The sequence below is a fragment of the Saccostrea cucullata genome, unplaced genomic scaffold (genome assembly GCF_032062105.1).
Source record: "Saccostrea cucullata isolate Sc308-1 unplaced genomic scaffold, CSIRO_AGI_Scuc_v1 ctg1592, whole genome shotgun sequence".
Lineage (NCBI taxonomy): Eukaryota > Metazoa > Mollusca > Bivalvia > Ostreida > Ostreidae > Saccostrea > Saccostrea cuccullata.
In genome coordinates this window covers 234,760-357,584 of record NW_026928923.1, presented here as the reverse complement: position 1 = coordinate 357,584, position 122,825 = coordinate 234,760, and the positions used below count along the sequence as shown (strand labels likewise).

The 122,825-nt window shown below is 32.8% G+C and overlaps 4 protein-coding genes and 1 long non-coding RNA gene across 5 annotated transcripts; 1 reads left to right on the top strand and 4 right to left on the bottom strand.

The window, feature by feature from the left end:
* Positions 1 to 6,273: 6,273 nt before the first annotated feature.
* On the bottom strand, positions 6,274 to 10,100 carry LOC134279255 (uncharacterized; the record flags this gene model as incomplete). Its single annotated transcript, XM_062761611.1, has 6 exons — positions 9,926 to 10,100; positions 9,456 to 9,700; positions 8,025 to 8,136; positions 7,421 to 7,559; positions 6,680 to 6,806; positions 6,274 to 6,391 (listed from the first exon to the last, which is right to left on the bottom strand). Coding segments are annotated over exons 1-6 (916 nt in total), but the record flags the coding sequence as incomplete, so codon positions are not given.
* Positions 10,101 to 27,449: 17,349 nt separating this feature from the next.
* On the bottom strand, positions 27,450 to 51,348 carry LOC134279260 (transient receptor potential cation channel subfamily M member 2-like). The gene is made up of 20 exons (XM_062761614.1): positions 51,166 to 51,348; positions 50,703 to 50,941; positions 48,785 to 48,896; positions 47,793 to 47,931; positions 46,914 to 47,040; positions 46,520 to 46,637; positions 45,578 to 45,813; positions 45,063 to 45,167; positions 39,438 to 39,500; positions 39,026 to 39,128; positions 38,287 to 38,448; positions 37,994 to 38,090; positions 37,487 to 37,727; positions 36,918 to 36,971; positions 36,111 to 36,263; positions 35,415 to 35,699; positions 31,743 to 31,956; positions 28,585 to 28,672; positions 28,154 to 28,290; positions 27,450 to 27,957 (listed from the first exon to the last, which is right to left on the bottom strand). Exons 1-20 carry the CDS (start codon positions 51,338 to 51,340, stop codon positions 27,857 to 27,859), a joined length of 2,949 nt encoding a protein of 982 aa, XP_062617598.1. The 5' UTR covers positions 51,341 to 51,348; the 3' UTR covers positions 27,450 to 27,856.
* A 12,123-nt stretch (positions 51,349 to 63,471) lies between these two features.
* LOC134279261 (uncharacterized) lies at positions 63,472 to 73,797 on the top strand. Its single transcript, XM_062761615.1, has 6 exons — positions 63,472 to 63,573; positions 65,996 to 66,152; positions 67,496 to 67,644; positions 68,499 to 68,628; positions 68,762 to 68,948; positions 73,580 to 73,797. Exons 1-6 carry the CDS (start codon positions 63,483 to 63,485, stop codon positions 73,748 to 73,750), a joined length of 885 nt encoding a protein of 294 aa, XP_062617599.1. The 5' UTR covers positions 63,472 to 63,482; the 3' UTR covers positions 73,751 to 73,797.
* A 12,360-nt stretch (positions 73,798 to 86,157) lies between these two features.
* LOC134279262 (beta-1,4-galactosyltransferase 1-like) lies at positions 86,158 to 88,952 on the bottom strand. The gene is made up of 5 exons (XM_062761616.1): positions 88,700 to 88,952; positions 88,346 to 88,411; positions 87,933 to 88,168; positions 86,480 to 86,667; positions 86,158 to 86,290 (listed from the first exon to the last, which is right to left on the bottom strand). Exons 1-5 carry the CDS (start codon positions 88,893 to 88,895, stop codon positions 86,158 to 86,160), a joined length of 819 nt encoding a protein of 272 aa, XP_062617600.1. The 5' UTR covers positions 88,896 to 88,952.
* Positions 88,953 to 106,942: 17,990 nt separating this feature from the next.
* On the bottom strand, positions 106,943 to 108,934 carry LOC134279259 (uncharacterized). Its single transcript, XR_009994600.1, has 2 exons — positions 108,412 to 108,934; positions 106,943 to 107,916 (listed from the first exon to the last, which is right to left on the bottom strand). It is a non-coding gene; the product is annotated as an uncharacterized LOC134279259 (long non-coding RNA).
* Between the last annotated feature and the right edge of the window lie 13,891 nt (positions 108,935 to 122,825).

Here is a 122,825-nt window from a genome sequence, read left to right as displayed (position 1 = left end):
ACATAGGACCTCGGTTTATACGGTCTCATCCGAAGGTCCGGTCTCCATGTCCAACAACGTTTAATTGAAAGTACTATTGTATTTTTTATGTCTTTCTTTAACACTGTATATTATTTCAAATTCGTTTCCAAGCAAAAGACATGTATTAATAAAGGCTCTTGATAGTATTTTGATATTCATCCTGCATAGAAAGGTAAAATGTGAAATTAACAAAGAATGACCAGTCTTAAAAGTCCTCGAAACCTCGAATTCTTACGGAAACTTTTTCTTATTTCGAAAACATTATAGAACTTATGATAACATTAAAATGCATGAAGTGAAAATTGTAGCAAGGAAAACCTTTAAAGCCTTTTTTAAAGATTTTTTGATTTATTCTTTAAATGTCTAACGTTCCTTACATGTAACTAGTTTTCATGCCAAACAACTGATCGGTTTTGGGGGATTTGTTTGAATAAACAAACACTTACAATATCAGTAGAAATGAATAAAAAAATCATATACTTAATTAAAAATGACGAACAGTGGTAAAACACATTAAATTGTATCAAAATGAGGGTCAGAAAAAAGGATTCAGATATAGCTTTTAATTCTTATACATAATATATGCAAAATATAGCATAATCTAACCCCCTGCAACAAAATAACTTTATGATACGATGTACATCAGTAATAAGGGAGGTTCAGCACAACTAGAATAAAAATTCAGACAAGGACAAACTTTGACAAGGTACAGTATACATGTAATTTTTTTCTAGCAAAGGAATAGATATCATAAATACAGGGTGTTTCACAATATATGTCACACATCTAAATGGGCATAATCTGAATATCAAGCTTGATACCAAAAATACCAAAACACTATAGTTAAGCATATTGATCTAAAATTATTATATTGCAAAGTATCTGGAAAATTAAAATAAACCATGAAGTAACTGATGGTATTACCAGTAGTGTCATAATTTCAGCTCTTCTCAAAATTGCGTAAAACTTGCAGCAAAAATTTGTCGTGAACTTTTATTATCAGAACCGTTTACGATATCTTAAATATTTTACAGGGTGTGATGATAAAAAATAACTAGACCAGCAATTACTGTCTATTTTTCTTATATGAATAATAATTAGAGGGTTTAAATTAAATTACAATGTAAAGATTTAAGAAAGTTAAACCCTGCCTCCTCTTCAACCCCCTACCGCCCCCCCCCCCCCCCCCCCAAAAAAAAAAAATCAAGAAGAGATCAGAACAATATCAGAGTGAAGTCAATCATTTAGAAAACCTCATGAAAGTCAGATCTGAGTTTAGGGAGATGGGTTGTAACAATGCCAGTAAGTGTATCAAGAGTATTTCGAAATCTTAAAGAGCTTAATCCACAAACCATAAAATATGGCCTCATCCCCAAAATTAAAATGATTTTTATTATCGATAGTGGAGACTTTAAGCTTTTCATAACCGTTTTTCTTTTTTCGATATCTATTATACTTTTTCAAAACGAGATCTTGCAATATGGTATTGTTTTGATGGGAAAATGCATTAGGAACGTCATTTTTTGTAATATAACGTCACGTAAAATGGCGATAGAGATGACTGTAGGATAATAATGCACCTATTTATTAAAGGTGCTTAGACATATAATTGAAGTAAATATTCTCAAATGTTCTGTTTAATGTCACAACTTATTTTCAAATTGTTTAAAGAAGGAAGAATTTTTAATAGCCAAAGGCATAAGATTTATACATGTACGTCGCCGTTGTTTTATGAAGATCTTATTCTCTATAAACACATCTGGGCATCATTTTGTTTCCAACAAATGCTAGAAAATCACAGTAGAACAATGTCGGCAGTTCTGATAAAAACTGATTTTGATGAAATCGAACACGTATTTTATAAAACCTGGTTAACAATTTAAAAAAATTATTTGAATTATAATCTTATTTAAAAAATCTTTTTAGTCGGTGCGATTAAATTGGGTAGGTTGCGTTAGGGGAAACAAATGTATTTTTTATTTTGACCTCGGCAGTAAAATCATATTATTTCAGATCATGTAAAAAATTCCATGTTCGCAGGTATTTTAGAGCATAATGTTTAAAAGCTAGAAAATGCACTTGTATGAGCCTTGCACATGTCCGATCAACGTATTTGGGGTGGGGGTGTCAATCAAAAGGAAAAAGCATTAAACATATTTTGAAGTGAATTATCATTTATCTTACTACGCAGAGAGAGTTCGTAAAATAAAAAAAAAATACACGAGTGAATTTCAAAAATTATTGAATTCCAATACGAAGAAGATCATATTAACTTGTTTAGCATGAATAAACAGGATTTTGCTCAAAGCAACATTAATGCAATCGCTCTCTTTACAGATTCCATTGTGTCTTAACGAATTTTTAGTAAGTCATTTCAAATAAATCTCGTAAATTTAGTGGAATAACATGTCATATAATTCAATCAAAAATATATGTTTATATTTTGTCGGTCTCTAGCACGAAACAAGAGGAGTTTTATGGGTCAGTTATTCTTATTTTTGTTTTTACTTAAGACGCCCCGCCTTCTCATTCAAATAATACAAATACCTCCATAGCTGTAATGGCTAAGCCGGGATTTTACGGTGAAGTATACTATTTTATTTATTCAATATCATGTATATATTGAAAGCCTCTCCCCCCCCCCCCCCAAAAAAAAAAATCATTTATGAGTATCTATACAGACTATGCTTGAAGACTTTAGCTATAATATGACAATGTTGATTTGAAAAGGTAAAATTCTGCATTTAAAAAGGGGCGAGAAAGCAGAGTTATAAAGATTCAATCTCCCCTCCCCCCCCCCAACACACTTGGTGAGAAACAAACAATCTCCGTAGTGGATCAAGTGGGAGTTCAGATTTCAGAGTAAGTAAAAGTAAAGTAAAAAATACCATACCAGCGCACCCAAAGGATACACAGGTCCTCTGCATTTGGTAAGGATTATCGTGTATATACTAGGGATAGCAATTTGTAACCGGTTAATCGATAAATTGGTCGGAACGATGCTAATCCGTAGAACATCCGTAATCGGTCAGTCGGAAAAAATAAAATATATGTAAATTTGATCGCAGTTTCCTAAAAATCCCTTCTGCTTTTTTTTATTTTTTTTTTTTTAGAAAGGAAAGTGCATGCGGATTAAATTTTTATTTAGGGTTTTTACACATCTTTAAATAATTAAGAATATTTGGTTGTAAATTGTAAATAAATTGAAAGGTCAGACATATCTACTACTTCTGGTTATGGTATTAACGCAGAATTAACTTCTTTAACATCGGCGTTGAAAATTATCCCTTTCTGATTTCTCAAGCAAGATTCATGGTTTTCTTTTTTTTTTCTTGTCTATTGAAATTGAAATGAAATATACTCTTATGTACATAAAATTCCCCAATCAAAATAACAAGAAGCCCAGGGGCCACATCGCTCACCTGAGCAATTGGCTAGACAAAAAGCACATCAGATCAGAACTGAAAATTTACTGAGGGCGGGGAGGGGGGAGGGGGTTTGAATTTTAACCCCCAGGGGGTCATGATTTGAACAAACTAGAATCTACAATACCTTAGGATGATTCCCTATAAATATCACTAAGCATGGCTTTGAAGTACTAGAAAAGAAGATTTTAAGAGTTGTTTTCCCTATATATTCCTATTTAAAACTTTTATCGGCCATTTGGCCCCACCCTATCTGAGGGGGTCATGATTTGAAGAAACTTGAATCTACACTACCTGAGGATGATTCCACATGAGTTTCATCTTTCCTGGCCCAGTGGTTCTTGAGAAGAAATTTTTTTAAAAATGACATTAATTTTTCTCTAATTCATAATTATCTCCCCTTGGAAAAGGGCGTAGCCCTTCATTTGAACAAACTTGAATCCCCTTTACCCAAGGATACTTTGTAGCAAGTTTGGTTGAAATTGGCCCAGTGATTCTTGAGAAGAAGATGAAAATGTGAAAAGTTTACAACGACGACGACGACGACAACAACGACAACGACGACGACAACAACGACAACAACAACGACAGACAACGGACAAATTGTGATCAGAAAAGCTCAATTGAGCCTTTGGCTCAGGTGAGCTAATAAACAGGATGTAACTTCTAACTAATGTCTTTTTAGCCTTTTATGAAAAAAAATTGTCAATATGTATATCTTGATGCAACTAACCGGTTAATCGGACGGAATGTTTTGCAGTTAACCGATTAGCAATTCTGCAATCGATTGAAATCCCTAATATATACACATGTAAAGTTAACAACCCCCCCCCCCCCCCCCCCCCCCCCCCCGATAGGGTTAATCGGTTTAAAGCTTTTTCCTTGTCAATGAGTTTAAGTTTGACTTTTGGAAAGGGTACTTTAGACATTTTATTTTAATTTATAGTACAAGTGGACATGACTCCCCTACACCACAACACTTAGAAAAAAAAATTATGGTTCCATAATTGACTTGAATATTATTAATTTTACTGAAGTGTCTCGACCATCGTGCAAAAATTGAATGGAGAAATAAAGAAAGAAAGGATGAAAGGCACTTCTTAGGAACCCCCCCCCCCCCACACACACACATACATGCTTAAATTTGTGTTCTTTCTTAATTATATAAAGTGTATAACTTTTTTAGCTTATTAATATTTCTTGACTCCAAGCCACTCCTTTAGGGGGAAAGCGATGCCATGACCCGTACCTTAATATTTCTAGTAATTACATGAACTATAGTGACATCTAGAAAAATGTATTAAAATTATGCGTTTTAATTCTGGAAACATATTTAAAGTATGTCGGAAAAACGACAGTGAGTGTATCAAGATTAATACTTTCGACGTAAATAAAAGATATGTCAAATATATTTATACTTTTTTTTAAATAAGAAGCCAGACAAGTATTTTTCGTTTCAAAAGGATTATATAATTATACTTTTCACGATTGCTACAGTAACCACTAACAGCGCGTTTTATACAAATTTATGTTACATGTATACAGTTCGATATGGGGATTTGTTAAAAACATATTGTGTGCTGTACGCATTCTCACATGAGTTCTATTTTGGATCCAGTTTACAGGAAACCCAAATGTTTAATTTTTTTAATGATTTATTTTTCAAGAATTTTACTCACTTCTTTTTTTTTTAAGGTATATTTATTCACGACAGCAAGCTACCCAATAGGTCCATAAAAGCATTAGAAATTTTATTAAAATTCAATTCAATTCAATTCAATTCAATTCTTTATTGGCACTAAAGCACATATTTATATATTTTTTTATTTATATAAAATAAAAAAAGCGAAATCTCACTTTACATCTTTTATGACGTCACAAATGACGTATAATTAATCAGTAACGTCATATGTATGTGTAGATGATCATAGTATAAAGTTTTTTTTCGAATCTGATATCAGAAATTCTTTTCCACTATTAATTATCGTCTGAAACATGCGGAATAGAAATGTGTTGTTCTTTTACTCTTATAAATATAATACCCCACTTGTTCGATGCATTTAATTTGTGTAAAACACATGGAAATGTGTGATGGTTTGTAGTCATAGCTCTTTCAAAGATATTGATTTCTTCTTTTTTCAATAGGGGCGCACACATTACGGGTAAATATTTTCATTGGAAAATATCTCTTGCATAGTGACTGTTATTTTTCTGTTTTAATATTTTTCCGTAACGAATGTGCTCAATGTGTAAATCACGATTAACTGTCCTATTTTCGGCATTTTCCCGGAAAACTTCGAACCATTGTAAGGTTTAGTTTATACTTTGATATCTTGGGAAGCTTACAAAACAGTGATCAGAAATTTATAAGCATTAGTCTCTTAAGTTATTTAGGACAATGTTGGGAAAACACTGTGAGAGAATAACACTTTAGGATCTGTTGCCATAGTAACTGAAGTAGAGAAATTTGGATTCTTCTGACTCAAAAAAATAATTTTGAATATATGCTGATTAAAATGATATATAAAATGTATATGTAACTTTTGTTGTCATTTATCTTTCTGTGTTTAGATGTGTGACATATATTGTGAAACACCCTGTATGTGTACAGGCACTGGGTTCTTTGACAAACGTAACTCCTACATACGTGCTAGCATATGAAAGAGTTTCAACATAAGATTTGAAAAATACTTTTGTCAGAAAATAACATTCAGTATATTTTTTATTTGTAGTAATAACAATTGAAGCAAATTTTATCATATTGTTTTTTACTAAACACAAAAAGTATAAAATCATAAACAAGCTTAATTAAAATTATGTCTGTTACCTAAGGCGTGTTTCTTCGAGGAGTCCTTGTTTTCTAATAACCTGGATTTTTGCACCAATTCACCAACAAGTGCCGCGAACTGTTCTTCATTTTTTTCAACAAGGTCAAAAGTATCAATCTAAATGATGAATAATATATTTTTCAATAATCAAGTGTTTCTTGTACATTTTAAGACACGCAAGGTGGAAATACTTTTAAAGAAGTGAAAAAAACCGTTCTTTAATTAGCAACACAATTGTAACAGCAGCATAAAAAATGGCGCAGCATTACACAAACATATGCCTTTTCTTGTGTTTGCTCGGTAAATAAACATCCGTTTGAACGTCGAAGTTAGACTCTATGTTATGATACTTTTTCATTGCTAAAGATAAGGAACAATAAAACAAACTAAGTTTCATTCCCTTACTAAGTAAGATCTTTCCAAAATAGTTTTCAGACATTCCTCCAGTGTCTCAATTTCATGCTCAGTGTCGTCCAGCTCAATACCAAACAGAACAGGAAGCAGTGTTCTTATTTCCACCTCACTGTCCTCCCTAAATAGATCAACTAATAAACATGTGAGCAGAACATTGAATACAAAAAAGAAAAGAAACAAAAACACCCACAAACCAAATCCTATAAATGCATATCGAAAGATAAGGTCTTTTAAAATTCTAAATTTTTATTTCTAAATATCATTTACAATTCATTAAATATATGGAGATAACAAAGAGCATTAAAGCTCAAACAATACAAAGGAAGACCAGAGCAAACACGGACGTCCAAACATCAGAGCTGGGTTCAGGTGCGATAAAGGAATGAGCATCTTCTGCCAATTATCATACTCTCTCTGGTTCTTTTCACGATAGGGAAAAAACGGAAAATCCGTCAAAAATTCAGTGTGTAAATAATGGTATAATAAATAATCACTTCGTATGAAATAGCAAGTCAGCTTTGTCTGATTGATACATTGTATTTGCTGACAAGTTCATTGTGTAGGCCAAATATTCTCTACATACATGTAGTATGATTCAGAAAAAAAATTAATTACGACGTTTTTCACAATGTAGGATCAATATTATGAAAGACAGTATATTATGTCCAAATTCATGTATTCTTTTTTTTTTATAAATAGCTATAGAAATCAATAATATATCAAGTAAATTACATAGCAATGGACATGAGATCTGCCAGCCCGCCTGTTCCTTTCATAAACACGACAGGAATTCCACTCTCAGTGGCTAGCTTGATGTGGTCCACAGCCGACAAGTCGCCTTCCACCAGAATTAATAGTAAGGCATTCCTTTCTGAAAGCAACAAAGGGCAAATATGACACCAATTATTGGACTATCAATGAAAATTCCTGAGAAGTATATTCAACCATGAATCAAAATGGCAAGGAAGACAGCACAAGCATTTCATAATGTGACCCTCATGCATAAAAGTATATATGGAGATAACAAACAATATTCGAGCTAAAATTCCATTTAACAATACAAAATTGGAGCAGAGCATAGTGGTAATATGTTTCAGGTAAAATTACATACCAGCTACGAATTAAGTTTAAAATTTTTCTTAAATCTGTTTTTTTTTTAATAAAAATTCAAAAGTTTCATTGCTTCTTCCAGAATGTATGAATGGAATTGGTTTTAACTTTCCACTCCACATAAAGTACTAATTAGAATAAAAATCTCCTTAACATCTTTCTTATGAAGCAAGGTTTGGTACACGATTGATTGATTGTATGCTGTTTTACATTCCATTGATACAACCTTCGTCCGTCGGTCTCTCTAAAGTCCTCTCGAGCTCAGCCCTAAAATCAATATAGTCTTCATCCGCGGTACGAGCGGGGAGCTTGCAAAAGAAACTGTCGTCTGCATAGATCTAGGAAAAAACAAAATATCTACAACTTTACAAGTCTATAACGAAAAAGATAATTAATTGCGTTTGTCATCATATTGGATATACAAGGATTTTACTTTTAAAGGAAAGAAAGAAATCTATTTCATATTTATTTAAAATTCAATGTATGGAGATAAAGAACTGAACTCAAGCTCAAAAGTCCAACAAACAATACAAAACAAACATAGATTTCCAAAACGCCAAAGATGGGATCAGCTCCCATGAAGAAGCAAGCATTTCCTACCGACCGGCCACACCTGCCGTGTGCTGTTTGTCATGATCGGGAAATAACGAAAAAAAATTATCTACAATCCATTGCGCAAATTATGGTTTAAGAACAAGCATGAAAAACGTCAGTGAGTATTTGACTCCATGATAAATTGCATTTATCATTTTACCGACCAAAGAACTTACGAAAATAGGAATTTAAACGAGATGGTTAATATTCTTGTTTCATCAACTTGTTTGTCAATAATTTAATTCTTATTAGAAATAGTACATACGGTTTGCTTATGCATTCATTATCACATGTAATCTAATCCCATCGTTTTTTGTTTTTTTCTTTAATTTTCGTGTTCTTGGGAATTGATGGCTTAATGAATCTGATACAAGTTGTGTTTTCAAAATTAGATTAAGTTTTCTTTACGGCAGGAAATATTTGGTAAGTTTAAACTGTTTATCCGAAAAAAAAACTGTTTTAGAATCATTTTAAACTATGAATAACATAACAAAGGTCATATTATAAGTTGCATTTCTTAAAAAAATGTTTAAAATGGCCTCAACAAATACCAAATCAGAAGAATATACATGTAAATATAAGATTTGATTGATAAAGGTTTCGGACAATTTGTCACGACCTTCTCCGGCATGCTAGAGGTTCACGGCGAGATACTTTTGACTTAGCGCTGCGTAAAATTAACACTGTTAACTGAATATCGTTCAAAAGGGAAAAAAATTAATATTCTTCTAGAAAAACCTTCCACCACAAAATATAGTTCCCGACTTAATCCTACTGGAATGGAATTTAATTGAGGTTTTTACAATGGATTTAGTTTAATTTGCATTGTAGAATGTAGATTTTATAATTGTTTGTGACTTTTATACCCTTTTAAAATATGTAGGTACCTTAAAACTTCTTTACTTCTTTACAGTTTATTTAATGCATTATATGTTCCGTCCAAAATCTCAGACGGAACGAGCTTGTTAGAAAATGGCCTTCAGATATAAAATTCCGAAGTATATAAGAAGCGTAAGGAGAGGCGAATCGAGGCTCTTTCTTGTAGGAATGTCTCGGTCCCTACCTCGGCTTCCTCGTCTTTGTCCTTGCCCTTGCCTCGGCTTTCATTATTATTGCTCTGGTTTTCATCAAATTCTAGGACCTCTGGTAGATCAAAGTAGAGACCCGTGTCCTCCACAGGCTTAGAGGGGACGGAGATCAGTCGGAGGTTCGGACGGGCCGGCTTCTCTAGGTAGATGTATTCCTCCATCATCTCACGGACTATTTTAGAGACCTTTAGTGGCTCCCCCTTGCTGAGTATTAGACAATCTATGGATTTCAGCGTGCAGAAAAATTTTAATTTATTCTATTCTTTCTTTTGGCCGTGTTATTTCGGCCTTTATATGCTTGTATTGAACATAAATCATATAAATCAGTATAACTTATTATTTACATAATGACCTAAACAGATGACGGCAAAGTAGTGATATTGACAAATTTTAAATATAGGTTATATGTATTTCTTGAATTCATAACAAGAGTATTTATACATACTCCCTGCGGCCTTTGCAGCATAAGTCAAAGATTGCTGGAATCTTGACTTGGGCCAAGGCTTTGGAATCAGATTGTCGGAGTCCCCTATGACGGAGAATATCATGTTGGGTTGGGACTTGGAGTAGACTTTTGTCACGAAGGACTTTATTCGTTTTCTCCAATTGTTCCTTTCCATTTCCACCACTTTACCATTCCTAAAATTTGCAACATGTTGCAATTTTCGTCATGCATGTTTATGGCTGCTGTGTAACTTATAAAATGTTACATATAACTAACAGTAATTATGCTCTAAAGTCTAATTAAGAAAAGCATGTGCACATTGAATACAGAGGTAAAACAAATATTTAAATCCTAGATGGGATCAGGGGAGTATCTCCTGTCGACCGTTTATTCCAGTCACGTGCCTCTTATAATGGTATAGTAAGCGAAAACAAGGGGTTTTGTTAGTTTTAATCTTTGATTTTCACTAATTGTTCCTTGAACATAGTGTTAAATTTGAATCCCACACCATTTGTCATTCAAAAGTATTCAAAATAATTCAATTGATAAAAAAATAGGTCAAACAGGAAGATCAAGGAAAAGGGGTCAAAATTCATATTAGCATGTTTGAACCCATCTTGTTACTAGTATAATACTTTCAAAATATGAAAACCCTTTCTCTTCTCATTTGAAAGTTATAAGAAAAAAAAAACATTTAAAAATCGGTAAAACTTCAAGGTCAGAGATTCAAAATTCAGAACATAGTTAGAAATGTCTTATCACAGGCTATGTACATATGAAATATCAGAGCCCTATCTTATCTCATTCAAAAGTTATTAGCAATGTTAAAGATTTTTTTGAGACAGACGGACAGACAAATGCAGTTTTATGACCCTACTCTTTCGCGAAATAGTGGTACACAAATGCATAATAGGAACATTATGAAGATGTTGAAATGTTAAGGAAACAGGAATGCTAAAGAATTTTTATTTAAACCACAGTAACTTACCTCGTTTCAGCCTTGTGGATAGGAAGTTTTGGAGTATTCAGGGATTTAAGGACAGCTTATGTCACGTGTTATTTTGCATTAGTCTTCTCACCAATTAAAATATACACAGTTTTGGAAGGAAGTAGCCTCCTGATTCGCATCTTGGTTTTTTGACATGATCGCTAAATAAAGTTATCAGTTATTTGGAATCTCATTTATCTAAAGATAAAAATTAAGTTTATGAAAGGGGACAACACAAAAATTAGATACTTACAACTCACTTTATTTCCCTGTCTCAAACATTACCAGTATTTAATTACTGTTTGATTGTCTGTAAGTTTGTGAATGCAATTTTCATTTATATTTAATTTTTAAAACGTAGATTCTGTTGAGCTAAAAATCCTCGAGAGGGACGTTAAACAACATACAGACAGATATATATATATATATATATATATATATATATATATATATATATATATATATATATATATATATATATATATATCTAGCGCCTTATATTTGTACACAAGAAATGAACAAGATGGTGTGATGTGGTCTGATTTTGACCATATAAGAATAAAAGTTAGGATATTATTGTACCTTTCCCACAATTCGGCTCAAGAACTCTCTATGAAGTTAGGAATTGTGGAAAGAGTATCAGACTATTTGTGAACTTCCAGAGGAGTAGCTTAATCCATTTCATAATTTGTTCATGATTTAAAGCATGTTCCCAAGGTATTTGACTATATTCAATTTTACTTTTCAATAAATTTATATTTGATGATTAAGGGCCCTCAAGAGGAAATGAGAGAGAGAGGGGGGACATACCTTTTATTGGTTAACTTCGTCTATATTCATATACTTGAGATGGCGTCATAAATTTATAAATTATAAATTCTGTTAAGATTACGCCAGGCGATAGCAAAACATAAACAAGAGGCCCAGGGGCCACATCGCTCACCTGAGCAATTGGCTAGTAAACTGGGAGGGGGGCTTGAATTTTACATCCCTTCCACCAAGGGGGTCATGATTTGAACAAACTTGAATCTACACTACCTGAGGATGATTCCCTATAAATATAACGAAGCCATGCTTTGAAGTACTTGAAAAGAAGATTTTGAAAGGTTTCCCTGTATGTTCCTATGTAAAACTTTGATCCGCCATTTTGGCCCCACCCTACCCCTGGGGGTCATGATTTGAACAAACTTGAATCTACACTACCTGAGGATGAATCCACATGAGTTTCATCTTTCCTGGCCCAGTGGTACTTGAGAAGAAGATTTTTAAAGATTTTTCCTATATATTCCTTTGTAAAACTTTAAAGCCATATATGGCGTAACTGATAAAAAAATATATTTTTGAAAAATACAAAATGAAGTAAAGAAATATAGTTAATATATTTAAATTCAAACTTTTCATACAATTCTGAACACGGAGAACACCTCGTTTCATCTAATAATACGATTTTATCTTCTCTGTATTGTGTTATTTAAATCTTTTGTATTTTCTTCCGAGTCGGAGAAAATTCCGAGAATCCAATTTAAATTGTGATATCTTTATAACGCAATTGACTTAGATTTTGTAATTTACGGAAAATCTCTATCTTTATATAAAGTAATGATACAATTAATAAGTTCTCATAATTTTAGTCTGATAATTTTCATTGTACATACGCCATATATGGCTTTATTCGGCCATTTTGGGCCCACCCTACCCCCGGGGGTCATAATTTGAACAAACTTGAATCTACACTACCTGAGGATGATTCCACATGAGTTTAATCTTTCCTGACCCAAAGGTTCTTGAGAAGAAGATTTTTAAAGATTTTCCTTATATATTCCTATATAAAACTTTGATCGGCCATTTTGGCCCCACCCTACCTCTGGGGGTCATGATTTGAACAAACTTGAATCTACATTACCTGAGGATGATTCCACATGAGTTTCATCTTTCCTGGCCCAGTGGTACTTGAGAAGAAGATTTTTAAAGATTTTTCCTATTTATTCCTATGTAAAACTTTGATAAGCCATTATGGCCCAGCCCTACCCCCGGGGGGTCATGAATTGAACAAACTTGAATCTACATTACCTGAGGAAGATTCCACATGAGTTTCATCTTTCCTGACCCAGTGGTACTTGAGAAGAAGATTTTTAAAGATTTTTTCTATATATTCCTATGTAAAACTTTGATCGGGCATTTTGGCCCCACCCTTCCCCCGGGGGTCATGATTTGAACAAACTTAAATCTACACTACCTGAGGATGATTCCACATGAGTTTCATCTTTCCTGGCCCAGTGGTTCTTGACAAGAAGATTTTTTAAAAATGGCTTTAATTTTTCTCTTAATCATAATTATCTCCCCTTGGAACAGGGCCTGGCCCTTCATTTGAACAAAATTGATTCCCCTTCACCCAAGGATACTTTGTACCAAGTTTGATTGAAATTGGCCCAGTGGTTCTTGAGAAGATGAAAATGTGAAAAGTTTACGACGACAACAACGCCAACGACAACGACGACAGACAACGGACAAATTTTGAAAGCTCACTTGAGCCTTCGGCTCAGGTGAGCTAAAAAGAAGAAATTGACACCTTATCAGAATGGATGAAATGTACCAGAGATATGATAATATTAAGCGATTTTGGGGCAAAATAGAAAACCATCTATTCTTCTGTGTTCAGTAATTCTGAAGTGAAAAGGAATTTAATAGATTATACGACCAGTTTGTGGTCACTGCTGACGAAGCAGGTAACAAAATTGTCTTCGTTTATAAGGCTCATTATTATAATTGTATTTTAGAGGAACTGGGATGAAAATTCCATAAAATCATATGCCAGTTTTTGAATGATTTTTTTTTTATTATTCCCGACAAACAGAATGAATCTGAATAACTATATTTATGCTGGATTTTTAAAACTTCACTTCTCCAGAAGTCTTTAAGCAATTAAAGATATACCGTAAATCTGGAAATTTTTACGTCGATTTTATTTTGCGAATTCGGGTCAAAATGTTGATTAATTTTTACGTTTCAAATTTTTGCGAATGACCACTGTTTGTTTACATTTTCTTATTGGTGATTTATTTTTCAGAAAAATATTTTTGCGAATGCAATGAACTCGCAAATTTGCTTAAAATTTATCTACAGCAAAAATTGCCAGATTTACGGTACATAGTGGGTTCAAATAAATGTACTACTACGCCTCTTTCTTTTCTCCTCCCTAAAATATTAACAGTAGTGAAGGAAAAATTAAGGAGTACTGTTCAGCAATATATTCAAGTAGTGGTTTAAATCAGATGTGGAAACTTAAAATATCCAAAGAAATTTGAAGTCACAACATTTTACCAAAATCAACAGAATAAAAGCTAACGACTTTCCTTTTTATATATAACCATTCCCCACGATGAGTTAATCCTTTTTGCGTGGACAATGCAGAAAATATATATTAAGATGCTTAAGATTCTGATTGACAAAATCTAAATGAACACATTCTATATGAAAATCGAACATTTCAGAAAAAAATGTACGCTTCAACAAACACGTTCATTTAAATGTGAAATGGATTTTATTGGTTTATAGCAAAGGAGGCAAACTCTTCAAAAAGGGCCAAGGTCGAAAATTATGACACTTCCGCTCATCCATATAAATCCTAAAACATGAAGATTATGTCTACATACACTGAGTATTCAGCAGATATATATCTTATGCATTCAAATTCATTGAAACTTAGGCTATTATCGATTGGATACCTTAAATTATGAGCGTGTAAATAATATGTGAAAAAATATTGGCGTTAGTCTCATGGTAGTGCCATTGTTTTGGAGTCTTGGATGAAAGGGGTTGATCCTTACGTCACGGATGCGTATCTATCTAACACGAAAACCTGTCCTTTGGATGAGACCTTACAACAAGTCCCTAGTTGCAGCAGGCCCATTGCTGCCAAAAAACAAGTTCCGAGTACATGTACAGGTCCAAATTTGAAGCCCTTCTTCTGGTAAATTGCTTGTCAAATTACCTTCAACTATATCGAATGGACATTTTAAAACAAGCAAATAAATAAACAATATAAACTATTGACAAACAAGTTAATGAAACAAGAATATACGCAGTCTCGCTTATAGTAATCATTTCGTAAGTTCTATGGCCGATACAATGACATTGTCAGCAAATACAATGTATCATTAAATCAAAAGGTGGCTGAATTTTTTCAAACTTATTGTTAGGCCATATTCGACACAGTTGGTTGTCCATGTTATTTCCCGTTATTGACAAGGAAAACATGGCAGGTATGAGAGGTCGGCAGAGGTTGATAACGTGCTCCATGGCACCAGATCCCCGCTCCATATTTCATGTATCGACCGTAGAACTAACAAAATGATAAATTTTAACGAAACTGCTGATATTCATGTCTCATCAACTTGTTTGTCAATAGTTTACCTCGTTTTAGATTTTTTTTATACGTAGAGCATGCTCTTGCGCTTCGAATCAACTGAGATATATAAATTCCGTATGCAGGCGATCAAAATATATTGCTGAAAAAGTAAAGGAATTTGACAATAGAAAAACCATCATGTTTATCATAGAGCATGGGTGTTAGATTACCTTTTACGTCTTTTCAAGTAAAATATCCAAAAATGAGACAGATGTCTCAGACTTTGTGGTAATTTTTAACTCAAGTTTACCAGGATATATTGCATCGACATTAGAACGGCAATTACCATTGTCATTTGACAATATGTCGTTCATATATCTAAATGTCAAGTTGAAGGCCACAGCAAGTGTTTCCGTCTTTTTACACAAAAGATTTTGCACAATATCTGCTTTACATGAAAACAAGAAGAGGTCTGCTTATAAAGGGCAGCACTAGGTATCCATGGGAATTCCTATAAATGTTTGAAGACCTGGATTGGGTTGCTCAAAACTCTGGTTAAGGTTAACCGCTGGTTAAATCTCTTATCCAGTGGTTAAATTTTACCCGTTGGTTAAATTCTGTTGCTCAAAATTTATCCACTGGTTAACTTTGCTATCCAGTGGTTAAATATTGGCTGAAGTTAGCCATTCCACAGAGGTGGGTTAAGTCTCTTAACCAGTGGATAAATATGACTAGCAAATTATTATTTGTTGTAAATTTTGGGGGATAACAAAAGAAACAAAGGCTTATAGATATTGTAACCAAGAATTTAATGTTGATGAATACTTAAAAAGACATAAGCAGTCATTTATAAGTCAAGTTGAAGTGGTTTTGAAGCAATATTAGGCAGGGATAACAACACTGTCAGGGATATGATAGGTTTTCTTTTTTTATGTCTTCATCGTCAGCAGAAATGTTTTAAATGGGTTCTTTCAAGGATTAATCTGTTGGCATTACAAAGGATCTTATCAAGCGGCCTTCCTTTGCTGAAAAATAAATATTTATTTTAGGTATATTCTAAATAAAATTATAAATGAATAAAATTGTTGGTCATTTGCATATAGGTCTAATAATGGATATAGATAAATTGTTCTTTGGTTACCATACATCAATATTTAAAATCAATTGAGAATTGACACCCCCTCTCTCCCCCCGACACACACACATCTCTACCCCCCTTTTTTTTTAAAGATCATGCATTATGTTTTTTGTTGTTTTTTTTTAAATAATATTAGTTATAATTTCCTTGCCAATATTTTTGTCTGCCTATTTTATCATACTACCTTTCTTGTTGACTGCTGCATTAAATTAAATGCGTACCATTTCTTTTGATTTTATTATTATTTTGGCAAGGTCTCGTTGAGATAAAGTGAATAAAAATATTTAATCAAAATTAAATCTAGCATTGAATTCTAAATATCTATCCATAGGCATCAGGATTTTTTTTTTGCAAAGATAATCTTTATATAGGTATTGAAAATTGGGGTTATCTTTTTAAATTTTGTTGGTTTAAAAACAATCCCCCTCCTCCACCCCCACCCACATTCAATTACCACTCTACTTTCACAATGCTTCCGATGCATATATGCTATCAATATCTACATGAAGATTTTTATCTAATTTCTACATATATTGATGCTAATATTAAAAGGTGTTGTATTTATAAAATACACTTGGGATAATGCATTTTAGTTACAATGTAGAATTTAATTGTACGGAGCGAAATGCATTAGTGACGAACTCGCTATATCTACTTGCATATTCGACCATGACCTTTCTGTAATAATTTTAAAAATGCTACACTTTCAGACAGTGTTAGTGCATTGTAATGCAGGATTACATAAATGTGATGAAAGTTATTTATTGTTTGGAAATATTTGACAAACTTCTGGACTGAGATCTTTCTGTCAAGGTATGTATAAAAGCGATGATACAACAAGTGCGAATTTCCTCGAATAATAGCAGACGACGTTTACATGTTGTAAACAGTAAAGGTGTCCTGACTCCAATCAGTTATTATTTAGGTATGAAACGATACAAATTGATGTATTTGCCTTGTAATTATAGCTGTCTTGAGTAGGTGAGTAGGTGTTGTCTTTAAAATATTTTCTGTAAAACTAAGATCTAACAGCTTAACAAGCATCTAGGTTTCTGCAATCTTACCTGTGGTGTTAATCCTTTCCCATTCTACGTGTTTACAGTTACTGCATCCCCCACTTGAATTTTCAGCAAAGAATAATCCTAGCTGACTTGTGTGTTCCTCACTTTTTGCGACTAAAGGGTTTGTTTAGTTTTGATACTGTTACATGTCGATATTTCTCCTCTTCTCCACATACGGTTGTAACGTTAAAACGTCTCACTATTTACTTATTTGATATTTATCATGGTAGCCATTTTGGGCGGTTGACAACTGGACAAGTGTAATGCATTGTGGGATACTAACCAGTGGTTAAAATCATGTAACCTGTGGTTAGTTAACCAGAGGCTAATTTTATTTTGAGCAACAAATATTTGACCAGTGGTTAGTTACCCAGTGGATATCAAATTTAACCAACGGCTAACTTATCCAGTGGTCAAATTTAACCAGTGTTTTGAGCAACCCAGTCCAGATCTCCAAAAACAAAAAAGATATTGTCAATCCGATACTAAAGCATCTTTTTGATATTCACTTTAGAGTACTCTACTTTCTGAACAATCAAAATGTTTTTGTTAACAAAATAATTTTGCACATAACCAAAGACAAGGTTAGTAAATTTACGAGTTCAGTTTGTACCCATGTAAATTCTAATAGGTTGTTTAAAAGACCTGTCCCCAAAAATCACAAAATACTGTCTATAAGAATTTCGACCACCTTTGAATATCAAATTCACAGTACTTTTGTTTACATTCAAAATGTTGTTTAACAGAGTAGTTTTAAGCTCACCTCAACGAAGTTGGGGGCGCTTATGTAATACCCTCGGCGTCGGCGTCGGTGTCGGTGTCGGCGTCAGCGTCCCAGGTTAAGGTTAAGTTTTTTGGAGCAGTTTTCTTTTTTAAGTACTTCTATGTCCTATATTGATTAGACATGCATGAAAGATGGTTCTAGTGTGTTTCATTGTACCAGTCAAAGTTTCAGATGCTGCAATTTCAGCAAAGGAATGACCAGGTTAATGTTTTTGGAGCAGGTTAACTTTTTTGGTGCAGTTTTTGGTGTAGGTTTCATTTCCAAGTAACTATAAGCCCTATGTTGACCAAACTTGCATGGATGATATATCTAAGGATGCATACTACAGGGCTTGCTTCAGATGCTGAATCTAACCTACATTTTCTGGTTAAGTGAACAAGTTAAAGTTTTTGGTGCAGGTTTCATTTCCAAGTAACTATAAGCCCTATGTTGACCAAACTTGCATGTATGATACATCTAAAGATGCACACTACAGGGCTTGCTTCGGCTGCTGAATCTAACCTACATTTACTCGTTAAGTGAACAGGTTAAAGTTTTTGGTGCATGATTCATTTCCAATTAACTATAAGCTCTTTTATGACCAAACTTGCATGGATGATACATATAAGGATGCATACTATCGGGCTTGCTTCGGATGCTGAATCTGACCTACTTTTTGTTGATGAGTGAAAATGTTAGTTTTTGATGCTGAATTCGACATACATTTTCAGATAATAGACCAGGTAAAAGTTATGGATGCAGGTCTATTACCATAAAACTATAAGGTTTATATAACATTGTATAAACCAAACTTGCACAAATCTTGCATCAAGAGATGAAAACTCTCAAATTTGCCTTAGATGCAGGAATTTAATTACATTTTCACGAAGAACTAGTTTCAATTTTTTTATGTAGGTCTATTTCAAAATCAGATTAAAATTGCTTAAATATTTTCATTTTTGGAATGTACACTTCTTGTTGGTTAATTGTGTGACTTTGCTTTACTTAAAGACAACATTTGCTGAGGTTAGCTCTGTAATCTCTGATTACCTATGTTTAAAATGACTAATGACAAGGTAAGAAAAATTACGAGTTCCATTGGTAAATAAATTTACGTTCGCTGTTTATTTATAATATTTACAGCTGTCAATGACGTAAGAAATCTTGGAATAATTGTGGTGAATAAATGTACATGTATATAAAGTGAAAATTCGGAAGTTTTGATGATGTTGATTTTGTTAACATTCTGTGTTGCAAATGTTCGAAAAGTTCCTTGAAATAGTGAAAAAACATGTATGTCCATATGATAAACACCATTTCTCAAATATCTTGTTGAGTAGAGCTCTTGCAGTTTCTCCTTCAATATTGTAAATATTTTAAAGAAAGAGGTTTAGTAGAACACTTACTTTCAGCCGCTATGTATCTTTGCTTGTAATGATATTCAAGAAGTTTCTTTATTCAACGTAAAAGCAATTGATATTCATTTTGGTTGTATTGAATTTTAAAATCTTCAAAACTGACGTATGATTTTAAAGATTTGCTCCTTAGAAAGGTATCTATGAGTATACGTTGAATTACCGGATGTAAAATTAAAATTGATTTCCTGTGAAATTCAATTTTAAGTCACATGAGTAACCAATTTCAACCAATTTTGACACAGAGCATCCATCAATGGTAGGGAACAAAAATTGTTAATTTCATGGTCCCTGAAACTGTTGACATGATTGCAATCAGCATTGCTTCCTCTACCAAAATATGGTATTCATGGCCTCAGTGTCAGGGGTTCTGGTGCTAGGATGGGGTTTATTTGATTAGATAGTGAAATTGCATCATTTTTTTTTAAAAAAAAATCTTTTCTTCTCCTGAGTATAAAATAAACTAACCTAGTATGAAGTAAGGTAGAATAAGGCTCTCTCTTCCACATTTGTGAATTTCATGGCCTAAGGAAAGGGGTTCTGTTGTTAGGGTAGGGCTCTGTTGATTACAGGTATAGAGTGAAAATTCATAAATTCTTTAAAAATCTTCTCCTTTGCTTCTAGGTATTAAACTAATGAACTAAGTACATTGTTATTATTAGGAAGGATGCTCCTTCCCATTTTGTGAATTTTGTGACCCCTGGGTCATGGGTTCTGGTGTAAGGGTGGGGCTCTAATGAATATATTGTGAAATTGCATGCCGGAATTATTTGAATTTTTTTCCTTTGCTCATGGGTATTGTGCCAATGATCTAAGTCTATATTTATGATTAAGAAAGGATATTTTCAAAATAGTTAATTTCAGGGCCCTTGGGTCAGCTGTACCAGGAGGGGGGGGGGGGGGGGGTTAGATATGTGGCCTCAGGGTCAGTGGTTCTTGTGGGGTGGGTTGCACAACTTGTGGTTATAAAGTGGAAATCTTCCTCTGGGTATTAAATATCCAAAGTAAGCATGTTAAGTGTATGAATTTCATGGCTTTTTAAAAAATACGAACAAAAATAAATTGTTGGAATGTTTTTACATGTACATGATACCCATGTGACCTATAAGTCCCGTCGGCCTCTTGTATATAATGAGCCTTAAAAGCAGAGACAATGTTGTTATATGTACCGATATCATCAGCAGGGACATGTATACACTGATGATGTATTCTCTTTTTTTATTTGTGTGAAAAGAGGGGTTGTTGACCTATCTTAACAATTTATCTATTAACGACATTGTAAGTTTACATATAACTTCAACGGACCAGGAAGAAGATTGGACTTGTGATAATCATGAGAGTAGAAACCAGTCATATTGTTCAATAGAACGGAAGCTAGCAGATCAAAGTTTTTTAGGCACTGATACCATCAATATGTAGGTATCGAATTTTCATAATTTTTTGATATTTAGACAGATAAAATTAGAAAAAAAAAATAAATCTATTATTTTGGTGTACCTGTAAAGTGCGAAACGAAATAGAAACGAAACGAAACGAACTGAAACGAAACAAAATCTGCCAAAACGAAACGAAATCACAATAAGGGGCTGGAAAGTTAATAAATGGGGAATTTACCCGCAATGTACAGAATACTGTCTGGCACAATACATCAGGTAGATAGCGAGTCTCTATCTTCTGTTTACATAGAGATAATGCCGGGGTAGATGAAGCTGAAAGATGAAGGTCCTCCATAGTGCTTAAATCAAAATAAATTAGAAAAGTTAGTCAAATCAAGCCTTTAGCATTTATTTAACAGAAATATTTTTCAGGCTTTCTAGAAAATTTAAATTTTGCATATCTTCTACATAGCTTATTATTTTAAAAAAGGTTCCCAAAAGTGGGATTACATGTTATACAATATTACATGTATTTACAAAAAAAAAAAAAAAAAAAAAAAAAAAAAAAAAAAAAAAAAAAAAAAAGTCTAGGTTCTCCACAATAAAGAATTCATGGAGTTGTAATTCTACATGTTTAATGGTAAGTCTAAGGGAAGTGACTCTAATTACAAAAACTGGAAAACAGTGCAAAATGACCTGCAGAGGAGGGTCATCCTGATGAAACAACGGGTGCAGTAAGAAAGGAATAATACAGATATGTGGTGTGTAGCTACACCAAAGAAACAATTTTACTTCAATTTCATTACCCTGCACTCCAAATAGCCATAGGATCACACGCACTACCAGCCAAAAGATGTCAAGACAGAAAACTGTGCTCCTTTCAAATGGCCACTATAAAATGCCCTTTTTCGGATCATCAAAATTATTTGAAAAAATACCGAAAATGCAACCGTTAGAGAAATAAAATAAAATGAAAACCAGGTCACAGCCCCTACAATTTTATATATGTACAACACATAAATACACACATGTACATAATCATTAATGTACACGCATATATATGTTTACATACTTACATACAAAAATTTATCATAAGAGCATTCTGATGCACTTTATTAACTTCATCAATATTTAAATAGAGAGGCAAAAATAACATTTTATGACTTTGAATGAACTAAATTAACTAAATTTTTAAAAAATTGGGGTCTCTATAGGTAAAAAGAATACCAATCATTTTACCATACAACTCTATACAAAACTTATTACCTTCTCAGTACTAGCTTAATTTAATTTCGGACAAATCCTTGGCATCATTTGATACTTTTATTCAAACGCTTATAAAAAAGACAGAAAAAAAGTCCCATGACGTTTATAGGTCAAAATTGCAATTGTTTTCAACTTAAAGGTATCGGCAATAAATAACACTCTGGCAAAAAAAAAAAAAAAATCAAACTCCGCTCCTACAATTTCCCCTGGTATTTCTATATTTTCTGTTATATTCCTACATTCCGTCATTTATTTCAAGCATTAATTTTTTTTTCTTTAAAATGAAACAAATAACACACCTCATTTCGGCCAATCAGGTAATGCCTACTTATTCAGCACTCTACATTTTGCCACAAATAAAGCCATTCGATCATCCGGGGATTTTGTACTCTCATTCCTATGTTAGTGGGACTTGGCTTTGTGCGAAACGTACGGGACCTTTATTTGCCTCGGGGTCGATATTGAATCAAAAAACCTCCCATTTGACAAATACGTGCAATTTTAAAATGAACGTCGTAGAATGATTTAACAATCAGATTCAAATGAAAGAAATAAATACAACAAATAGCATTAAAAATTGAAAATCCATTAAACATTACAAAATACATGTAGGAGCGAAGCTAACACGGACATCCAAAATATCGAAGGTGGAATCAGGTGTCATGAAGGAGAGCGCATCCTCTGGTCACCGGTCACACCCGTCGTATGCTTCTTGTCATGATCGGGAAATAACGGAAAATCCGTCGACAATTCAGTGTGTAAATGATAGCCTAAAAATTAGTTTTCAGTATTTGACTCAATAATAACTTGTATTCGCTGACAAGGCCATTGTATAGACCATAGAACTTCGGAAATGCCGACTTTAAATGAGATTGCTGATAATCTTGGTTTATCAACTTGTTTGTTAATAATTAAACTCGTTTTAGAATTTATTCATATGTATAGCCGGCTCTTGCTTATAAAATCAACTGAGAGAAATTAAATCTGTCTGCAGGAGATGAAGGTATTTTGCTGCACAAGTCAGAGAATTTCACGATTGAAAAGTTTAAGTCATTGCGTTTGTCATAGAGCTTGGTTGTTAGATTACCATTAACGTCTTTTTCAAGAAAAATTTCCAAACATGAATCAGATGTGTCAGATTTTGTGGTATCTTTTATCTCTACCTCACTGGGATATTTCTTGTCGAAAAAGAATGGAAAAACTATTGTTCAATTGACAATACGTCGTCGATATATCTAAATGTCGAGTTAAAGTTCACTGCAAGTGTCTTCTTCTTTGTACGTTCACGATTATTGACAAAATCTTTTGATGAAAAATATGGAAATAACGAACAGTGAACATCCCCTGCCGACCTTGTCATGATCATGAATAAGGAAAAAAACCTTCGTCAATTCAGTGTGTAAATAATGTACTAACAATTAGTAAGAAACGTCCCTCGGCAATTGATTCAATGATTAATTGTTTACATGTTATTGTATCGACATAGAACTAACAAAATTATCACTCTTAACGAGACTACTGATATTCTTGCTTTATATAGATACAAAAATAGGTCCAATAACATTGGGGTACAATAAGTACCAATGGAAATGTCAAAAAATGGAAAACATAGTCTCCAAAAATCAAAAAAAGTGAGGAATAAAGAAAGACGTTTGGTTAAACACATTTACTGGAACCCGCTACGTATTTTTTAAAGACTTTTTATGAAGTTTCGGATTCCAATATAGATATTGTAATTCAAATTTATTTTGGTTGTTTGGAATTGTTAAAAAAAATATTAACAGTTGACATATGATTTCGCAAAATTTCAGCGGTAGCTATGAGTACAATTTTGATTACCAATTATAGAATTTAAACCAAATTCTTCTTAAATACATTTTATACGATGCCTTAAAAAAAAGAAACATATTCAAACAAACATAGACAATGTTGTAACCTGCTTTGTCCACAGGGACTAGTAAGTATTGATCATACATTATAACAATTTTTACTTCAATCTTGATTACTGAATACAGAAGGATAGACGGTTTTCATATTGTTCAATTCTTTAATACGCAATTTTAACATGAATCTGGTACATGTACATTTAATCCATTCTGACAAAGTGTCAACGTCTTCTTTTTCATATCTTGCCCATCGCCTTGCGTAATCTTCAACAGAATCGATAATATTTATGAAATTCTGACGCCATCTGAAGGATCGGGTTCCCTATATTTAGGACCCTTTAAAATAAAATAAGTGATCTAAGGTCCTCAAAATTAATTATATTTACGTCACCTGTAAAAACGTGTCCAGCGGGACTATAGTTATAGGGTGAAGAACATGACTACGATGGAGGATTATGTTTCAGATACATTGTATCCAGGTCATGTAAAGTTTTTGTGTAATTAAACAGCTTTGAAGCAATGGAAAATGTTAATTGTGGGAAATATAAGGATAAGGTGTAGTCTTTAACCTGAAATATGGTGGAATACAAGACTGAACCTATTTGTGATTACGAATATTACTTACATTAACCAAGTCAATTTCTTTATTGGCATATTAAAGTTTAGGGAAAAGATGGATTGTTTCAGCTGCATTTTTTAAAATTCAAATTTAAATGTAAGTTGATCGTTTTCTCAAATATTACTCTGATAATTCCTACAAACTTATAGAATTATCTACGGAAGAAAAAAAAACTCCTTAATTGATATATTATGGCTTAAAATTAAAACAACACTATTATACCACTAATTCCATAATCGAATTAATAATTTATTTTAATATACAACATTTAACACCATTAAGGAAATCCAAGCAAAATATATATTTATTTTTTTTTAAAAATCATATCTTGATTCTATCTGTCTTTTTTCAAGACATTTCTCTCTTTTAAATGCAGACATACCTAAAAATCAATTTTTGATTAATAATTGCCCATTCAAATATTAACTCATCGAATGAACATTTGAATATTCCTTGACATCCTTAAATTTAAAAGATTAGAAGCAGCAGTCGATGTATATTTCTAGGAAATACAACATGTAGTCTTTAACTTGAAATATTGTATTGTCAAATACAAGACTGATCCCATTTGTAATAAAGAATATAACTTATACTAATAGCGTCAGTTTCTTTGGTTACATGTTGAAGTTTAAGGAAAAATCGGATTTTCCTAACTACATTTTTCTTCAAAACGTAGCAGTTTGAAAAGCCTATGAGTTTCAATATCCATAAACACATATCCGAGCTTAAGAAATAGGAGGCTCATGGGCCCCTACCAGTTGAGCTAAAACTGAATACATCAGCTGAATGATCAAAAATATTTAAATAGTAATTATGATAATGAATATACGCACTATAAAATGGGTATGTAATAAATGAATATTCTGAAACATTGTTGAAATACATTTCGTATTTGCCCTTTAAGGTTAAGATCTATTAAATGATTTGTAGGTAAACAAGGTGAAAAAAATGTATTTTAAACTGTCATTTTCAATGAAAAATTAAGAAACCCAGCCATGAATATGGGAGTTTTTGTCATATTCGACAAAGGAGATGTATCCAGATTGCCTACAGTCTCTCAGAAAACAGTAATTAGTATGTTCATTGCCTCTTCTTTAAATCAATATCAAATTTAATATATCAAATGTAATATATGATTTCAAATTGAATGTGATGAAAATACTCAATTTTCTACATAATTCTTCTAATGCCGTAAAATACGGGAAAAAGAAAGTTGAGATTGATTATGACGTCATAATTCATCAAGCACCAAAAAATTAGTCTAAAGTTATTTACTAGATCTTGACCTTAAACCATGATTTTTTAAATTTATTTTTTATAACATTGTACTCGACATATTTTGAAAGAAAGTCAAAATTGAAAGAAAAAAACTTTATATTCTAAAATGGTAAAAACATATTGAAAGGGAAAACAAGGAAAAAACTTGGGATAAAATCAAACATGCTTTCAGTTTAGTACATACCGTAGTTTTATAACAAGTATTGTCTATTTGATTGAACTGATGATTACAAACAAGAAAACTAAACAATAAAAAAAACAAGATGGGATACATCGTTCACCTGAGCATTGTGGCTAGGGAAAAAACCGAAATCAGTTTATTATTCATAATTGAAAAGTTTAAACCTAAAAGTGGTCCCAATCAATCCTTAAAGGGGGGGATGATTTGAATAAACTTAAATCAACACTAAGGATGCTTGCATATTTCTTGACTATCCATGGCTTTATTACCTTTAACATTTGAACTTACGGTGGCTATCCAGCCCCCCCCCCCCCTGCCCCCCCCCCCTACAAACCAAACTTAATTATGACAAATCATTGCTATATTGTCCTTTTCTTCTTTATTTCTGTATAAAACTTTGATTGTTCATTGTGGTCCCATCCTCTCCCGGGGAATTTGTAATTTGATCAACTTGAATCTACATTACCTGAGAATTCTTCCATATAAAAGCACGAATCATGGCTTGTTGTTCTAGAGAAGAAGATTTAAAAGAATTTTTCTATGTATTTCTTTGTAAAATTTTGATGGGCCATTGTGGCCACACCTTACCCCCAGGATCATGATTTGAACATACTTGAATCTACACTACCTGAGGATTCTTCCACATAAATATGATCAATCGTGGCTTTGTTGTTTTTGAGAAGATTTTTAAAGAATAATCCTATATATTTCAATGTAAAATTTTGATCGGCCATAATGGCCCCGCCCTACCCCTGGGGGTCATGTATTGAACAAATTTGAATGTTTCCATATAAATATGATCAATCATGGTTTTGCTATTCTTGAGAAGATTTTCAAAGAATTTTCCTATTTATTTAAATGTGAAACTTTGGTCCGCAATTGTGGCCCAACCCTTCTTCCAGGGGTCATGATTTGAACAATCTTGAATCTACGCAACCTGAGGATGCTTTCATTTGAACAAACAAACTTAAATCCCCTTCACGCAGGGATGCTTTGTGGCAAGTTAGGTTGAAGATGGCCCTGTGGTTCTGGAGGAGAAGCTGAAAATGTGAAAAGTTTACAGACAGACGGACGCCGGAAAAAAAATGATCAGAAAAACTCATTTGAGCTTTCAGCTCAGGTGAACTAAAACAGTATTAAAAGAAAACAAAATCCACAAAATCCTAAGGCGAAAAATAAACAAACACAAGAAAACCGAAAAAAAAATATAATGAAATGTGACACCTAGTACTAAGGAAAATATCAAGAGGATATAACATAAATAACAAGTATTATGGCAAATAAGGAGACATTTGAATACTAAGGTTTGTATTTTTAACAGGTCTAATAAACAAACTTCGTATGCACTAACAGTATATACATCGGGAATTTAGTCTAAAAACATATACCAATCAATGACTCCATTGTTTTGTAAATAACGTCAGTCTTTTTTATATTATAACAACTCTTTCTGACTTTGATTTTAACTTATCTCTAAATTCAAACTCATTAAAAGAACATCCCATACTTTTTGAATTATGCATGGATTATGTAATGTATTATATGAATACTTCTATCGCCCTCTGAGAACATCCCCTGGGTCATGATAGGGGTCTTAACATCACTGTTCCCGTCACTTGCCCAGGGATCTCCCCGCCATAATGTACTGTATAATCTGACGTTCACGAATACGCTTCAATTCCTTTCGAACCTTATCATTATGTTTACCAGACTCTGAAAATTAAGAATTATTTATCAATGGAAAAGAAATCCACACACTTGTAATTTTTTTAAGATTTTAGAATTTAATTAATCAGCCATCAGTATTAGGAGATATAAATCAAAGCAATCTTCACGCTTGTAAATGATTGAGATATTAATTGAATTAATCATTATAAAACAAGATTGATTTAGATTCTTCTGAGCTTACTTGCTCGCATGGCTAGGCAACAGCAAATGAGGAAGTGAAGGTTTGCAAACAACCGGTGTCTGAAGTCCTGAATCACGTGATACCGCTCATATTGCCATATTAGGGCCGATTTCTCATGAACTTTTTCATACTTTGTTCTGGTTGTGAGATGTAAATTGAATATTAGTTCATACGTTGTTGAAAATTTTTAACTTTTCTGACTAAACAAGTCATTTCTTAAACATAAGTGTATGTGTATAAATAATCAATATATGAAAATTCGGTGTTGGAAATGGAAAACTAGATTCGAGGGATACGGATTTATGGGTCTCTTAACCTTAAACCTTTCTGTGTTAAAAATTGTACGCTATGGAGGATGTTTTTTTTTTTTTGTTTCTGAGCTGTGTTTATTTTAAAACTTTAGTATATTGACAACTCATCGGAATACTCACGTAAATAGGGCGATTATCAAGTTGACGATAAGGAGATTGCCCACCATTATATGTATTGCCACTACAGCTTTCACACTCCAGTCCACTTCTGACAATTATAAAAGATCGTAAAATATTAAGGTTGTCCGATCCTCAGGTTTATAAATTAAATTAACCTGAGGATCGGACTTCCTTAATATTTTAATAAGAGATTAAAGAATACAGAGTTTTTGTTAAGCACATTGACTCTTCATTTCGCATTTAACTCGAGTATATTTGAGCCTAATATAATGATTGTTTGATTGATTGTACATTTTTTAACGTCCCATACGAAATTTTTTCTATGTATGTAGACGTCATGATATACCGGTGAAGGGCTTTAAATTTAGAATCAGGGCTATTGAGTAGTGATTGGGTTTTTTATCGCGTCAACGCTTACCGTCCACGGGACCTACATGTACGTTTTAAAGGTAATGTCCGAAAGTTTAATCTATTTTTAAAAATTCATACACGTTTGGTAAAATTCTTTCTTAGCCCCTAATAAATCCTTACAATGTAATCAGCTGAATTTATGAGTAAACGCTTAGTCGAAAGTTCATCAAATTATACATAAAGAGTATGGGCGCATTTGGCGTGTGATCTGCAGGAATCATTTGTACGAAACATTTATGGTTTAAATTTCCATGATTTGGTTGGCTAGTTACATAGCTGGTCAGACTTTGCAAACAATTCCAAAGGTTTTTTTTCATTTAGTTTGAAAGACCTTGTGAGATTGAAACATTTAAGTCTGTTTTTCCTAGGGGGTACTAAAACATGGTAATGTTTCAAAAAATTAACACCCAAAATATTTAATGCATGTACAATTGATACGTGTACATGTCACAGTACATTATAGACTAGAAGATCGGAATTGATTTCGCTCGAGAACCAAACTGAACCAAAATTTATATAAATCAAAATTTAAAAACATCAGCAGATGAAACGAAACTGACAAAATAAATGGTTTTTTACATGAAAAACAAGATGTGTTTGTAAAACACTGATGCCCCCGTATGGCAACATATCAAAGATTAAGCTTTTCTTAAATGCAAATTTAATTAATTGGTACCAAAAGTAGGGTATTCTCACTGGAAAACAATTGTGAAATTTAAAAGTAAGCTAATGTTTAAGTTTTTTATTAAGTACAAAAATCTCCAAGGTCAAGGTCAAAAGGTCAATGTAATTAGTATCAAATGAAAGGTCTTGCCAAATAAAATACTTATATAGAGCATGAAAGCCCTAGCCCTAACCGTTCAGAAGTTATGGTCAACGTTCAATTTCTTAAAAAGTAGGTCAGACTCCAAGGTCAAGGTCAAAGGGTCAAAGTTATTGTTATCAAATGAAAGGGTTTGTCATAAGGATTAAATATGTAAAGTATGAAAGCACAAGCAATAACTCTTTAAAAGTTATGGTCAAGGTTTGCTTTTTTTAAAGTAGGTCAATCTCAAAGGTCAAGGTTAAAGGGTCAAAGTTCTTGGTATCTAATGAAGGGTCTTCTCACAAGGATTACATATATGAGGTATGAAAGCCCTATCCCTTACCGTTCAAAAGTTATGGCCAAGGTTAAAGTTTTTTCACAAGTACGGAAATCTACAAGGTCAAGGTCAAAGGGTCAAGGTTGTTGGTATCCAGTGAAAGGTCTTTTAACAAACACATTACATATGTGAAGTATTATTGTCCTGGTATCTACTGTTCAAAAGATATGGCCAAAGTAAATTTTTAAAATTTTCATGTAAAAGTGGGTCAAACTCCAAGATCAAGGTCAAAGGGTCAAAGTTAATGTTATCAAATTAAAGGTCTTGTCATAAGGATAAAATATGTAAAGTATGAAAGCACTAGCTTTAATCTTTAAAAGTTATGGTCAAAGTTTGTTTTTTTAAAGTAGGTCAATCTCAAAGGTCAAGGTCAAAGTTCTTGGTATCTAATGAAGGGTCTTTTCACATGGATTACATATATGAAGTATGAAAGCCCTATCCCTTACCGTTCAAAAGTTATGGCTAAGGTTAAAGTTTTTTCACAAGTATAGAAATCAACAAGGTCAAGGTCAAAGGGTCAAGGTTGTTGGTATCCTGTGAAAGATCTTTTAACAAACATTACATATGTGAAGTATAAATGTTCCGATGCCTACTGTTCAAAAGATATGGCCAAAATAAAATTTTAAAATTTTCAAGTTAAAGTGGGTCAAACTCCAAGGTCAAGGTCAAAAGGTCAAATTTGGTGGTACCCTAAGAAAGGTCTTGTCACAAGGAATACACATATGAAATATGACAGTCATAGCTCCACTAAATCAAAAGTTATGGGCAAGGTTAAAGTTTTTGCGGACAAACAGACAAACAGAGAGACAGACAGACAGAGAGACAGAGAGACAGACAGAGAGACAGACAGACAGACGGACACGACAAAAACTATATTCCTCCGAAACTTCGTTTACGGGGGCATAAAAATTACGCCCCATTCCAGGCTCGAACCAAAAACTTTTCGCATCAAATGCACTGAACAGGTTATCCAACTTACTGAGCTGTCACCGCTACACATTTACCGAAGACTTTAAAAGGACAAAGAAGCACCGCATTCACACATTTGGATTTTTGGGGGAAAAGTTCATTTTTCGTGGTCTCTGGGTCTTCTCTCCATTTTTAAAAATGTGTATTTGTTTCTTTGAATTAGAATACACACAAATAACTTTTCAAAATCATGGAGAGAAGACCCAGAGATAAAAAAGTTTTAGAAAAACGTGTTTCAAAATGTGATGATGGGTGGTGTTGTTCTTGTTTTTATTTTTCTTTACATTATGTACTTGAATACTATTAGACTGATTGTGTTTCGAACCCACCTGATAGATTTAGCATTAGTCTTTGCTTATATTTTTCTGTTTAAAGTAAGTCTAGCACCCCATCCAAAATTACAGTTTTTACATTTTTTACGACTAATTAAGGTAAATCTAACGCTTATTCAAAAGGTTAGGTTAGTCGTTGGATTTAATATTTATTTGTATTTAAATCAATCAGACCTTTACATGGCGCGGCGTTGTATTTTTGCACAGTAGTACTATGACGTCATGCATAAACGTTAATTATTGAGTTTCATCGCACTTTGGAGTGTTACATATATACCAGAAAAGAACGATCAGCTTGAATTACCATCGTTGCTTTTCTTTATGCCAAAGTCACCATCAAATACTTCTCCGTAGTACTGGTAGTAGGGGTAGTATATGATCCTCCAGATCCGCCACTCGTACCACACTCCCGGGAACAGTTCAAGCTGATTCTCCTGATGGACGATGGCCTCAATGAAAACCCCTACTCCCAGCACAAAGAAGGCTATCGTAAATAGGAACTGCACCAGATGTAGGAGCTGAAAATATAGATACATGTTGGTGTATATTGATAATTTGGCTGCTGGACATTTCACTAATGCCTTTTATGCATTCGAAAATAGTCCTACACTTTCAAAGTAACAGTTTAATTTTCTGGACGACAAACTGATTTTCTTCCTGTCTTGTTAATCTTCGGTCAGTTTCTTTTATTCATTGCTTTTGATCCTCATTTTATTGAAAGAATATTTTATTTTATATATATTTCATCAGTCAACAAGTAATACATATGCAGATTAATACTTTTTGTCCATGAACTACAATGTAATAAGAGATCAAGAGTTTACATGCAGATTTGGTCGATCACAGTTTTTTTTATCCCTTATCTTCTTTATTCTCTCTAACAATGATAATGATGCAAATACAGATATTGCTTTTTATCTCATACGTGATGGAAATACAGCTCATTAGATAAACGCAGTACAGTTAAGGTGCGCAATGGAAATATCGACTAAATTATGTATTTAAAAATGTATTCGTAATCGGGATGGCGATTATTTTTAGTACATCATTTATATCGGATAATTGTGATTATTATTAATAACTACATATCAAGGACGATTATATTTTATATTTAGACTAGTCACGTGATTCGGCAGTCACGCGATTTTAGCATATTGACTTGAAGTATTGATGTTACATTTAAATATTATATAACTTTGTGAAATCCGGTAATCTGATTGGTCAATACGAAGTACTTATTTTTTGATAACGACCGCTGAAAGCGAATAATGACTCGCACGAGCTGCCTCGTTTTCACTTTCGCTTTAGACAAACATGGAAGTTCGCAAGTTGTAGGTGAGGAAAATTTAAAACATATAGTGAAGAACTCTGAGACTGATAATACAAAACAATTACTAGGATATTCGTGAATATTTTTCGGGAATAATTAGCATATACCATTTCATGTTGATTCGATTCAGCCAGCAGAGTTTTGACGCTGTTTGTAAACGCGATTACGGAGACTAAAGAAAATATAGACAAGCATACCATGTTAGATTGTATTTATTCTTAAAAGACATAGGTATTTATATTTTGTCAGTGCATTTCGTCTGAGACTGATAATACAAAACAATTACTAGGATATTAGTGAATATTTTTCGGGAATAATTAGCACATGTACCATTTCATGGTTGAATTCTACCTAAGTACCTTTCCACTCAGCCAGCAGAGTTTTGACGCTGTTTGTAAACGCGATTACGGAGACTAAAGAAAATATAGACAAGCATACCATGTAAGATTGTATTTATTCTTAGAAGACATAGGTATTTATATTTTGTCAGTGCATTTCGTCTGCAAGTGTAAATGAGAGGGATTCTCAGTCTGGGGGAGGGGGTACTCTGTGTTATTCGGAGACAGATATCTTGCGTCATTTTTATGATATTGGAAATTTATTGCCAAAACAATTTCCTCTAAGTAATATTCAATGAATTCTGAAACATTTACATTCAACTTATTTATGGTTAATACTATCTCTGTAAATAATAGGATGATATACATTGCACTAATAAATTTGGGAAATTATTATTTATATAATATAATAAATATGGACTCAATGCACGGTCAATATGCATTTATAATGACCCAGAATGACAGATATTGACCTCAGATACATGAAGTATATCGACCTCGGGCTAGCGCCCTCGGTCGATATACTACATGTAACTTCGGTCAGTATCTGTCATCCTGGGTCATTATAAATGCATATTGACCTACATTGAGTCCATATTTGTATAATATCACTAGTGCAAGGGCATAATCAAGTTAAATTTCCAAGTTAAGTATATAAATATTTTCAACACGCATTGTAGTTTCTGAAAAGTGCTGCGATCCTGTCTAAATTCTGCAATTTCATTGTTAAAATTATACTTGTATGACCAAATGCTATATTTTTTGCTGGTCAGCGGCATGAAATATTGATATAATTAAATTGTTTTTAAGATTTCACCAGGATCGCAGCACTTTTCAGATACCTTAATAGTTCTATAGTTGAAATGTAAAAGCTTACTTTGATACATAGAGTGTATGCCCTTGCACTAGATCGATTTATTAAGACCCCCCACATTAACCTCCGATGTCCTTGCATACAAATATACGGTAGTGTCAATTAAATAGGTAATGTACAGAACATAAATTAATAAAATAGTGAAGAAGACATTAAATTCAAGTTATTGGCCCATAGAAAATCTGTAAATAATATTTTATTTAATTAGAGAATACATATTTTGTTGATAAAAAATTACTTGATCTGCTCTCACTGCATAAAAACTACGTCACGTTGTAAGAAATGACGTCATATTGACAAGTGTATTGCGATCAGTGACTTGTTTATAACTTGTTATGTGGGATTTAACAAACAACAAAACAACACGCTATAGTAAGTTTTTATGTAGTTTGATGATTTCTTACTGGGTAAATTAGCAGATAAACTAATTTTGTGGTATTTTAAAGAAATGTTGTATGACGTATATTGTGTATGATGTCATAGTCAAGTTTTCCCGTACAAATTAGGCTCCGCCTCCTTTTTGTAACCTTTTAAACTGTGCTGCGAACTTATGTTTTATCCATGGGTAGATGCTTTATCAATAGCACTTCCGGTTTTGACATGATCCCTCGCTTCAAGATTTTATTTTGTTGAAGAAAATTATTGCCCTAATACATTGAATGATAAAGAGCGATAATATCGTTAGGAGCAAGAAGAAGACTCGTATATGACAAAAATGTGTCTTATTTTATCAAGGAACCTGTATTGGCTACATGAAAACAAATGTTACCCCCCCCCCCCCCCTTTAAAATGTTTGGAGAAAGTAAAGCCTAGCAGTTGAGTAGTTTTTATTAGATTCATTTAACATCTTAAATAATGCTTTCTTATATTATACTACATATGCCTACCTAGTCATGTAGGTATAACTTACCATGGATCATCAATGAATCTATAAGTAGGCCCCTAGCCTTGACTTACATGTTTTGAACTGCGATCGTCCAAAGAGTTCATTTTCACTACCCTATTGGTCCTTTCAACTTTCAGTCAGAATTTCGATAGATATAAAGCACCAGCAACTGTCATATAATCTTTTCAAAGACGTAGATAGCAAAAATTCTAGATTTTGAACATTATCTATTTTTTTTCGAGGCATGTCAACATCAACGGTGCTACGTCATCAAGTTTTACGTCATCAATTATAATTAGCAATTATTCATAAAGTTTCGCAGGGAGAGTCTCAAAATTTGTTAAAACAAAAGTCGTATGAGATAAATAGAACATCTATTATTGTGTGATTTAATATTGGATTTATCCAACTCGTTGAAATGGTGTGTATTCGCTCGGCAAGCCTCGCAAATATATGCACCATTTCAACTCTCTGGATAAGCCAATATCAAATCACACAATATAGATATCCTCTATATATATTAAGACACATAATGCAATATTACAAACCATGTGTTTTAGGAAGATGAATGTTATTCCTGTCAGTTGATAAATTACAAAAATACGCATGTACCGAAGAAACGAGAAAAGCAGTAGAAGGGCACAAAAGCGAGTAGCCATTTTAAAAGTCTCCGTTGGTTTCAGTCGGGAGAAAACGGTAGCGACAGTAAGAAGGACACACACGAGTCCCAGGACCTTCCACATATCATTTAATCTAGAGAGAAATTTATATCCTGCTTTTCTCTTTGTGTCCACGGATGTACAGGAACAGTTTGCCCTTGTTGGCATCACGCCCTGAAATAGGAAAGTTATTATTTATTCCGTTATGTTGTACATGCAAGATTCTCGAGTGTTCCCTGTGCAATAAGCACAAAATTTATACTGGAAAAAAAACTTGTCTAAAGAGACTGATTAAAAAAATCTTATTTTTGTTACATGTAAAACATTTTTTTTTCATTTTACACATTATCTTTGTGTAACTTCTTATCATTTGTGGGATAATACCAAAACAACTTTTCGATATAAATGAATATAATAAGTTCAAAAACGGAGAGGCATCAAAGGTGTGAACCTGGGCATGCTCTGTTCACCTGACACATCTGTTGTATTCTGTTATCAATGATTTGGCAAAACGGAAATGTATGAGGAGAGAACAGAAATAAAAACTAATTACAAAGCAAATAGACATTCGTTAAACAAAGATACCACAACGGAGGCTATATCATTGAGGAAGTCTAGGCACGTCCAGCCGTAGAGGGCGAACTCACACACCAGTAAAAGTAATGGCGTCTTGTCGTATGTCTTCAATGGAGTCAACACAGCGTAACCGTACATGAGAAGGATGAAACCAAAGAAAATCTAGATAAAATAAAATTATGACTTTCAAAAGTACACCAGATAGAGTGATTGTGTGACACAGAGGTCCATAATTACATCGGTTTTTCAAATCTATGAAATATATGGAAAATTAATGCACGGTATTGAAACATCCATTCAAACAATACAGATTTAAACACGGATATAAAAATTTTAAGAGTTTCGATTTAAATGCTATGTTTAGGTAATTGCTTAATACATCTAATTTGTGTTTTTCTTTCTTTTTCTAACTCTCTATTTTTGCATTGTTCTCAAGAAGGGACATAAATGGCTTGCCGAAATTTTTCGACAGTTTCTTCATTTTTGACAATCGTCCTCCCTTTAAATGATTGTTTGTAGTGTATTTTTTTGTGAAATTTTGTCCATTCAAATGGATAAGGTTAATTGTTATTTTTTTATCATCCTTTTTTTCCCGTTCATACAGCCTGATCATTACGATTCATTATTTAAAGACAATTTCCGAGAAAAGAGTTATTGAAATTATCTTAGAAGACATAAACATTATCTAAAATATATTTTCGGGTTAACATAGGAATCTATTCGGATAATTGGAGGTAATGTTATGAATAAAGAGGTCGTTTGACTTTTAGTGCTGCTTTATTCCTTAAAAATAACTTGTATCTTGGAATTACTTACGTAATGTAGAACAAAATGGAAGAAAGGTGCACGCACGGCCTCCCGATATTGTTTCTATAAAACAAGCATCAATTCTGTCATCAGCTACACATACTTGAAATATACGGATAGCATCATCAAATACTGTGAAATTGCTAATTTTCGTGGGGAATTAATTTGCGATGTTTTCGACGTATGGAGAGATGCTCGAATTTATGACCCTCTCGAAATTTAAAGTTTCATTTGCATTACTATAAAGCATTTCTCCAAACAGGTTATCAAATCTCGACAAACCAGTATTCCTTTCTCAAATATCTCAAATATTGATTCCACAAAAATATGTGAATTTACAATACTAGCATCAGTAACATTTCGTTAATATTCCGATAGTATCATCCTTATTATTTAGGGTAATGTCCAATAGCTTGATAATTTATTTAATCAAATTCAAATTACTCAAAAGTTTTTCAATGTGAAAGACAACTAATATTGCACACATAGAAACAGCTTGTAAATTACATCAGCAGGGGACTCTTGTATTGATATTTTTCTTCAAATACATGATAACATAAAAACTATATATTTTTTACCAAGAAATCTGTGCAAAATCTTGTTCCACTTGGAATAAGACCATTAAACCATATCTTGTTCATAAGACCAACAGAGCAAGGGTGGGCAATAATATCGTACATCTTCGATTCATAAACAAACGATAGAGGTTTGGCTTCAATAGTCCATACAACGTCTACTTCGTCCAAAATTTCAAACGCTAGAGTCTCATCTGTCTGATAAAGGTTGTCCATCATGCTTAAAATCCGGCCTCTTAAATCTCTGCCGATTAGTAAAAAGCAAATAGTTTGGTTTTTAATATTGAAAAAAAAAAATTATTATAAACATGCTAGATAAAGTTCAAGCCCTAATACGATTTTTCTCATGTGGTTAAAACTACACTTCAATGTAAATTTCAATTTCAAGACAATGTCGTTATTTTGAAAGTTATAACGCCACAATTAGTTTTAAATTGAAAAGCTGAACCTTGGTTTGTAAAACATAAGATATGCATGATCAACATGTACACTGTACATTCACTCCCTTACTTTGCTTGTTCCTTCAGCTTCATTGCTAACTTCTCGTCTTTCAATTTGGCTATGGAGGACATCTTTTTTAAGATTAATGCACTTACAAGTCCGGTATCTAAATACAAAAATAACCCATTTTTCATTTTTTAGAAGATCCAGACCTCTGAATTCTAATCATTAAGTACAAATAGAACATATAACCAAAATATGTATCTATATACAAACATGTATTACTAATTTGCCATATGAAGAGATTTCAAAAAAAAAGCCAAAGAAAATGGCAAACTAAAAAGAAAACAAGCATAACATACAAAGCTGACTTTTGACCCTTCGCCAGACCAGGGTAGCGATGTCCGTTCTATGGGTCAACAGTGACCACAGCAGAACAGCCTGAAGGAAGTCTTGTCGGTTTACGTATTCCCTCATTCTCTTAGACTTATAGATTGAAGATGAGTGGACATCAATTTCTGTTTCTGTTTTTTTTTTTTTTTTTTGGAAAAAGAAAAAAAAACATCTTTTGTAATAATACTTATTCTAAAAGTTGTCTTGATTAGCCTTCGAGTCTAAATAAAACACCTGGGTCGTCAAGTATTTTTTAATGTTCATAATTACTGTAAGTCGTTTTAATTCTACAAATCCCCGATTTCTTAAAAAGTACCAGTCGCGATGGTTTTATTTCCACGCTGCAAGAGCTTCATTTTAATTTTATATACGCCTTTTAACATTTTTAAAACAAATGACAGCATTGACAATGGGTTTAATTTCGCGGGAAAATGGCGAATCGCGAACATAGTGAATTTAAATCCATAGGGATTTTTTTGCAAATTTAACGTATTTAGCTTAATTTAACTTAATTTCTTCAATAAGGAAAATAAACAAAAAAAAATCTATGATATTTTTCTATGATATTTTTTTACAGTGTTACATAACTTAGTTCAAACATAGGATGTGAATTGTATTTTTTTAAAAAAAGACAATGGTTTTCGTAATGTAGGTAAAGACTTGAAGTAAAGCAAATAACAGTTTCCATAAAGAAGCTTATAAACGTACTTTTGTAATTAAGTAGGCGTTTACACATCTTCTGAGCTACTTCATGGCAGTCCTTCTCACCTTCAAAAAGATGCTTTGCCAGCTTATGCTTCCCTCCCATTTCCTACAATATACATTCATATCAAATAAAAAAAAACTGATATCTAATAAAAAAAAAAATCAATTCTTACTTGTAAAACAATTGTATTCCATAAATATCAGTAATAATCTCTTAATATTTATACGGGTTTTAAAAGTCTTCATGTACATGTAAAAATATAATCAGTGAAAGAAAGTCATCATTTAGGATTTTGAATAAAATACAATGATCACATCCAAAGGCAATCGAAATACATATGATATTCTGCATTTAGTATATTTATGACATTGAAATCTCAAATATAATTCTATTCATAACAAAAGTTTCATTTACCATCAAAACCCAGCGCATTCCCGATGAGTCATTTTTCTCTGTACCATCCACTGGTAATGCACACTGTTACAAAGAAATGCACACTGTTATAAAGAAATGCACACTGTTATAAAGTAATACACACTGTTATAAAGTAATGCACACTGTAATAAAGTAATGAACATCTGTTATAAAGAAATGCACACTGTTACAAAGAACTGCACATCTGTTATAAAGTAATGCACATTGTTATAAAGTAATGTACATCTATTACAAAGAGTGATAATGCAAACTGTTAAAAAAAGTAGAATTGGTACCAACCATTAGTAATGCAAACAGTTATAAAAATGTACATCTGATGCAACAATTGGTAATGCAAACTGTTATTAAGAAATGTACATCTGTTTTAAATTTTTAACTACTTTGAAAAGAAAAATATTTTTAGAAATCTTTTTTTTCATATCGACATTTCAGCATTCCTCGAGACATAAATCGGATATGACCTTAAACTAAAAACAGACATAATATTTTCACAGGAGTAAAATCCAATGGTGAGCCATTCTGGAAACATTATGTACACACCTTCGAAGGACTTCTCTGAAGTAAAATTTATTTTTAGAAAAAGATTTTTTGCAAAAAAGGTCCAAATACAGGACACCGGGTTAATCTACCATAACTTAACATTGCAGCTGCAAATAAGCATAGAGAAATAAACAAGAGGCTCATGGGCCACATAGCTCACCTGAGCAATGTGGTTATGAAAAAGCAGAAATCAGTTTATTATTGAAAAGTTTAAACCCAATAGTGGTCCCAACCGTTCCTTAAAAGGAAGAGGGTTTGCTTTGAACAAACTCGATTCTACACGAACTTAGGATGCTTGCATATTTATTAGACTACCTGTGGCTTAATTGCCCTTTACCTTTGAATTTACATTGTGGCCCTGCCCTACCCCAGGGGTCATGACTTGAACAAAATTGAATCTACACTACCTGACGATGCTTCCATATGAATAAGACTAATCATGGCCTTATTATTCTTAAAAAATATATTTTTGAAAATTTTATCAACAAGTTTCTAGGTTTAAACATAGATTCCATGCTGTGGCCTCGCACTACTCCCAGGGATGGTGATTTATTCAAGATGAAATGTCCACTACCTGAGAATGCTTCTATAAAATTATGATAATTCATAACTTTGCTATTCTTGAGATGAAGATGTTGATACAACATTTCATTGATCAGCACTTGAATCTCCATTTGAAGCACTGAAATAAAGTAGAGAGTTAGAGCTTTCATTTCCTTTTAAAAATTTTCTCCTAAGAGTCCAGATCGTGGAGAACTGACTTTATAAAATTGCAATGTTCTTAAATATTAAGGTAAACAGGTATAATTGAGTATTTTCAGTGAAGATTAATAATACTTGTTTGAGCGCACTCTATGATCTAAAAAACGAAAGATGTTTTTAGTTCTCAGAAACAGTTCTATCATTTTCTAGTTGCAACTAGATAAGAGGGTGCGCTCTATATAAATTATTGAAAAAAAGCTTTAAGAATTCGCTGTTTTCGTACACTTTTTCAGAATATGCGGAAATTCACGCAATTCGTGACGTCATAATGCATTGAATAACCAGAAAATTGTGTCATTATTTTTAGATACGCAGTCACCAAAGACCTTCAGTTAGTGATATTCTATGCATTGCTAACTAAAACTATGGAGTTTCATTTTTTTTCAGAAATACACAGGGCCACATAAGGCAAAAGTGAACCTTGTTCTTTTGATAGGCCATTGAGGCCCTTTTCTAATCCCAGGGGTAATAATTTTTTTAAAAATTAAATCTCCACTATCTGAGGATGCTTCTATAAAAATATCATCATTCATGCTTTTGCTATTCTTGAGAAGAAGATTTTTAAAGAATTTTCTAATCAATTTCTATGTAAAACCCAAGGGGTTTTGAACAAACCTGAATCAACACTACCCGAGGATGCCTCCATAAAAAAATCATCACAATGTCTTTGTAATTCTTGAGAAGAAGATTTTTAAAGAATTTCCCTTTATATTTCGATTTAAAATTTTGATTGGCCATTGTGGCCCGGCCTTACCCCGGTGGACATTATTTTAACAAAACTGAATTTACACTACTTTGTCTTGAGGATGACTCCATATAAAATGATAATTCATAACTTTTCTATTCTTGAGAAGAAGATTTTTAACCACCTTCCCCGCAGTCACGCATTTTAACGCATATAGCATTTTCTATTTCTAACGCAAAATCACGCATATACCGTTTCCCCGCAGTCACGCATTTTCACGCACTTTAAAAAGTTCATTTAATCTTAAATTTAATGCCAATTTCCTTCTATTTTATACTTGTAAAATTCTCATCAAATACGAAATGCTATATTTGTATCAAAATATTACGTCATGATATTATTTACGCTAAACTTTAGAGAAACGTGTACCTCGCTATAAGATGCTTGCGGGGAAATGGTAAATATCCATTTCTATGACGTGAACATTAAGTGTTTGTTGCATAACAGTTCGGCAAGTTGTAAAGAGTTAAACAATTTGCCTATATATTTTTAATGTAAAACTTTGATCTGCCATTGTGGCCCTATCCCTGGGGGTCATGATTTGAACAAACCTGAATCTACACTACTCGAGGATGCTTCCCTATAAGTTTCATTTTTCCTGGCACAGTAGTGGTTCTTGAGAAGAAGACTTTGAAAAACATTCCGTTCAATGTTTGCTTTTTCTGAATTATCGCCCCTTAAATAAGGGCGTGGCCCTTCATTTGAATAAATTTGAATCCCCTTCACATAAGGATACTTTCTATGGAAGAAGTAGAAAATGTGAAAAGTTAACGACAACAACAACGACGACGACAGACAGGTAACCTAAAATAAATTGAAGAAAAGAAAGTAAACAGAGTGTTCCATCTCCCTATTTGCTAGATCTCAGCCATCGTATGAAAACAACCAAAAAAATTGATATCAATCAAAAGGATTGGAAGCAAATTCTATATAACTGAGTGAACTTTAAAGAAGATTCCCAATATCAGATATATCATGGGAAGAGAATTTTTCCCTCATCAGGTTTTACAAAAGAACTTACGCCTCTGACACAGACATTTAATTCTGCTCATATCCTCTTTTTTACAATGATTAAATATATTGTTTTTATCTTTTAAAAAAAGAATATCTACATTTGCAAATGTTTTCCCTTATATAACACTATTTGAACACGGTGTTTTTACATCTCCGTAAAACAAGTTGGTCATGTGACCATGAATTGATTGTTTAGTAATAATCGATCTACGTAGTTTGATACTGACGTCATAAGCGATCGACGTTATAAACACATTCCGTTGAGTTTTGAAAAAGAAAACGTTATGAGTTTCAAACTTAAGTTAGTACGTAACTATTTGTAAGAAATAGTCACAAATGTAAATATAAGTAATAAGGTATCATTTTTTGAGTTTTATTGGGATGAAAAACGGGTTGGTACATTATCAAATCTTCCATAAAGCCCTTCCCGTTTCACATCCCAATAAAACTAAAAAAAAACGATACCTTATTTCTTAAATGTAACAAGATATATATTTGTAAGCTAGTAATTTGGAACTTACTTTTGCAAAATTTTAAAATTAACGAGGCCGAGTCTAATTCGAGTGCGCATCACTTTGCGCAGCTTTTTAATTTCATGCAGTCATTTGTGTGGCAGTATACCTTTGAAAATTATTTTGATCTTGATACAAAATTAACATTATCTGCAGCTTCTACTCATCTGAATATGTGATTTTACGACAATAATTGGAAAAAGAACGTTCAAATGGCGCTAACAACATCACCATTTTCGGATTTTGTAAGTCACACATGACGTTGAAGAATGACGCATGACTCGCATGTATGTTCAAGAGGTTTATGGATATTTTACTAAAAAACTCATGACTGAACTTCCCAAGAAACATGCTAACAATATAAAAATTGCTATTTTTACCGAAAAAAATGTATGCGCCCATAATTCATCTGCGAAGATATGTAATTTTATACCGTAATATTGCAATTTCAGAGGTATTGAGCATCGAAAAAATAAACTTAGTAATTACTTCCTAGACCAACCTAGATGGTGAAATTTTTTGAAATTTCACAATTTGGTGACTTTTTACATTAACTTTCAACTGCTTGAATGAAAAAGAAATCCCTAGGCAGAAATACAAAAAATATCGGGAAAATGTGATAATTTTGCGATTTTCCAACAAATTCCCATAGGGTCTAATAGTAAAATTTAACAATTTTTGAGATGGCCCCCTAAGAAATCGGGGTGGTAAACATTCAATTTTTTTAAATCCTAAAACAATAAATATAACAATAAAAATTAATTATCGAAAAATTATCAAAATCCTTAGGGCAGAAATATTTAGACTCGGCCTCGTTAATTTAAGTTTTGGTTTTAAATTGAAAGTTCATAAGTAAAACGGGCCTCTGAGGGATATTCCCTGAAACAGAGCTTTTCCCTGAGAGTACTACCACATGAAATTTTTTTACGAATTTCAACTAATCAAAAAAGTAAAAAAAAAAGTACAATAAACTATTTTAAAGTTATGGATATCTTCAGTTCGGTAAATATCGGTAATCTAACGGTTGAACGATTTTCGTACCATAACCGGAAGTCAAGTTTGAGTCTGCTAAACAGAAATCAAAAATTGCATGTTTAACAAAACATTTGGCAATATTTTGGGAGTTTTAAGAGTTTACACTGTTCATCTTAAGTAAAGCAGCAATATTTCAAAAAATAAAATCTCCTTTCGTTTCCCGTTACGATGCTAAGGCTTCTCGAAAATGGCTTAAGTAAGCATTTCCATTGCTCCAACTGGAAAATCTCAAAGTAAAGGTAATGGAGAGTTGATGATTCAAAAATACACTGCGCCTCAACGGGGTCTTATGTATCATATGCATAAATGATAGTCCTTGGACCGGAAGTCCAAGGGTTTCTCCAATGCGCTAAGTTAGAGAAAATTCGACCTTATCATCTCAAAAACAGGCATTTAAAAATGGCAAAGAATAATTCCTTCGCTTAGATCTCGACATTGATTAACCTATTGTATCATAAAAATTAAGCTGCAATTGTTGTTAAGGACAGTCTTGCACGTTGTAATTGAATGGCTGGGAGTGGGGTGTTTTAACAGTCATATGTTACTTAGTAAAGTTAAAAGATATACATTTAACATTTTTATCATATCCCTGATGTTCTGAAAAGTGAGTTTAGCTTTTCTGTATTCTTTTTTGAAAATCATTAGATAAAAAATTCAAACATTTGTAGATTACTGCTTGTTGCGTTTCTTTTGCGTGTCAGTTTATATGACTTTATTTTTACTTTTGATTAACACATCCGAATACCTAATTAAAAGAAAAAATCTATGATTGCATCGGTCCACCTTCGCCGCCTCGGGAAATAATTTCCTCCCTCGGTTAACCATAAATTTTCCATTTTGTTTTCAATTCCATTCCATTAGTGTATACTATACCTTGTATTGCTTGGCATTTGCCATTGATATAATTATAAAACATATCTTGTATAGCTCATCAATTGATATAATTATAAAACATACCTTGTATAGCTCACCGATTTATATAATTATAAAACATACCTTGTAAAGCTCACCGATGACGTCTAATGACAATGGAACGTTTAAATCCAGAAGAGCTTCCAAGTAATCTGTTCTATTGGTCAGAAGGGCAATTTTCAACAACTCCTAAGATATAAAAAAAAACATAATTATTATACTCACGAAAATGATTTTACCTGTTACAGGGATTCGGAGTTTATCTGAGTGACACATTTTGGAACAAATATCAATCTGTTTTACATATATTAGGCGAATCTTGAATACTTTATTACTATATTACTGACTTAAAAAAAATAATCTGAATATTAACTAGTAATACTAGGAAGGATCTTCATATATTTTTATCAAATGAAATAGATTCCACTTTACGAAAATTTTGATTGCTTTAACATTTATTTATATAGCTGAAGGTATGATTTCCAGATTTCTTTTAAATTTAGAGTTAAAAAGGTAAATTGTTACCAATGTGATAGGTGATAGGTAAATTGCTACCTGTGTGATAGTTTTTTTGGTCTTTAAGATACATGTGTACCTACCTGTGCCCCTTTTTCCACTTGCTCCGAGGATGTTTTGTTCCTCTTAAGTTCTAGAAACTTGGAGAATCGAAAGAAGAGGTCAAGCGGAAGTGAGAATGGTGAGGAGAAGGTCTTGAAGTCTAGGGTTTCAAGTGTCTCCGCCATCCTCCACGGTTTCTTCTCCCACGTCCACTTGTCTGCCATTGCATAGGAGCTCTTACGATTCCGTGCTTTGTTCTTTGTATCCCAATTGGGTTCTTTTAAGTAAAAGAATCCTTATAATACACTGTACTATATTTGTCTCAGAGACAACACTGTAAGTTTAATTGAAAGAACAACTGTACGTATCCTTGAAGTCTTTCTTTAATACTGTATATTATTTGGAAATTCGTTCTCAAGCAGATTACATGTATAAATTTTATGTTCTTGGTATCTTGATGTTTAGGTTACGAAGAAGGGTAAAATGCGCAAATAACGAAGCGTGAATTTTTACAGAACCTTCACTTATTTCTAAGACATTAAAGAACTTTATATCACATTGGAATGCATGAAATGAAAATTGGTGCAAGGAAAAAAATTTGATTTTTGGCCTCATTTTAAGACTTTTTGATTTTTTTTAAATAAAGTTTTATGTTTTCATGCCAAATAACTGATCAGCTTTTTGGGGTTTTCGGATTTAAGAGGACCAACAATATCAGTAAAAAAGAAAATTTTATATACTGAATAGGGGTCAGAAAGTGGAATTCAAATGTAGAGTATAATATTTATACATCTTTAGCAAAACATTGCAATTTGACCCCCAACACCCCCCCCCAAAAAAAAAATTGTAATACGATGTACATAGAAAATAATTCTGCTTCAAACGACTGGAAAAAGAATTCAGATTTTTTTTTTTTACTAAACACAAAAAGTACAAAATCATAAACAAGCTTAATTATAATCATAATAATGTCTAACTGTTACCTAAGGTATGATTCTTGGAGGGGCCCGTGTTTTCTAATAATCTGGATTTCTGCACCAGTTCACCAACAAGTGCTGCGAATTGTTCTTCATTTTTTTCGACAAGGTCAAAATGATCAATCTACATGTATGTTAAATAAAATATTTATTAAAAATCGAGCTTTTGAAATACCCAAGGTGGAAGTCATTTCCAAGGAATACCGTCCTTTAAATTAGCAAAATATCTGTATCATATCTTAACTTAGCAACATACAAACTGATGTAGCACTGCACAAAGATATACTTTTTATTGCGTTACAAATTTGTTTGAAAGTCAAGTTTAGACTGTATGTTATGATACTCTTTTTTATTGCTAGAGATAAGGAACACTAAAACAAACTTAATTTCATTCCCTTACTAAGTAAGATCTTTCCAAAATAGTTTTCAGACTTTCTTCCAATGTTTCAATCTCATGATCGGTGTCATCCAGCTCAATACCAAACAGAACAGGAAGCAGCGTTCTTATTTCCATATTACTGTCCTCCCTAAAGAGATATCAGATAAACTAACAAAGATTTGAGGAGAACATTGCATGTAAAAATTTCAAAAAAGAAAAAAAATTTAAATCAAGAAAAATTATATCATTGTTCTTAAAATAACTACTGCTTTTATTAAAAGTTTCATTTTGCATTAATTTTAAATGTTAAAAAAAGGAAACACATACAAACAAAACAAATCATTCTAATGCATATCAAAACAGAATATTTATTACAATTCTGAATTATTTCTAAAATATCATTTACAATTTATGAAATATATAAAAATAATAAAGAGCATTCAAGCTGAAAACATAATTCAAATAATGCAAATAAAGAGCAAACATGGACTTCCAAAACATCAGTGGCGGGATCAGGTACCATGGAGGAGTGAAAATCCCCTGCTGACAATTATACCCGCCATATGCTCCTTGTCAAGATAGGGAAATAACAGAAAATCCGTCGACAATTTGGTGTGTAAAAATGGTTTATCGATTCTTATGAAAAACGTCAGTCAGCATTTGTCTAAATTATATATTCTATTTGCTGAAAACGTCACTGTAGTGATAGATTGTATTTGGTGACGAGGTCATTGTATCGACCATATAGTATGTATGTAATATGATTCACAATAGAAGTTTTATACGGCGTTTTTTTTTTCATGCATAGGATTAACATTATGACAGGCAGTTCATATGAGATCAGATACATGTATTAGTGTTTTTTATAAATAGATATTAATAATTCATCAAGTAACGTACATGGCAATGGTTATGAGATCCGCCAGCCCGCCTGTTCCTTTCATAAACACGACAGGGATTCCATTCTCAGTGGCTAGCTTGACATGGTCCACAGCCGACAAATCGCCTTCCACCAGAATTAAAACTAAGGCATTCCTTTCTGAAAGCAACAAAAGGCAAATATGACACAAATTATTGGACTATCAATGAAACTTCCTTAGAATATATTCAACCATGAATCAAAGTAGCAAGGAGGACAGTAAAGGCATTTCATAATGTGACCCTCATGCATAAAAATATATGTGGAGATAAACAATATTCGAGCTCTAATTCTATTTAACAATACAAAATTGGAGCAGAGCAAACACAGACATCTAAAATATCAGAAATGACATTAACTGTGTTAAAAAAAACTAAATATTTAATTAAGTATATTAACAAAGTTTTGATTCCATACTAGTAGTAGTGACTGACTCATACTTTCTGCTTTAAAACAAGACGAGAACAAACAGTAATCAATCGAAAAAAAAATACATATTTGTGAGCATGACATTAAGCGGAACCTGGGAAATTTCAGTGGTGGAATCAAATGCCTAAGAGTAGTAAGAATTCTCAGTCGACCGGTCAAACCCCTGTCCACAACTTATTGATGAATAAAAGGGAATATTGGGATAACAGCCGAGGCCTGAGAAGTGGTATATTTACAAGTCAGTCAATAAAAGACCAAGTGAATTGTTATATTTGCTAGAATAGTGGTAAAATGTTTCAGGTAAATTACATACCAGCTACGAATTAAGTTTATTTTTTTTGTAAATCAAAGATAAAAAAATTATAAACGTATAAAAATGCAAAAGTTTCGTTGCTTTTACCAGAATGTATGAATGGAATTAGTTTTAACTCTCCACCCCACATAAATTACTAAGAATAAAAATCTCCTTAACATCTTTCTTATGAAGCAAGGTTTGGTACACGATTGATTGATTGTATGCTGTTTTACATTCCATTGATACAACCTTCGAACGTCGGTCTCTCTAAAGTCCTCTCGAGCTCAGCCCTAAAATCAATATAGTCTTCATCCGCGGTACGAGCGGGGAGCTTGCAAAAGAAACTGTCGTCTGCATAAAACTAGAAAGAAATAACTACAACTTTACAAGTCAATAACAAAAAAAACTATTAATTGCGTTTTTCATCATATTGGATATACAAAGATTATACTTTTAAAGGAAAGAAAGAAATTTATTTCATATTTATTTAAAATTCAATGTATGGAGATAAAGAACTGAAATCAAGCTCAAAAGTCCAACAAACAAAACAAAACAGGAGCAGAACAAACATAGATTTCCAAAACGCCACAGGTGAGACTAGGTCCCATTAAGGAGCGAGCATTTCCTACCGACCGGCCACACCCGCCGTGGGCTCTTTGTCATGATCGGGAAATAACGGAACAAAATCATCAACAATCCATTGGGCAAATTATGGTCTAAGAACTAGCATGAAAAACGTTAGTCAGCATTTGACTCCATGATAAATTGTATATATCATTGTACCGTCCAAAGAACTTACGAAAAGATGAATTTAAACGAGATGGCGAATAGTCTTGTTTCATCAACTTGTCTTGTCAATAATTTAATTCTTTTCAGAAATAGTACATACGGTGGGCATGCTTGCTGATGCATTCATTACCACATATAACCTAATTCAAGTGTATTTTTTTTTAATTTTCCTGTTCTTGAAAAGTGATGGCTAAATGAATGTGATACAGGTTGTGTTTTCAAAAAAAGATTCAGTTTTCTTAACGGCAGGAAATATTTGGAACGTTAAAACTGTTTGTCGCATATCTGCGGTGATTTTCTTTGATCTTTCTGTTGTGATATATCCCATATCACATATGCGATAATACTTTTCACGCCCCTTCATATATCACTGCAGGAAGCAGAAATCAGGTAACTGATTTTATTTCACAAGTTCATAACCACAGAAAAATGAACATGTATAGCTATTTCTTAGCCTTTAACTAATTTATAATAAATGTATTTAACTCGGTTGAAAGTTCCCAGTCGTTCAAAAGATTAATCCATTTGGAAAATATGAAAGTTACGGTAAAATCTCCAAACTTTTTTATCGTTAAACTCTTTGCTATTTGTTTCCGTGATTTCACATATGTCGAGTGCCTGGTTTAAAAATAAATTGTCAAAATCTTCAAACTCATTTTAAAAAAAACCCAAAGTGATATTCACTAAGAACGTCCGACATGTTGGAGAGCTAGCTTGAAATGAATCTTTTTTTTTATTATTGAATTTTGACACTCTCAGTGAAATTTACGTCATCAGACATGCGACAATTGCTCTTTAGAACCTCTTTTAGAATTATTTTAAACTATGAATAACATAGCAAACTGAATTACTAAAGAAATAAGTTAAAAATGGCCTCAACGAATACCAAATCAGAAGAGTATACATTTAAATATAAGATCTAGTTGATAAAGGCTTCGGACAATTTGTCTTACAATATGTAAGAGGTTCACGGCGAGATACTTTAGACTTGGTGCTGCGTAAAATTAACAGTACTTTATATAGTTCAAAAGGGAAAAATCGATAATTTTCTTAAAAAACTTCCACCACAAAATATAGTTCCTGGCTTAATCCTACTTGAATGGAATTTAATTGGGGTTTTTACAATTGATATATTTCAATTTGCATTGTAGAATGTAAATTTTATAATTGTTTGTGACTTTTATACCCTATTAAAATATGTAGGTACCTGAAAATTACTTGTTTACAATTTATTTAACGCAATATATTTTCCGCCCAAAATCTCAGACAGAATGAGCTGGTTAGAAAATGGCCTTCAGATGTAAGATTCCGAGGTATATAAGAAGCGTAAGGAGACGTGAATCGAGGCTCTTCCTTGAAGGAGTGTCTCGGTCCTTACCTCGGCTTCCTCGTCTTTGCCCTGGCCCTGGCCTTCATCTCTATTGCTCTGGTTTTCATCAAATTCTAGCACCTCTGGTAGATCGAAGTAGAGACCCGTGTCCTCCACAGGCTTAGATGGGACGGAGATCAGTCGGAGGTTCGGACGGGCCGGCTTCTCTAGGTAGATGTATTCCTCCATCATCTCCCGGACTATTTTAGAGACCTTTAGTGGCTCCCCCTTGCTGAGTATCAGGCAATCTGTTGATTTCAGCGTGTGGAAAAATGTATTTTTTTTCTATTATTCCTTATGACCGTGTTATTTTGACCTTAATATGCTTGTATTGTATATAAATCACATAGATCAGTCTAAATTATAGTTACAAAATGACTTTAACAGAGGATGGCAAAGTAGTTATATTGACAATGTTTAAATATAGGTTATGGGTATTTTCTTAATCTATAAAATGAATATTTATACAAACTCCCTGCGGCTTTTGCAGCATAGGTCAATGATTGCTGGAATCGTGACTTGGGCCACGGCTTTGGAATCAGATTGTCGGAGTCCCCTATGACGGAGAAAATCATGTTGGGCTGGGACTTGGAGTAGACTTTTGTCACGAAGGACTTTATTTGTTTTCTCCAATTGTTCCTGTCCATTTCCACCACTTTACCATTCCTATAATTTGCAACATGTTGAAATTTTTGGCATACAAGAATATGACTGCAGTGCAATTTATAGAATGTTGCTATAACTAACAGTGGTCATGCTCAAAAGTCAATTAAGCAATACATGTACATATTGAGAACAGAGAGAATATGGATCCTGAAATCATAGCTGGAATCATGGAAGTATATCCAGTCAACTGGTCACGTGCCTCTTATCATAGAATAGTAAGCGAAAACACGGAGGTTTTGTTTAATTTGTTCTATTCTTTGATTTACAGATATTGTTCCTCAAACATAGTGTCAAATTTGAATCCCACATCATTTGTCATTCAAAGGTATTCAAAATAAATCAATTGATTAAGCATTAGATAGAACAGGAAAATCATGGACATGGGGTCAAAATGCATGCATTAGCATGTTTGAACATATCTTGTTACAAGTAATACACATGTCAAATATGAAAGCCCTTTCTCTTTTCATTTAAAAGTTATTAGGAGAAAAATAACAATTAAAATTGGTAAAACTTCAAAGCAACGGGATCAAAAATCAGAAGATGATTGGAAAGGTCTTCTCACAGGTAATGTACATGTGAAATATGAGAGCTCTATCTTTTCTCATTCTAAAGTTATGAGAAAGGTTAAATTTTGTTTTATGACAGACGATCAGACGAATGATGTTTTATGTACTTTCGCTTTCACGATAGCGAGGTAAAGAAATGCATATTAGGGGTATTATGAAAATGTTGAAATGTAAATGAAAACGTGAATGCTAAAACGTTTTGATTAAAACAACAGTAACTTACCTCGTTTCGGCCTTGTAGATAGGAAGTTTTAGAGTATTTAGGTATTTAAGGACAGCTGATGTCACGTGGTATATTGTCGTGGTCTTTTTTTCCAATAAAACAATACATTGTTTTGGAGGGGAGTGGTCTCCTGATTCACATCAGTTTTTTCCGACATAATCGCGAAATAAAGTCCGGTATCAGCTATTTTGAATCTCAGTGATCTAACGATAATGAAACGGGAAATACACAATAATCAGCTACTTACAGCTCACTTTATTTCCCTGTCTAGAAATGACTAGTATTTGCTGTTGAACTGTCTGTCAGTTTGTGGATGCAATTTCATTTACATTATTTTGATTTGTAATACGTAAATTCTGTTGGGCTAAAATCTTTTTAGCCTTTGGTTCACATGTTTAGCGGAGTCTCCATATGAATTCAAAATTCTCGAGAGGGACGTTAATCAACATACAGAGAGATATACGTCTAGCGTCTAATATCTGTACACAAGAAATGAATAAATTATGTTTTATGATCTAATTTCAAAAAATGACTTAACCATATGAGAAAAAACTTTGGATACTATGGTACCCTTCCCACAATTCTGATCACAAACTCTCTATGAAGAGAAAATAGAATTGTGGGAAGAGTGTCAGACTATATGTGTACTTTCAGGGAAGTCGTTCAATCCGCTTTATAATATGTTTATGATTACAATGGTGCTACCAAGGTATTTGCCTATATTCAATTTCAATTTTTAAGCCAGCATCCTGACAGCGAATAAGGTATCTCTGTAAACTAAGAATAATGAACGCTGATCTATTGAATTTTTTTCCCTTAATGTACGAAATAGGATGAGTGATCATCTTGGACTAAGAATAGATTTCATATTGAATATAAATAAAAGAGGGTCAGGATATTGGAAAATGAACACATCTAATTTATTAAATAAAGAATATACTTTTAAACTCAGAAAAATTCTTAAAGAAAAATTTTCTGAATTAAAAGAACTAGTTTGTCCGCACGAGCGCTGGGAAACTTTGAAATATTTAATAAAAGAATTTTCAATAAACTTCTCTAAACAAAAAAGCAGAAGCTTGAAACAAAAAGTTTAAATGATAGAAAGAGAAATCAAATGCATTGAATATCGACCCTTTTATGAAATAAATAACCAAGAAAAACAAAACATTGAAAAAGAATTAAACGAGATTTATGAGAGAAAATCACAAGATGCATACATCAGATCTAGAGCTAACTGGATCAAATATGGAGAGAAGTGTACACCATATTTCTTGCATTTAGAACATAAGCGGCAACAAAATTAAGTGATTGAAAAAATAATTGAAGAGGGAAAAACGTCATATTACAATAATGAAATTTTTGGATCACTATCTAATTTTTATGAAAATCTTTATACATCTAAAAAGCCTCAAAAAGAAGAAATCACATGCTATATTTTGGAAACAGAAATTTCCTCAAAATTGACAGACAGTGAAAAAAGTTATTGTGATGATATTCCCACTTTGAAACAATGTGAAGAAGCTATCAGAAATATGAAAAAAAAATAAATCACCAGGACTAGACGGGATACCAGTAGAGTTTTATAAATTATTTTGGAATGATATAAAAACATACTATTACGATGCCTTATTAAAATCATTTGAGGTTGAAGAGTTAACTACGACACAGAAGTTGTCAATTATAAGTCCCATTCATAAAAAGGTTATAAATCTTTTCTAAAAAATTATAGACATATAAGTCTGACTAACTGTGACTATAAGATATTCGCATTTGTATTCGCTAGAAAACTACAAATAGTAATTTCTAAACTCATTAACAATGACCAATCAGCTTATATAAAAGTTAGATATATTGGACGTAACGCCAGATTAATTCAGAATTTTTTTTTATTATTGTGAAGATTAAAATGAAAACGGAATTCTTCTTTTCTTAGACTTTGAAAAAGCATTTTTCGATACTATTGAATGGTTTTTTATGTTTGAAACATTAAAAGCTCTGAATTTTGGACCAAATTTTATGAAATGGATAAAAATACTATATAAAACCCCCAAAGTTAGAGTAAGAAATAATAGATTTATTTTTAAAACATGTAAATTGACCAGAGGCATACAACAAGGTTGCCCAATATCTGCTTTACTATTTATTATAACAGTAGAAATATTAGTTGTACGCATTAACTCTTCGGAGGATATACCACACGGTTTTAAAATTGAACATAATAATGAAATTAAGATGCTACATCATGCAGACGATTCTACAAATTAAGGCAGTACAGTTAAGGTGCGCAATGGAAATATCGACTGAATTTTGTATTTAAAAATGTATTCGTAATCGGGATGGCGATTAATTTTAGTACATTATTTATATCGGATAATTGTAATTATGATTAACAACTACATATCGAGGACGATTATATTTTATATTAAGACTAGTCACGTGATGGGCAGTCACGCGATTTTAGCACATTGACTTGAAGTATTGATGTTACATATAAATATCACTAGTGCAAGGGCATAACCAAGTTAAATTTCCAAGTTTAGTATATAAATATTTTCAACACGCATTGTAGTTTCTAAAAAGTGCTGCGATCCTGTCTAAATTCTGTAATTTCATTGTTAAATTTATACTTGTATGACCGAATGCTATATTATTTGCTGGTCAGAAGCATGAAATATTGATATAATTAAATTGTTTTTAAGATTTCATCAGGATCACAGCACTTTTCAGATACCTTAATAGTTCTAGAATTGAAATGCAAAATCTTACTTTGATCCATAGAGTGTATGCCCTTGCACTAGATCGATTTATTAAGACCCCCCGCATTACCCTCCGATGTACTTGCATACAAATGTACGGCAGTGTCAATTAAATACGTAATGTACAGAAAATATATTAATAAACTAGTGAAGAAGACATTAAATTCAAGTTATTGGCCCATAGGATATATGTAAATTATATTTTATTTAATTAGAGAAAACATATTTTGTTGAGAAAATATTACTTGATCTGTCTCTCACTGCATACAAACTACGTCACGTTGTAAGAAATGACGTCATATTGACAAGTGTATTGCGATCAGTGACTTGTTTATAACTTGTTATGTGGGATTTAACTAACGACAAAACAACACGCTGTAGTAAGTTTTTATGTAGTTTGATGATTTCTTACTGGTTAAATTAGCATGTAATTTCATTTTGTGGTATTTTAATGAAATAATGTATGACGTATATTGTGTATGATGTCATAGTCAAGTTTTCCCGTACAAATTAGGCTCCGCCTCCTTTTTGTAACCTTAACTGTGCTGCGAATTCTCTTAGAGATATAGAATCTGAAAAACATGCAATTAAAGTGTACAAAATTTTTCGAAAGTAGCAGGACCAAATCTTAATATTGATAAATCAGAATGTTTATTACTTGGACCACTGAGAAATACGTGCAATAGTATAGAAGGGATAAAAGTTACCAACGATTCAGTGAAAACATTAGGGATATTTGTAGGACACAACAGAAGATTATGTTTAGAAAAAAAATTGGCAAGATAAAATAGATAAAATGACACAGATTTTAAAATCATGGGAAAAGAGAAAATTAACAATTTTTGGAAATAAAGAAATAATTAACACATTGTGTATTTCGAAATTGCAATATAATGCAACCATTCTTTCCAATCCACCCGGGGAAAATATTAAACAAATAAATAAACTAATCTTTAACTTTGTATGGAACAGTAAAGACCGTATGAAAAGGAATACGCTTATTGGGGATGAAAAACAAGGAGGTATTAAAATTATAGACATTGAATCTAAACTCAAGGCATCCAAGGCATCTTGGACTCCAAGGCTACTAACTACAAATTATAGTCTTGTATCATTCTTAAACTACCAATTCAATAGAGAAACATTATCATTAGAATACATTCTAAAAAACAAATCTAATAAATGTACTTGACTACAAAGAGCTAAAAAACATTCCTATCTTCAATAAAGAATCAATTTGTGCATTCAATGCGTGTAAAATGATTAAAGATTTTTCAATGCTATTCACAGACGAATTTTTATCTTTACCAAAAAACAAACTTTTTGCACATAAAAACAAGGATATGGAGATAACGAACAGTATTCAATCTCAAAGTCCATTAAACAATATACAAAATAAGAGCAGAGCAAACACGGACCTCCGAAACATCAGAGGTGGGATCAGGTGCCATGGAGGAGTGAGCATCCCCTGCCGAACGGTCACATCCGCCGTGTGCTCGTTGTCATGATCAGGAAATAACGAAAAAAATCCGTAGAAAAGTTAAAGTCATCACGTTTATCCTATAGTCTGGTTGTTAGATTACCATTAGTGTCTTTTTCACGTAAAATATCCAAGTGTGAAACAGAAGTGTCGGACTCTGTGGTATCTTTTAACTCAAGCTCACCAGGATACATCGTATTGACGTAGGAATGGAAATTACCATTATTAATTAACAATACGTCGTCGATACATCTAAATGTCGAGTTGAAGGCCACAGCAAGTGTTTTCTTCTTTTCACGCATAATACAAGCAATTAAAGATACTAAGCGGTTTCCGTTAAATGTACTACTACGTCTCTTTCTTTACTCCTCACTAAAATATTTACAGTAGTGAAGGAGAAAATACAAGAGTACTGTGCAGTAATATGTAAATCAGAAGTGGATACTTAAAATTCAAAGGAACTTTTAGGTGATTTGAATAATAAAAAAAATTACTAAATCAACAGCATAAAAACTAACGACTTTTCTTTATTTTTATACAATCATTTTCCCAACATAAATAAAAGACCCTGAGGCCCACACAGAAATAAAAATGATGCTTGAGTTTCTGGTTTACAAAATCTACGTGGTTTTGGAGAAAAGGTTTTCCAACAATATATTGGAAATCCCCTGTATATTAATTGCGCCCCACTTTTATCCGACATATGACATATTTGTATTCATATGAAGCAGAATTTTTTTTTATTTTTTATGTGAGAAGAGGAAAACAATTGATGTAGATTTCAAATCGACATTTAGGTATATCGACGAATTAATTGTCAATTAACTTTAATTATTTCCATTCTTATGACAATACGATATATCCCTGTGAGCATGAAATAAAAGATACTAGAGAGTCGGGCACATCTGTTTGGTATTTAAATATACACTATTTTACTTGAAAAATGCGTCAATTCTAACCACCAAAATTTAAGATACCTCTCAGATAATGTGATGATTAAAATTATCAGTTGTCAACTTCCCTTACTTATGCAGCAAAATAACTTTTTAACTGGAAATGGGTTTTTTATCTCTCAGTTGATCCGATACGCAAGAGCATGCTCTACATATCTTGTTGCTCGGTACCTATACTGTTCGTTATCTCCATATCCTTATTATATGAACAATTTCTAAAACTAGGTTAATTATTGACAAATATTTTTCTGAAACAAGATTATCTTAGTGTAGTTTAAAGTCTTCAATTCGTAAGATTTTTTAGTCAATACAATGACCTTGTCAGAAAATACAAATTATCAATGAGTCAAATGCTGACTGATATTTTTCTTACTTACTGTTAGGCCATAATGTACACACTGAATTATCAAGGAGCATACTGCAGGTATGAGCGGTCGGCAAGAGACTGTTTACTCCTCTGTGTTACCTGATCCCACGTCTAATGTTTTGAGGTCTATATTTGCTCTGCTCATAATGTATTTTTGAGCTTGAATGTCATACGTTATATCTATACCTTTGATTTTCAAGAACATAACGATGAATATATTTGTAATACTCTTTGTTCATGTTGGCATAATGATTTTTACAAGGCAGAGATGTTTTCGACCCGGATGTGATATTATTATACTTCCTGTCAGTTTGTCTCTATATAACCCATACCCTACTATTCTCGCATAGTGGTCTAAGGATTCATATAGCGTAAGCATACTATGCCGAAATAGTGCACGGCCTTATCTTCTGAATAAAATACTTCATAGCACACACCGGGAATCGAACTCACGACGATGTGGTTGCCAGTCCGACGCCTTATCGATTACGCCACAGAGACGATCACTGAATGGGTGAATTTTATTAAATATATAAACTTAATTCATACAATTGACACAAGAAGGAGAAAATAGACAAATATTATTTGAAAACAGTTATATTTATTCTAAGGAATCTTAGATAAATGTGTACAACAAAGTTTCAAACTAATTACATACAGATCGTTAGATGAATTGATATCATGGGGTCATTAAAACGCTTTTTTATATAGCGCTTGATTGAAGGATGTAAAAGAATATTATCAATGAGAATCCACGTCTGTAAACAAATCAGTCTTACTAACAAAACAGAAAATAAAGATGAGTATATTTGGGACAGAAAATCCTGACTTATTTAGAGAAAATACTAGTAACCAAAATAAATAAGCATGCAACTAGTTTTAGCATGAAGATTTTGAATGAGTTTTTGCAAGTGCTCTGTGTTACCACCATTATTTTCAGGAAAAAATCAAATGGATTGCCGCATAAATAATAACAACAGTCAGCATAATAATAACAATAGTGTTGCATTATGCATGTACTATGCCTAAATAGTAGGCAGGGTTTGACACATAGTGCACTCGCCTCCGGCTCGTGCACCAAGTGTCAAACCCAGCCTACTATTTAGGCATAGTACATGCATAATGCAACACTATTATATAAATATATGCTTTTTAATATACCTCCGGGTTATGTTTTTATTTATAATTTTTGTAGTTAATCTTTTGTTCCAATATTACGTCATTTAATTCATAAATGACCATTTTAGTCTTTTGTTCCAATATTACGTCATTTAATTAATAAATGACCATTTTCAATTCTAATTTGTGTTTGAGTGATTTATGAAAATCAAACAGAGCCAAAATAAATGAGAGCAAAGGGATTTGACAAAATGTATATTTTATTGAGTACACTACTATTTTATGCTCCTTTACACCCCGTGGATACTAACATCTGATCACGTGTGTTGTTTTTTCTTACCTTCAATTTTTTGAAAAAATCTGTTTATCCTGGAAATTTTGTCAACCCAGCTAAATTTTACATTAAAAGAAATAAAATCTTGCGGTTGCCCCCCCCCCCTCCACAAACTGACATTGGTTCTTCATACGGACACATAAGAAATGTCATTTATTCAGTTATTCTATACAATGCCGATTAAATTTCCTTTTAAATATTTTAAAATCAATTTCAAAAGCAATACTATAGAAAATAGTTTTATTTCTTCTTTTTGCAAGATACAAATATTCTATCTAATTTTTTGTTTTTCTCGAGATTTATTCAGAAGAAGAAATATAACGAATGCAAAGAAATCGCAAATCCAGATGCATAAACACACAGCTAAACAAATGTTTAGGATACTTTGGCTAAATGAGATATGAGAAAGAGTTTGGAAGTTCGTGATACTTCGAGGCTTATCATCAAACTTGTTTAACTGACGAACTATGGGTGCCAGTTCGCAATAAACGTCTCTATTTTGATGCAGGATGACCACGCGCCCCTATATCGTCAGCTGATTAACTTTCCCGCTCAGCTTAGACAAAAAAGCGTAAAATAAGAGACGTTTCCATTTCTGCGCCTTTAGAGGGAAAGGACTATTTGATGTATCTTCTAACTCTTCTGTTTTCAGGTACGTTCTAATGTTACATTTCATTTCAAAAATGTTTTAAAACATGATTATTTTTTTTTCAGAGAGATTTGATTTTATATATCATGACAAAGATAAGGGCATTGCTCATGTTCACAATATACTAGAAACGTTAAGATACGAGAGATGTTCAAATCATGAGATGTTCTAAGTTTTACATGTAAATTGTGTCAACTTTAGTTTTCTCTCTTGAGCCCTTTTCTTAATGACATTTTCTTACATAATTTAACAGTATATGAAATATAAATCAGAAAGTTTTTTTTTCTTCTCCTGACTAAGTATATAAGATTATATACATTAGGAAACTATATTTAAAATGAAAGACTGTGTTCGGAAATATATCTACTGCCTTATCTTGATACAAAGCTAGTGTATAAATATATTAGGGAAAATGAATGTAAAGAATACATAAAAAAAGAAAAAATATTCCAAAATAATCTGAAAATAAAGTCATTTAAGTTGCAAACGATTGCAAATGGAAAATCTGACATCTTTTTTCATTTAGTTCTTCTTATAATTAACTTATTTATTTCAGATTTGATTTCATTTTACATAATGATAATATTTTTGTATTGTCTTTTGATTATTCACATTCTTTTTAACATATGTAATGTCGATTGATCAATGACATTGAATTAAATGAATATTGGTCATTTATATAACTGTTCATAATTAAAAAAAACAATTTTATTGTATGATATTTAAATTGTCTATTTATACGAGTATATATTGAAATGCCTTTCTGGGCCCTTGATTTGGTAAATAAAACATCTTGTATGTGTTCATATATATATACATTTGTGGTATCTCTCCATTATATAAACATACAGAGAACAAATATCTTCAATTCTGTATGAAGTTTGCCCGAGGTCAGAGGTCAATACGTGACCTAATCACACGGCGCAATGATCTCTACCGGTACAAAATGACTTGCTTTACCTGCTTTTCATGTATAGAAATGAACAAAATAAGGAAGTAAAATAATTATTTTTTATTTACTATGTAAACGAATATTTCATACATTTTTTTGGCTATCGATTTAACCTGCGTACATAGAGAATATACACATGAAAACTAGCGTTTGTTTACAACTTTTATCAGTTTTATCAGCTGCACAGTCTCTAACGTTTATCCTATTTTTTGGGATAACCTTTAGTTAAAATTCCATGAAAAACTATAATATTTTCATTAAATTCTACTCACGATAAATGTGTAAATCTGTTGGAAAATATCAAAGCATTGCAATCACACCACAAACAGCTGACAAACACTTCGGAGTGTCAGTAAGCTGTGTCTCCGTTACAGTTTTCATCATAAATATGCCTTTATTCATTGAAATCGTAGATTGAATGTTTTTGATCAAATCCATTTGATTGCAAATTGACTGGCTCAGTCAAGTGTTTCCATCCATCGGATCCATCCATCCCTTTCTGGCGACCGAAATTCCTCCAACTTTTTATCATCAATCTTCGATTCGGACGTGTTTCTTGTGTCTTTTCAGCATTGGTTATCAGTTTTCACGAATAAAAATATTCCCAGACAACAATCTGTTCACTATTACCGATCAGAAGTAGCCTTTCACAAAATATTCCCTTAGAAATAAAATCCTAGCTTAGCCTGGTGACTTCGAAGCGTAACCGCCATTCAAGCCGATTTACACCTTGCGCCATTTTTCAAAATCTACAACGGACGGTTAGTGCGATAATTTAATTCGAAAATATTTAATTGTCTGTCTCAAATGTATATATAAGTAATAAATAACAAGTTTATAAACTATAAAATCTTCTGAGAAAGCCTTCGGCCTTCACAGGATTTGATCACGTGACCGACCCACTTCAATTCCCATTGAAGTTTATAAACTTGTTATTTATTTCTTAAATATTGAACTTTACCGTACTCTCCAACTCATCTGAAATGAGATAACAGTTGTCTCCCTGCACGTGACCTGCTCTTAACCAATCAGATTAACTGTATAATTCTGAAGGATAATAATACAGAGTGTGACACATCTGTTTCATATTTGGATATTTTACTTGAAAAAGACGTTAATGGTAATTGAACAACCAAGCTCTTTGATAAACGTGATGACCTTAAATTTTCTATAGACAATTTTCCTAACTTATATAGCAATATACCTTCATCACCTACATACGGAGTTTATATATTTCAGATGAATCCATACGCAAGAGCAAACTCTCAGCATTTTCTATGACTATAATTTATTTACAAATAATTTCCTAAAACAAGAATACTATCGTTTAAAGTCTCCATTTCGTAAGTTCCTTCATCCATGCAATGACCTTGTTAGTAAGTATAATGTACAATTTATTGTAACGTGCGCCGAATACACAAATCTATTTATAGCTCGCTGTGACACACTTACAACAACACACCAGCCAAAAAGAATTATAACTTTAACAAATTTTAATGATAGAAACAAATAATAATAATATTAAACAAACACACAGCTACAGTTATACACAAATTGACAAAATAAACAAATTCAGACAACGTTTACTCAGCTGTTCATTTCACGAATGTCCTCCAGTCCAGATCGAATTACACCACTCTATGTACATCAAACGCTATGGACGGTCGTTATTAAACACGTACTTCCACGGTGCACATCAGTCGAATTACAAAGTACGAAAACCATCAGTCCATTGCCGAGATCTGTCATGTCTTTCAAATCCCGTTTCCTCGCAGACGATCGCGAGCTCGTGCTGATGTTGTTCAGCTTCCGGAAATCCTCGTGATGTCACACAATAAAAATAGCAACTACCGCTGACGTAATGTCTATTAATAATTTTGATAACATTGGAGTATCGTATCGTTATCAGTGAGTCAAATGCTGACTGACATTTTTCATACTGATCGATCGGTCATTACATAAACACTGTTTTGTCGATTTTTCATTCTTTCCAAAACATGACCATGGACATACGGCGGGTGTGACCGATTGGCAGGGGATGCTTACTCCTCCATGGCACCTGATTCCATCTCTGATGTTTGGAGGTCGTTTGCTCTGCTCAAATTTTTAATTGTTTAGTGGACTTTTGAGCTTGAATATTGTACGTTATCTCAATATATTTTATTGAGCACACTGCTCCTTAACATCCCTTAGATACTAACATATCTATCTTAAATCTTATATTCCAAAATTAGAATCACAGGGCTGCTCCCCCTCCACAAACTGACATTGGTTCTTCATACGGACCCGTTAGAAACGTCATTTATTCAGAAATTCTATAAAATGCCTTAAAATATTTTAAATTCAAACTCAAAAACAAAAGCTATAGAAAATAGTTTTATTTCCCCTTTTTTGCAAGACAAAAATATTCTATCTAATTTTGTTTGCATTTCTCGAGATTCTTTCAGAAGAAGAAATGTAACGAATGCAAAGAAATCGCAAATCCAGATGCATAAACACACAGCTAAACAAATGTTTAGGATACTTTGGCTAAATGAGATATGAGAAAGAGTTTGGAAGTTCGTGATACTTCGAGGCTTATCATCAAACTTGTTTAACTGACGAACTATGGGTGCCAGTTCGCAATAAACGTCTCTATTTTGATGCGGGATGACCACGCGCCCCTATATCGTCTGCTGATTAACTTTCCCGCTCAGACTTGTCCTGAAAAAGTAGACAAAAATGCGCAAAAAAGGTTTGTCCATTTCTGCGCTTTTAAAGGAAAAGGAATACTTGATGCACCTTCCAATTCTTCTGTTTTTCACGTTGGCAGGTAAGTTCTAATGTTATGTTTCATTTTTTTTAAGTGATTTAAAAAATGATTATTTCTTTACACAGAGATTTGATTTTATATAGCATGTCAAAAGATAGGGGCACCGCTCATATATACAATATACAAGAAAGCTGAAGCTAACTTTTCAAATAAAGAGTTGTTCTTATATTACTTGTATGACAACATTAGTTTGACTCTCTTGAATCGTTTTAATTTATGGCATTTTCTTACATAATTTAAAGTTATATAATAGGTATTGAAACTTTGTTTCCCTTGACTTAGGATAAGACTAATGCATTAGGAAACTATATTTAAAATGAAATGCTGTGTTCGAAAATATATCTACCACCTTTATACAAAGTTAGCGTATAAATATATTTGGGGAAAATGAATGTAAAGAATATGCAAAAACAGAAAAAAAATACTCCAAAATAATCTGATAATAAAGTTATCTCAGTGGTAAACTATTGCAAATAGAAAATCTGGGATCTTTATTCATTCAATTCTTCTTAACTGTATTTCAGATTTGATTTCATTTGACAAAATATTTTTCTGTTGTCTTTTGATCATTGACATTCCTCTGGACATGTGTATTGTCAATTGATAAATGACACTGAATATAACGAAACTTGGACATTTATATAACTGTTTATAATTAAAAAAAAACAATTTATATTGTAAAATATTTAAATTGTTCGCAGTTATATATATTGAATTGCTTTTCGGGGCCCTTGATTGGTAAATACAACATCTTGTACATGTTCAATAAACATACTGTGTTTACGGATCAAAAAATTGAGGAGAAACTAAAAAATCTATAAAAATAAATTATAAAGTAAGACTGGTTTATTTTTCTCACTTTAAAAATATGAAAATTCAGATCTAAAAGGAGAGAAAGAAAGAGAGAAAATAGAAAGAGAGGAGGGGAGGGAGTGAGGAATTGTTTAACTTAAAGTCGGCTAGCTTTAGTTATGTTTACATGCAAAATGAATCTTTTGAACTCTGTTAATAATTTGTTTATGTTGTAGACCTATTACATCTGTTTTTCGCGGACATGCTTCTTAAAGTACAGTCTTCTCTCATGTATATTTTTTTCATTCATGTTTACAAACACATGTCGCGAGGACATACTCGGCTTTCATAATTAATATCCAACTCCCGTCGCTTTGGAATACACATTTGGCTGCAGCTCGGCATCTGGTTTTTTTTCTGGTTTTAAATGAGTAACCTCTTTGCAAAAAAAAGTTACAATGGTGTAAATGTCGGTAGAAAAATAACAGCAGCCGTGTATTGTCATAACATTTAAAGTCTTGTTTCAGCAATCGACAAAAATTAGAGGCGGGATGGATGTTGAACATGTGTTAAGAGGGAAAGTGATAAGACTAAACGACTCCTCTAATCTATTCTAATGATTACGATAAGTCTTAGGAATAAATCAATCACGACATGATTTATCGCCACAACTTTACTCTGACAAAAACAAGACAGCAAATTGTTGGATGTGGTCCTATCTTTGGTTTATTTTAACAAGATTTTTGTGATTTCTCAAAACATTGCATATTAAAAAACAAATTAACTTCTTTTCTTAAACTTTAACATTGATGATTGACATATATTTTTACATATTAAATTTGCAAAAGCTTGATAAGTAAATTAAAGTTACTATCGAAAAAAAATCATATTTCAGTGAGACAGTAAAAACCATCTTTTATAGCACATGCCATGTTTTTACACGTTTTCCCTAAGTTTAGGTGTTATCTTATTTTTTGGAAACTTCCAGTAGAGTCACAAATTGACACGATATATATGAGGGTAAATAACTCCCCCGACTCCGTGCCTTTAATTAGAGCTGGTGGAGCGTTGTCTGTTCACTACGCTGTTTATTGTTTTCAAGACGCACCTGCTATAATTAGGGGAGGATAGAATCTTTATAGGGTTATTACTACAGTAAACAGGTCTCTCTCTGTCTGTCTCTCTGTCTCTCTCTCTCTCTCTCTCTCAGATAAACAGGAAAATATAGTTTCTTATTTTAAGATGGGAAACAGGAATAAATAGAACGTACGTACAGTGTATCTGAAAAAAAGAAAAATGACAAAATAATATGCAAAGAGTGTTTCCAAACTCAGAAATCTTATTACGTTGTGGATGAGCGGGAAGGGGGGGGGAAATAATAATACAGTATACATCAATTAGTGCCATGGGAGGGGGATGATCATGCAGCCATTTAGTAGACAAGTTTAATTGTGAAATAGCTAGGGTATTCATATGAGTGAGGATATATGTATAAAAATATCATATATTTTATACTCTTTAATTAGTTAATAATTTAAAGGTGAAAGTTGAAATAAACTTTGAAATTTAATGCATTTTCTTACTATAGTACATGTTTTCAATCTTTAATTTTGTTCTTACTTTAATTAAGGAAGCCTCGGTGCCGATTTCCCATATTGCCCGAGCCCAGTACAGAAGTACGCATTTGAATGTTTCACCGACTACAACACTCAGATGTTAAACATGAAGAAAAGCAGCGCCACCCTATTGTCAGGGGTGGACGTAGAAATATTGCGGGCTTTCTGCAGGTAGCAGCATGAACCGACTTATACTCTTTCATATAATATGTCATGACTTTCATAATCCAGAATACAATACTTTATCAGATGAAAATATTCAACTTAAGATGACTTCATTTAAAAAAAAAATTAACTGAAATGACCTTCTATTCATGAATCTTAAAAGTTCTGTTCTATATTTAACTCTTATATTAACGAGGCCCGATCTACTTGATCTGTGCATGCATACGTTTTAACGCAGCGTCGACTCAGGCACGTCACAGTACTCTGGACTGCCGTCACAATTGAATACAATAACGTCATAATTAAAATGACGTCAAATTGCGCTAAAATGTTTCGCTGATCTACCTCTATAGACTGTGCTTGTTGAAAGCTGGCTAATTCTGGCATTTTTATTACTTATATGTTTTTAGAAAATATGTTTTTTTTTTCAAATTAATAAACAACTTTGAAACATAATTTAGTTTTAGGTACCAATTTCTTGGTACAGATTCATTAATTTTATCTTGCTTCAATTTGTGAGTTAAAAAAAAAATCCCACTGCAACCAGAAGTAAACGATTTTAGTCTATCTCCTCGAACATTGAAGTGTTTATAAATATTCTCCACTTTTTATTGAGCATAAAGAGAAAATTATGTCATACTGCAAAAATAATTTAATTTTTAGAAACTTATACAGTATTACAATCGTTTGTTGGTCTTATGTAGACCTATTGCAACTTATAAAATGTCTAGTTGGATAAAATGAGTCCTGTTTTTGTGTTTTGATATGCCCCCTTTTCACTGCAATAAAAGCTATCTCCGATTTTCTTTTCATTTTTTTAAAAGAGGGATGTGAATTGCATGATATTTGTGAACATCAAAACATTTTATCATCTATTTATTTTTTAATTTGTCAATTCTTTTGTTTATTGTGGAGTTTTAGTATGTAATTGTGTATAAAAACACGAACAATGGTCCATATCTTTAAAGTGCCCCCATTTGACTACAATAAAGGCAAGGTAACAAAATTTCATTCTAACTTTTTTTAGCATAATACATACAAATTTATTTCCAAGAATCAAATTTTTTTTATCATTTCGTTTTCGTAATTTCCAACTAGATTGGGCCTCGTTAAAAAACAAATTTGAAAGTGTTTTTGAAAATTTGGGGGAACGGGAAAACATGATAAATACTGAATAACTCCCTCTTCTAAAACGAGAAACATTTGCCAGAACTGTCAACATACATTGATATAGCTACTATACCGCGTAATCTTCAAACGAAAAAAAAAACGCTTTATATAAACATTTGAATTTCAGTATATCCTATCAGATATATACTTTTGACGTTTTGGAATGTGATATGTTGTAGTTCCTACAATACGGCCGTAGCCTGCATCGGGAATATTAAGGAAGTATGCCCCAAGTCTCTCCACCGGAAGATAGAGGCTACACAGATGAACCTGGAGGGCGCCCATTCTGAGCTCTCAGAGCTCTGCTCCGACGACAGTATTTATGAACGTAAGACGCACATTTTGTAAAGAAGCACGATTATTTTGCTATTTTTATGGGTACAAGCGCATGTGTTGTGCATCATATGGCCTTAACTTCACCCCGAGGTTTATTTCTCTCAATGAAAGCATCATCTTGTCGAACATTGAAACAATGGTACAATGATGAAAAGATTGATCAAACAATTGATTCTGACAATTCTTGATATATCTTAGATTTATATTGTCATATCTATCCTAAAGCACTGTTTCTGAAGATATGGGTACATACATGTAATTAAATAAATTCCTACAGAATAAAGTTCATGGGAAACTTACAAAAACAACCAAGATGAATAGATGACCGGGGTATGTAACCTTTGGACATAAGGTTTGAGGAACTCTTTCAAGGGAAGGGGGATGTTATGCTCAATCCTAACCAAGTTAAAGTACAGTGTATAAATTTGTAAATTTTGCAAACTTACATAGAAGTGAAATAAAGTATTTATATTGTAGTGGATGTGAGAATCTTTACCCAACCGTACTGAAATACGTACAATAAAAATGTCCACACTTAATTCAAATTGTAATAGAATTTATATCAAAGACAGAAAAAAATAAATAAATAATACCCTATAAAAAGAATATTTCGTGATCAAAAGGGATATCTCGACTGCAACGTCAAATGTGCTTTTTAAAGACAATTGATCGCCTTAATGTGCTTCGAACTGTAGACAGACTTCAAAAGCACGCAAAAATTTGTGTACAATGGCCATTTCAATTTAATCATTGAAAGATGTATCTTAATTTTTCAATCCTTATTATTGAAAATTCTTGCTCTCCTCACACATACAGCAGTTAATCAGTAATCTTGTCCCACTTTAGGTTACGCCCGCTATATGGCTTGTTTCCGGGAATTCGGGCCATACTCGGAGAGCTGCTTTAAAAGGGAGATGAAATCCCAACTTCGACTGATGCAGTGGATAAGCGAGGACGATATATATCAGTTATGTAGGTAAGATCTTAAAGTATCTAAAACCGTTATTCGATTAAGAATTTATACTTATGCACACTAACCCTTTGATCGTTACAACATATTTATTCAACGATTGCCATTTATATCATTTCCATGCCTTCTCATCCTATAGAGATCTAGCCCAAACCTTGGATTGCATTACCTCCACAATAACCATCGAGTGTGGACCGGAAGCTGCGCAACTTGTACCCGTTCTTGTAAAGCCCATGGTTAAGAAAAGCTCAAAGTGTGACGTAATATCTACAACGATATTTGAAGTATCTCCTACCACGGCAAAGCGGCGTAGGCCGTACAGACAGGTAGATTCATATGTTATTGCGTGGACCCTGAGGTCCACGCAGTAAATATATAAGCGAAGTTAAACCGGATGCCCTGGGCATACGCCAGGCTACGCATGCGCTCGAATTCTAGAGAGTCCCAATCGGTAATCCTCCGCTGACTCCAATACACTAATCGCAACTTCTCGGGCCTTTCTGACTAGATTTCCGACCTCTGACGGAAAGACCCGAGATGATACGATTGAGAAATCATTGGCGGATCCAAATTTCTTTCTTATACACATAATTCTATATGCAAATTAAACATTGATTTTATGGCACAAGCATTTTAAAAAGTAAGAACTTGCAATATATAGATTACTTCACAACTTGAATTAAATACTTCATTCAACGACTAGTGGACTTTTACGAGAAGCACTGACTTTTACAGTTGACTGTTTACTTGGATATTTAAACCTGTGTCATCTACGGAGGTACAGAATTTGAAATGGATAAGAAAACATTTCTAGTGGTCATAGTAATGGTGTTTGGGGCACTTATATGTCAAGGCCTGGATTTGAGTGTAGGATGATTATCTTTTCTTCTAGGGCAACTTATCTGTGCTTTAAAATAGCCCATTGTTTTCGTTTAATTAAAGGTTGAGCTAAATATTTATATCTTAAAAGAGCTTCCATACACTGTCCTAGTGTGAGAGTTAATCGTCAACTGTAAAAGTCAGCGCTTCTCGTAAAAGTCCAGTTCTAGCTTTTTAAAAGGTTGAACAAATCTTCACCGGCATTAGTTTTGTGAATCAATGCTCGCAAAATAATTTGATTTACAGGAATCCAAATACAGCTTGATACAAACCTGTAACAACAGTTTCCCATGTAGGGGAGAGGGGCGGGGGCTCCGAAAAAAAATCTGCGTACTACAGAGCTGTCTTACAAGTGTACCATCAGATCTAATTTTCCAATGATAGATTTCGTCCGAATAAATCTAGAATACTAGTATATGTAATGTCCCAGCCATTATGGTTTATTTGTATCAAAATAGCTCAAATATTTAGAATGACAAAACTATATGCAAATCGGAGATATAATGTAACAATTTTGCTATGACATTACTATCGATCACAGTAGGCAGATTGTTGTAGAAAATGTGAACGAACCTTCATGAATATCCAATAAACTAAGAAATTTTCTTTGATTGAATTTCGGTTAGAAACACATGCATATGGTCCACGTATTGTAGTCCTTTTTTTAAAGGACAGCAACTTGTTCTTGATCATTATTGATAATCCAGCTGTTGTATTGTCCTTTCTTGTTGGTCTATAGATGGTGATCATGGTGTTATATCAATTCTAACCGATCATACATGTACATTGTATTACACAAGAAAAAATAGCAAACCTGAAATAAATGAAATGCGAATAAAGACATGAATTTTGCATTTTCTAATGGAAAATTTATCAAATAATATATTTTAAATTAAAAAAAATATATAAATATCTAGCCATTTTAGAAAACTACATTGCTTATATGTAACACTTTTCATTTTAAATCGTATGTGCTTCTTAAAATTTCTGAGAATATGACTAGAGATTTAACCCAGAAATTCATTCATTCACAATACAGCCCATTATAAACACTCTGAATTGTCCACGGAATTTTATATTCCCAATCAAACAAGAAGCCTACGCAGGATGTGACCGGTCGGCAGGGGATGCTCACTCTTCCATGGCACCTGATTACACTTCTGATTTTGTTTGGGAGGTCTATGTTTGCTCTGCTTCAATTTGGTATTGTTTAATGGGTCCTTGAGCTTGAATACTGTTCGTTATCTCTTTTTTTATCTCTTTACCTCTTATATATATAGAATACCATATTCATGAATAACAGGGACGTAGCAACGGGGGGGGGGGGGGGGGGGCGGGCAGGGGGGGGGGGGCGGGCAGGGGGGGGGGGGCCTGCCCCCCCCCCCTCCCACTTTTTTTCCCAACATTACCTTTACTATTGAAAATGTCCATTGAAAGGTTGGTTGCCCTCCCCCCCCCCACTTCTTACCACAGTATAGTGATATGTATTCCTTGTAGTATTGTATGCAAAAAAATTGGACGTGAAAGGAAGTTGGCCTTGAAAAAAGTTTGCCACAACCCCCCAACCCCAACCCCACCCCCCACCCCCCTCCTACGAAATAGGACTTTCGAGTTTGGACAGTTTCCTTTTTTCTTTTTCTTTTATTTTTTTTTTTTTTTTTGCTTGTCAACTTTTACATGTAAGTAAAAAAAATTTTTTTCTCTGGTTGCCCCCCCCCCCCCCACTTTCAAAAACGATGCTACGTGCCTGAATAACGAAGTGTTCAATAATATTTGTTTAATATAAAATATCCGACTATTCTTGTGTTATCCTCCCGCTCTCCCAGATTTTTGCGATCTTCTAGTCATAGTTTAGATCCCGTCACCTAGCAAGTTCGTCGATATCACTAAAATGCATTATTTTCATCTATTATTTTCCAAAAATCTCAAGGTTTAAACATGTGTCCTTTTTTGGGGTTAGCATAATTTGTTATGGAGAGGTAGCAAAAGTAAGCGACTCCCTATCAAGAAAATACTATATTAAACTATAGTTAACTATAGTAAATCAAAGTTCCAAAGTTTTCACCATTGTAAATCAAAGTTGCAAAGTTTTTACTATAGTAAATCAAAGTTCCAAAGTTTTCACTATAGTAAATCAAAGTTCCAAAGTTTTAACCATAGTTAATCAAAGTTCCAAAGTTTTTACTATCGTAAATCAAAGTTCCAAAGGTTTTATCATAGTTATTCAAAGTTCCAAAGTTTTTACCATAGTGAATCAAAGTTTTAGATTTTTTTTAATAATTACTTTAACTTATATAATTTATTTAATTTATTTAATTATTTTCTAATTGTTTTAAAGGGATGATATTGGGTTTGTTGGGGCTGGTTTTTTGGTGTTAATCTGAATTTAAATATGCGTATATAAGACTTACGTTTTATGTGCACAACGTTAAATTAAATAAATTTAAATAAATATTGCTTATTTTGTCGGTGCCAGAGACAATTTTTGCATTAAAATTCATTTCTTGTACATTATTTTTTTTTAGGAGAGGGGTCGGGTTTTTAAAAAGTTCTCTGAAACTTTAATGAATCTTAACCTTGAAATTTCATAAAATATAGAGAATGGGAAGCAAAAACATAATTCCATAGCTTTTATAGTACTTAGTCAAAGTTCCAAGGTTTTCACTATAATAAATCAAAGTTCCAAAGTTTTCACCATAGTAAATCAAAGTTCCAAAGTTTTTACTATAGTAAATCAAAGTTCCAAAGTTTACACCATAGTAAATCAAAGTTCCAAAGTTTTCATCATAGTAAATCAAAGTTCCAAAGTTTTCACTATATTAAATCAAAGTTCCAAAGTTTTCACCATAGTAAATCAAAGTTCCAAAGTTTTAACTTTGGTACTATAGTGAACTATAGTAAACTATAGTTAACCATAGTTTACTATGGTATTTTTTGGTTAGGGCTATAACAGGAAAAATTTGAAATTTAATTTTGCTGTGATGCACGCGTTGTAAAATGTACTGATTTAAACCTTCCAATTATAGACTTTATTGACATAAGAATTAGCATAGGAATTTCTTCGATTTATTATACAGTGTATTTTAAATTTTATTATTATACCTCTACTGATTTTTTCCTATAGAAAAGTAAGGCAGTAAAATGTGCATAATTCCCAAAAAATCTAAATGAATGGACTAATTCCCCTAGCGTTAGTTAAATGAGCTAATCCCTGCTTCGGAAGCTAATTCCTCGGTTATCCGTAATCCTCTTGATCTTACTTTTGTATTGGTCAAATATGTTAATGGACTAATTCCCCGTGCGTTAGTCTTGAATCTAATTCCCCGCCATTCGTAATCCTGTATTTGTGTCTTTAAAAAGTATATCATTGAGGGACTTAGCAAGATTCAAGTTCCCCTCAACCAGGACTATTTCCCTCGGCACAATCTTGGGGAACTAGATCTTGCTAACTCCCTCAATGACATACTTTAACTGTATAATAATTATCTAATATTTCCATTTCTAATTATTTCTCTGTGATAACTCTTTGAAAGTTAGCGGAGTTGATTTCTTGATAATTTTTGCGGAATGTAAATTAGGCAGGTAGATAGGTCAGGAGCTAAGGCGCCTCATATGCACGCAATTCTCGTGCGCATCTTTCTCTGTGTCTGACGCTAAGGAGGCCAAATATGCATGTAAATTTCGTGCAGCTGTCTTCGTGTTTGACGTCAGTGGGCGAGGACTATTGAAATTGGCATGGGAGTCCTCGTGTACTTTAAATCTATGTCTACATTTTTAAAGTCTAAATCTACAATTTTATTTCCCAATGAAATGGAAATATAGGGAATCACTGTCTAGTTGTATATTATGCCAGGGACATCAACGATAGTGGGAAACATGGGATAATTTATGCATAACGGGCTTCATTATCCCATGTTTCCCACTATCGTTGATGCCCTGGCATATTATACTAACTAGACAGTGATTCCTCAATTAATGTTTGTCATACTAAAAAATAGCAAAAATATTGTTATTTTGCAACTGTCAATTTATGCACAAAAGGATCAAATAATGATACTTAATTTGTTTTTATTTACAGAAAACTAGCACCCCAATATCCAGCTTAGTAACTTCGCAAGAAAAGGATAACTCATTGCACAGTCACGTTATATATGCGAACACTCAAGACAAAAATAAAGCCTCATCTCTCAGTTGTTGTGTAATAGTTATGTGTTTGACGTTTGTTTCCCTACAATACTTAAAAATTTAGCCACTTCTTTCTGCAAATTGACTAAGTGTAAAAAGGTTAACAACTTACACCTATCACTAAAACATCCCATTGCCTGTAGACAGGCGCTCACCTGACATTTATTTATTATCATTCTTCATTTTGTTTTAGTTCTTGTTTAAGATTAGAAAATTTTACATAATCACACGTTTTGTTAACCGTTACCTTTCAATCGAATGAAAATTATATATGTATATTCTGTATATATTCTGCACATGCAGTCTGTGATAGATAAACACATTCCAGCTTCCGTAGTTACAGATCTAGTTGGTTGTTAATTAACAATCTGTAGTTACAGAACTATATGGTTGATAATTAACAATCAAATGAAGAGGGGTCTGTATCGGTGAAGGCGAAGAACAGCTTGTAAATTGTTCCTCACTCTCGGAAGGGAAATAGAAAATAATGTAATCAGAATGAGAGGCTATGGTTAAAAGATTATGATGTACATTGGAAATAGATGTCCTTCTAAATGAAATATGTATTGTTGTTTATTGTTTATAATTAAATCCAATAATTATCCATGTACCTATTGATCAGTAAAATATGTCTTACATGGACATTGTTTATTCTGATGAGATATGTAATTTTGTTCCTTTCGTAACTTTTGTTTACATATTATCTACTCTCTAATGGGTCCGGATTAAAGGTATATTGTCCTCAGATTGTGTTTACATGTTACAATATCAGTCTTTGGTTGTAAATTGTTTAATGGATTTTGAGCTTGAATACTGTTCGTTAATTGTTTGATGGACTTTTGTTCGTTATGTTCATATATTTCATAATCTCAAAAACTCGTATATATTCTTATCCGAGTTTAATTTGAAATTGTATTTACTTGAAAAGAAGAAAATGTATATCTAACAACTAAGCTCTATGATAAACGTGATGACTTTAACTTTTCTATCGTCAACTTCCTTTACTTCTGCAGCAATGTATCTTCGTCATCTGCAGTTGATTCGATACGCAAGAGCATGCTGTAAGTATGGACAATTTCTAAAACGAGATGAATTATTGACAAACAAGTTGATGAAACAAGAATTATAGCAGTCTCGTTTAAAGTCATCATTGGTAAGTTCTGTGGTACAATTACCTTCTCAACAAATCCAAATTACCATTGAGTCAAATGCTGACTGACGTTTCTTCATACTAATTGTTAGTCCATTATTTACACTGAATTAACGATAGATTTTTCCGTTATTTCCCACTCCTGACAAGGTGAGAAGGCGAATGTTACTGATCGGCAGGGATGCTCACTCCTCCATGGCACCTGATCCCACTTCCGATGTTTTGAAGGTCAGTGTTTGCTCTGCTCATATTTTGTATTGTTTATGGACTTTTGATCTTGAATACTGTTCGTTATCTCCATATGTTTCATTGATAAGATAATATTATATATCAAACAGTGTATTTGCAATCCATTTTTTTGCATGTATTACCGTTAATTGACAATTATACAAGAAATAGTGGGAGAGGGATGTTCATTAATAAAAAAAAAATTGCCCCCTCTAATATCACGATGTCGCTGTTGATTTTACGCCTTTATATGAATGCGTAATTCCAAAGAATTTCTTTTATTTTGCGCATTACATAGGGGTATATAGAATTAATTTATTATCGCATAATAGTTACTTGATCCAAATAAACGTATGACATTTTGTTGTACGGATCAACAGATCAATTAAGAAGTGATACGACTCTTCGGATGTAGTTTCTGTAATCAGGATATTTTTACCCATACCCCCCCCCCCACTTTAAACAAAAGATTACACAGAGTCTGACGCATCCGTTACATATTTGAATATTTAACTAAAAAATGGCGTCCGTTGTTACCAAACAACTAATTTTTATAATAAACATGATGACTTTCAAAGTGGTAACTTCCTTTACTTGTGTAGATATATACCTTTTCAGTCGTGCATGTATATTTTATAAATCCTTAATCATTTGATAATGAAGGACATGCTTTATGTACGGAATTTTTTTTAAAGAAATATGATCAGGAAATAACGGAAAAATCCGTCGTCAATTCAGTGTATAAATAATGGACTAACAATTAGTATGAAAAACGTCAGTCAGCATTTGACTCAATGATAAATTGTATTTGCTGACAAGGTCATTGTATCGACCATAGAACTTACGAAATGATGACTTTAAACGAGATTGCTTACATTCTTGTTTCATCAACTCGCTTGTCAATAATTCACCTCGTTTTAAAAATTGTTTATACTTAAAGCATGTTCTTGCGTATCGAATCAACTGAGATACATATACTCCGTATGCAGGTGATGAAGGTATATTGCTGCAGAAGTAAGGGAAGTTGACGATAGAAATTAAAGTTAAAGCCATTACGTTTACCATATAGCTTGGTTGTTAGATTACCATTAACGTCTTTTTTCAAAAAAGAATATCCAAGTATGAAACAGATGTGTCAGACTCTGCAGTATCTTTTATCTCAAGCTCACCAGGATATGTCGTATCGACGTAGGAATGGAAATTACCATGTTAATAAAATCATTCACAACTCAGCATTACTTTAAAACAAATTACATGTAGACCAGTCGGACTAGCAATTAATAATTTTACCAAACCTGACCTCAAGTTCACTAGACCTGACATTACAACTTTGAATCACTCAATGATACATTAGCTTTTTGCTAAAATACATGAAATATACGATAGCCGATATCAGCCTGTACATATTTCGACTGCTATTGAAATTTGTACATCTAAAATGTACGTTGACATGTACATTTTTCAATGACAGTGTACACTTTGTGCTTTTAACTTTTGTCTGTACATGTACATTTTTCAATGACAGTGCAGACTTTGTGCTCTTAATTTTTGTCTGTACATGTACAAAATGGCAAAAAGGCAAATGTCAAAAAGTGAACGGTTGAAACGCATATGCTCTTAATTACAATTACTGGTCGGCGAAAAACCATTAAATATGAATAAAACTGTACAACGGGGAAAAGTTGAACAATTAATATTAAAACAAGATTTGTTTTGTAAAACACTATGCCAGCAATGGTAACACAATTCGGGGGTGGAACGTAGACGTGGTATACACTTGTAAGATGTTTTAAGGGTGGCAAAGTCGTTTTTTCAAAAAAAGTATTGTTTTATGGTTAATTACTGAACACTTTATGAAACGCAATGTTACAGTTTTTCTAATGATGGTCAAAAGTTACAGTTGAGGTCACACTTTAATCTTACGTTATATTATCATGGTTAGTCTCTTACTCATATAAAGTCCTTTGTAACTTTCGTTTACTTTTGATCAAAGAGAACGGTAAACTATATAGTCATCATTTTCTGGGTTGGATGGAGGCAATTCATTGTGCAAGAAATGTTTGTGGAAGGTGATTTAAATCTATGGAAATTTCATTCTTTTGTAAAAGAAGACAAATTCTAACATTAGTTTTAATGTTCACAAGAATGTTTACATTTTCTTTTAATATTTTTCATCCTTTTTATTGCAAAATTAATCTTCTCAGTGCCTTGTCCAATTTTATTCATAATTAATCGTTTTTCGCCGACCAGGAATTGTAATTAGAAGCAAATGTGTTTCAACCGTTCACGTTTTGACATTTGCCTTTTTGTCATTTTGTACATGTACAGACAAAAGTTAAGAGCACAAAGTGTGCACAGTCATTGAAAAATGTACATGTCAATGTACATTTTAGATGTACAAATTTCGATAGCAGTCGGAATATGTACAGGCTGATATCGGCCATCGTAGAAATCAACATATATTTTGAAAAATTAAAGGAAGTGATATCTTGTTTCAGTGCAAATCAGATATACTCTTAAGAATTCCAAAATGAAACATCCATAATTTGTACAAAATTTCTATATTATTTTCATTAATGCACAGTCATTTATAATTTGATGAAGAGGATATAAAATTTACTTAAAAGTCAGGTATCTTGAATGTTTATATCAAGTATTGATAAACGACAATTCTTTTAATATTTCTTTTATTCAATGTAGAAAAAACTTATTTGTATAAGCAAATAAAAGTTTTGATTTGACTAGAAAACATAATATCATATTCATCAATGGTCACAAGATGCTAAACAGAGCAAGTTTAGAGTTAAATTCGGCACGCCTTGCCCTTTGTTCTCCATGCGACCACAGTACTGCTGCTCTACTGGCATCGTAATCCTTAGATTCTGGACCTGCAATAGATATAGCCATCACGTAGTTGAACATTATACAATTATGGACTTCAGTGTTGGTCGATATGTGGTTATAAGGACTCATGGCAACTGATATTGACCGAAGACACAGAAAGTGATAGCGCCCGAGCCTGCGAGATCGCTACTGCATTGATACCACAAAAAGAGGAATATCACGTGACGTACTTTCAGCCAATGAAAACTATGTAAATAGTCTTCTTATGTAATATTTGAGAGTTCAGACTTGCCCTCCAACCTGATTTCATTTTAGTTATGACAGGAAACCCACGTTCACAGATGAAGCTGGACATCGGAACACACAAGATGTTTAGTATTTCAGCAGGTATAAGTTGGTTTCTGAACGTGTCCTTTAGGCTTGGATCACAAAACAATCTCTGATAAACCCATGTATTCCGATTGCAATGTTTTAACATCTCATGTGAACTTTCACATCTGGCCATTCCACCTGCTTTTGTTTTTGAACATTGCAGTTCATCCTATTCACGATGACAGTATATAGAACTCACAGAAGGCATTCATCTTCTGTTCTCCATACATTCCTCTTGAACTATCTGTTTCAGGTAGGTTAAAAGGATAAAAACTTGCAGATCCTTCAATAGGTAGTCTGAATCTATATCTCCTACTCGTTTGTAAATATGGTCAATAACAGATTGAAGAAGGCCATGCTGTTTCCTTTTTAACTGATCAGGTGTGGAAGTTGGAGCAAGAAAGTTATCACATTTGAATCTGTTTCCATCACTAATATCACCACGAAAGAACTGCAACTTTTCTCCAGGCCTTTGCTGCAGTGCTACAAATTGCAGAGTAGCAGTCTCTAGAGCCTCCACAGCATCAGGCAAAATACAGCTGTCCTTCTGGAATTTGAGGGAAAGCTCACCGAGAACAGCAAGTACATGTTAGAAAAAGGTGGACTTCTTCAGATGTTTAAAAATAAATTTTGCTCTGCTTTGGACATAAAATGACCTTAATGGTGGTCTTAATGCAGCTATTTCATCATCATAAGCATGCAGCTGAGATGCTGGCTCTTGTGTCTACTTCACCAGTGTATGTGCAAACAACTGTCTTTGATTTCCTTTTAAACATTCAATATAATATTTACTTTGTGATGCAATATGAGATTTGCTTGCTTCATGTTGTTTTATAGCATCTACTCAAAAATTACTAGAACCTAAAACAAAACGACCCACTTTTTCATATTTTCATCATACAAAACCTCAGGTTTTCAGTCTCGTCGTAGCCTACCCATTTCTGGTCATCTTTCCACTTGGAATAAAAGTCTCTTTTTCGCTTGTCGTTATCGTGATTTTCTTTAGTTTTTGTTTTTCCATTTTTTTTTTAGGTATCCTCTTAGTTTTTTCCTTCACCGGAGAAACCATGGGCGAACAACGATATCATCAATATAAACAAACTGATTGATATCGTAAGTCTGTCCTTATTATTCAATTAATTTTTTTTTTTTAAATATGCCGAATTAATTCATATCGAATTCTAAATAATATAATAAAATCTTTCAAACACTTTTTGAAATATTTCGACCGTTCTACCGGCCTTCATCAGTCATGGTTATTTGAATGCATAGCAGCTCAACAACGAACAACGTATTATGACGTCACAATGAATATAAAAATTGAGAGGCAACATCATGCAATGAAATTGTGCCAAAAACATCTGAAAATATTGTGAGAGGAAAAATTGTACTTGTGTAATTACAATTTTTATCATACAAAAGATAATACTAACATTCGGGGTATATTAAAAAGATGATTTTAAAGTATATATAAATGTATATCTATAAAAATAAGCATCACGATATCACACAAATGTTCATAAATACAATTCAAAGACAGAAGTGCTCCCCTTTGTTGATACCAAATGGTACATAAGTGTTGAATTTTTTCTTCCTAAGATTGTCTCTATATTTACGTTAAATGTCATTCTTATACAGTTTTTCAGTTCCTATTATATTAAAATCTTCTACTGTATGTACACCTGAATTAAAATGGGTAGCTACAGGGTCATTTGTTTCCCTTCTGATTTAAACATGTCTTTGATTTAAACTATTACCAGTTTCTCCGACATACACTACTTTGTCACACTTTTTACAAAAAAATCCATAAACAACATTCCTAGATTTACAATTAATATTATTTTTTACTTGAAATGTGTTTCCGTTATTATCTTCACACTGGCTGGTTTTCACAACTAATTTACACAAAATACATTATTTTAACCCCACATGGCTGACATATGTTTTTTATACACTAAAATGTCTTTCAAATTTTTGTCTCTTCTATAAGCTACGATTTGGGTCTTTTCGAACGCGAGATTCAGGCGATCAGAATTTTCAAGAATTTTTTGTCGTTTCTTTAAAATGTTATGAATATTGGGAAGTCCTTTTAAATAGGTCAACACAAGGGGAGTACGATCACATTGCATTTCATTTTTTCTATAATAAAGCAGATCCGAGTGATTGAGTTTGTCGACTTTCGTAAGTTGTGTTTCTGCTTCATTACTGGAATATCCTCGTGTAATATTTTTTGAGTGAAGAAAAAATTGGTCATAGTGTAAAAAAAAATGAGGTATTTCCTGAGAAATACTTGGGGGCCACTGCATGAAAAGTAGGTCATTGACCTAGTTATTTGAAATTGAAATTTAACACAAGAATCATAGGTGTACAATTTGCAATAGGCGCGTGTTTTTTCGTTCTTATCAGTGGAATTTTTAGTCATCTAAGTAAAGGTTTACCTTAAGGTTTATATGTTTGTCAGTTGGTTTGCTGTAAAGATCTTTTGTAAGACATCTGTTTTCAAGAGAAATAGAAGCATCATGAAACTCTGTTTTTATTTTTGAAAAACTCAAGTCAAGCTGAATGTTGGGGTTTATATTATTTGCATCATATGAAAATCGTGTAGTTCATTTTCTGTCCCCGTCCAGATCCCAAAAATGTTAATATATCTTAGGTAAAAAAGAGTTTGTTTTTTGCAATTCGCCAAAAGAATATTTTCCCATTCCCCCATGTATATACGGACGTAGTTTTGCCCCTGTTTTGATCCAATAGCGGTGCCTTCAGCTTGGACATAGGTGCTTATTGTTGAAACTAAAATTATTGTTATCCAGGACAGCATCCATCATTTCCAGAATACTGTCAATGTCTAATTCAAAATATATATCAAAATCGGAAATGTAACTTTTTTCTAATCGATTAAAGACCTGAAATCATACACCGCAGATGTCGTATACATGACCTATGTAGCACAGGCCGAACTGCGGGGGAGGCAGCGTTAATTTAAACATGTATATGTTCATTTGGTTAGAAAGTGTTACGGTGTCTCTTCTAATAAAGAAATGTCAGTTTTCTTCTTCTGTAAAATTAACTACATGTACAGGGAAAAACTTTAAAAAACTAAAAAAAATAAATTAAACAAAAAACAAAAACATACAGATGTTTTATTTTTAATCAAGCGCTTTCAAGCTTTTCCGCTATTACATCAAATCTTCATGAGCATATATGACAGACAAAAACATTTTTTTTCAAAATTAAATAATCAGAAAGAAATTTTAATATAAGCATACTGTAAATAATCTGTCCTATTCAAGATCTTATATTTCAGGTCCTTGATGCCGTCTTGCTTAACCCTTTCCATGCCTGTGCTGAGAAGTTTGAACCTGTGTGGAAATAAAAGGAAAATAAATCACATGCCAGAGATCTAAGCATTATATATTTGTTTCAGGGGACAGGAAGACTTTACAAAAAGAAATATGTGTAACATTGTAGCTGGAGATTGTCCATCCATAAATGGAAGACTAACTAGAGCAAAGCTCGTTCCTGGCGATACAAGCAGACCTTTCATTCGATTCAGTAAAGAACATGAAGAACAGGAATGCAAATAAAAATGTTAAAAAACACAATTCTGAAGAGCAAACGACTAATATTGATGTGAAAAGTCTTTAAGAACTATTTATTATTTAATTACAAGGATCTTGTAAAAAGAAAAAAAAATACTGGAAACTACTTCCGCTTTAACCGGGGGTGATCGATCGACGCAAAATAAAATCTAAAATCTCTAATGACTTTAACCATTTGAATTTGTGCAAAAATAAGTCTTTTTCGACTACCTCCGGTTCAACCGTAGTGATGTCGATGAACGAATAATGAATTCGGACACTAGCCATGACTAAAATTACCCAATTATGCATTTTCTTGCCATATCCGGTTTTATCGGAAGTGATGTCATTAGACTTTTGGCATTCTTATAAGCAGTTACTTGTTATTGTCACAATTAATGTCCAAACATTGTTCCATATATTTTAACATACACTTTTTCGCTATATAAATAACTTATTTAAATATAATAAGTATGTTCCATAACATTTTATCTGTTCAGTAGAATTTACTTGGCGGTTTTAAATCCCGTGCTGTTTTGTGGTCATTTTGGGTGTAGCAATTGAGCAGAGCAGACGCACTTGACTTGCTCGAGTATTTACAGTAGTATTCTTCATAAAATATATTTGACCAAACTTTACATATCTTCTGAGGTAAGTTTGTTTTATTTATTTAGGGGTTTTTATCTTACAAAGTTTCCTGAAATGGCCAAGAACCTTAGTTCTTAATTTTGTTGTAAATTATCTGATTGAGTAATGTGTTCATTGCTATCAATTCAAGTACTAGTATTATGCTAATAGTATACGAGTATAGTAGAGTAATTTAGTATGTAGCAGCTACAATGTATGGTGTAAAGTACGTGTGTATTGTACACAAGTATTTCGTACAAATATTTTGTGGAGTTATGTAGTAAAATGCTTGAGTTTTGCAGTAAACTGCAGTATGCAGTAAAATGCTTAAGTATTTGCAATAAAAGCAGTATGCAAGTAAAATGCAAAATATACAGTAGATGTTTAATTTATGGATGAGCACTAATCAAGTTTGTATATTTTATATACAGTTGTTATAATGTATGAAATTTACAATAGTTTTGTAGATCCCAAAATGATCCAGGAAGCCATTCCGGCATATCAAACCAGAACTTTTAAATACGTATTAAAGGAAAAAAATGTGATAAATTTAAAGAACTGCTATAGTGTTCCTTTTGAATGACGACTGATTGACATTTTGTGTCAGAAGTGGAATAGATCCGTGGAGATCAGTCCAGAGGAATCATTCCATGGAGATCAGTTTAGTGAGATAAGTCCAGTGAGATCAGTCCAGGGGGATCAGTCCAGTGAGATCAGTCCAGGGGGATCAGTCCAGAGAGATCAGTCCTGGGAGATTCATCCATCGGGATATATTCAAGGGTATCAGTCCAGGAAGATCAGTTCGGGAGATCAGTCCAGGGAGATCAGTTAAGAGAGACCAGTCAAGGGGGATCCGTCCAGGGAGATCAATCTAGGGAGATCAGTCAACGGGGATCAGTCTAGGGAGATCAGTTCAGGAAGATCAGTCAAGGGGGATCAGTCCAGGGATATCAGTCCAGGGAGATCAGTCCAGGAGGATCAGTCCAGGGAGTTTCGATTGAGGGAGATTGACCCATCGGCTTTCGCTCTTCAAGATACAGATCCAAAACCATCCAAAGAGTTCTGTTTTGTAGATTCTATAACAGTCTTGCTACAGGACATACTAACAGGACTCAGGGGAAACCTATACTCCCCTATGATTTCACCTGTAATGGACTAAAAATATTGGGGAGTGAAAACGCAATGTCAGTTTGAATTTAGTTTTTAGCGTTAATTTGTCAGTGTTTGTCTTAGAAACTTACAACTTCAATGAAAAAAAAAAGACTTCAACAAACTTTTACATTCTGTTTTTATTTTAACTACAGAAAACAAAAACATTTTTTTGAAAGATTATTCTCAAATTTTGCATAAAAATATACATCTGTTGCTTAAAAGAAAGATGGAGCAAAGCCTCTCTATTCCATTTAACTACACTTTTTGAAATGACATTCACATCTTTCCGAAAAAAATACTTTACGTTAATTTTGTCAAGAGTCCAATCACCAACAAGATTTTAATGCCAATATTTATCAGGAGCTGTGAAGCGAATTGGTTAAAGTATACACTAAACAAAACTTCTAAGTGTTCACTTTAATAAATGTATTTATTTAAAAAATACTTTATAGAATGATATGATATTTTCAAATTATTACAACAAATGAGTCTTCTCAACAATTATAGAAAGAAAAGAAATATCACCGATGAAAACAAATTCAATGAAATTGAAAAACAATAAATCAGTATATGTAGGCTTTGTGTAATACATCTTTTTGTGATCATTATCAAACTTTTAAAACTTTTCATTAAAAAACACAAAACATTGGCAAAATGATTATTAAGATGGGATGTGTCCTAATTCATGACCACGTTTTATTTTTAGTATTTGATTGCCTTTGATATTTCTTTAAAAAATTAACAACAAATATCAAAATCCGTTAATACATTTTTAATTAATTTTTCAAAAAAAATCAAAAATTTAAAAAAGTGACCTTGATCTTTGGTAAAATTTTTTTTTTCAATTATCAAAACAATTCTATTTTTAATGTTTCAATGCATTTTTCCACCGCAGCGATTTATTGATATTCAAATTATTTGAATTTTTATTTTGAACACAAAAACGCTTTTTCAACGGTTTGGAAAGATGTATGCAGTAAATGTGGCAATGCAATCTTTGTTAATTAACTAAAGATTGTTCTTAATTAAAGCGAGTTAATGAATTTTTTGTTTGAATTTTTTTTGAGGGCAATCCTTTTCCACTATAAAATGCTTTAATACTTAAATATGCATCATTAACCTTGAATTAAAGAAATTTTTATTGTATGCATTTGTTCTTTAAAACTTAAAAAATGTTAGGTGAACACTTAGAAGTTCAGTGTAAGTATCAGGATGAAATAAAAAGAATTTTATATAATGATACTCTTAATTTTTTAAAACAGAATAATTTTTGTTGAGAAAATTTTCCTCAGAAACGTTTTGTTATACATGTAATTTCATAAATTTCAAAAATGAGAACATTACTCTCAATATATTTACATCATTCTTAAATTGAATATGATTCTTTTAAAGGTACTTGGACACAGATTTGAAGTTAATATTTTCTCATTTTTTCTGTATAATATCACTTATATATTTTATCCATTTCACACAAAAATTAATAAAAATGACAAAAATTATTAAAACTTTAAATTTTTTGGCGGTGTGTGTTTTATTTTAACTTTATTCCTTCCTTAGGAAAAGTGGCAATTTTGATGTGTTTTAATGAGAAATATAAAACTTTTATCAAGAAAAATAATTTTATGCCGAGGAAAATATACACTGATGGACGAAATAATGAGCAATAAAAGTAGATACGTTTTGTCGCAGAGAAAATCCGCCATTGCGTACAAGAGGACAATATGTGTGGCCAATTTTGAAAAGTATTCTTTCTTTTGCACGTAAAATGAACAAATCCAAGAACCCAAATTTTTGTTCAAGATATAAAACTTGAAAAAAAATGTGAACATTTGAAATTTTTATTTTTTTTATTGCTATAAGGTGTTTTGAAAAAAAAAATAAATACCTTGCATCATTAGGCGGGCTTTGCTCATGTTTGAGCATTGTGTGTGTGTTTTATATTGTCCTTCCGAGACGTCAGGAAAATATACGTACTTCAATAAGGACTGTCATATTATGAAATATGTAACCTATTAAAACAAAAATGAACAATTCATTATGGTATCGTTATGCATAAATTTTTGTGTTTAAAACTTAAGAAAAAAACTATTTTAACTTCAAACTTTTTGAAATATTAAAATTATAACTCTTACAACATTAGGCGGGCTATTTTTTTTCTATAAACTTGATTTTGAAATAAAACATTTTAAATCAATTTATATTTTTTTAAAATATTCTTAAGTTCAAACTTTGAAATATTATTATAATTATATACATATTTTTTTCTAATAAACTAGATTTTGAATTAAAACATTTTAAATCAAGTTATATTACTTAACAAGTTTATTGATTTTCAATCTCAAGTTGAATCTGCCTACATGACAAACCTTAGCATTCCAAACTTTAGATTGAAAATTAATAAACATTGTAATTTTTGATAAATGAACAACAAAGTTATTTTTTCAATATACCTGTTTATCCATGAAATTAGTTTTAATATTTCAAAAGCGTTCATGACAATATCGATACATCAATTTACATCTATATTAACCTATTATATAAGTCATCGTCTTCCCCTCCCCAGCCGCTAAATTTGTTGGAAAACCCATTGACAAATAAAATTTGGTCCTTTGTCATGGCGGACACCCCACCAAAATATGTAAGGTATGGCAGTCTGAAATAATAAAAGGTTTATGATTTTATTTTCATTGAATGTTTTGTATGGATATCAATTGCGTGAAAAATAAAAAAACAAATTATGCAATTAAATATATTTAAATACAAGTACTCGATCGAATGTCTACATGAACATAGCTATTTTTTTTTCTTTTTAATATTAAATAGGACGTTGTTTTATCCTTACCGGTAGTTGAATTTGTCCATGGCAACAGACATATGTCGCGGCAGTTCAGAACATCGATAAAGGTTGTGATCGTGTTCTGGGAGGAGATCGACGTCGTGTAAAAAGTAACAGTCAAAGTCTGCCTCCTTGCTGGCCTCCAGGAACCCAACATTTAACAGAACACCTCTGTTAAACATAATTTCTTCATCCTGGAGAAAGATTCAAATAATTCAAATTTCAAATTTACATTTTAAAATAAACTTTAAACATACATTACATATGCATTTTTATAATTTACCAGTATAACGTACTTCCTCTACTAAAAATCTAAAAGAGAGACCATCACCGGTTTTCTTACTTGATACATAAATTTTTTAATTCGCTTGGTATTTGATGCATATCTTTTGATCATGTTTTCACTTTTGACAAAATCATTAAGGAAGAAAATTTACTTTTTTAAAAATAAACAATCAATTTGAGAGCATTGCATTAGCAATTTATACTAGTCCTCAACAGGCAAATGCTATCTGGGTTCCCATTAGAAACTTATAATAACATAATTATATCAACAATTGCTGAAGTGAATCAAAATACAGACATGAACAAGATAAAGATGCAAGGCATTTAGAAAAATTGCCAAAACTATTAAAAATTAAAAAGCCTGTAATTCCGTGAAGAGAACATTGATTTGTAACGAAATGCAAACTGGATCTGAAACTTATCAATAAACACTCATGCCAAAAAATCAGTTTAATATATGCAAACATTTATAAAAAAAAAAATTAAAAGCAAATGCAACAAACAGAGACAAAAGGTGTGACAGATAGACAGACAGACAGCAAGACAGACAGACAGACGAATGGGATACCTATAACCTTTCTTTATCCAGGATAACACAGTTAGCATAAAGCTAGTTTTCATGTGGTCCTGCATTAAAACATATTTACTATCACATATAGACATATAAAATAAGCATCTCAATATAAACAAAAGATATAAAAGTGCAACACATACATATATAAACATGAAGCGACATTTTTTAAGAAGGTACACTCAAAGATTGGAATAGAACTCTATTTTAAGTATTGAGTCCGTTAAAATACCCAGTGAGATACACAGATTTAAAAATATACATTGACCTAGAATTTCGAACATTTTGTGACAGTTTGTTCCATAAAAATTAGCTCGTGGTATATATAATATATTTGACATAAATTCATTCGACCTGGTTTGGCGACAACTGACATCTCTTATATATTAAAAAAAATTAAATAATCTGGCATTCATAATCCCGGTTTGGTTTGTAGGGGACTTAAAACAACGTACAAAAATGAAGCTCTATATTGTAGACGATTATAATTTTTTTTATCTTTTTAACCAGAAAGTAAAATAAGGTTAAATGCACTAATTTTAATTTGTTCCCTGATCGTTTGAATAATATGCAACAGTCACCAGACAGTATTTTTATTCTTACCAAATCAATGATATAGATTTTATATTCCAGTTGCTGTCTCATCAGGAATGGATGCATATGGTTTATAAATATTGTCAGGTGTTCTTGTCTGTCCCTGAAAGGAACAAGTAGCGCCACCTTCTGGCGTGCTTCGCAGTTTGCAAGACGAAATTGCCCCCCACACTTAACGTATCTGTATTTCTGTAAAGTATCCTCTAAGTGAATTTCATCGTTGATAACAGGTTTTCTATAACCAACTGAAAAATATTAGATTGCTCATTAAATACAATATATGTAAAGCTGGTTTACCGATATTAGTAACGCTTAGTGGAGAATTTTTGCTACAATTGTATTTGCTTTTAGTATAAAACAAAAAAATCATACTTTAAAAACTTTTGATAAGAAGAAATTATACAAAAAAAAATATCCTCAACTTAGGTATGGTGAAATTACAGGACATTTTGGTCTTAGTGCCATCTCTGATGTATCCCTTGTTAAACCTGAAATTTTATGAATATATTGTACGGTTTCGTCCATAAGCTTATGGCAGATCATCATACCAATTATATAGTTTCATTTTGATTTAGTCAAGAACACAATGCGATCATTTATAAAATGTTATCTTCGTGATGGAACGGCGTGGAAGGCATTGTCAGGAGAAATTTTCGTCGTGTTAAATTCAAAAACGTACCCACTGAACAGAATTTTTTTTTTAAACATTTCCCTAGATTGTTCCCTTGTTTTAAATTATTTTTAAATGTCAATAAAGAACATCACGACATACTCACAATTCTCCATTTGTTTGTTGACTTCCTGATATTTCCACAACTGGACACAGTTTTCAAAGCTCCATTGGTAAATGAAAACACCAATAATTAATACTTGGATAACGAAAAGCAATAACCATAACATGGCTGTCATTAAACGACATGGTTTCCATATTATGGCTTGTCTTCTTAATGAGGTCCAATGATATTGTTTCATCTCAGAAATTTGAAAATAGTGGTAATTCAGAAGTAAGATTCAGAAAAATCTTGAAAATTCCTGAAATTATATCAAACATGCTCATTTTTTAAATCCAAAAATAGGATCCAAATATCAAAAACATCTCTTTGTAAAATTATTGCATGCTGCTATCGATAAAGCAATTACATAAATTGAATGATGCAGGTCTATTTATACTTTACTTTACAATAAATCACTTGATTCTGTTAAATGTTAAAAATGCTTAATGCGAATGAGTCTCAAAATATTTACAAGGCAACAAATTTGCGAAAATTCTAAGCTTACTTTGGCCCTGGTGTTAGGTCAATGAGACAGAATTTCTCCGCAATATCCTATAAACTGTTTGCTTAAAAGATTTTATCCTGCAACTACCCCTTGCATTGACCTAATAAAGGTAACCTAATAAACCAAAGCTTTATCCGGTCACTGCCCTAATAAAGCTTCGTGCATGTATTCTGACGTTCTAAAGCATTGTGACGTCATGAATATTGCAATGTTTACGCCATGGCGTCATAGTTGTAGAGATGTGCCTAAATCTGTCGAAAATAGCTAGTTTTGGACGTTCAAATGTAAAGAATATGTTGCAGGATAAACAAAATACATGATAACTGTATTGAAATATAAGCGATATTTGGGCCCGGGTCGAAAACGTAAGAGGGCTCCGCAAGCCTCGCCCTCTATCACGTTTTCTTACCCTCGCCCAAATATTGCTTATATTTCAAGACAGTAACCATGTATTTTATATATACATGTAACTTTGTATAACGAATGATTCTTGAAACGAAATACATGTGTACATGTATATATATATAATTAACATTTTTATTACATATATATTAAAGACCTAACCCTCATCCAAATGTATAATCAATGACTTATGTTTTCCGGTTAAGTGTGAAATTGTATCATATTTAAAATGTTCAGTTTAATTTTACATCAAATTTCGTCATTTTTCAGGGACATTTAGAAAGCAAATTATTTGCATCAAATACGAAAATGATCGGCAATCTAACGTAGAAAAATGAAAATGTATACCTCCCCACACTACGGCGGGAAAGGGGGGGGGGGGGGGTAAATTAACATTAATTGAAATTCATACTGGAATATGGCTTATCTTTTTCTAGGAAACAAGTTGCGTGTCTATGATGATGGATAACAGATACAGAGTCCTCAAATAATCGTTTTTTACTCTTTTGTCCAGAGATCCAGTTTATGCTGCGTTACTGTAGAACAATTTATTTTCACGAGATAGCTATTTGATATTTATATGTACATGTATACGCAAGACAAAATTTTTGCTAGCTTTGTTTTTTTTTTTTATGTAATTTGCTATATATATTTTTTAAAGGTTACAAAAATACGCCAGATTACAAATTTCGCAAGCAGACAGACTCACAAAGAACTATATGCGGTATTAACCAACATTTGCCCCCCAAAATCAAACTTTGATGGAGTAATATTTAATTAAGTCCTTAAACAGGGGAGTATATGCTGACTTCAAAGCACTGAATATTTTCATAAGTAATGACGTCATATGTACGTAATGACGTCACAAATATGACGTAATTTCAGTTTTTTATGAATTTTGCAGAAAAATGTACATATTTCGTCGATATTTCAAATAAAAGTCACCGAGCGCATGTGTGTTCAGGATAAATATTTTGATATAATGTGTAGAATGATAATATCAATGAAATATGTCAATATTGTTCCTGAACACACATGCGCTCTATAAATTTTAAAGCTTAAATTGTTCTTAAATTGTTGAAATTTTGTCCATTTTGTCCTCTTTCTGAAAAAGGATATAAAATCGGACTAGTTTGTGACGTCATAAAAACAGAAATTGTGAATACACTGCTCTGGAACTATAATATTTTCTGTTAACTTATATTTCTCGTACAATTTATTGAATTCAGCACATTTCAGGAAGTTCTCAAAATTTGACTTTTGTGGGGGCAAACATATGCAATATACCGCATATAGTTCTTTACGCAAATAATAAGTTTTTGCAAATAAAAAGAGATTAACAGCATTTAAAGATTTTTTTAATAAAGCTTGTAATATTTAAGTGACCAAGGGGTCAACCTGTCTCTTGCCTGGGTGTTTTTGATGATAGTTAATGTAATATCCCAGATAGCATAACTACGTTGTCCCAATGTTGGCTAATGGTTTGACCGTTGGCATTGGGTTTACAACACTGGTCCAATGTTGGGCCAATGTCAACATTACACTATTTTACTCAGAGGCCGAGGTTGGTTGGAGACACAACGCTGGCCCAATGTTGGGTCAATGTCAACATTACACTATTTTACTCAGAGACCGAGGTTGGTTAGGGGCCATATGTTGGCGGATTTTGTTGGATGCACAACATTGGCCCAACATTGGGCCAACATTGGTGAATCACGTTCTTATTTTTTGTAGTTTGTTGGGTTTACAATGTCGGCCCAATATTGGAAAAATTAACATTACACTATTTTACTCAGAGGCCAAAGTTGGTTGGGGACACAACGTTGACCTAATGTTGGGCCACTGTTTTTAGCTTGTCAAGTTGTCAACACTAAGCTGACAGGTTTCGTTGGGAGTACAACATTGGCCTAACGTTGAACCAACATTGGTGACTCACGACCTTATTTCGATACAATTGTTGGTAAAACAACTTTGAACCAACATTGGAGTGAAGTCAGTTCTAATTCAGTAAACATGTGAAATGTTTGTTATAAAATCGGACAAAAAGACGGAAAGTGAAAAAAAAAGTAATAGTTAATTATATGCAGTTAATGTTACATATATACCATGAGTACCTAAAACATGCATGGCGATGTATCAAGTAATATAACTTTTATATTTTTTAGTTTAAAGTGAAACTTAAAAATATGTTAATGTTAAAACACTACTAGTTCTATAAAGTAAATGTTTTTGAGAATAACATAAAGAAAATTTCATATTTAAAAAAAAAAGACGAACAAGACACACACTTTCTAAAGTGTTGTATTTAGGGGTATATTTTAAAATAAGAGAACATTCTCTGACCAAGCAATTAGGACAGGGTTTTTCACAGCGTGAGACTGACCAGTTTCTATCAAGGTAATTGTGGAATTTGATGGTCAAATCTCAATTCTTTTAACACGCCTAACATTTTAATCTCGAGTGTTTCCTACAGCAGAACGTTGAAGCTTTGGAAAGTGTGTTCTCTAATGTGGATTAATTTTTAGAGCTATGTCCAGACATTTCACATACGGAAATGTAAGTACAATATTTTACCTAAAACTTTTTCAGGTCTTAGACACAAATTGCAAAGTTTGTTTCATGTGATCTTTATCTTTTTTCTAAGCTTCCCAACGTTGGGCCACTGTTGTTAGCATGTCACCACTAAGTTGGCGGATTTTGTTGAGAGTACAACAGTGACCCAACATTATATAAATTAAATTTTAGAAGAAGTTGGATTTCATTCTACAAATGGTAATCCTACTTATACTCATACTTCCCATTCTAAGGAAGAAATTCTTCAAAATCATATGTCAATTTTAAATATTTCTAATATTCCACAGAGCCAAAATGAATTTGAACTACCCCATATATATTGGATTCCGAAACTTCATAAAAATCCTTATAAACAAAGATACATTGCGGGTTCCAGAAAAAGTTCAACCAAGCCTCTTTCGTTACTTTTCACTAAGATATTGACAGTAGTGATGGAACAACTTCGAGAGTTCAACAATATATTCAAGAAGGGGTGTGAATCAGATGTGGATACTCACAAAAATTCCAAAGAACTTTTGGACAATTTGAAATCACAAGAATTTACCAAAATCAAAGCTTAAAAACTTACGACTTTTCAACTTTATACACAACCATTCTCCACGATAAATTAAAGTCGGGGCTTTTTGATATCATTGACAGCTGCTTTTTCAAAGAAAAAATGGAACTCGTAAATTTACTTACTTGGTCAATGGTCATTTGCAAAATTCTGATTGCACACACAAGTACTCTGAAGTTTGACATCAAAGGGATGCTTGAGTTTCTGATTGACAATATCTGTGTGGTCTTTGGAGACCAGGTTTTCCAACAATATATTGGAATTCCCATGGGCACCAATTGCGCTCCGTTATTAGCAGACCTATTTCTATATTCATATGAATTTGTGCAAAATCCTATGCGTGATAAGAAGAAAACACTTGCTGTGGCCTTCAACTCGACATTTAAAAATATCGACGACGTGTGGTCAATTAACAGGGGTAATTTCCATTCCTACGTCGATACGATATATCATGGTGAGCTTGAGATAATAAAAGATACCGCAGAGTCTGACACATCTATTTAATACTTGGATATTTTACTTGAAAAAGACGTTCATGGTAATCTAACAACCAAGCTCAATGATTAACGTGATGACTTTAACTTTTCTATAATTACTTTCCTAGCTTACTTATGCAGCAATATAACTTAATCACCTGCATACGGAGTGTATAGATCTCAGTTGATTCGATATGCAAGAGCATGATCTTCGTATGAACAATTTCTAAAACGAGGTAAATTATTGACAAGCAAGTTGATGAAACAAGAATATCAACAGTCTCGTTTAAAGTCATCATTTCGTAAATTCTATGGTTGATACAATGACCTTGTCAGCAAATACAATTTATTATTAAGTCAAATACTTACTGACGTTTTTCATACTAATTGTTAGTCCATTATTCATACAGTGAATTGACGACGGATTTTTCCGTTATTTCCCGATCATGACAAGGAGCACACGGCGGGTGTGACCGGTCAGCGGGGGATGCTCACTTCTCCATGGCACCTGATCCCATGTCTGATGTTTCGGAGGTCCGTGTTTGCTCTGCTCCTATTTTGTATTTTTTATGGACTTTGATATTGAATACTGTTCGTTATCTGCATATCCATCTACAAATAATCGAATATCCTTTGTAGTAATAGTTTAGAATTAAGTTTTAGTGTTCAACGTTTCTTTCTCTTTTTTGAGTTTTGCTTAAGAAATGGATTTATTTTTTTTTATTTAAGGGAGCTGTTCGAACTTACTGATTGTAAGCCGATTCAATTTTTATGGAATTTCACTGCGTATGATCATGAAGGAAGAATAAGAACAGACAGGTAAAGAAAGAATAAAATGCGTTCAAAAACACAATGGGGGACACAGATCGGTTATAAACCTGTTAACAAAAAGGTGTTTATAAGTACAATATGTAAAATTAGTGGAAATTGCCTGGTCCTTATTTTTAAAAAGAAGGCTAGAAATAGCTTCTAACGGCAAATAATTATTATTTGGTCAAGCATAGTTTTTAAACCTATTTCGAGTATGCTAAATATGAAAAAATATGCTGGCCTTCATGAAAATGGCGTTAAAGAGGTCAAAATGGTGATTCAAAATGGCGGACATCCAATTTTTCTAATTTTCTCTTAATGTCACTAAAAATTGAGAAGTAATGAGTGAATAACTCACTAAGTGTAAAAAAAAAAACTATAAAAGATATAATAGGATGCTAACATTGTTAATTAAAGTCAGAAAATTTAGTCGTTTCTACACTTAATTCGAATTTTCTCTGATTTTTTTTTCTATTGTTCTATATTCTTCTTTGTTCAGGATTTTACATTTGCAAATATCCATACACTGCAGATTTGTTTTTTCCCTCTACATCTCACAATTCTGCAATTGAATAATGGTGCAGCTGTAAGTCAAAAGTCAAATTGGCGATTCAAAATGGCGGATATTCATCCTTTTCTTCAAATTATTTAATTCTTAATTTCGTTTACATAGGAGGAAGGATTTGTGAATATCTTAATTACTGAGCATAGTTCATGACAATAGGACACTTATTTGATCTCTTTAAATCGGAAAATTTAGTCGTCATGATTTGAAATGTGTTAATTAGCTCAAAATGGCAATTCAAATGACATCTTGTACACTCGAATTTCGTAAAATACCCAAACTGCTTATTTCTGGTTCGTTTTGCAGAAAATAAATTACAGTTTGTTTTTTGTTCAAATATGCAATGAAAGTTGGAGGATATTTTTGTTAATGACTAAGGATTTTTTATAACACGAATTTTTGTGTAATTACTTCTATTGTTAAGATTAATTTTTGACGACAATTCCGAAAATATTTTACCTATTACCTGTCTCACCATGCTTCTTCATATAAAAAGTTAATAATATCATACATTAATTGCTGTTTTGATGACAATATGTAAATTAAACTTCCCCAAGAGCAGTATTCCCCTAGCATTAAGGCGAGTGAACATTCTGTTATTGGAAAATCTATTTTTAGTCCAGTGTAGAGAAGAAAATAAATATTTATGTTCGTGTGGAGGTTTAGTGCAACATAACTTAGTATGATTTTTAAAATGATTGACCACGACCAATTAGAGGGCTAAATATAAACATATTTGTTAAGAATTATCAGTATAATACACGTAAACGATATATTTTCTTGATTGTCCAGCTCTGATTCTGTGTCCCTACATTTGCATTTTGTTATTCTCAGTCAAAAATTCAACTGCATTCTCATTACTTTTCTCACAAAATTTGCACACGATGTGATTCCAGATGATAAAGTTTGAGAATTTTCTTGCTAATAGAATTACCTTTCTACACTAACAGACTATAAATCTATACGAGGTCACAAAATAAAGAGCTACACGTTTTGAACATAAGATATTTTTATACCCACCCCCTCCCCGCTTGAAAAGCGGAGGGTATAGAGTAATCCGTCCGCCCGTCTGTTACGCTTTGGGGTACCCATCTCTTATCCGCAACTCCTCTCATACCACTGAACGAAATTTGATGAAACTTTCGCAGAATCTTTACTACATATTGCCATTGTTACCTCCTATTTTACTTTTTGATCCGACACATGTTTTGGGTTTCCCATAGCAAAACATGGACACTGTCAATTTATTCATATGGGAGACGGGGGTATCTTTTAGTGAGCTAATTGCTCACAGTACATCTAGTTCATTTTGCATAAGGTTTTGGAAAACAAAATAGACGTTTAACATTAGAACATAAATGTGTTGTTCCTTGAGTGTTTGTTGATTGATTGTGTATTGTTTAACACCGAGTCGGCAATTTTTCAGCCATGTTTCGGTAGACTCTCAGCTTAAATAATCGATTTTTGAAAGATTTTGGTTTCTCAGTGAGCTTACTATTTTTCGAACTCCAGAGAAACGATCATTGACGTGCCAAGGGGGTTGTCATCCTTGACACGTGGCACCATTTTACTTGTGTGTTTAAAATACCAAAATTCCGAAGAGAGACTGTAACATATAGCAAATAAAGCTGGAATAGAAAATGGTAGGGGATAATACTAAGTTCTTATAAGTGCTAAAAAGCTAGAACAAAGTGTTCGATGAAATCGGACAAGAATTCTTCAGTTATATTTGATGGAGTGCCCAGGGATGTTGAGGTAAAAGTGCAAGTTGATAATGACAGGATTCAGGAGTGATTTCAGGTGGAAGGGGGCTCAAAGGCGTTGGAACACGTACGATTAAATTCGAAGGGTTATTCCATAGCATAGAAAAAAAATCAGAGAAAATTCGAATAAGTGTAGAAACGACTAAATTTTCTGACTTTAACTAACAATGTTAGCATCCTATTATGTCTTTTATAGTTTTTTTTTTTTTACACTTAGTGAGATATTTACTTATTACTTCTCAATTTTAAACGACATTAAGAGAAAATTAGAAAAATTGGATGTCCGCCATTTTGAATCACCATTTTGACCTCTTTAACGCCATTTTCATGAAGACCAGCATATTTTTTCGGATTCAGCATTTTTTCGGATTACTCGAAATAGGTTTAAAAAATATGCTGGACCAAATAATAATTATATTCCGTTAGAAGTATTTTTTCTGTCAATCAGACCAGACTAAAAACTTTGGAAATTTATTCTACTAGATACAAATCTAAATCTTAATAAGGGGAAAATTATTTATTGTTTTAACTGTATCAAAACACATTTGTTATTTTATACTTTCATTTACTTTTCTTGTATAGAAACAACAAATTTAATCACTGATTCTTTTTTTCAGTGAAATTCAGATGACTTAGATAGAAATGATCAATCTATTCGTTTTATTACTTTTATTAGATAGGAATTGTTGGTAAATAACACAATTTATAAAATCTCGTTTCAAAAAAATATATATATATATCAGAATTTCAAATTCAATACCTAATTTATTTACCGACTTCACTGCACATTTAAATAACAGGCAAAGTCAATTCAACTAAAGAAACGTAAGTTCAAAAGTTCAAAACTCACTGAAAATTTTAATTTGAGTTTTATAATAAGTAATGAATATACGAATATCATATAGCTTTAATATTACACCCAGTCTCATTTAATTTTTAACTCAGATACGTCATACCCGGTATATAGATTTAACAACTTTGAAAAATGTCGCATATCTGTGTTTTAAACGACAAAAAAGTGAGAAGTTACAGGGTACTAATGTTTTCATGTATAAATCCCGATAAATATTTTATCCGGATATTAAAAGTACATACTTTACCTGGCATTAATTTTTGCTTAAGGCTGAAACATGAAAAATACTTGTAAATAAATCTTATAGGACTGGTCTTGTGAACAAGTGTGACAGAGAATATACCAACTATTTCCGACTGATGTATCCTTAAAGCGATATTTTTTCTAAGTAAATGCAATTATAGTGATTAAGATTATATCCATATGTGCATGCACAATATATAGATTTCCAGATCTTGATAAAAAGAATTTATTTTACTCCATTGAAATAACGATAACTTAACGTAGGTAATGGCGTATCGAAAAAATTGGCTTGAAGTGAGGTTTAAAATGAAAAATAATATACTTGCGATTAAAGCATGTGTACACAATGTGATCACTATCTATATAGTTTTCTTTTGCATCTTTTCACAGAACAACACTGTGTTATCAGGCTGATCAATAGAACAATCAAGAAATCTTAAATTAGTATTTAGAGAATTGTAATTACCCTGCAACTCTTTTTTTTTTTTTTTTGTCTTTTAAAAATGATCCACCATACGCACATGAGAGAACAAATACGGAAGCGTAGATGACTCTGCTTTTGTTGTGTCATAACTTTGTCAACTGTCTTATATTTAATCGTCTTATGGATAAATAAAGTGTTATAACTTCTTATTTTTGCACATATTTTGAGTTGTATTAAGATGTTGTTGTTTTTTTAAAATAATTAAGGACAACTTCTTTTGTTCAATAGATTCTATTGCTTTAAGTTTTATTCTTTAAATTTTATATTGGTTTTCAGATATCGAACGAAACAAGACATTAAATCATATTAATATAGTAATGTCGATATGAAAAAATAAATACATCGTTATATCGATATTAATATATGAATATTTGCGAGAAAGAAGTCAGATTTATACGGAAGCGTAAATGGCTCTACACTTGTTGTATTATAACTTTGTATAATGTCTTATATTTTATCGACTTATCAACATATAAAGTGTTATACCTCCTTATTTATGTACATACTTTAAATTGTTTTAAGATTTCTTAACATAATAGAAGGCAACATCTTTTGTTCAATAGATTTTATTGCTTTAAGTTTTATCGACTGAAATAATATATTGATTTTCAGATATTGATTAAAACAAGATATTTAATCATATCGATATAATATTGTTGATATGATAAAATAAAGATATAGTTATATCAATTCCAATTTATGAATGTTTGCGATAAAGAAGTCAGAATAAAGTGTTTTTGAATTATTTTGGCGGGGGCGGGAATTCCAATGAATCTTCACTTCACTAGGGATTCAGTGAAAGAAGGATATGGAGATAACGAACAGTATTCAATCTCAAAGTCCATTAAACAATATACAAAATAAAAGCAGAGCAAACACGGACCTCCGAAACATCAGAGGTGGGATCAGGTGCCATGGAGGAGTGAGCATCCCCTGCCGACCGGTCAACCCGCCGTGTGCTCGTTGTCGTGATCAGGAAATAACGGGAAAAAATCCGTCGTCAATCCAGTGTATAAATAATGGACTAACAATTGGTATGAAAAACGTCAGTCAGCATTTGATTCAATGATAAATAGTATTTGCTGACAAGGTCATTGTATCGACCATAGAACTTACAAAATGATAACTTCAAACGAGCTGCTGATATTCTTAAAGCTTAGTTTGTATCATGTCAGCATGTACGATTAAAGGGTGAATCAAATTAAAAAGTATATTAAGAAAGGGAAATGGAGACAAATTGAAAGTTACAGATCCATCGTGGGCTATTGCACCGATCACCACTTTTGAAGAGGGGGAGACAAGAGTACCTTTGTGTCCCTCATCCAGCTATTTAAAAAAACCAAAACTGAGTACAGCAGAACAGCAGAGATCCACTGATATGTCCCCAAAGTTAAGAAAATTCTCGCTGTTAGATTATGAAATCCCTGGTCATTTTTCTTGTTATAAATTTATTTTGGCTGACGTGCACTACACTCTCTTCCTTTAATCTTTGTGACTAAGCTTATACAGATTGGCTGAAATCACAAATTATTTTATATTATTTAAAGCAATAAGAAGTTAGCTCTGGTGTTATTATATTTTTATGCAAAGGGGGGGGGGGGCTGAGAGGTTTCATGACTGTGGAGGTTCGCATTCATGAGTCCGATCCTTTTACAAAGTACATATATATTCAGTGTTACTTTTATAATAGTGTTACTTTCTATTTTCGCTTCATTAGCAATTTACAATCCCTATTGAACTCAAGAGATATAAGCAGTGAACCATGATAGAATATATCAGATTCCCTCTTCAAAATGATGGGTACAATAATTTCCTATGGCAATGCATATTTAACTGTTGATGTCTCTCCATCTCCATTTTTCAAATATTTTTTTTTAATTTTGCTTCAGCCTATAATCGTACACGATAGCAAATACATGGTACATAAGCTTCCCAAGTGAAGTGAGGATTATAATTAGAATTCCCGCTCCTGCCATGTTAATTCAAAAACACCTTTATCTGACTTCTTCTCAAAAATATTCATATATGTATATCGATATAACTTCATATTTATTTCTTCATATCGACAATACTATATTGACATGAATAGATATTTTATTTAGATCAATATTTGAAAAGTATTATAATATTTTAGTCGATAAAAGTTAAAGCAGTAAACTCTATTGAACAAAAGAAGTTGCCTTCAATTATGTAAATACACCTCAATACAAATTCAAAATATGGGCATACATAAGGAGGTATAACACTTTATATGTTGATAAGTCGATAAAATATAAGACAATATGCAGAGTTATAACACAACAAGTGTAGAGCCTTTTACGCTTCCGTAGATTTAAGTGTTATTGAATTAACTTCGCGGGGGCGGGAATTCTAATGAATCTTCACTTAACTCAATATTCAGTAAAAGCTTATGTACCATGTTTTTGCCAGCGTGTTCGATAATAGGCAGAATCAAATTCAAAAATATTTTGAGAAAGGGAGCTGAAGACACATTTAGTTACACAGTTAGATTCATAGGGGGCTGTTGCCTTTAAGTATCTTAATACAGCCCAAAATACGAGGGTTGTCCCAAAATTCCGTAGACAAGCGTTGTTTTGTAGGAACCCTACGTCATACATGAATGAAACTTCGTATATAGATTAAACAAACACTATCTAATAAATTTATGGACAAATATGGAGTAACTACACAAATAATTCCAATTTAAAAGACACATTACATTGTCTGGTGTAGGAAGGCGGCGCAATACCCAAAAGTTGCAATTAAAATTTGGTATATTATATTTAAAATCCTACGGAAAAGTAATTACAACCCCATATTTTATTTAATGGAAATGAAAATTCTTAATATTGTTTTATTAACTATATTTCCTCAAATTTTGGTGTGTATGCTTTGATAAATATGAATTTTATAACGTTTTATATACATGGTGTTAAAATTCGAATTTTTGAAAAATGGCGGCTGCGTTGGCCCAGGCGGCGCACTGGACTATGATCAAGTGTTTTGATCCTGAATTCACTCTTACAGAAATGTACCAGTCATAAATGTTTGGTAGACTAGGAAACTTTTTCTCCTCCTTAGTATTTAAAATGACTAAAACGGTTTCTCTATGTATATGTCATTAACAGTAATTAAAATAAAAGACAGGGCTAAGAAATGGGCAAGAGTTCCATTATTCAAATCCATAAGAGAAAATAGACAAAAAGCCCGTAGAAATATAGTGTTTTCAAATTATTATTATTTCATACCTGTACATGCATGTACTTTGTTTACATATTTTAATGTTTGATCATATCATAGTAATTAAGATATTTTACATTTATAACTATAACCGTTTCGTTCAATTTAAGAATTTGATTCTGTTAATTGAAATATTTTCTTCAAAAATTTGAACCGTTGACATTTGTATTTTTGACGTTGCAGATTGCTCCGGGTGTTAGAGAACGATATCACTTTAAATGTTATTACTCGAAAAGTTTTCAAGTAAACATGATAAAACTTCGTAATTTATCTGCCAAGAACATACTTTATCCACCTTGAAATTTTTATAAAGATACATTAATTTCTTTAAAAGATATGAGCTCAGTCTACGAAATTTTGGGACACCCTCGTATGTGTAAAAATAAGGAGTTATAACACTTTATATATTGATAAGACTATAAAACAAAAGACAATATGCAAAGTTCTGACACAACAAGTGTAGAGCCATTTACGCTTCCGTAATTAAAGGCAAAAACGAACGCTCTGTACTTTTCTTTTACAAAAAAAAAAAATGAACGCTGAACAAGAGATGAAATTTAACATTTTACATACAAGTACATACCTTCCATGAAGGAGAAATTTGCAATACTTTAATATCAAACGGTTTTAAAACAATTTCTTTTTACAAATTTCGGAACACTCTCATATATAAAAAATGTTGCTTCATTTGCTGAGGTATAATATGGGGAGAAATTATTTTTGTGTTGTTTAGTACCTGTTGCTATCTGTATATACTTCTTAACAATTAATTAACATTACCTGTGCGCTGGTAGACGTCAGAGTCACATGTAGACGAAATGACATTAACAGTTATTATTATATATATATATTTTCTATTTATCAACTATGTTTATATCTACTGCGCATGGCAAGACTTCAAAATTCGCTAATTGCAAAGGAACGTACACGTGAAAGAAAACTGGATACGCTGCTATACTGGTTTCTTCTGTTGCGTGCCATGATGCATTATAATTAACCTGCTTCGCTTACATTACTGAGAATGTTTTGTATACTATATATGGTATTACTATTTTTGTGTCAAAACAGGTCATAATCAGTAAATTCAATGAGAAAATTTGAGAAAAAGGAAGCAAAAATTATTTTTACATTGCTGATGAGGTAAATCTCATTTTGCATATATTAAACTTACCTGTGATGTCATATTCAACTTACCTATGATGTCATATTTAACTTTTCCCGTTTCCGAGAAATGTAAACATGATCGACACATTTTTGTCATGTTTATATTTTATTTAACGAAACCATCCTATGTTTTTTTTTTTTTTTAAAAACCGAAGAACTCGCATTTCAACATTTCAATATTGAATTAATTTTTTGCAAAGTAAGGGTTTTTTTGTTAGTCGTCTTAAAAAGTATTTCCTTTCCAATTCCAATGTGATAGAAGGAATTCGCTTTTTTCGAATTTACACCCTATTCATTCTCTGAAATATTTTTTTTTAAAAATACATTTCTACTGACATATATTTTATACTTCAATATCCTTATAAACGGAGTAATGTGCCCGGAAACATGGAGAATTCAAACTCCACTCAAACACTGTGGAACATAGTACAATGTAATTGTTAATCTTAAGTAAGGTTGGAGGCCCAATGCTATAACCGCTTTAAGATCTTTGGGACATATTTTATTAGAAATATCTACTAAGCCAACTGTGAAATTGATCTGTATATCATTTTAGTGTATACTCACGCGTAGAAGATACACGGAGAAACGTGCGTTAACGTGTTATAGGGCAGCAAGAAATTCAAATACTGGGTATAGCTAGCGCGCTTCGTGAAATATGCCTACGGGACAAGTCTGTGTGACTCACACACCAATAACTCACAGAAAAACATTCCTTTAATATACAAAATATGAAAAAAAAAACTGAATGATAAGATTTTTTTCAGCTCGTCTGCTAAATGGCTGTATGATGCGTACAGTGTGTGTGTCTGTCTGTGTCTGTGCTTAATTATTGTCACTCTCGCATTCAGCTCCACCACTGGCTAGCAGTTTCCTGTGAAAAATAAATAACTTTTATCTATATGTCTTATCTGCATGAAGCCTCTCCACAGTAAGACAGTAAGACATATGTGGCCCAGATATGAGGTCCTACTCGAGGTAGCATATTGGAAATGGGTACCTTGCGGCCCCAAGCTGAACCACATAGTCTTAGAGGAGACTAGGCCCCTAAAAGAAGGTACGCACGGCTCACCCACCGCCCTTGTGCCTGAAATCCTAGTTCCTAGCTTCAATTCCCTTCAAATTCATGTAAATTGTGATGAACTTCTGCATTGTAGTTATCTTTGGGAAAAGGAAAGGCTAAGGATTAACATCAATTCTCTGTAAGGACCAAAAATGCTTGGCCACGCACTATCATGGAATTTTATTTTATCAATATAATATTAAAGAGTGTCCTATATAAAGACTATATGTGGGTAAATTTTGGACAATGCTTCCTTGGTTTCCATAGCAACGGCCTTGAAATATTTTGCCATGCTGAAAATGACCTAATTGTCATCACCATGCAAAATAATTCCATGCTTCCTAAAAGTAGAAAAGTTGAGAACGTAACATGGGTCTCATTTTATAGCTAACTAATCAAAGTTTCTTTGCATATAAATTTTATTCAATTTAACTCAAGGTTTTTAACAGGCATTCTCTGTATTCACTTGAACTTCGTTGCCACGCATGGTCACCGATTTTGATGAAACTTCACCCATGCTTAGTACTTGACACCAGAAACAAATATCAAACAAAATTTCGTTGCTATGTGTCTCGGTTGCTATGGCAACAGCCGGAAAATTTTGAAAAATCGAGATTTTCAGCCACTTTAAATCTTGACTGTGGCTTAATAAAAACTAGAAAAAAGAAACAAACCATTCTCACAAAAACATGACACCTTGATGTCACTTATACTGTAAAGAAACTGTTTAGAATATATCTCTAAGTAAGTGGTAACCAAGGGTACATTTGGAATACATTTAAAATGCTGAAATATGCTGAAAGACACTTCGTATTCACTAATGGTAGGTGTTATATGCTCAAACTCAATCAACGACTTAAGAAAAACAATGAAAATGTTTGACCTTAAGTATATACGTATAAGCAATATTATTCTACAAATAACTTTTATGGTTGCCATGGTAACACAGTGTAACCATGCAAAACTAGTAACTAAGATTGGGTTAATGCTACTGTCTTCAGGAAAAACATGAAAATTCAAGACTGGCAAATATGCATCCTTAGGACCTTGCAACACCAAAACCATAAGAAAAATTGGGTATAATTGCTACTTTGCAGTGTTACCATGGAAACAAAGTACCAGTGCTTAAAAGTGAATTATTTTTCGCTGCATTAAGAATTAAATTGCCATTTAATCAAGAAACAAATTAAATGACTCAGCTTGAATAGTATTTATCTGTTAGAACTGAAGTTGAATATCATATATTGATAAAATTTGATGAAGAAAACAACACTGTTGCTATGGTTACCAAGAAGGGAAAATGTTCGATTTTGTGAACTTTATATCAATATTAAACCCTGTGTGCCAACTTCTTGCATCCACTTAGAGATTGGATGATAGTCAAAATTAAAAGTCAGGTAAGCTGTTAATAAATATCAATCATAAAAGTTTTGGGAATCTACATTTAAGGGTACGTATCCAAGGAAAGAAAATATTTTTAAGGTTTTTAAGCATATATTTTCTGCTTATTTCCATAGCAACGCTCTATTTAAAGAATCTAATCTGAATTTTTTCAAATGGGAAAACTAGGAACACACCAACATCTTTAAAAATTGATCATTAGTTATGAGGAAATGTGCTTTTTTAAAAGATAGGATCAGATTTAAACATACAGAATGTTACTTTGAAGGCTATCTGTGGTATAAAAACCTTGGCAACCATTGCCAACCAAAATGAAATATCATATTTTGTTCTTGGTATATGTTTCAAGGCTCTTTTTTCTGTTATTTGGTCACATTTCATCCTATAATTGCTTTTTATTTTTACATGTATGACTCTATAAAATTCAATGAATATTTTTTTTTACTTTCGATTACTTTGTTACCATAGTAACGTATGTAATAGTTGATTTACCAAACATGTTTATCATGCATTTGAGACATCTGACCTTCAACTTTTGGAAACAGTCATCGCCCATAGTTTGCTTTGCCGCAAATGTTAACTATGGGGCTCTAAACATGTTTAAAAATGTCATTTTTCGAACTTTAAGACATGTTGCCATGGAAACTATAAAGCATAGCAACCAATTTTTGCCTGATTTCAGTTTAGGGTATCAATGATTTTTATCATAGAGAGTTTGGAGAAATTCTGAGACTATGCGTGCCACAGCTCCTATATAAAATTTCAAGTCATTACAGAGAATGGCTCTTAAGGTAAGGTTTGCGTCTCCCTCCAACTTTTATTTTTTTTAATATGCACACATGCCATATATCAATTTATTCAGGGAGATTAGCTTCATCATTTAATATGATTTTCAAAGATATTGCCCGTCCCATTTTTTTAGTAAAAGACGCCAAATTTAACGTATTTCATATTTCACCTCGAATATTATTTTCATTGAAAAAATTGATTTATTTTATTAATTATCAAACTTTTATAATTAAAATGACCTGAATTAGTATAATTCATGCTTCTATTATTTAAACTATTAATTTTCCGTTATCAAAAATGTGAAAATTTGGGTAAAAAAGAAGATTTTTCAATTTTCCTTGATAAAGTGAAACCGTTGCCATGGCAACAAAAATATAAAAATCAACGTTTTACATATCTACCGATTCCATCAAATTCCATGAAGTTATTAATTTGATCATTTTAAATAATTTGAACCAAAAAAATATGTATGTCCCCAATATTATTTCCATGGAAACAGGGGCTATATTATGGGTTCGGAACACAAAAATCAGGCCTTTTCTACACTTATAAAGACAACATTGATATCACCTTGTCATGGTGAATGTTAAAGACTAAATGTATTTTTGATATTGTTTTTAAGCAAAACTTGGCCAAAAATATTCAAAATAAAACTCCTTCTGTGCTACAAGATGGTCTAAAAATTTATTCCATGGAAGAAATCTAGTATTTATGGCAATCTTTACATCTGAATATTCTGATGAAATTGTCCATGAATTATACTGCAACACCTTTAGAAGTACATGTATATGTTTATAAACATACTTCAGAACATGTTGCAACTAACCCAATTAAAAGCCTCTGTATTTGACCTCATGCTGATTTAGTTATTCCAACATGTAGTAATTTCTAGACATCTTCGTAGCAAAATATCTCTATTCAGTTATGTCTCGTGACTATCATTATACATGTATGCCATCTTTTGAGTGAAATGTTGTAAGCATTGCATCCACGAAGCTGCTGTTTATATAATTAAATGATTTCTTTACTTCGAAGAGTAGAAATGCTATCTTGAAAGTAATGTTTGTTTGCCCTCTCTTGACTCTGGGTAAAATTATTGGGTCGGTAGGTGAGAAAATCTTCAACAACATTTCTTTAGGGGGAATAAGAGGAATAAAAAGAAAAAATACGGCCCTGCATTGAAAAAAAAATTTCAGTCTGGTCAGTTTAGTCAGTCGGTCTGGAGAGGCCGACAACCAAACATATCTTAAAGATGGCCTATTTCTACACTTCATGGACATTAGCTCAATCATTGGATTAGGTAGTCTGAGAATCTAAATTGAAATATCAGACAGAACAAAATAAAGATGAATTCTAAGTGACATCAATTCATACTTTAATGAGTTTACAGAGTACTTCTGATTTCAGAGAAAAGGCAAATTCTGCAAAATGGCATAACACTGTCATAAATATTTGTCAAGAACAGGGAAAAAGAAACAATGTTACAGTGATAGATATATCTCCTTGATATCCATGAAATAATAATTTAAATATAACAATTTTTTCTCCTTTTTAAAATCAAAATACAGAAAAAAAATTAAAAGATTATAAATGTAAACAATTTTAAAATAAACTACATGTATTTGTGAAAGATTTTAATTTTAGTTGATTACTAAACTGGTCTTATCATTCCTACTAAATTAACAACCTTTCAATTTCCAAGTGTCATATTTTAAACTGTTAAATGTTCACTGCAGCTTTATTTACAAAACTCATCAGTTTTCAGAAATACTTATTTGAGCATATTAGGTCCTGGTAAGAACAAAATTTAATGAATAAAAATATTAAATTTAATTGTTCGTGTATTAATTTCCTTGCAATTTTACAAAATAACCCTTTTAAGAAACTTGTTACTTGTAAGTGTAGACAAAAGCAACCTTCAATTAATACCTTAATGTATACATTTATTTTACTGAAAACAAATTCAAAGATGGACAAACAGAGCATGCACTGCAATCATCACATACACATACATGTATTTTCTAAATATATTGAAAACAGCATGTATATACTACCAGGTAGATAGGATGCTGTTCAACATTAAATTTTTTTCTATAATCTATAGACATATAAAAAATATGCATTGGGTACAACAAATCATCATTTCTTTTCCAAATCTCCATTGACTTTGCCATGTCTGGTTCAACATCTTAGCTTGATCCATCCAACTTTCTTTAATATTCTTGAGCTGATATGGGATGACCTCTACTTTGATTGATGGCACAAATCTTTTAAGGAAACACTGAAGTACTTTTTTTTGTTCTTATCTATTCCAATTAATGACCCAATTGATCTGAAATCATATGTGTTCATTTTTACAATAACATTTAAGGAATTGCATTTTTGGAATTGCATAAGGAATTGGACTGAATTTCATTCACTCAATGAAATGAAATTTCCAATATAATCAATGAAGAATCAATATGAAATTATTGTACAATTTATACATGTAGATTGAATTAGTGAAATGCAAATGCTTGATCAAGAAAATTAATGTTCTTGTCATGCACAATTTGTATTAATTAAAAAATGAGATATTAATTAAAATCAAACCTCATTTAAAAGGTAACTTGAACAATTGAATACCTGTTCCAATAATGTTACAAATATTAGGCCTAAAAAGCAAGGATTTTTTTCATAATTTCTTGAATGAATGCATTTTTATTTTTTGGCAATGTTGGGATATTAGCCACATCCTGACATCCTTGTACCGTTTATTCATCGTTTTTAAATCTGTAGTCAGAAGATCATTCATAACTTTCAGTAAAATGAATAGTTAAATAATTACCTGATGAAAATACTATCAACAGTCAAACTGTCAACATCATCATTGGACATGGTCAAATGCACCGTGACTTTTCTTCCCTGTTCGGACTGCATAAAGCATAATACTTTACAGGATACTCTCAGGTCTTTTCTTTTTTCCTTCCCATTCTCACTTAAAATTTTAGTGTAGTGGTGAAGCGAGAAACACACAACAGCACAATGCGTCGATAACTTTCTTCTGATCGGAATGGCCTACAACTTGCCACATTCCGTATCGAAAATAAACAAGTCCTCCTTTATTGGTTCATCCACATGCATCACGCTAATCTCAAAGGCTTTTAAGATTCCTATGCTTTGATTTGTTATAAGACTTTCTCCTGAAAACGTCCTTTGTTTTTAGTCCTAACAATAAGCGACAACAAACATCAAGTATGACAGAGGAAATTCGTTACCGAGATGCTTAGCATCGCTGGTTTAAAGTCGCCTGTTTCAAACGCTTTGGTGATTCGCAAGAGTTATCTCCCTGTTAACGCAAACCTTACCTTAATATAATACAGATCAATTTACACGAAGATTGTCATAAAATGAATACAAAGGTACCTATTTCTCCACGTGCATAGAAATTTTTGCAGGCAATTTCAACTTATAAAAAAGTTTTTTTCAGTAAGATAGAACTTAGATCTAAAAGATACAAAAAGATTTGAGGTGGGTAAATCAGTTAAATGTTGTTTTCCATTCGCCTGAAATCATCACTTTTCATGAAAATTGACAAAGAGTTATTTCCCTTTGCTGACTCTTTTGCACTGAAGACAAAAAATGGTTGGCTCTCCTGTCAAAAGAAGTTTCTAACAACATGTGGCAAATCAGACACCAGGAAAATAAACAATGAGAAAATGATGTTTAAGTTGTGAGTGACAAAGTAAGTCATCAATCAATTAATGAAAATGAAAGAGACAGGTCTTGTGAAATATTGGAACAAAATTTATGAAGTCTGTCTAGAGGGATTCCATCTATTCTAAAGACTCATACGTACATTATGATGCAAATGGAAGAAAACATTAAAAAGCAGTGGATACGGCCACCCGGAAATCAATAGGAATGGTTCTGCCCAGGCAAAGGTAAAACAAATGTAGAAATTTGCGTTTACTTCAGAAAGCAAATTAACTTACTCTTGAAAATCATATAACTATTAATTAGGAGGAGAATGTAATAGAAGATGTAACTTATAAGTTTGTGTGTATGAAATGAAAAATTAATATGTGTTTTCGGGTACAGACTACATTGTTGTTAAGTGTGTGTGTGTGCGTGTTTTATTTGGGGGGGGGGGGGCTAAAAATATGTAGGGAAGTGTGTATAAATTAGAGACGGACGTAAACACATGCATATTATAAGGCTCTATTCAGTTTGACTGTGAAAAAAAACCCATAATTTTTAATTAACTTTAGCAATATATACACACTTTAATAAAATACATGTATAAAAATGATAAGCCCTAGCTTGTAGGTATGTATTCATGCAAATTTATTTCATTTTAATAATAAATTTATTTTTAGATGTACCAATACAGTTCGAACTATGAAAATAAAGATGAAACGATGCATTGAGAATTCATTTTCAGCAAAAGCAGGTAAGAATTTTTTTAAATATTTAAATTATCTGGTAAGGAAATAAACATTCATCATAATTTAATGCTAATAAAATAAACATTCATCATAAATTAATGCTAATAACTACATGTACTGCAGCAAAATTAAATCTTTTATTAATGTCATGATTTTTTCTTAGAAAGTCTTGGGATACAGTAATTAAAAAAAAGAATCAAAATTGGTTGTAGAACCTACTATGATTGTATTGTTTCATTTTAGAACTGTGACACCATGGACACAGGAGCATCACCTGTGAAAGGTTACAAATGTTACAAATGACACCAATGAAGGATATATGAGCAACTGTAAGTACACTGTTACATAATTTAATTCAATTTTCTCAACAGAGTCAACATATGATGCATATTTTAATAAAAATTTTATCAAAGAGGTTTTAGAATTTATATTGTTCTATTTATTAAAAGAAATATACTCTTACCATACTTGATTCACAAGCAAATTTAAAATTAATTGTGGGTACACCTTATAACTTACAAGTATTCAATCAAAATTTGTTCAGGAAAGTTTTTCTTGTATTTACAAATTCATAAATTGAATATGTACATGTATTAAACTATTATGCAACTGTACTTGGATACATGTATGTATGAAATACTGTAGTAATATGAATATCCCTAACATACATAATGCATATATGTATGATTTATCCAAGAAAGTTGCATATAAGGCCTCTAAATAACTATAAATAGAGGAACCCTAAAAAGAAATACTAGTATCCAGCAATGAACTATATAGTTGCAAGTGATTAGGAAATAATCTTTGTTTTTATGTTTTTATTATCTTTTTTTAACACAAAGGTTATATACCAGTGTCACAATCAATATTTAATTTTAATTGCATTTACATTATGTTTATGGTTTTTATTTTATTTACCCTTTACTGGACCTCTATACTTTTGTTACCTTATTGAACCTCAGTTAAGTTTTGCAGGTATTGGTCAGTTACGACCTATTGTATTTTGGGGTATTTAAATCGCTGCATAGCTGACCAGGTAACCGGGGTCCACGTTTTCATAGCTTTTAAATGGTTGACGTACAGTCCAAGATGAGTTGATAAATACTTTTTTTCAACGGTAACCATTTCTCCGTAAGGGGTTCCTGATGTAATCCAATTACAATCTAGCCATGTGTGTGTTGGCGACCACCTTAACCAGACCGGGATACCCACTGGGAGCCAGTTGGCGGGAGACCGTCGTGAAACGGGACATGTCTGCGTGGACGTGGTTCTGAGCCAACACTAGGATACTATTGAGGATTAAAAGAGACTTTAAGTTCTATTTATTGTAAATAATAGCTGTAAAAATTGTTTTTATTGATTTTATTTATAGATAAAAAAAAATTGTAAATAGAAAAAAAAATCTTGTTATATCTGACTGGACAGAGCACGACGGCTGTCGTGACAAATTGGTGTCAGAAGTGGGATGATTAGTCTGTTCAGTCAGGAGTATTTTTGTATATTACACTTATGTTTTTTTTTCTTTAATCATTTTTGTTGTATTTTGCAGTCAAAGAGTTTGTAGATTTTGACAGTCTCAGGGTGTGAGTACTTGGTTTATTGATGGAGCCCCAAATGGAGAAAGCTAGGTTACCGTTGCTTTGTTTCGTATGAATTGAGTTTGTATACTTAATTTATCTGTTGAGATACAAGTATACACATTTTTGAGAAAGATTTTCCACATTTCATTTTTGTTTTGAAAATCAATGTTGTTCTACTGGATTGTAGTAATATTTTTCATATTTAGTCAGTTAGTGTTAAGTTCTATTACAATGTCGACACTGAAAGAACTTGCAGAATATGGACAGAGTCTGAACTTGACTGGTGCGGACTTGCAGCAGTTTATACAGCAACAACAGGCACATCAGCGTGAGCTACGAGCGGCGGAAAGGGAGAAAGAGAAGCAGGACAGGGAGTATCATCTCAGTAGAGAAGCACTTGAAATTGAGAAACTCAAACTACAGGAAAAGAAAGGTATGGAAGAGATTGAGAGTAAATTCATGCAAACTATTCAAACCTTAGAGCAAAAGTTAGCTGTAAAGGAGTCAGAAACGAAATCAGAAAATTCTAGTAATGCAAAGTTTCCAAAAATGCCTGTATTCGATGAAGTTAAGGATGATATTGATTCTTATTTGAGACGTTTTGAAAGGTACGCTGCAGCACAGAAATGGAAGGTTGACAGTTGGGCATTTAACTTGAGCGCACTACTCAGAGGTCGTGCACTGGATGTGTATGCACTGTTGCCGCAGGAGAAAGCGTTGGACTATGATGCTTTGAAGACGGCGTTACTAAAAAGGTTTGAAAAGACGGAGGATGGATTTCGTCAAAAGTTCCGTAAGAGCAGACCTGAGGTAGGGGAAACTTTTTCACAGTTTGTTGTTCGTCTCGGTAGTTATCTCGATAGGTGGATTGAACTTGGTCGAGTTAACAAGACTTTTGATGGCCTCTACGATTTGATACTCAGAGATCAGTTTCTGTTCATGTGTAACAAAGAATTGACATTGTTTTTGAAAGAACGCATACCGAAAAACATCAGAGAAATGTGTGATTTAGCAGATCAGTTTAGAGAGGCAAGGCATGTTAACATTCAGACATTAGTTCATTTTAGCAAGAAAGAGAACTCTCCAGGAAAAAGTCAGGCATCGAGAGAACAGGAACAGCGAGATCAGAAGCCAGGATTGAAGTTTCAACCCATGAAAACTCCAATGAAGAAAGAAGTTCGTTGCTTCAAGTGTGACAGACTGGGCCACATAGCATCTCAGTGCCACCAGACTCAGAAGAACCGGAACTCATTGAATGTTGTCGTCGATCGTACAGAAAAGGAATCTACGACAAAGAACTCAGAATTACAAGGCAAGTGTGGAACTTTTACTTCCTTTACAAACACATCAACATTTTCGATGGCGTCAAATTCAATGGACCTTGTAAACACTTCATCGTGTAACGTTAGTGCATCTCTTGAAGATATGCCTACCTGTAAGGGCAAGTTAAATGAACATTTTGTGACAGTGCTTAGAGACACTGGTTGTAACGGTGTTGTAGTTCGTAGGGATTTGATAGATGATGTTCAGCTTACAGGAAATCACCGAATTTGTGTTCTGGCGGACGGATCTAGAATTCAGGCACCTGTTGCGCGAGTGAAAATAGACACTCCTTACTTTGTGGGTGAAATAGACGCTTGGTGTTTAGAAAATCCATTGTATTCCTTGATCATAGGGAACATCCCCAACGCAAGAGATCCAAAGGATCCGGATAGAAACTGGACACCTTATCAAGCGCATGCAGTAGTGACAAGGCAACAAGCTCAAAAGGAAGGTAAGAAGACTAAATCTCTTCATGTTCCAGATATTATTGACGCTGAGATATGTCCTGACGACATCAAGGCAGCACAGGAGAAAGACGAGACGTTAGCCAAGATACGCTCTTTGGTAGGACAAGACGACGACTCCAAGGTATCTTACATTAGTAAAAAAGGTATCATTTATCGTGTCTTCCAGACAGATAAACATCAGAATGGTAAACGTTTTACACAGCTAGTTGTTCCAAAGAAATATAGGACTAAAGTTCTTTCGCTTGCTCATGAATCTATTATGACAGGTCACCTAGGTACTTCCAGGACAGCCAGCAAAGTCCTTGCAGAATTTTATTGGCCGGGAGTTCAAGCGGACGTACGTCGATTCTGCAGATCATGCGACATCTGTCAACGTACTACTCCGAAAGGCAGGACTACAAAGGTACCACTCGGAGATATGCCTATTATTGAGGTACCGTTCAGACGTGTAGCTGTCGATTTGGTAGGACCTATCCAGCCAGCAACCAGTAAGGGTAATCGTTACATTTTGACTATTGTTGACTTTGCTACCCGTTACCCAGAGGCAATTGCTTTAAAAGGAATTGACACTGAACGAGTCGCTGAGGCTCTGGTAGATGTATTTTGTAGAGTAGGAGTACCGAAGGAAATGCTCACGGATATGGGGTCACAATTTACATCCGAGCTGATGACAGAGGTTAGTCGTTTACTTTCTATACGACAGTTAACAACGACACCGTACCACCCCATGTGCAATGGACTGGTCGAGCGGTTCAACGGTACATTGAAACAGATACTCCGACGGTTATGTGCGGAACGTCCTACTGATTGGGATAAGTATCTATCAGCCTCATTGTTTGCTTACCGTGATGCACCACAGGAGAGTCTAGGATTCTCACCGTTTGAACTGGTTTACGGACACGAAGTTAGAGGACCTATGAAGATTTTGAGGGAGTTGTGGACTAAAGAAGTAGCAGATTCAGAGGTTAGAACTACATACCAGTATGTTGTTGATTTGAAGGAACGACTAGAAGCTACGTGCAGATTAGCGAGAGAGAATCTACAAAAGTCGTCAGAGAAATACCGGAAGTATTATAACAAGGGAGCACGGAACAGACAAATGTCAAAAGGTGAGAAAGTTCTTATTCTTTTACCAACTGCCAGTAACAAATTACAAATGCAATGGAAAGGTCCATATGAAATTATAGAGAGACTAGGAAAAGTTGATTACAGAATTAACGTGAATGGAAAAATCAAAACATTTCATGCAAATATGTTGAAGTTGTACATTGACAGAGCAAACGAGAGTAATGATGAGACAGGTGTTCTAGGTGTTGTAGGCGCCGCAGTACTCGATCTAGATGATGATGGAGAGAGCGTCGATGAGATGTTGTGTGATTCTCTAGGAGAAACGAAAAATGAGGGACCGGCAGATGTGAAAGTAAGTGATGAACTAACTGAGAATGAAAAAGCAGAAGTCAAGACATTACTAGAGAATTTTTCAGATGTTTTATCAGATGTACCTGGTTTGACGAATCTCGGAGTTCATCATATCAAGTTGACTAGTGACCAGCCTATTCGCACCAAACCTTATCCTCTGCCGTTTACTTCAAAAGACGTTGTTTGTGACGAGGTAAGAAAGATGGTGGAAGCCGAAGTGATCGAGACTTCGACGAGTCCATACAGTTCCCCGATAGTCATCGTGAAAAAGAAGGACGGTTCGAACAGGTTTTGTATCGATTTTCGTGCAATTAATAAAGTAACTGTTTTCGATGCAGAAACCATTCCAAGTGCTGATGATATTTATGTACAATTATCTGGCTGTAATTATGTGTCCAAATTTGATCTATCTAAGGGATACTGGCAGTTACCTTTGGATGATGCAGCGAAGGAGATCACCGCTTTCCAAACGCCACTTGGTTTGTTTCAATTCAGGGTGATGCCCTTTGGCTTGATAAACGCTTCCGCAAGTTTCAGTCGCTTAATGCGTAAGCTCTTAGACGGAATGCAGTGTGTGGATAACTTTATAGACGATGTGATTGTGTACACTCGAACATTTCAGGAACATGTTAATGTAATTCGGGAACTTCTGCTAAGACTTCGTGCTGCGAATTTGACTGTGAAACCAAGTAAGTGTTTTATTGGTTACCGGAGTCTTGAGTGTCTCGGACATATTGCAGGAAATGAAGAACTTAGACCTCTTCCTGACAAAGTTTCCGCCATTCACAACTTTACCCAACCTTCAACGAAGAAGCAAGTGCGATCATTTTTAGGTCTGGTAGGATTCTATCGCAAATTCATTCCGAATTTTTCAGCTATTGCTTCGCCTTTATCAGATCTTACCAAGAAAGGCCAGCCGAACAAAGTGATTTGGAAAGGACCGCAGGAAAATGCGTTCATCACTCTCAAGACAGCTTTAACGGTAACACCAGTTCTCAAACTACCTGATTTAAATGAAAGCTTTGTTTTACAGACTGATGCGTCAGATCGTGGTGTTGGGGCAGTTTTGATGCAGTACGAAGATGGTGTGAAGAAACCTGTCGCATACGCTAGCAAGAAACTTTCCAAATGTCAGGTAAATTACTCTACAATCGAGAAAGAGTGCTATGCGATAATCTGGGCAGTTCAAAAGTTCCGCAGGTATTTGTATGGTAAGGAATTCCTACTAGAGACAGATCATCAACCACTAGTATATCTTACCAAAGCCAAGGTGTCTAATGCACGTCTGATGCGCTGGGCATTACTTCTGCAACCATACAGGTTTCGCATTATTTCCATCAAGGGTTCTGAAAATGTAGGAGCTGATTGTCTTAGCAGAATTTAGATATGTATATAATTATATATAGTCGATTTTATGCTATAATTGATTGTGTTTTTTTTCAAAAGTTCGTTGAACTTTCTTATGTTGGGGAGATATTGTCACAATCAATATTTAATTTTAATTGCATTTACATTATGTTTATGGTTTTTATTTTATTTACCCTTTACTGGACCTCTATACTTTTGTTACCTTATTGAACCTCAGTTAAGTTTTGCAGGTATTGGTCAGTTACGACCTATTGTATTTTGGGGTATTTAAATCGCTGCATAGCTGACCAAGTAGCCGGGGTCCACGTTTTCATAGCTTTTAAATGGTTGACGTACAGTCCAAGATGAGTTGATAAATACTTTTTTTCAACGGTAACCATTTCTCCGTAAGGGGTTCCTGATGTAATCCAATTACAATCTAGCCATGTGTGTGTTGGCGACCACCTTAACCAGACCGGGATACCCACTGGGAGCCAGTTGGCGGGAGACCGTCGTGAAACGGGGCATGTCTGCGTGGACGTGGTTCTGAGCCAACACTAGGATACTATTGAGGATTAAAAGAGACTTTAAGTTCTATTTATTGTAAATAATAGCTGTAAAAATTGTTTTTATTGATTTTATTTATAGATAAAAAAAAATTGTAAATAGAAAAAAAAATCTTGTTATATCTGACTGGACAGAGCACGACGGCTGTCGTGACAACCAGAAACAGGAGGCAGTTACCAAATTAATAAACAAAGACCGAAAACTTGCAGTGATCCTGCAGGAGAACTGAACACCAGACAGTATCGTTACTAAACAGTATTCTTTTGGAGGGAATTCTGTTTCAAGAAATTGGAGGTCAGAAGTTTTGAAGTTTGTGATGGTAAATTTACTAAATTGTTTAGGTTGCTTTTATCTTCCATTGGTTATATATACTTAAAATATTTTTGAGGTATTTTTTTCAAGGTGTGAATACTAACAATTGGTTTAGAATTAAATACATGATAGTGAAAAATATATCAATTTTGTTTTCACATGAAAAAAAAATGTTGTAGATAAATAATGAATTTAAATTAAGGTATAGATGTAAGTTTTTTTTATTCCAGGGAAAAAGTCGAAGATGATTATTTCAAGTGTCACTTTTTAAACCCACTTTCTTCACTGGACAGCCATAACACCACATACAGCAAAACTCGTTTAGTACAAACACGTATATTGTGAATTTACAGATAAAGCGAAGTCATCATGGATCCCCAACCATATAAATTTAACAGATTCCTTATACAGATATAACAAATTACGGATATAGCAAAGTAATTTCGAAGGTCCCCATGCCTTTGTTATAACTAAGTTTAATTGCTGTAACAGTAAACGTCTGATGTAAAAAAAAAAAAAAAAAGGTAACTTTAAGTCTAGCTATTTCAACAAAATTGTTATGTAACAGATTTTTTTTCTTGATTAATAATTTGAAAAAAAGACTGTATTAATATAAAAGTTGTTATATATACACGTACTGTAAAGCACATAATTTTTGCAATTATTTTACCTTATTTTCACAACATTGTCATTGACTCTTTTTTAAATAGACAGATTTTTCACAAATTGGTGTCAATACTCTTTTTAATCTCAAAAAACACTATTTTATGTGAGAATTAATTTTCTGAGAGCACAAAGTCTTGTTTAATAGTGGGAAAATAATGTTCTCGTGAATAAAACTGATAAACAGAATACACATGAGTATGTGTGTGTTTACAGTTTGTTAGTGATATATTAATGATTTTTTCAATGTGTTGTTAGTTTTATAGTCAATTTAGATTCAGCACCTTTTCTCCATTTTGTATCTAGTATTTGAAAATATTGATTACTGGGCAAAGTTCCTGTGAAAAGTTTTCAGTATGTTGTTGGTGTTGCAAGGTCTTAAAGATGCATACTAGTATGTGCCAGTCTAGAATTTTCTTGTTTTTCCTCAAGATAATAGCATTAATCCAATCTTACAATCTTATTTTGCTTGGTTTCACTGTGTAACTGTGGAAACCGTAAAAGTTATTTATAGAATGATTTTGCTAACATCTTTTGGTCAAGTTACGCCTAGAATTAGTGAATACTTTGCATTTTTCAGTATTTAAATTGGCTTTGAAATATACCCATATTTACCACTGACTTACATGTACAAATAATTTTCTAAACATTTTCTGTGTAGCATAAAATTAAAACAAGGTGTGTAGTTTTTGTGAGAATAATTTGTTGGTTTTTCTTAGATTTTATTAAATGTTCAGTAGAGATTTCAAGTAGCCAAAAGTCTCAATTTTTCAAAAATTTCTGGCTGTTTCCATAGCAACCAAGATACCTAGCAACCATATTTTATTTGATATTTTTATTTCTGGTATCAAGTAGTACTAATGGGGAAAGTTTCATCAGAATCAGTGCATGACAAAGAAGTTTAATTGTTTATAGAAAATGGCTATCAAAGAGCTAATTTTTGCTAGATTTTGAGTTATCTGCCCTTTGTAAGGGATCATTGAGAAACAATAATAAAACAATTAATTTTGATTTATTTTAATTAATAGCTTTAAAAAAAGTGAAACCATTTATTATTCATTTGATTTCTCATATTTATAAGAAAAAACTGTTTGGAAAAGAAATTTTATTAAACAATTAGTGTCTGGTAAAATTTTGAAAAAGAAACAAATTATTTGGCAAAATGCCAATTGTCGAAGTTAAAAATATTTTAAACGAATAAAATACCCACTCTACTTTTTATAAAAGTTGAATAACATTATTATAGTGTTTTTAAAATTTCAGTTGATTTTTTCTCATAGTGCTTGCAATTTTTTATGGACCTCTTGAAAAACAGGGTAAAAATGTCCATTTTCGAAATGTTAGAATTTGGTCATCTTTGAGCCACCAATTGAAGAATTTGCTGTGACATTTAGAATTTTTTTTATTTGTGTTTAATATATTGCTCCATATGTTCTGTTCATATAATGTATTATTTATCTTATAAAAATAAAGATGATTACACCATATGAAATGAATTATACAGCATTTTTATGTGTGAAATGGGCATAAATGGGGCCAAAATCTATTTTTGTCCGTTACCATGGCAACCAAGGTGGTAACCTTAATTTTGAATGTTGATTATGTCATACTGTATGGGCATTAATCACCTGAAAAAGTTTCATTGAAATCGCCAATGGTGTGTGCCACAGCCCTACAGTAAGATTTTGGTCCTTACAGAGAATTGATGTTAAACCCTACAGATATCTGGAGTAAATGCCATAAGGCTGTCGGAGTAACCACTCTTCTGGCAACTCTGTCCTTTCCGCGGAAAATGTCCGTCCAAGTGGGGGAGTTAGCCCAGTAAGCCGGCTATCAAGGAAAAGATAAACTCTTCCTTAAAAATCACGGGCAGATCTAGAATCGTTAGCCATGTAAAGCCATAGATCGAGTGAAAAGAAAACAAAAAATACCCTGGTCCTCTGAGTTGGGGGTTGGGCACAGGGCTAACAAGCTTGTAAAAGGAAAAATGTTACGGAAACAGCAACAAGAATAACCTTTACTTACATGTAAGGGTGTGAAAGGCCCTAATCTGAATTTAATGAAAATCAGGCACGTAGCACGTGGGGTTCCGGTAATGGCGGTGAGCAAGACGGACGTTTGGTAGACAGCTCCGTAGAGACTGGCAATATTGGCAGTAGTACCCGCTCTTTACATATCAAAAGTATGTTTCTATTTTAGACACTGAAAAAACTTCTACTTTTGTGAGTTATTATTGATATTTGTCGTTTGTGGGACATAATTTATGGAGAGTTCCGTGTTCGAGTAGTGCACGTGAAAAGTGTTCATGTGAATCAGTTCAGTGTAGTGTTGTGCAGTAAACAGATTACAGGTGCTTGAAAACAAAAATTGCGGTTTTAAAAATGTCCGTCAGTCAGGGTAAAAATAAAAGGTCTGGAAATAGGAGTGCATCTGCCAATGTTAGTATTAGTGTTAGTGATGATACAATCGGTGAAAAACAGTCGGAAAAACAATCAGAAGGTGGTGAGATATTGAAAAGTATTTTGGCGGATCTAAAGTCTTTGAAAGAAAGCATAAAAAAAAACTGTGAAAAATGATGATCTGAAAATTATTGTTAGTACCATTGTCAAAGAAATCATTTCTGACCACAATAAAGAAATGGAAGTAATGTATGAGGAAAGAATAAAATCATTACAAGAAACTATTGATAAGCAAAGATCCGACATAGAAAAACTGAAAACAGAAAACAATGAAATCAAACAAATTGCCAACTCAGCACTGGCCAAATCAAACTGGAACGAACAATACTCGAGAAAAAACAACATTAAATTACATGGGGTGAAAGAAATTAAAGGAGAAATTGTCATGGAGGTCGCACAAGAAATTATTAAGGGAAACACAGGGGTGGAAGTTCCGGAGAGTGATATCATTGCTATACATCGTATTCCGGGAAGACCGGGTTATCAACGGCCAATTCTGATGAAAATGAGAAACAATACGGCCAAAACCAGGATTATGATCCATCGGTCAGCCATGAAGAAAAACACGGATTCTTCGATTCGCCTCAGTGATGATGTGACCTACTTGAACAGCAAACTGATAAATAACCTACTCGAAAACCCCAAGATCAAGGCTGCATGGTATTTCAACGGGCACATCTATGGCCAAGTGGGGGAGGAAAAGGTGGTGTTTGACATCTTTGACGACATAGATGAAAAAATAAATCCTAAAGAAGACCAGGAGTAAAATCTGCAATCCGGAAATTACTATACTACGCACAGGTTCTGAGATTACACGGCACAGACAAACAACCGGTATTGAGCTACTACCTATACGGACATTCCATACATGTGGTTAATGGTATGAATTATTGCCAGAACAATCCTCTACAGACATTACTGTAACGCAAAATATGTTTTATTTTTCTTTTCATGTTTTTCTTCTCTTACTTTCCTCTTCTTTCTCTTTTCGTACGGCATGTTTTCAACAAAGTGATAAAATCAAACCTTTCATTTACAGTCTGAATTCCAGTCGGTGTCAAGTCCCAATGTCAGTACTCTGTTTTGATGGAGGTTAAAATATTATCAGTTAACTGTCAAGGTCTGGGTGATGTCGCAAAACGTAGAGATGTTTTTCATTATTTAAAAACACTTAAATATAACATATATTGCTTACAAGACACTCACTTCTCATCTGAAATTGAGAATGAAGTGAGAAACTTATGGGGTTATAAATGTTTTTTTTAGTTCCTTTACAAGCAACTCCAGAGGTGTTGCACTTCTTGTAAATAACAACTTTGATTTCAAGGTCTTATCAGAAAAAGGTGATAAAGATGGAAATTTTCATATTATTAAAGCTTGTATTCAAGGTCATGAATTAGTAATATGTACTGTATATGGTCCAGATAATGACGCTCCGAGTTTTTTTGAGAATATTGAATCATATTTAGAGGACATGAATTGTAGTAATATTGTATGGTGTGGGGATTTTAATTTAGTATTGAATCCAGAACTAGATTATTTTAATTATAAACATGTAAACAACCCAAAGGCTAGAAGTAAATTATTAGAAATTATGGAGTCCAATGGATATATAGACCCCTTTAGACAACTACATGAAAAACACAGAAGGTATTCTTGGCGCAAGAAAAAGCCTTTTAAACAGAGTTGTCTTGATTTTTTTGTCATGTCAGAAACACTTTTACCTTGCCTTAATAAATGTAACATTGAAACTAGCTATAGATCAGACCATTCAATGATTTCTTTGGTGTTAAAATTTCATGACTTTAAAAAAGGACGAGGCTTCTGGAAGTTTAATAATTCTCTTTTAAGGGACAAAGAGTACTTAGATAGCATTAAAGAGGTTATTAGTAATATTAAAAAGCAGTATGCTGTACCAGTTTATGAAAGAAAATGTATAGATTCTCTTCACGACAAAGACATATGTTTTACTATAAATGATCAATTGTTTCTTGAAACTCTCCTAATGGAAATCAGGGGCAAAAGTATTTCATATTCTTCATACCTAAAAAAGAAAAATGAAAATGCAGAAAAAAAATTAAGAGAAGAAATAAATAAACTTGAAGAAAATATTACAGATGAAAATATTTCTGATTTGGAAAACAAAAAACAAGACCTTGAAAATTTAAGAAAACATAAATTACAAGGTATATGTGTAAGAAGTAGGGCACGATGGGTAGATGAGGGAGAAAAACCTACAAAATATTTCTGTTCTCTAGAGTCTAGGAACTATACTAGTAAAATAATACCTATGCTAGAATTAGATACAGGGGAGATAATCCATGATCAAGCACAAATTTTAAAAGAAACAAAGAATTTTTATGAAAAATTATATTCTGAATCTGTATTGAGTGAACCACTGAAAGAATTTGAGTCGGATCTAATAAGTGAGAATTCTCCAAAATTATCTAATGCAGAAGCTGAAGAATTAGAAGGTTTCATTACTTTACAGGAGGCTTCTAGCACTTTAAATAAAATGAAAGCAGACAAATCACCTGGTTCTGATGGTTTTTCGGCAGAATTTTTTTAAGTTTTTTGGAAATACCTTGGAGAATTCGTTGTTAGATCAATTAATTATGCATATGAGAATAATCTTATGTCTATCACACAGAGACATGGTATAATAACGCTTTTACCT

Bases quoted from the DNA above. Each gene is read 5' to 3' on its own strand.
- LOC134279260 (XM_062761614.1), bottom strand. From the start codon at position 51,340: ATGGACAGGAACAATTGGAGAAAACAAATAAAGTCCTTCGTGACAAAA. The intron at 47,932-48,784 runs GTTGTATCAATG...TGTTGCTTTCAG, and splicing joins AGAGAGACCGACGTTCGAAG to AAAGGAATGCCTTAGTTTTA. The intron at 36,264-36,917 runs GTAAGTAATTCC...TATTTTATCTAG, and splicing joins TCCATTTTGTTCTACATTAC to ATTTTCTTTGGTTTCATCCT.
- LOC134279261 (XM_062761615.1), top strand. From the start codon at position 63,483: ATGCGCAAAAAAGGTTTGTCCATTTCTGCGCTTTTAAAGGAAAAGGAA. The intron at 66,153-67,495 runs GTAGCAGCATGA...GATATGTTGTAG, and splicing joins ATATTGCGGGCTTTCTGCAG to TTCCTACAATACGGCCGTAG. The intron at 68,949-73,579 runs GTAGATTCATAT...TTTTATTTACAG, and splicing joins GGCGTAGGCCGTACAGACAG to AAAACTAGCACCCCAATATC.
- LOC134279262 (XM_062761616.1), bottom strand. From the start codon at position 88,895: ATGAAACAATATCATTGGACCTCATTAAGAAGACAAGCCATAATATGG. The intron at 88,169-88,345 runs GTTGAGGATATT...AATATTTTTCAG, and splicing joins TGTAATTTCACCATACCTAA to TTGGTTATAGAAAACCTGTT. The intron at 86,668-87,932 runs GTAAGAATAAAA...ATCTTTCTCCAG, and splicing joins AAATCTATATCATTGATTTG to GATGAAGAAATTATGTTTAA.